Source organism: Mercurialis annua, linkage group LG3 (genome assembly GCF_937616625.2).
Source record: "Mercurialis annua linkage group LG3, ddMerAnnu1.2, whole genome shotgun sequence".
In the NCBI taxonomy this organism is placed as follows: domain Eukaryota; kingdom Viridiplantae; phylum Streptophyta; class Magnoliopsida; order Malpighiales; family Euphorbiaceae; genus Mercurialis; species Mercurialis annua.
Window position 1 is genome coordinate 75,105,575 of NC_065572.1, and position 138,985 is coordinate 75,244,559.

The 138,985-nt window shown below is 33.9% G+C and overlaps 21 protein-coding genes, 1 long non-coding RNA gene, 3 other non-coding genes and 1 pseudogene across 28 annotated transcripts; 15 read left to right on the forward strand and 11 right to left on the reverse strand.

Moving 5' to 3' along the window:
* The first annotated feature begins 2,849 nt into the window (after positions 1–2,849).
* LOC126675544 (beta-carotene hydroxylase 2, chloroplastic-like) lies at positions 2,850–4,703 on the forward strand. The gene is made up of 7 exons (XM_050370200.2): positions 2,850–3,341; positions 3,446–3,505; positions 3,594–3,665; positions 3,857–3,991; positions 4,171–4,296; positions 4,377–4,433; positions 4,534–4,703. Exons 1-7 carry the CDS (start codon positions 2,973–2,975, stop codon positions 4,603–4,605), a joined length of 891 nt encoding a protein of 296 aa, XP_050226157.1. The 5' UTR covers positions 2,850–2,972; the 3' UTR covers positions 4,606–4,703.
* Positions 4,704–11,879: 7,176 nt separating this feature from the next.
* On the reverse strand, positions 11,880–13,898 carry LOC126673012 (septum site-determining protein minD homolog, chloroplastic-like; annotated as a pseudogene).
* Positions 13,899–13,996: 98 nt separating this feature from the next.
* On the reverse strand, positions 13,997–15,343 carry LOC126674795 (septum site-determining protein minD homolog, chloroplastic-like). The gene has a single exon (XM_050369307.2). It carries the CDS (start codon positions 15,224–15,226, stop codon positions 14,243–14,245), a length of 984 nt encoding a protein of 327 aa, XP_050225264.1. The 5' UTR covers positions 15,227–15,343; the 3' UTR covers positions 13,997–14,242.
* Positions 15,344–17,635: 2,292 nt separating this feature from the next.
* LOC126672032 (uncharacterized) lies at positions 17,636–18,619 on the forward strand. Its single transcript, XM_050365921.2, has one exon. The coding sequence runs from the start codon at positions 17,810–17,812 to the stop codon at positions 18,443–18,445; it is 636 nt and encodes a 211-aa protein (XP_050221878.1). The 5' UTR covers positions 17,636–17,809; the 3' UTR covers positions 18,446–18,619.
* A 380-nt stretch (positions 18,620–18,999) lies between these two features.
* LOC126672031 (uncharacterized) lies at positions 19,000–22,727 on the reverse strand. The gene is made up of 4 exons (XM_050365920.1): positions 22,281–22,727; positions 20,128–20,389; positions 19,701–19,768; positions 19,000–19,593 (listed from the first exon to the last, which is right to left on the reverse strand). The coding sequence occupies exons 1-4, from the start codon at positions 22,413–22,415 to the stop codon at positions 19,285–19,287; spliced, it is 774 nt and encodes a 257-aa protein (XP_050221877.1). The 5' UTR covers positions 22,416–22,727; the 3' UTR covers positions 19,000–19,284.
* Positions 22,728–23,728: 1,001 nt separating this feature from the next.
* On the reverse strand, positions 23,729–26,674 carry LOC126674022 (probable receptor-like protein kinase At5g24010). The gene has a single exon (XM_050368375.2). It carries the CDS (start codon positions 26,429–26,431, stop codon positions 23,948–23,950), a length of 2,484 nt encoding a protein of 827 aa, XP_050224332.1. The 5' UTR covers positions 26,432–26,674; the 3' UTR covers positions 23,729–23,947.
* A 2,419-nt stretch (positions 26,675–29,093) lies between these two features.
* On the forward strand, positions 29,094–30,730 carry LOC126673273 (uncharacterized). The gene is made up of 5 exons (XM_050367355.2): positions 29,094–29,247; positions 29,501–29,561; positions 29,967–30,040; positions 30,130–30,256; positions 30,329–30,730. Exons 2-5 carry the CDS (start codon positions 29,559–29,561, stop codon positions 30,617–30,619), a joined length of 495 nt encoding a protein of 164 aa, XP_050223312.1. The 5' UTR covers positions 29,094–29,247; positions 29,501–29,558; the 3' UTR covers positions 30,620–30,730.
* A 247-nt stretch (positions 30,731–30,977) lies between these two features.
* Positions 30,978–33,230, forward strand: LOC126673271 (uncharacterized). The gene is made up of 6 exons (XM_050367352.2): positions 30,978–31,470; positions 31,555–31,781; positions 31,980–32,090; positions 32,174–32,329; positions 32,506–32,747; positions 32,845–33,230. Exons 1-6 carry the CDS (start codon positions 31,139–31,141, stop codon positions 33,166–33,168), a joined length of 1,392 nt encoding a protein of 463 aa, XP_050223309.1. The 5' UTR covers positions 30,978–31,138; the 3' UTR covers positions 33,169–33,230.
* A 33-nt stretch (positions 33,231–33,263) lies between these two features.
* On the forward strand, positions 33,264–35,594 carry LOC126673272 (uncharacterized). 2 transcript variants are annotated; one of them, XM_050367353.2, is made up of 6 exons: positions 33,264–33,543; positions 33,634–33,863; positions 33,952–34,062; positions 34,271–34,426; positions 34,665–34,924; positions 35,182–35,594. In XM_050367353.2, exons 1-6 carry the CDS (start codon positions 33,305–33,307, stop codon positions 35,503–35,505), a joined length of 1,320 nt encoding a protein of 439 aa, XP_050223310.1. In that variant the 5' UTR covers positions 33,264–33,304; the 3' UTR covers positions 35,506–35,594. The 2 variants fall into 2 exon arrangements, with proteins under 2 accessions (XP_050223310.1, XP_050223311.1); XM_050367354.2 differs by having other exon boundaries at positions 34,677–34,924.
* A 1,656-nt stretch (positions 35,595–37,250) lies between these two features.
* LOC126674468 (ferric reduction oxidase 4-like) lies at positions 37,251–48,687 on the forward strand. The gene is made up of 8 exons (XM_050368915.1): positions 37,251–37,416; positions 37,499–37,607; positions 37,688–37,864; positions 37,952–38,186; positions 38,275–38,602; positions 46,595–46,832; positions 47,495–48,210; positions 48,297–48,687. Exons 1-8 carry the CDS (start codon positions 37,266–37,268, stop codon positions 48,434–48,436), a joined length of 2,094 nt encoding a protein of 697 aa, XP_050224872.1. The 5' UTR covers positions 37,251–37,265; the 3' UTR covers positions 48,437–48,687.
* LOC126674470 (uncharacterized) lies at positions 40,854–42,492 on the forward strand. Its single transcript, XM_050368917.1, has 2 exons — positions 40,854–41,847; positions 41,925–42,492. Exons 1-2 carry the CDS (start codon positions 41,260–41,262, stop codon positions 42,399–42,401), a joined length of 1,065 nt encoding a protein of 354 aa, XP_050224874.1. The 5' UTR covers positions 40,854–41,259; the 3' UTR covers positions 42,402–42,492.
* A 1,327-nt stretch (positions 48,688–50,014) lies between the features above and the next one.
* Positions 50,015–56,025, forward strand: LOC126674469 (ferric reduction oxidase 4-like). Its single transcript, XM_050368916.2, has 8 exons — positions 50,015–50,205; positions 50,298–50,406; positions 51,132–51,308; positions 53,363–53,597; positions 53,910–54,237; positions 54,431–54,668; positions 54,771–55,477; positions 55,713–56,025. The coding sequence occupies exons 1-8, from the start codon at positions 50,055–50,057 to the stop codon at positions 55,850–55,852; spliced, it is 2,085 nt and encodes a 694-aa protein (XP_050224873.1). The 5' UTR covers positions 50,015–50,054; the 3' UTR covers positions 55,853–56,025.
* A 1,532-nt stretch (positions 56,026–57,557) lies between these two features.
* Positions 57,558–59,116, forward strand: LOC126673193 (PHD finger protein MALE MEIOCYTE DEATH 1-like). Its single transcript, XM_050367206.2, has 3 exons — positions 57,558–58,031; positions 58,304–58,547; positions 58,634–59,116. Exons 1-3 carry the CDS (start codon positions 57,743–57,745, stop codon positions 59,112–59,114), a joined length of 1,014 nt encoding a protein of 337 aa, XP_050223163.1. The 5' UTR covers positions 57,558–57,742; the 3' UTR covers positions 59,115–59,116.
* A 1,219-nt stretch (positions 59,117–60,335) lies between these two features.
* LOC126673014 (uncharacterized) lies at positions 60,336–63,690 on the forward strand. Its single transcript, XM_056105110.1, has 13 exons — positions 60,336–60,456; positions 60,560–60,592; positions 60,676–60,727; positions 60,884–61,089; positions 61,560–61,603; positions 61,682–61,813; positions 61,906–62,037; positions 62,140–62,192; positions 62,285–62,333; positions 62,725–62,783; positions 63,046–63,149; positions 63,262–63,368; positions 63,451–63,690. Exons 1-12 carry the CDS (start codon positions 60,336–60,338, stop codon positions 63,267–63,269), a joined length of 993 nt encoding a protein of 330 aa, XP_055961085.1. The 3' UTR covers positions 63,270–63,368; positions 63,451–63,690.
* Positions 63,691–64,208: 518 nt separating this feature from the next.
* On the reverse strand, positions 64,209–65,539 carry LOC126673191 (F-box protein CPR1-like). The gene has a single exon (XM_050367205.2). The coding sequence runs from the start codon at positions 65,465–65,467 to the stop codon at positions 64,319–64,321; it is 1,149 nt and encodes a 382-aa protein (XP_050223162.1). The 5' UTR covers positions 65,468–65,539; the 3' UTR covers positions 64,209–64,318.
* A 5,433-nt stretch (positions 65,540–70,972) lies between these two features.
* Positions 70,973–72,709, forward strand: LOC126673015 (ferric reduction oxidase 2-like). The gene is made up of 3 exons (XM_050366965.1): positions 70,973–71,578; positions 71,659–72,362; positions 72,570–72,709. Exons 1-3 carry the CDS (start codon positions 71,007–71,009, stop codon positions 72,707–72,709), a joined length of 1,416 nt encoding a protein of 471 aa, XP_050222922.1. The 5' UTR covers positions 70,973–71,006.
* Positions 72,710–73,175: 466 nt separating this feature from the next.
* LOC126673190 (proline--tRNA ligase, chloroplastic/mitochondrial) lies at positions 73,176–77,746 on the reverse strand. Its single transcript, XM_050367204.1, has 11 exons — positions 77,318–77,746; positions 77,178–77,234; positions 76,706–76,816; positions 76,446–76,532; positions 76,239–76,352; positions 75,939–76,145; positions 75,211–75,348; positions 74,865–75,026; positions 74,206–74,405; positions 73,676–73,759; positions 73,176–73,565 (listed from the first exon to the last, which is right to left on the reverse strand). The coding sequence occupies exons 1-11, from the start codon at positions 77,660–77,662 to the stop codon at positions 73,424–73,426; spliced, it is 1,647 nt and encodes a 548-aa protein (XP_050223161.1). The 5' UTR covers positions 77,663–77,746; the 3' UTR covers positions 73,176–73,423.
* A 1,280-nt stretch (positions 77,747–79,026) lies between these two features.
* LOC126671061 (protein PATRONUS 1) lies at positions 79,027–81,147 on the reverse strand. Of its 3 annotated transcripts, none has more exons than XM_050364759.2 (5): positions 80,981–81,147; positions 80,230–80,321; positions 79,654–80,112; positions 79,524–79,561; positions 79,027–79,438 (listed from the first exon to the last, which is right to left on the reverse strand). In XM_050364759.2, exons 2-5 carry the CDS (start codon positions 80,285–80,287, stop codon positions 79,256–79,258), a joined length of 738 nt encoding a protein of 245 aa, XP_050220716.1. In that variant the 5' UTR covers positions 80,288–80,321; positions 80,981–81,147; the 3' UTR covers positions 79,027–79,255. The 3 variants fall into 3 exon arrangements, with proteins under 3 accessions (XP_050220716.1, XP_050220714.1, XP_050220715.1); XM_050364757.2 differs by having other exon boundaries at positions 79,518–79,561; positions 80,981–81,145; XM_050364758.2 differs by lacking the exon at positions 80,981–81,147 and adding an exon at positions 80,447–80,802 and having other exon boundaries at positions 79,518–79,561.
* A 12,782-nt stretch (positions 81,148–93,929) lies between these two features.
* Positions 93,930–96,285, reverse strand: LOC126673315 (scarecrow-like protein 8). The gene has a single exon (XM_050367407.2). It carries the CDS (start codon positions 96,138–96,140, stop codon positions 94,185–94,187), a length of 1,956 nt encoding a protein of 651 aa, XP_050223364.1. The 5' UTR covers positions 96,141–96,285; the 3' UTR covers positions 93,930–94,184.
* Positions 96,286–96,958: 673 nt separating this feature from the next.
* LOC126673316 (uncharacterized) lies at positions 96,959–97,702 on the forward strand. Its single transcript, XR_007639282.2, has 2 exons — positions 96,959–97,229; positions 97,360–97,702. It is a non-coding gene; the product is annotated as an uncharacterized LOC126673316 (long non-coding RNA).
* Positions 97,703–122,255: 24,553 nt separating this feature from the next.
* On the forward strand, positions 122,256–125,406 carry LOC126674535 (protein DETOXIFICATION 35-like). The gene is made up of 7 exons (XM_050368995.2): positions 122,256–122,619; positions 123,249–123,874; positions 123,961–124,017; positions 124,241–124,479; positions 124,574–124,692; positions 124,788–124,874; positions 124,967–125,406. The coding sequence occupies exons 1-7, from the start codon at positions 122,350–122,352 to the stop codon at positions 125,036–125,038; spliced, it is 1,470 nt and encodes a 489-aa protein (XP_050224952.1). The 5' UTR covers positions 122,256–122,349; the 3' UTR covers positions 125,039–125,406.
* Positions 125,407–126,380: 974 nt separating this feature from the next.
* On the forward strand, positions 126,381–129,991 carry LOC126674534 (protein DETOXIFICATION 35-like). Its single transcript, XM_050368994.2, has 8 exons — positions 126,381–126,441; positions 126,534–126,892; positions 127,771–128,396; positions 128,715–128,771; positions 128,973–129,211; positions 129,299–129,417; positions 129,620–129,706; positions 129,784–129,991. The coding sequence occupies exons 2-8, from the start codon at positions 126,623–126,625 to the stop codon at positions 129,874–129,876; spliced, it is 1,491 nt and encodes a 496-aa protein (XP_050224951.1). The 5' UTR covers positions 126,381–126,441; positions 126,534–126,622; the 3' UTR covers positions 129,877–129,991.
* A 443-nt stretch (positions 129,992–130,434) lies between these two features.
* TRNAL-CAA (transfer RNA leucine (anticodon CAA)) lies at positions 130,435–130,518 on the forward strand. Its single transcript has one exon. It is a non-coding gene; the product is annotated as a tRNA-Leu (tRNA).
* Positions 130,519–132,214: 1,696 nt separating this feature from the next.
* LOC126673725 (rRNA 2'-O-methyltransferase fibrillarin 2-like) lies at positions 132,215–135,232 on the reverse strand. Its single transcript, XM_050367967.2, has 7 exons — positions 135,118–135,232; positions 134,716–135,038; positions 134,533–134,628; positions 134,346–134,423; positions 134,076–134,252; positions 132,634–132,702; positions 132,215–132,548 (listed from the first exon to the last, which is right to left on the reverse strand). The coding sequence occupies exons 1-7, from the start codon at positions 135,131–135,133 to the stop codon at positions 132,366–132,368; spliced, it is 942 nt and encodes a 313-aa protein (XP_050223924.1). The 5' UTR covers positions 135,134–135,232; the 3' UTR covers positions 132,215–132,365.
* Positions 133,584–133,656, reverse strand: LOC126676033 (small nucleolar RNA snoR60). Its single transcript, XR_007640210.1, has one exon. It is a non-coding gene; the product is annotated as a small nucleolar RNA snoR60 (small nucleolar RNA).
* On the reverse strand, positions 133,780–133,852 carry LOC126676034 (small nucleolar RNA snoR60). The gene has a single exon (XR_007640211.1). It is a non-coding gene; the product is annotated as a small nucleolar RNA snoR60 (small nucleolar RNA).
* Positions 135,233–138,985: the final 3,753 nt, after the last annotated feature.

Genomic DNA, 138,985 nt, shown 5'->3' on the forward strand with positions numbered 1-138,985 from the left:
GGCAGCTACAATGGATTTTTATAGTGCATTAATGGAAGCACTTGAACCTTTTATGAAAGTGCTTCTTCTTTACCTCCTCTTCCGTCTACTTCTTATTCTAACAACAACGATTATCTTTATTTTTCTTCTTCTTTTTCTAATTTTCAAGATCAAGATCAGACCTTTTTGTACTCTAATGGCTGCTTTCAATCACCTGCCCAACAATTTTCAAATGGGTATTTGATGCAAGACTAAATTATTAGCAGCTCTAGTCTTGAGAAGCCCTTTTTAATTGATTTTGTTTAATAAAAAATTATTATTGATTTTTGAAATTTTAGAGAAGATGGTTTTTTTGTTTTGATTATAACATTGAGGACTATTTAAGATTTTTATTAAAATTTAAAGTATTGAGAAAAAGATCAATTTGATGCTTGAGGGTGTAATTGAAACTAAAAGGTGCGAATTATAATTATTGAGGGTGCAATTGATATTGAAAGGTCATAATTTGGGTAAAATTGACGATTTTACAACGTGAGGGTGCAAACGAATTGGGGCTAAAAGGTGGGGGGGTTTTCAGAAAATTAGCCTATTTTTTATATAACAAGTATAAATCAGAGCTAACTATATTTAGTTTTATTAGCATTTCTTTTAAATTAAGGGGGCAATTGTTCCCTTTATGCTCCATGCTTGATGCTTCATAACGGGTACAATTATTAACCATTTTAAATTTTAAGAGTTTTTTTGGAAGGGAATTTTAAGAGTTTATTTATTTATATTTCATACCTTTTTTCTTCAGATTATCCATCTATGAATTACCAAAGACGTTTATCCTTTTCTCTTTCGGCCAGATAATGGGCCCAGCATTCTTTTGACCCAACCCACTACGACGAGTTACTCGGTGGCCCTTTTAAGTTGCCAGGTGTCAATAATAAACCAATCAGAAGAATCCAAGTGGCAGCCAGAACCTCTTAAAAGGTTTTTGATAGGCAAGTGATAATACTGGAGGATACGTGGCGCAATAAGGGAGCTATTAACGTTGAAACTAAAATACAAAGAAGCGGGTCAAATTTGAGAATAGAAGAAACGCGATTCGTTGTCGTCTCCTCCGTTAACAAGCGGCGGCCCTACTGTCTCACGTTTTCCACTGTACCAGTCTGACAGCTGCCCGTTCTATTCTTGTCCACATATCACTCTCCACTTCTAAACAATGTTTTTCAAATCCAACTGAAGATTTTGTCAACAAAACAAAAAATTTAAGGCTTAATACATAGTTTGACCCCTGAACTTGTACTCTTTTACCCATCTAACCCCCAAACTTAACGTTTCACCTATCGAACCCCTGAACTTGTTAAATAACCCGATTTGACCCCCGAACTTGATAAATTCGTAAACATTAAACCCCTCCGTACACAATTTTTTCTAGAATATTTCAAGTGACAGGTGGACACGAAGGGTTCAATATTTACATATTTATCAAGTTCAGAGGTCAAATCGGATTATTTAACAAGTTCAGAGGTTCGATAGGTGAGACGTTAAGTTTAGAGGTTAGATGGGTAAAATGGTACAAGTTCAGGGGTCAAACTATGTATTAAGCCAAAAATTTAAAGATCAAACCACTTTTATGTGTGATTTATAATTTTACTGAGTTCAATCGGTTCAATCTTAATTAATAACTATTGAACTCTAAATTATGTAATTTGTAATGTTTATGAATAGAAATTCTTTAATAAAATATGTACTCCTTTACAATAGAAAATAAAAAAAATAAAAATTTCGCTATATTAAATTCTTAAAATATTAAAAATTAGTTTAATTGTACCAAAAAAATCAAACTTTTTAAACTTTTTGGAGACTTATCAAGCCTTTTTAATGTCGTAAATTTATTTAGATTTGTTCAATTTGTCGAAAATCTATCTAATTTTTTAAAATCAATTCAATATATCGTATAGCATCCTAATTGACAGTTTTTTTTATTTCAATATTTTCTAAAATTAGAGATTCAATTACCACGTAGATGCAATTAAATTAATTTTTAAAAATTTGATAGATTTTCGGCAAATTGGTTAAATCGAATTAGAATTTTTTTTATATTAGGAAGGAGGGAGCGTTTATGGGACGAAATGAATCCAGTTTGCTGTCCAACGCTTATACTATTTGAGATACAGCTCGTTCGATAAAACGGATTAGATTAATTAATTTAAAAAGGATTTGATAGAGCGTCCCCCTAAGAACGAAAAGTCTTGAATTCAAATCGCCATTATACTAAAAATGAAATCCCTAATTCTCATAGAATAGAAGAAAAAAAAGAACAATTTAATCCATGTGATCAACGTTTAACCGTTGACAATGCAAAAAAATTGATGAACATTTACCATTAATTTAAGAAAAATACTATTTAACCCACTATTTTGTACCAACTTCTTTAACCCACTTTACGTGGTGGTATTTATTCGTCCAATTCTCCTTTAAAAGTATATATCTCAAAAGAACAATTTTAAATACATTCACTCTTTTATTACCACGTCAGGTGAGTTAAGAAAAGTGGGTTAGCATACTTTTAATTTAAATCACCATGCCAATGGGACTAGAAATTAAATCCATTTATATACCTAAAATAGTTCATTTGATCAGTATTTACCATTGACAATGTGAAAAATAGTAAAAAGAAAAATATTGTTGATTAAAAACTAGAAATAAAATTGTGCCAAAAGATAAAAGTATTAAAAATTATTGATAAATTAGATTTTATGAGTTAAATGATTAAATCCAAATTTTAGGAAAGTGGAGTAATTAACAGTAGTATTTTATACCACTAGCCCCACATGCAAAAGATGTGGACTCGGTGCATTTAAACCAAAGGTCCAATTCCCCAGCAAAACAACATCTTAAACCACCCTTACCAAATTCTCTTCCCTGAGGGTAGCCACTAAATCCCATTTAGCTAGGCTACACCTCTCCTTTTCTCCTCTCAATCTTAATCAACTGCTCTTCCTATGGCGGCTGGACTCTCCGCCGCGCCCGTCTTAAAGCCTCTGTGTTATATCAGAGCCTCCAATCTTCGTCCAAATCCTGTGTCCACTTCACTGCTCTTCCGTCAATATCACCGGAGCTTGTTTCTTGGTCGTGGTACGAGGAAAGCGACGAATTTTGTATGTTTTGTTCTTGAAGATTCGAAACAGAGCGTTGGAATTGAAGAGAATGAGAAAGCAAGCTACCAGATCGTGAATCCTCGTGTTGCTGAAAGATTAGCTAGAAAGAAATCGGAGAGGTTTACTTATTTGATTGCTGCTGTTATGTCTAGCTTTGGTATTACTTCTATGGCTGTTATGGCTTGTTACTACAGATTTTACTGGCAAATGGAGGTACTTTTATCCGACAGATACTGCTCAACGTTTATATTATTTGAATTATAGCTAGTTGATTAGTGTTTGTTTTATTAAAATTCAATTTCTTTTGATCTCTGTAGGGCGGAGAAGTTCCTTTAGTTGAAATGTTAGGTACATTTTTACTGTCAGTTGGTGCTGCTGTAAGTAATTACAGTCTCTTACTGCTCTCTAAAATTCTACATCAAATATCTTCAATTGAATTGAACTGGAAATTGTTCGTTTCATCAGGTGGGTATGGAATTTTGGGCAAGATGGGCTCATAAAGCTCTCTGGCATGCTTCCTTATGGCATATGCACGAGGTATAATATATAATCCGATATACATGTTCGATAGGAGAGTGCTTATAGGAGGAATTGAACCTGCGACTTAACAGTTTGCTGCCTAGCGATAATATCATTTGAGTTATAATTCATTGATACATGCTCGACCTTTGTCCTCACTGAAATGGATTTCTGATAAGTTTTCTTGATTTTGAAATTTGGTTGCACAGTCTCACCATCGAGCACGAGAGGGTCCGTTCGAGCTGAACGATGTATTTGCAATAACAAATGCAGTACCAGCCATCGGACTTCTGTATTACGGTTTCTTTAACAAAGGCATTTTTCCTGGTCTTTGTTTTGGTGCTGTAAGTCTCTGTCGTATCTTTTTCGATGTGATTTAATTTGTTTTATTCCTTGATTAACGGATCATTACGTGGGATTAGTTATTATACTAGATTAATTAATACAGATTACTGCTGATTACGATTTTTTTTAAATGTGGCAAATATACCCCTGGTCTAATTCTTGACTTGTTGGGATGCAGGGACTTGGCATTACAGTGTTTGGTATGGCCTACATGTTTGTCCACGATGGTCTTGTTCACAGGAGATTCCCAGTGGGTCCCATTGCCAACGTGCCTTATTTTAGAAAGGTCGCTGCTGCCCACCAGGTAAACTTTTTACAACCGCACGATCGTCCTTTACTCTAACAGAAAATAGAATCTAACCGTTGATATTTAATTTTTTTTAGCTTCACCACACGGATAAATTTGAGGGGGTACCATATGGGTTGTTTATGGGACCAAAGGTAAGCTATTTTTAAACGCTTTGCTTTATTTAAATTTAAGGGTATGCTTGTAATTCTATGTATTTCTAGATAACATGGGACATTAAATTGTGTGGTGCAGGAACTTGAAGAAGTTGGAGGCTTAGAAGAATTGGAAAAAGAGATTGATCGGAGAAAAAAATTATACAGTTAATGGTAGATTATGATACAATCAAATTTTTGAATAGTTTGTTGAAGTGTAGAAAAACAAAATAGATTGACTATCAATGAAAATAGAGTTTCTTATGTTAATTTTTTGTGTTTATATTATCAAAGGCCAGATTGAATATCAAAGTTGGATAAGGAGTTGTCAACTTTTTATTTTATTTACTTGGAAAATATGTCAAATAACTAATTCATAAAATAAAAATAACGGTGATAGAGAGTTTAGTGATGTTATTATCATTTTTGATGTAAAATATCTATTGAATTTAGGTGTGAAACAAATGTTCATTTATCTTTTGCGTCTTCTTATGGTACATTATGCATTTTAATTAAGCACATGAGAATTATAAAATATTTAACTTTAGGCTTTTTGGTTTATTAAAGTTCTGATATCATATCAAATAATTAATTTATTAAATCAATCAAACAATCATCTTCAACAATGCAAAAAATATTAAAACGTTGCTACTGTTGCTGACCTGGAAGATGTTGAATATCAAGTGCTAATTGAAGCCTAGTGGGAAAAGAATACATTATATAATAATATGAAAAATGTTAAAGGAATTGAGAATAGAGACATCTAACTATATGCAGGAGTAGTATAATATGATACTATGATAGGTAGAAATATCTGATAACCATTCATGTCATATGCCTAACTTCCAAATAATTCTAAACTCTAATTTGGAATCCAATAAATTAACTTCGATCAATATAACATAACAAAAAACACAGAAGAACAAGTAAAAATTAGCTTAAGATAAAATAAAATTATGGTCCGAACAAAGACTAACTCAAGTCAAAGTATAAGACTGAAATTTAAATTAGGACTAGTTCGAATCATATAGAAAGATCGATACCCAAACAAAAAAATAGGTGAGATCAGAATAAAAATCTCTAAGAATGGCTAGCTTGAAAAACATGTCTTAAACTAGCTATGAACTCTGGACTTGAGCAAGACGACTAGGGCTATAGTTTTTCTAAAAGAATAAGTGATTTATGTGACATATCCATGACACATTCTTTTAGATATATTTAAAATTACAGCTCAACATCAACATAAAAATTAATAAAACAAATTCTATAGAGCATACAACATTCTATAAATACTCCCTTAATCTTACATACAATATCTTTCATTCTTATTTTTATTCTTCTTCTTTTCATTATTGACGTTTGTTCATTTATTTAAGTCCTAATTTGCATCAAGAGCTCTCCGATTACTCAATAATTTATCAAGTATAATATTAATAGTCTATATATTTTAGAAAAATTAATATTATCTATTATTGTATGACTCTCTCGTATCCTTGGCATTTATAATACTTGAATAATATAATATATTAATTAAATATTTCCGACAAAATAGAAGCCAAATGCAGCCCCTCGAACTTTAAATTTAAAGTTCAACCTCATCTCATGTAGGTTTTGTGCATTATTATCTTGCTGTGAAAGTCAAAATAAATATAAGTGGGATTTCCTCCAATAATGCGATCCATGTTTTTATTTATGGCCTAATGGTAAAAAAAACAAACATTTACGACTTGTTATCCAAATTGCATTTTTTATAGCAATAATTGTCAAATTGATGGCTAAACTTGTTGCTTTCAATTAAGATATTAGGCTATTATTATTTTTTGATGTATAATAATATAATAAAAATCCTAAAAAATGGCAAAAAACACAAAAAATATCACATAAAAAGTGTAATTTGGATATTACTGCAACAAAATAATATAATTTGGATATTATTACAAAAATTAAAAATTTTGGATAAAATTGCAACAACTCGAAAAAGTTTGGGTTTTTTTTGCCATTAAACTTTTATTTATTCATCTGTTTAAGTCAGAGATGTCACTTCTTTAAAATTTATAATGTCAATTTGCATATTTTTTCACTTTGATTCGCCGAGTATGACCGGGTTTGCTTGCTCCATTACATGATTAAGTAGTGTTTTATCGGAAAATTATTATCTAGACCTAGTCCATGAAAATCCATGCACCTATCCATTGAGATGTTAAAGAATTTTCCGAGTTTTATATATATTTATTTTGAACTTAAATAATCCGTATCAATATAATTATATAATAATCAAATATTAAGTAATTATACTCAAAAAAACAAAAATTACATCTAGCTCTCGCTAGCTAGGCATTAATCTCACTACAATTTCAATATTCGTCGAGAAAGAAAAACTATTATGAATATATATATAAATTTTAAATGTCATTAGCTTTTGCTTTTATTCAATTAATTGAAGAGTTGTGTGCAAATTGGCATGTGGGGGCAAAGGCAACGTTTCTAGAACTATCGACAGGTACCCAAAAATAGACCCACAGTTTGTTTTGTTTTGATAAAAAGACCCATAATCTTCTTTTTTTTAATTTATATGTGGGAGTGAGTAGGCCACAATAATATTGGATGTTATCTCGTCAACTTTCCAATTTGTTGGGTGATGTTAGTAGGCTACGTGTTAATAGGAGTATGAAGATGTGATTTTAGTGGCTCATGCACTTTTACTTTTTAAATAATCCATTATGCCACTCACTAAACTCTGCATTAGATTATTGTCAAAATATATGCCACGTAAACAATGGGAGTTGGTTCAAGTGATAAGCGGCTTGATATCGCTTAAGTAAGGTCTCGAGTTCGAGTCCTTGTGAATGCAGAAAATTCCCACTGGCAGACTCACCCACCATGCCAGGTGCGCGACGCGGGTCGAATCCGAATTAGTCAGGGCGAAGCCTTGGAAACCGGATGGGCTTACCAAAAAAAAAAATATATATGCCACGTAACTACCTTCATCAATTATATATAGTCAAATAGTAATTAACCTGAGCCCCGATGGCTAAAGTTTTTTTTTATAATTTTTTAATTATCTAAAAATTAAAAATATTATTTTTAATTGGTTAAAATTATTGAGAATAATTTATTTAAATTTAAATTATAAATAAATTGACTTTTTATTCTTACATTTTCTTTTGGTGAGCCAATAGCTAGTGAGAAACAATAAAAATTATAGATTCTGAAGAGATTTCATTCATTTTTATTGTTTTAGTAGGATTTGACTTTTATTATTTAAATAATAGTAGGATTTTTTTTTTTGGTAAGCCCATCTGGTTTCCAAGGCTTCGCCCTGACTAATCCGGATCCGACCCGCGTCGCGCACCTGGCATGGTGGGTGAGTCTACCAGCGGAAATTTTCTGCATTCACAAGGACTCGAACCCGAGACCTTACTTAAGCGATATCAAGCCGCTTACCACTTGAACCAACTCCTATTGGTAAATAATAGTAGGATTTGATGAATGATAAAGAGTCATAGATTTCGTTCTAATTTTCCGAATCAAATTTATTATATCAATATAATTAATTATAAAGAGATATATCATATGTTCAACAATTATTTACAAAATGTGGTCACATTCGTGCTATAAAATTACGATCATAATATATGTATCAGTGATAATTTTAATAATAGAAAAGTATATATTCACACAATTATTCCAAATAATTTATCGTCCTAAATATTTTTACATCGAATTTTACTACGACCACATACCCCCAATTTTTAGGAGTTGCAATTAAGATATTGCGACCAATTATATTTAATGATTTTTATCTTCGCAACGCGCGGGTATCGACCTAATTTCCTATAGTATTGTTGCTATTCACAAGAATCTGTAAACCACTGATTGTGTTTTCTGGAAAATAGTCCTCTTCCATGCCATCCACATCATCGATGGAGGAAACCTTAAAGTGGCTCACAGTGTGATAGGTGTCCTCCATAGCCTTTTCAATAGCGTTTTTAGAGTCACCAACAATAGACTTTGTTGGCACGGCCACAATTAGTGGAGATCTTCCTATTTGACACTCAATATTGTCGAGTTTTGATAGTCCTCCACTTCCCACTTTTTTTCAAAGAACTTATCATGCAAAACACTTTCGATTCCTATCTGCTGAAACATTTCACTTGGAAGAAAAATAGTTTTCTTGATAACCTCCATCCCCATGGCCATTCATATCCAGAGGCTGAGCCAAGGGATAGCGAGCCCGCGTGGTCACCCCTGGCTAAAAAAGTATCAAGGATTAAATACCAGCGATATAGCTATTCGACTTGTGGTAACATAATTATTTTGTATATAGCTCTACCACTGGTCTTCGATCTTGATACTTTTAAGTCCAGGAGGCGAACGCACGTGCTCGCCACTCTTGGCTCCGCCCTTGGAGCTATCTTCATATACTATCAGACACCCGTCCTGGTCGATTATCATTAGGTAGGCATTTTTGTTGCAATTTATGGTTATTGTTTCATGTTTGGGTTAGTTGTGTTATAAATACAACTAAAGCATCTCGATAAATTTCTCCTCCCACTTTGTTTAACTCGTCAATACAAAATACAATGTTGTTTGTTTTTGAATAAACCTTGCGGCGATTCAAATAGCCCTCAAATTCTAGATTTCCAATTCGAGCTAAAACAAAATCAACTAGGCCTGTATCATCGGATACCATATTTGCCAAATTTGTTATGTTAATTTTTCCTGTTTTACGAGGATCAACCTCCTTCCTTTTTTAGCAGATTGATCACGACTTCCACACATCTCCTGATTCTTTCTTATGGCTTCTTAGATTGCGATAATATCGTTTTTAAGGTCTTATACTCTGATGATCCACATCTCTTAGAAAGTGTGCATGTTGGCATTTACGGCTGTTAATGTTTAAGATGAGTCTCAATAGCTCTCTTACCGAAGTAACCTAACTTTTGCTCTGATTTTGGTAATAGTCAATTATAACTGCTATTACTCTATAATCATTAGCATCATATATGCTGACTAGTGCATGATAAGAGTAGAAATACTCATATTTTTTAGGTACTATTTGGTATGTTTATTGTTCTTTTATCATTGAAATCAAACTCGTTTTGGCTCTTATAATTGTGTCCAATATTTCAGGTGTTTGCATGGAAATTGATGAATTTTAAGCTTAATGAAAAAATATTGGACCTATGTGAATAGTCGTGAAACATCAAAGCATTTTTAAGGCGTTTTTGGAGTGAAAAAATAGTTGGCGCGTCGTTTTAGGTGTCTTTGCGTCGTGTCAACATTCCTTGAAAACGAGATCCCAAACACTAGGATCAACGTGACAAAGGAGAGACGACGCGCCCCTTTGAGGAAATCTTGTGGCGCGTCAGGCCACTTCCCAAACCTGTATATATTTTTTACGTTTTGGGCCTGCAATCTTCAATTTGAGTAATTGGAGACCTGAGTAATTAAATTGAAACCTAATTGTATAAGGGTATAAATACAAAATGTAAATTCTTCTAAAGGATTCGCTTAATTATCAATTATCATTAATCCTGATTTTAGCATAGATTACTTATTTTCGATTCAATTACTCTTTTGTCTAGATTTTCTCTTTAATTTTGTATTGGGATTTTAGCGATCAAAGTACGATAATTTTAGAGAGATTTGTATTGTTGTTTTTCTTATTAACTATGAATTCCATCTATACTATTGGTTATTTATCTATAATTATGAGTAGCTAAACTCATCTTTGGCGATTATCAACCGAATTTATGCGTATTTAATCATATTGGATTTAACCATAAGTAGTCTATATAAAATAAAACCTCATAATACGTCAAAATCTATCAAACATTTGCAAATAATAGACTATTTTTAGTACATTTTCTGAAATGCGATGATATAAATTTCTTTTTAATTTCTTTTTTATCCTTAATAATTGTTTTCAAATTATGTTTAGTTATTAATTTCAAAGCAAATTGCTTTGATTTTCAAACATGGGGCACCAAACTGTGAATTATAACAAACGTGAGGGGTCTTAGAGTAATTTGCTCTTAGTTTTATCATTGAATGAATTTTATATTTTTATTATTTTCAATTTTTACTCACAGATAAAAATATTATATCTTACATATCTTATTTTTTTTATTTTTTTAATATCATAAAGAGTGTAAGATCGACACTTAAAATTGCAAAATACTGTATTTTGCACTATAAATATTTTATTTTCTATCTTTTCTTTTCTTTTTATAGTCTATATCTTATTTATTTAATATTATTTTTTTAATATTATTTGGACTTCTGTTTGTAACACACATTAATTATTAGATCTAAGCAGTTTTTATGAGTTTTAAAACTGGTATTTTATTTTAAGGACTAATTTTCAAGTTAAAGGAGGGCATTATTATAATCTTTAAGGACTAAATGTCAAAATATACAACTAAAATTAATGATTTTTGTTTATGATATGTCATAATATTTTTTTATATTTTTTTATTTTAAAAATTTAAATAATATATATTTATATTTAATAATTTATTCTTAAAATAGTTAATCTTTAAAAATTTAATATGTAAATATAATAATTTCAAAAATATTCAGTAATTGCATACTTGTGCAGTTATCAAACAGACTTATTTGATTCAGCACTTAAAAAATCAACAATTATTATTTTCAGCACTTAGAATTCAGCAATTAATTTTCAGCATTTAATTTTCAATTTTATCAAACACCACCAAAATCTTTTAACCATTTACAAATTACAATAGAGGAAGAAGAAGAAAATCATGACAAAATAAAAAAATCATTAAAGTTATAAAGACAGAAAATAAGACTGAATTTTATAAAATATAAAAAAATGTATTATAAATATTTAATATTTTAAAATAGTTAATTACTATAATAAATTTCATTTTACTTATTTTTATTAATTTGTAGATTACAAATTTATTTTGACATTTTTAGTATTAAAATCTTTTCCTTAAAAGTTATTTATATCCATTCCGTGAAAATGCGCAAATGTACGACCAGTAGATTAATCATACAGATTTTCAAAACAAATTGACTATAACTGATAAAAGCGATAAACATTTGATATTTTAACGGGTTTAATCATTCATACTACAAGCACCTGCTTTGCTTATACAAACTCAAACATACCCTTCTTGCATCTTTATAATCTAGGTCAAAGGTTATAGTCCTATAATCTTATTCCACGCATATCTGATCAAGTGGAAAATTCTTGTCATTGGAATGAATTTCAGAAATCGACACATGGTTCTTCCCTAATGTGTTACCCATTTTTGAATTAACTAGTTACTATGCAAATAACAGATCTTACGGAGAAACTAATTTTGTTAAGCAAACATCTATTCAAAATAATAATATAAAAAAAGAAAAGAAAAACTGCAATCAATAACATAGGCATGCGGTTTAGCATTCCAAATGCTAACACTAGAAATGTTTCTATCCAAAAACTTTCAAATAATTTAAAAGAATAACAATACAAGCATTACTAACCCTCTATACACAGCTTACCGCTCCCTTTTCACCGGTAAATAAGTAGCTACTCTGCTCCTACAGCTTACAACCTCCATTGTCACGAAAATTCAGCATATCCCATATCAAGGAGTAAGCAATTTCTATCTCCAAATAAGGAGAATAACCGTCGTTTCTTAGGCTCCTCTTCAACCATAACAGCCTGCATTGTATCCTATTCGACAAGCCTCCACGCAGCTTGCTCAAAGGCCAATAATACAGGCGACTTATTCAGAATCCTCAGGAATCACTCCCAACAACGACAATCCTAACATCTCTGGCACATCGAACACCGACATCATGTCCTCGCCTTTAATCACATTTGTCCTCACTCTATTCACAATCATCTTTATATCCCTAATTCTATCACACTCCAAAAGCCCCGTCACTCTATCCTCATCACGCAGACTAGTTATATCAAGCATAGTGATGAGCACCACCTCATTAGCTGGAGTTATAGCCGTAATAAAGCCTGCATCAATTCCAGCCGGACAATCTATATTTATAAAATCAGGGCAACCTTCAGTCTACTTTTTAACACATCGACAAGCCAGACTAATGCTTTACCAACAAACTCTAACGGAAGCTTCAAGCGGGGTTTTGATATGCACAGAAGTTCGAAATTTGACCGCCGTTTATTGCGTACTAAGGCTTGACCCAAAGAATAAGAATAAGAAACTAGAGTTTTTTAGTTTGAAATAAGGATATGCGTAATATGAAAATCGTATTTTTGAAAATACAAAAAATTAGTTTTTTTTTTATATACAAAGTTAGTACAATATATTTGTAATTAATACATTATGATATATGGTGTAATTTCTTCAAATTATTTCTTTCAAATGGGTTCAGCATAAAGCCTAAAAGGTTGACAAAAGAAGGCCCCCAAGAGAAGAGGCCGCATGGGAGTAGAAGGTATCGTAATCATCATCGAAGTAAAGGAGGCTAAATCGGCCCAACTGTTTAGGCTATAGGCCCAAATAACAATTGACTTTGAACATTCTACCTATTAAGTGCATCATCAATACTAAGGACCCTTTATTTTTTGGTTGACTACTTCCATTTCCTCCAAACCACTCAGCATATTAGATTTGCATATTTTGTGAAGAAACACAATTTTAGTTGATCAAGACTCAAGACTCTTTAGTTTAGCACTTAGAAAACCTTGAGAATTCAATTGTTTAAGATATTAAATGGAATAGGTTTTCTTCCTAGTGTTCCATGATTCTGAAGGGAACTACATTTCCCACTTGACTAAGCTATATAATGCTTAAGTTAAAATTCTGAGCAGTCCTCATCATTTATACTAATGCCGATCCTACATATAAGTCGAACCCCAGCGAGCTAGGAAATCGCAAACTTGATCAACCAAGCTCACCTACAACTGATATATGCTTTTCTAAAGAAAATAAAATACGAATGATATATATATATATGCCGAGCCTACAAAGGCCACTATCTCCACTACGTGCAAATAACGCAAGAATGTGGCCTGAATCCCATTACGAATTTTTTAGCCATGAAGCTTTAATACTAAACTATGAAAACCGGTCCAAAGAGGCTTATAATTTATAAATGACTATGTTCGTACTCAAGACGAGATTAATGCATTTCTAAGACTCAAACTCAAACACACTATTTTTTACAGTCATATATACCCTACCAAAGAATCTGTTAATTGTACAGGAGTTCGCCTACTGGAGACACCTGAAATTTGGACTTGCTTCATGTATTATAATGACTTTCTATGCTTATACAAACATGCCCTTGTTGCATCTTTATAATCTAGGTCCAAGGTTATAGACCTATAAACTTATACAAGGCATATCTGATCAAGTAGAAAATTCTTGCTATTGGCGTAGATAATAAAATACTTGGTCTATGTTCTCTACCTGTGTAATGAATTTCAGAAATCAATACATTGTTATTTCCCAATGTAATACCCATTTTCAATTAACTAGTTACGACACAGATAACAGAAAGAATGGAGAAGCTGCATTTGTTAACCAAACAGCTATTGATTATAAAAAAAAAAAAAAACTAAATACAAAACAAAACTGTAATCAACAGCATAGGCTAGCAGTTTACCATTCCAAATGCTAACACTAGAAATGTTTCTATCCAAAAACTTTCAAATAATTTAAAAGAATCAAAACACAAGCATTACTAACCCTCTATACACAGCTTCCGGCTCCCTTTTCACCAGTAAATAAGTAGATACTGCTTCTACAACTTAAAGCCTCCATTGTCACAAAAATTCAGCATCGCCCGAATCAAACAGTGAACAATTCCTATCCTCCAAAAAAGGAGAAAAACCCGCGTTTTTTAGGTTCCTCTTCCACCATAACAGCCTGCATCGTATCCTGTTCGACAAGCCTCCATGCAGCTTGCTCGAACGCCAATCCAGCCAATGTAGGCGGCTTATTCAGCACAAGCGGGTACCCTCTATTAGTACTCCTAATCACCTCAGAATCCTCAGGAATCACTCCCAACAACGACAATCCTAACATCTCCTGCACATCGAGCACGGACATCATATCCTCGCCTTTAATCATATCCGTCCTCACTCTATTCACAATCATCTTTATATCCCGAATTCCATCACACTCCAAAAGCCCCGTCACTCTATCCGCGTCACGCAGACTAGTTATATCAGGCGTAGTAACGAGCACAGCCTCATTAGCCGGAGTTATAGCCGTGATAAACCCTGCATCAATTCCAGCCGGACAATCTACAATTATAAAATCAGGAGAACCTTCAGGTCTGCTTTTTAACGCATCAACAAGCCAAACTAAAGCTTTACCACCAAACCCTAACGGAAGCTTCGAGCGAGGTTTTGAGATACACAGGAGCTCGAAATTCGACCACCGTTTATCGCGTACCAAGGCCTGATCTAGACGGCAGTCGCCGTTCATAACTTCGACGAGCGTGTAATTGACGCGATTCTCGAGTCCGAGGAGAAGGTCGAGGTTCCGAAGACCGACATCGGCGTCAATAGCTACAACAGAAAAACCTAAGCGAGCTAATGAGAGTCCGACATTAGCGGTGGTGGTTGTCTTACCAACTCCGCCTTTTCCGGATGTGATGACGACAACACGCGGCGTTTCTCCGGCTAATTCGGGCTTCCGATTCCATTGGAGGACGGATTGTATGGAGGAATTTGAGTGGGTGGATTTTGAGGGTTTTAGGGTTTGGGTTTTGGGGGCAGTTACCGGTTTAAATGGAGCTAATGAGTGTAAAAATGAAGGATTTGGATTGCATTTTAGAGATAACATTGTTAAATTGATAGATAAAATTATTGAGCTAAAGTGTACAGAAGAAGATCATCATTTGCTACGAATCACACCACTGAATCAACCAACTAAGAAATGAGTAATGAGACTGTTAGGTGAGAATGTGAGATATTGAGAGGTTTACTGAATTGGGCTTTTTCTGTGCCCTAAATTGGATTTTTAGCCCGTTAGATGTGGGTATGAGCTAGACCTGTTCATGGACCGGATTCGAGTCAACCCATAGTGCTTTAATATTTTTTTATGTTAGCTCAAGCCCGGTTCGAGTTTTATATTCGATATCCAAGACTAGTCTTTTACACTATGTTCGGACTTCGATCGCTCGGCCTTACATGAGAAACTATTATAGGAATTAAATTCTAAAAAATAGGTTGTTTCAAAATAAGTACTAAATAAACATTTAAAATAAATAATTATATGAAGAAAGCTCGGACCTAGTCCAAACCACTGTCATATTCCATCCTCCTCCACACCGAGGGAGGACGCGAGCCCATTACTTCTCCTCAACTCTTTACAAGCTCATAATATTAATAAAGACAACAAATGGAGCGTAAACTTTTTATATAAGAGTCGTCTTTTGAAAAACCATAAATCCAAAGCGCAAACCCACAACAAAAACTATTCTCCAAATCCGGGCTATGACGGACGGGTCTGGGCAGACCGGACCGGACCGGACGGATACTCAGACCATGAACAAGCCTAGTCTGAGCCCATTGTTTTGTGATATTTTATGCATATGATGCGATTGTCATATTTCACTGAAATGAAAGTTCCGTTTCCCAATCCACTACAACTAGCTAGAGAGTTAAAAAGGAAAAATTGATCTCTACAACTACAAAATAAACAAGAAACAAAAATAAAATTCAGATCTGTAATCTCGACCCTTCAATCAGTTGCTCCCTCATGAAGAAACCTAATCCAACGGCTTCCATCTAACTTCCTTTATTTCTCCATCTAATGGGACCCACTTTTGCTTATCTCATCCATTCACAAAAGCTGCCAAGTGGCATAATAATATCAAAACACAACACGTAAATACAATGATCTTCCCAATTTACCCCTTGAATCAGTTCCGCCAAACTGTCCAGCAACACCTGGCAGAAGCTGATTGGTTGGTGGCACGATTTTCTCTTTTTCAACTTGTTACTCTGTTTCGTCACCAATCCCATGTGATTTACAGTTATATTTTATATCTCATTTCCTTTTTCTCTTTGTTTCTCTCATTATTTTCTCTAGATCCAAACACAAAGGTTGATGTACTTTGAGTTTCTCTAACACTGAATTAAGGTTTGGTTTTCTTAATCATTCATTTTTGTTTTTTATTATGATTGTTTTGGTGGATTAAGGTAATATAAGAATTGGTTATTTGGATCTGATTTTCATTTTTTTAATTATGATGTCTGAATTAATCTGTCTGTCTAGATTTGATGGAAATTGAAATTGAAATTGTTGTGCATATTTGAATTAGTTGAAATTCTTGATCTGTGTTATTCTGGTTATGAATTGGTTGTGTAAAGTTTAAATTTCTGTTTGCCAAAACCCGATTAAATCAATTGTAATGTCGAATTGGAGAACTGCTCAAATAATTTATAGTGGGACAGTGAGACCTGAGCTTTGTATTGCTGAACTGGAAATGTTGATTGTATAACAAGGATAATTTTACCATATCTTACTATTTTTATTGTATGTGAAACAATCATGAGTTGTCAGTGCTACCTCCTTTATATGGGGTTTTCCGTGACATTTGATTGGTTGTAGTTGTTTGTGAAGGCGTGAATATGTTTCGTGTGTGTTTCGTGAAATTACGAACCAGAAGGGTGCTAATTGTCTGGGTTTCGATCATGTATTTCTGTTTATTTGTACGTTTGCATCTGTAATGTGTCCATCTATGCTTGCTTCTGTGCATAATCTATTGAATAGGTAGGCTGCGGTTTGAAATAAAATGGGACTGCAATTTCTTTTCAGATTGCCGTTTTATTGTTGGGTCCTTGTCATTGTCTGGTTTGAGTTGATATTTATTACATGTTGGGTGTCTTTGTGCTCTCCTGATGTGTTTATACTTGCATTGGATGCCTCCTCTTTTTCATGGTGTTTCTGATTTTTATTTTATATATTGACTTTTGTTTTGGTTCCTTTGACTGCAGTTTGAGAAGGACATGTGAGCTGCTTGACTCAGAGTGTGATTGCGCTTTGTAATTTTGATCGGCTTTTTGGCTATACCGGGGTGCACAGAATGGGTAAAAGCAAGGGTTGTGTGAAAGTAGGGAGTATGGTACGGAGGGATGAGTTTGTGAATGCCTACCATTTTTCTCTTTTGCTATCTCCTGTTGTTTCTGTTTGGGATTGTGTTGTTAGGAAAATGAGGTATTCCTACAGACCTGAGTGGGTGTAGTTTGTGAGATTTTACAAGTTTTTTATACTTAAATTAGGTAGTAATTATTTAGTACTAAACAAAGGAAAACAGCATAGATAAAGAAACATAATTATAGAGATAATGTACACGTTTTAGAGGATTTCGATATAAGGTAAAAGAAAAAACAAGACAATTAGTGTAGGTTGATAGTTTCAATGGATACTATAGCGTTTAATAAAGTGCAACCTGTTATGAGAAAAGTGAAGAAGAAGCCGGTGAAAGGTGAGCCTGATCGTCTTAAACAAGCTGAGAAGAAAAAGAGGCGCTTAGAGAAAGCTCTTGCTACTTCTGCAGCCATCATATCTGAACTAGAGAAGAAGAAGCAGAAAAGGAAGGAAGAACAGCAAAGACTTGATGAAGAGGGCGCTGCAATTGCCGAGGCTGTTGCTCTGCATGTGTTACTTGGTGAGGACTCTGATGATCCATGTAATCTTGTGCTGAATGAGGAAGAGGGATTCAATCCATGGGATTGTGCTAGCAGTATTGATCTCTTTTTGGGTGAACAGAGGGCATGTCTTCCCTATCAGGATGTTATAAGGCATTCGGATGAAAGAATTGGGTGGATATCTAATGCTTGCGGAACTGAATGCGAGTGGAATGAAATGGATGATAACAATTGGTCATTCTCGTGTGGATCTTTTGGAAGAGATGCAAACACACCGTACTTTGAAGAAGAGGGTTGGGGGACTACAGAATTCTCAGCTGGTCTTATTGCAGCGCAGGCTGTTTCGTCGCTCCACATTGCTGAGGATGCTCAAATCGACAGGATCATCTTCAATGGGATGCTATGAGGATAGAAGAAAGCGTGCTGCCTCGTGATTTAGTTCTAAGTGATCATTCTGTAAATATTCGTGAAATCTCATCTTTGTTTATCTAATTTGTATGTTGCTTCCGATTTGAACCAACATTGCACAATGGTGCTTTTGCTTTTTTATATCATTTGCTTGTACTAGCTTGATTTCTAATGTTCCTATTAATTTTTTTTTTTGCCAAAGAGTTCCCTGTTAATTGAAATATTATTTTTAGTTGTTCCCTTCTGGAATCGAACTTGCTTGTTTGGACAATGAAAATCTCATTGATATCATATCAGTTTAATTTGATGTGCCAGAATTGCAATAAAAATAAATGTTGTAGTCGTAGGTGTTAATACTACTGGCATTCATCATTTGCAAACCTATAATTCGCAAACTGTTAAAACAATGTTAATATAGAGGCACAAGAATGCAGGAAATGATAAGTCTCAATAGAGCTGTTAGGTGATAAAAGCACGCAGATTTCAGAAAGAGGTGTTTTTCAAAAAATTAACCATGGCTATGCACAGAAAATTAAATTTTTGACAAGGCACTTACTAAGAAGATTCCAGATTATCTGAATTTCAATCGCATGACATGAAGGAGCCTTTCAATGTACCTTTTTCTTTAAGCACCATCGGAACAAATTGAGTGGAAAAGCAAATGAAATTTCACAGTGATTAACAATGAATGATAGGATTGTCAGTTGTATGTTTTAACTGGTACAACAAGTAACCATACAATGATGTTTCATATATCACCCGTTTAAGTCTGATGGGCAGGAAGTTCTGACTCCTGTGATTGGGGATTCTGTTTTGCTGGTAATCCTGATTTCCATGTCACAATCTCTGCTGTGTTTGTACATCTGAATCCCGTTTCTGTGAATTCTGCCGTGGTGGTAAATCTGAGCCTTGTTCATGCTGCTTCCGAAGAAATGCATCTTCATCCTGACCGTCAGTTTCTGTGCTAGTAGAAGGTTTAGCACCGGTAGTGATGAGGTTTTTAAACCAGGCTCCTTGAAATCTGGGGTTTCCCCTGTTGGAATTGCCAGGTGAATCTATGACAGGCCCGTTGTTGGATGCAACACCCGCAAGAAAACGATATGCCACTTTGCTGGCTGATACGATCTCTGCCTTGGCTTGTCTGAACTGTAATGAGTCCACCACATCAACACCACATGTTAGCGACACTGGACATATCAAATATATCAGATCCTAGCCAAAAAGAAAAAAGAAAAGTAGGATAAACATCTCACCCGTACGGCTGTATTTCCTGCAACTTCCAAGGCTGCATCACCAGCATTGGCAAAACGATTAACCCAACCTGTTAACAAAGCTGTAAGAATATATACTGATAACAACGAGGTTCTACGAAATCATGGTTAGTTATGCAGTAAAAAAATGAGCATAAAGAAGTGAACAGAACATGTAGCTCATTATCCATACTCAAATTTTACTTCAAAAAATATAGTGTAACGCAGGTCGGTTACAACTGCAAAAGAAGGCTAGAATGGATCCACGAACTCAGCAATAGAGCTGCTGACCACTAACCAAGGTGGGCAGAAGTACAACAGAGATGTATATAGACATCGAGTGGCTAGCCATTTCATAACTAAGTTTAACAAGATAAGCAATCAATTTTGTCATGTGCAACTAGAGTATAAAATACAAAACAATGAATACCTGGTAGTTTTGGCACCCCAAGCTTTTCACATAACTCATCACAAAAGTGATTGCAGTTCTTAGATAGCAAGTCATATGCACTTCCAGGCCATTCTCTACTCAGCTTGCGCAAGATCTGATTCACTTCAGAGAAGGAAAAGTCTGTTTTCCCTAATACAATGCTCTCACGATATGTGTACATTGGATTCTTTCCAGAAGGACAACTAAAAACTCCAGTTCCCTGTTCGCAGAATCCAAAAGACCATTCATCTTCACCATAAACCTGTTGCATACAAGACATACCAATTATTGCAGGTTACTTTGATTTATACTCAGAACAACTTGAAGAGGGGAAAAGAGACTGACATTGCCGAATTTTCAACGACAAAGTGAAACAGTATAAAACAGTGAAATAGAGAACTTTCAAATTCAAATGAAATGCTTAAGAATTCAAAGGAACAGGTTAAAAAAAGATGAATAAGAGAGAGTTGGTACATGGTACAAACAAGACAAAAACAGTGAAATAGAGAACTTTCAAATTCAAATGAAATGCTTAAGAATTCAAAGGAACAGGTTAAAAAAAGATGAATAAGAGAGAGTTGGTACATGGTACAAACAAGACACTTTTCCAATACACCTAAGGGTTTTGATGTTTGTCCAAAGAAATTGTCCATAACGCATAAACATGTTTGCCTTTGTGAAAATCTACTTGAACACCACCTTCCTATTCCTCATTTCAACATCATTAGCCTTCTATATTTTTTACCTCAGAAACTAAGAGAAGGAAAAACCACAACCTTAAATGCGATTAGCACGACTGATAATAGGACGAACAGAGTTTCTTAAAATTGATTGCACAGTCTACCCCAATAAAACTAGTTTATTAAATAAAACCACAAGTTCTTATCGACTCTTACATAATGCTAGGATACAGTGCATGAATCCTTTAGTGAAAATCTACTTGAACACCACCTTCCTATTCCTCATTTCAACATCATTAGTCTTCTATATTTTTTACCTCAGAAACTAAGATAAGGAAAAACCACAACCTTAAATGCGATTAGCACGACTGATAATAGGACGAACAGAGTTTCTTAAAATTGATTGCACAGTCTACCCCAATAAAACTAGTTTATTAAATAAAACGACAAATTCTTATCGACTCTTACATAATGCTAGGATACAGTGCATGAATCCTTTGGCACCAATCAATGAGAAAACACAAACACATAGACCTTATGAAATCATAATTCTACATGTGAGAAAACTTCCAAATTCCCCATCATTTTTGACAAATGACGTTTCATTCCAACAAATGAGATACCAATATAACAACAGGTTTCAACCATGTTGTCCTTCAAAATTGACAGGCACTAAATCACCAAGAAGAAATCAATATTTACTGCCAGGGTTTTGCATCTTTAGCCAATTAAGTTAAAAATTCTAAATCGTGTAGCTATTGATTTTATAAACAAACTGACTACAATGTGAGTAGACAACATGAATTCTTGTAACATTGATGATAGAGTTGCTAGTACTGGGAAGGCACTCCACAATATTTAAAATATTTGGTTTAAATAAATTTTACCCCTACTGAATGGATTTGTATTGCTCTCCAATCTGAGTTGGTCTAAGCAATCACAAACTAACTTGAGTCAGTGGTCTAAACTTCGATCATCGTACTTAGAATAACTGATACGATATTCCACCAAACGTAATCTATGTATTATTTTTAGTTTAAAACAAGTCTTTAATCCCTTAAGAACTTGCCATAACATTCAAGAAGTACAGAAATAAGTGTAACAGATGAACACGGAAGAACAATAAACTTAGATAATGAACAGTAATGCGTCACCGTCACCTAAATGTAGAGCCAAAGTACTTGAAATTGAAATTGAAGTCTACTGTTCCGCTAAATTGAAATAGAAGATTTAGGTTTCCAAACAAAAATTTCAAGCATAATAAAATTAAAACTGTTCTCTTGATTCGGAACTACATAAAACCAAAACCTCAGATCTCACCTTAACATAATAAAATTCAACAAAGTAAAACACAAACGCAATCACAAGTTCTTCAGAATCTAACTAAACTCGCTCTTCACGAGATAAATGACTAATTAAAACTGTAGATCCTCATAAACAAGATAACACATAAGAAAAAGAGATAGAAATGACCTGAACAGCGCTATGGAAGATGCCGCCAAGTCCAACGCCGTCTTTAAAGATCTTATTGATCTGCATGATTGTATTGTTCGTCTTCTCCGATCCACTATTCGTTACGTCATATATATGCAATATCACGTCCGTCATTCTTATTCCTCAACCTAACAAAACCTAAAACCCTAACCCTAACTTCAAACTCCTCCTCCTCCTCTACAATAACGAACACACAAATTTCTTGAGTCGTAACCGCTCTCTGTCTTCTCCTTCTCGTTCTTATCTTCTAAATTCTTCTGGTTCTCTATTAAATTTGATTTAAATCTTAAAGATTAGAATGCAGAATTTAATTTTTTTTTTTTTGTCTGTCACAGCAAATTCTTTCACGATTGAACAACCACTATTCTGTTCTTGGTTTATTTATGTGTCAAGCAGGGCAGTTTTTTTTTTTTTGAATTTGTTAATTAATCTGTTAAAATGGAAGGGAAGTTTAGGATATTTAATGCAAAAAGAGAGGTAGAAGTACGAAATTGCCCCTAAAGATTTGAGGATTTGCAAAACAAACGGTTATGTGGTTTCTTACAACTGTATGCCACTATCGGGTCCTTAGAGGCATGATTAAGCGGGCCTGTTGGATAAGATGGTCCTACCTTTGCGCCCAATTATTCTCATTCTATGTATGTGACACCGACGCCATATTTACTATTATGCCCTTACTTTTTTTTTTTCCTAAGTTTTTATTAGTTCAGTCAAATTGCAGTCAAATTGTAAGAGATAAAAAATGTAATCTTTTCATTTTCAAAGGCTCCCTTAATTAAATTTTTTTGTATGTTTAATCTAATAATTGTATAATATTTTTTTAGTAGCATTTAATTTAATGTTTTTATTATTTGATCTAATTATATATATATATTTTTTTTTCCAGAATCTAATTATATATACTTTGTAAACTTTAGTTTTTAGTTTAATTATATTTTAACAAAGTTATAACAAATACATAATATATATCAATTTTAAAAAATACAAATACAAAAATTATTAAGTTCAACATTATTTTTAATTATTTATACTAAATTAAAAAAAAATGATAAATAAGTATAAATATATTTATATAAAGTTAAAACACCAATCTAAAATAAATAAAAAATTAGATTCTAAAATAGCATGGAAAATCCAAATATTAATGGCATAATTTATCCATTTTCTTATTTTAATCTATTTAATATTGAATTAAATTAATAATTCTCACATATAGAAAGCACCTTGATAAATTTAGTACAATTTTTTTTAAAACATATTGAACTTATAATAATTTTGGTGAATCATCCATGAGAAGCTGTTATATAGTTGGATATGGATTCTTGAGATTTTGGTTTCTTCAATATGAAATAACTTACCAGTTTGAGTCCTCTAGTAGCAACACAAAGTAGAATAATAGCAATTACAATAATATTAATCACAGGAAATAAAATATTAATTTAACTTTTGAGATTAATTAATGCATAAATCACATAATCAGTTTAGTATATATTCATCTGCTCTTTAATCACTTTATTTCCACTGCTTTATAGTATTCAGGATTTAAGAAAAAAGATTAAAACTCTGGACTGGTACCTTAATACTAATACGCCTTTAATCTTTTAACAGTCATTCACAACATTACCTGTGTTCTATAATGTACAACACTATCTGCCATCATTGGTCAACAATTGAGAAAAAACTTTGCTGGTTGATATGTCTGAAGCACCATTTCCATCATCTCTTTCGGTATCAGCGTTGCTCGAGGAACCCGGAGCAACCATGGAAGAAGGTGATGGCAGTTCTTGCACATTCACATTTCCGTCATCACGTGTATCTTTTGACGGTCCAGATTCCTGAAGTTGAAGTACATATTCTAAATTCCATAATACATCTCCAATGGTTGGTCTATCAACTCCGTAGTCAGCCAAACATTTCTCCGCTGTTTCTCCGAATTTCTTCAGGGAGCTTCGACTGATTTGTCCGACAAGATGGGGATCGATTATTTTCTCAAGCATGCCCTTTTTCTGCCATTGCATTGCCCATTCAGCTAAATTCACTTGCTCCCTAGCAATCAATGGGTCAACAGCAGGTCTAGCACAAAGTACTTCTAAAAGCACCACTCCAAATGAATACACATCTGACTTATCCGTAAGCTGCTGTCTTCGGAAATATTCCGGATCAAGATACCCAAAACTACCTTTCACACCAGTACTCACATGAGTCTCATCCAAACATGGACCGGATCTTGAGAGACCGAAATCAGCAACCTTGGCTACGTAATTCTGATCCAGCAAAATATTGGTAGACTTGATGTCGCGATGGATGATGCCTTGTGTTGAACCTGTGTGCAGATAGTGAAGACCTCTTGCGGCACCAATGCAAATTTCAAGCCTTTGTTTCCACGACAAAGGTGGATATCCTGAACCGTATAAATGATTCTTCAATGGCCCTCGGTCCACATACTCATAAACCAGTATCATTTCTGACTGTTCTTCACAATATCCAATGAGTGAAACAAGATGGCGGTGACGAATCCTGGACAGAACTGTTATCTCCGTCTGAAACTCAGGAAGTCCCTGCCTAGATCCCGGTACACCTCTCTTTACAGCAACCTTTGTGCTGTCTTTAAGAGCTCCTTTATAAACCATACCAAATCCACCAGAACCAATAATCAGATTTTCATCGAAATTTTTAGTGGCTAACTGTATCTCAGCAAAAGAGAACTTCAAGCTGTGAAAACCAGGAGATGCACTGACAGTCACTTCGGACATTCTACTGTGCGTACTGCCTCCAAATACACGTAAAGGCGTCCACCCCACACTTTCTGCACGCCTTGGTTTTGGTTTAATCTTCTTCTTGCGTTTACACACAAACACAACAGCAATTACAATCAATGATAACGCAACAAGACCTCCAAGGATTGAACACAACACAATCCAAATTAGTCTCTTTTTCGATCCATTATGCATAATAGGAACATTTAACATCTTCATGATCTCCACCCCATTCAGAATAGCATTAATTCTCATAGGAGTGCTTACATCTGAGGGTCCAACACTAATATGTATAGCCCCTGAATCATCAGAATCTGCGATGAAGTCTACGTAGATAGGAGATGCCAGCACATGGAATGTAAGCGACGACAAATCAAGATCTTTATAAGCAGAGTAGTCGTTTATGTAAACATCGAAGTACAACTGGTTAAGCGAAGTACTAACAAAATCACTAAAATGCATCCGAACCAAGTGTCGGACACGTTTCGAACCCACCGGAAAATCCCATGTAATGTTGAATTTCGCACCTAACATCGCATTATCCCTATTCATCTCCTGTGCAGTCATATACACATTATCAGGTGCAACCTCTTGGCTAGCACCCCCACTCTCATAATTAGGCGTATGAGTGGTAGCGGCGCGTTTCGCAGCAGATTTTAACACAAGGTAATCATCATCAGGGACCCAAGTCCTCCACAAAGTATCATTAAAAGGTGTCACCTTTGAACCTCCAACATTAATCCTATGAATTGTTTCTAAAACATTCAAAGAAAGGTTCCTATACTCTTGAATTCCATTAGCACTAACCAACCTAGCTCCATAATCAACAATTAAATCCTTGGGAGCTGAAAACACTTCAATAGCACTAACAAATCCAAACCCAGGTTCACTCACAGGACTAAAAAAAATTTCTACAGCTTCACCATCAAATTTCATTACATACTCTTTGATCATAAAACCTTTCGTACTAAAATCACTCAACAGATTATTACCGTTAACAGACACACTAAACTTTGCAGCTGACAAATTAAAACTCTGAGCTACAAATGGGGAGAAATGAAAACGTACCACATGAGTCCCGTTTTTCTTGATGTTGAACTTATAACTCGAAGAAGAAGTGAAAATCCTGGCTGTACGGTACAATGGTTCGGAAATCGGAGATGGGGTTTGGTCAGTGAGTGAAACGGATCGGTCTGCTGAGAGAGTAAAAAACCCGGTTTTAGAAGAATCGCCGACGAAGACTCGGTTATCGAGTGAAGCATTGGCGGCTGAACCGCAATTCAGAAGGTAATTGTCTGTCGGAGCGAAAGCGGTAGATAAAGAGAAAAGAAAAAACAACATTAAACAGAGACAGTGAACTAGTTTGGGTTCCATGGATGAATATTGTTGGGTTGTTTAAGGTTTTATGGATCAAGATTGTTTAACAAGTTATTGGTTCTTGAAGACATTAAGTGCATGATTGAATTTCACTCGTATTTGAAAATTTGGAGCTTTACTGACGGTGCAAATTAATGATGATTTGATTTATTAGTGCTGTTTTTATATCAATTATTTTGCACCGTTCACATTTGAGAATGATGGTGGTTTGCTACTGGATAAGGAAATGGGATTTGGCTGCTCTCCATTATTAATTACTGTTGCTAAGTATGGGTTTAACTGTTCTCAAATTTGATTAGGAGAGTTCTGCAGGGTTTATTTAGACATGTTTAGCAAGAACAATGGTCGTTATTAGCTTGATCTTGTTAATTTAATGGATATTTAAAAATCAAGAATTCAAATACAATAATCAATTCTCCTGCAAAAAATTCTTCAAAGATCAAGAACATTTATACCAACTCGTTTTGGTAGCTCAAGGCCATGTGATTTGTCGAACTTGACATTATACCCTTGAATAAAGAGTTAATCCGGTCCTCAAATTTGTATATCGAAATCAAATAAATTATTTTAAATTTTTTTAGTCAATTATATCATTAAAATTGTATTTCGGAATGAAAAAAGTTATTTTAAACTTTTTTAGTCAATTAGATCTCAAATTCTCTTAATACATGTCAAATAACTTCTAATATATGTACCTTAAACGCGTTATTTGTTTCACTCCGAAACATAAGTTTGGAAATCTAATTCTGAAGTTATCTATTTCACAATAATAATGTTATTAGTTTGATCTTGTCAATATATGGTTATTTGCAAATCAAGGATCCAAATTCAATAATCAATTCTCCTGCAAAAAGTACTTCAAAAATCAAAGACATTTATACCAACTCGTTTTGGCAGATCAAAGCCATGTGATTTGTAGAACGCTACTAAAGTCTTCATGCCCACTTGAGTAAATATTAAGTGCTGATTGATTGTAATAATTTCATTCCACCAAATTAGAAGTGGGATGTAAATTGATCTAATTTTTTTTTTATCATCGTGACTTGAAATTCTCCTATTTAAAAATACTCCCTCCGTCCCATTTGACATTTGACTTTACACATAGATTAAAAAAACATTAATTATTCTTATCTTTTCATATTTTTTCATATTTTGCCCCTATTAATGATAGTGGATTTTTCATAGAACTCTTTTAAGATAATTAAAATAAGGGTGAAATGGGGTATTCAATGGAAAAATATTCTAAAAATAGTAATCGGACTTTTTAAATGGGACATTCTAAAATGGCCTAATCACTCAAAAACCCCTCACCTTTAAACTTTTTTTCAATTCCACCCCGACGTTGAAAATTTGTCAATTTTACCCACTTTTGAATTTTCCGTTTTCAATTGTACCCCAATATTTTAATTTTTGTTAATTTTTTTACTTAAATGATGAAATCATTCAATTAATTAAGTCTAAACATGAAATTAAATTCTTTTTTATTCAAAAAAGTACAAATAAGTCCTTTATTTTTAAAAACTAACTAAAAACCATAACCAAATTAACACTAATTTAAATTCTTAATTAATTTAACTAAATTTAAATAAATTTTAAAAATATACAATCAATATATGCGAGACATGGAGAATGTTTTAAACAAATTTCCAAACGCAAAAGACGTTAATTTAATTTTTCAGGGTACAATTGAAACACAAAAATGCAAAATAGGGTAAAATTGACAAATTTTCAACGTCATGGTATGATTGAAAAGGGGCTAAAAGGTCGGGGTTTTTAAGACATTAGACCTTCTAAAATAGAATATGAAACTTTTTAAACGGGACGGAGGGAGTAATTAATAGCTATCCAAAGATTGAATTACAAATTGATTTTCATTGTTTTGGCTGAGAAGGAACATATAATTTTCATCATATCTTATGATTTACTTGTGTTTAAAATTTAAATTGCTTTGTGGAGTACAGCAATGTATAGAATTGATAGGCCACTCTTTTGTGCCTTGCTTTGCCATTTTCATAATTTATGCCTCCACAAACTTGCTATTGATTTTTATCCTTTTTTGAAATTAGATAATGACATTTGTGTTGATGATAATATAAATTACAGTATAAAACAAGTTACATATTCAAAACCAACATCAACTTTATAAATATTATAAATTGATCAATAAATTATTAAAATTAAATTAATTTAATTAGTTTTTTCATTGTGACTTAGTATAGTTGACTTTGATGGACATATCACTTTCTTCAGTACATTACCTTACATGGATATTGAGGCATTTTTTTGTTAAAATAGTTATAATCAATAGCATAATTAATATTCCAAATCGTTAAATAACAAAAAAAAACTAATTATGATCAAATTGTTAATTATTTTATTTAGATAAAATCCACGATTACAAGCCAAAACCCATTTAAGCTAACTGTCCTGATAAGGAAATGATAAAAATGATTGACAACATAAAACAAAAGGTTAGAAACTGAATTAAAACAAAATGAAGGATGAATTATAACAAATCAAGTATTTCATTCCAGCATACGTTTTGAACTCAATTGTACCATTTTAAAACTTGAGGATTAAAATATACATAAAGGTAAAACTGCACAGTTTTATGGTAATCAACCATACATACGACACCGTTTTAAAGTCGAACGGCTGATCTTCCCTTCATCGGGTCTTTCTGCTTTGTGTTTCACAATTTAACAAATAATTCTGTACCTTGATTAACATTAATCTCACATCTCTCGCGCTTGAGTTGGATCATCTGTTGGGAAACTAATTACCGTCATCGACACTGATTCTCAATCTATAAGGTACCGATTAGGTTTTTATTTGACACTCATAATTTTCTGTAATGTCCTCTTTTTTCAGCTCTTTTATGGTTTGAAATTCAAGTGTCTGTTACTTTTTTTTGAGTGATTAGTTCTAGTTAGGGCACGTCTCTGTAAAAGATGAGCTTCTTGCTACAATTTAAGTTCACATCTTGCCCAATTGAGTGTCAATTTTGGAATATAATTCAATAAAATTGTTTTGCTAGGGCAATAATTTGTTTTGTTTGAAATGCAGGATTGTGCCGACAGAGGCTACTTGAAACTGCCTGTTTGCTTGTAATTGTGTTGCTGTTATGGTAAATTCATCCTTCAAATAGTTTTATGTTTGTTAAATTGCTTACTTATATGTGTTTTGAGGCTCCAGTTAATCTTGAATAGCTTTTTAGTTTTTAATAATTTATTTAGTTGTTACTGTTGCTTACGGTGAAAGCAGCGATAACACATTCGCCATAGTTGTCGTCGTGATAGTATATGGTAGTTCTAGAGATGAAATTGTCTTTTACTACGAGGGACAGTGGTAAAAGCAAACGAATTAAATAATTGTACATAGTATTGCATTAAAACAAGTTGCCGATGTGAGAACTAGCTAAGTTTGTTTCGGCCATCAGGAAACTAATTTCGGCGGTTTTATAATTGGGGGACAATGTTTCATTCATCATGATGATGTATCATGTATGTTTCTTTTTGGTATTTGAGTGCAGGATTCTAATGTTTTCATTGATGAGAAGGCTGAAAGTAGGCTTTATGTTGGCAATCTTGACTTGAGAATAACAGAGTAAGGGAATATATTGAAGTCACACTCGTTGTTTCTTGAATTCATGTTCAACATTTACATTTGATACGAGGTTTTCTCATTTTACCTAGGGCTGCATTGATTAAGATGTTTTCTCCATATGGAAAGATTGTATCAGAGGACTACTTATGGCATACTCGTGGACCAAAACGTGGAGAGCCACGAGGATTTGCTTTCGTCCAGTTTAGTACCAAAGGGGTAAGTTGTCTGTGTAGTTTGTCTTTTAATGTATGCAAGTTCCTAAATTCCATGTTTAAAGTGAGCATGCAGGAAGCTAAGTTGGCCAAGGAGAAGATGCATGGGAGATTAGCTTGTGGCCGTCCTTTAGTTGTTCGCCTTGCCAGTGAGAAATACTTGGAGGAAGCGGCACAAAAGTCGTCAAGAGCAATAGGCGAAATAAACAAAACAGGCACTATTAATGGTGGAACTTCTGGGCAAACGAGCCGGAGTGCTAAGATAGCTGCAATAAAGAACAAATTGAGAACCTTGGAAGAAGATGCATCTAGTGGGAAGAAGCAGAAGCAAGCTGACAACTTCCCTCGTGACTATAGGGAAAGATAATTTAATGACCATTAGAAGTGTATTTTCAGGATATACGAAGCCTATTTTCAGGAATAGAATTGTGTTGTAATGTAACTTGTATGCAACTTATACAATCATTCTTGAGCTTGATTTTGGTGTTCTAGAGTATCATAAACAATTTAGGCTTTGGCCTCGTACAAAATTGGGTGGATTTGAGTTTTGTCAATGGCAAAAAAATTACACCAATGATGATAGCAACAGAATTTCCTTTTGTCTTTCAACTTCGTATAAAAGGTCAAATAGATTAACTTCGTTACTTTGGATAAAAATACCGGTAAAACGAGTCAAAATGCTTATTTATAAGGTTTTTGTCTAAAAATTACAAATGTTCCATTATTTGGTCCTTTTTGCAAATTCAAATGGCAAAATGAACCTTTCTTGAATGTTAGAAATTTCCAAATTTGCAGGTTGGAACAAATTCGAAAAACCACTTCTCCAAGCAGTCCCACTTCCAAATTGTAGCGGCAAATCAAAGCTACTCAGTTTGACTGGACATCAATGGCATCAAAGCTTCCATTTCTACACACAGCCAACTTTCCGGTACCGAAGCCAAACATTCAACGGCCACACATTTGTTCCCGCCAAAACGTGCTTCCCGTCTCACTAACCACTGCCGCACCAACACCTGATGATTCCTCATTGTCGTTTTCACTATCTAATAACAGAAATAATAAAACCCAAACTTTTTTATCTCCTCAATTACATCCTGAAGATCCCAGTCATCGGCGATCTTTAACCGTCAGATCCAATTTAAGTTTCCCTCTTATTTCTCCGACCGATCGATGGGGCACGTGGACCGCTCTCTTCGTCACCGGCGCTTTCGGTATCTGGTAAACTTTCCGTCAATTTCCTTTTCGGAATCTCTAATAACTTCAATTAGAAAACTGAATGTTTTTGAAATTGAGATTTTGAAGGTCTGAGAAGACCACGATTGGAAGCGCGTTGAGCGGTGCGTTAGTGAGCACGTTGATTGGACTCGCGGCTAGCAATTTGGGGATCATTTCTTGTGAATCTCCTGCATACGCTGTCGTTTTGGAGTTTCTGCTCCCATTGGCGGTCCCGCTGTTGCTGTTCAGAGCGGATTTGCGTCGTGTGATTAAGTCTACTGGGACACTTCTCTTGGCTTTCTTGCTAGGATCAGGTAGTCAAACTAAATTTATTATTATATACTGGCAGCAAACTACGAGGCCGTGGTTCAAATCTTCCCACAATCGTTCTCCCTCTCTGATTACTGGAAACAAAATATTATTGGAAACAAAATTGTTATTATGTATATAAAAAATAAGATAAAATTTATTTTTTAATAGTGTATATAATATTTGTTTTTATTATTCAACAGTTGCAACAACGGTTGGGACATTGGTGGCATATTGGATAGTTCCAATGCGATCACTTGGTCAGGATAGCTGGAAAATAGCAGCTGCTCTCATGGGCAGACATATTGGTGGAGGTAATTTTTGTTTCAAGATTTTAAAAGACTATCTCTGTCACATGAAGCTTACAGCTGATACTTATCTCTGTCACATTGTGTAGCTGTCAATTACGTCGCCATTGCTGACGCTCTTGGTGTATCTTCGTCAGTTTTAGCTTCTGGGCTAGCTGCTGATAATGTTATTTGCGCGATATATTTCACCACGTTGTTTGCATTGGCTTCTAAAATCCCTCCTGAGACTTCAACATCAATTAATGGTGAGCGAAATTTCACCTTCCTAAGTTGTTCAATTTTTATTCAGTTGCCTCATTTGATCAACATACATTAGAGTGCTTGATGCATCATGGAACAAACACTTGAACCTATGTTATCTTTTGTGGAGTTGGGATTAATGCATTGATTTACATGTTTGTTGTTGGATGGGCACCGGCAGATGATGGAACAGAGAGCACGTCTGGGTCTGGCAACAAACTTCCTGTTCTAGATCTTGCTACTTCACTTGCTGTGTCCTTGGCTATCTGCAAAGCTGGTTCTTTTGTAACAAAATATTTTGGGATTCAAGGTGGCATCCTGCCAGCTGTAACAGCCATTGTTGTTATTCTAGCAACTGCATTCCCAACCCAGTTTAATCGCCTTGCCCCTTCTGGCGAGGCCATGGCTTTGATTCTTATGCAGGTGAGCTGGATTTTTCACCATAACTCTGAGTTAAGTAAGTTGCCTTATATCACCCTGAAGGTCCTGAACTGATGCTCATTGGTTGTTTGGTGTGTAGGTATTTTTCACTGTGGTGGGTGCAAGTGGAAACATATGGAGTGTGATCAGTACAGCTCCCAGCATTTTTATGTTTGCTCTTATTCAGATTTCCGTTCATCTTGCCGTTATCCTGGGATTAGGAAAGCTACTCCGGTTTGACCTCAAGCTGTTGCTCATAGCATCGAATGCTAACGTTGGAGGCCCCACAACAGCGTGCGGAATGGCGACGGCTAAAGGATGGAATTCTATGGTTATTCCCGGTATTCTTGCTGGCATTTTCGGAATCGCCATTGCCACTTTTATTGGCATAGCATTTGGAGTCACCGTCTTGAAATTCATGTAATCTAATATTCTAGGTTAGACATCAACATCAAATAAAAGTTAAATAGTCTCTGCTTTATTTTATTGAGAGAATTAATTTTCAAATTTCACATAACAGACAAAAACTGTCATGCTGAAAATAATCATCGATTTCTCCCATGGCGTCCTTATTATCCCCAGGACTTCACTCTCCTCCTCCTTCCTCCCGGCCAATTACATTACGCCACCTGTTTCCTTATCCTTCCCGCCTCCAGCTTTCTTTAACCACCGCCATAAGCAAAACTAATTTGAAGCGACAAATAAAAGTCAATTCACAGCTGAGGTATCCAATAATTTCCCCAGACGACCACTGGGGCACGTGGACTGCTCTCTTTGCTACCGGAGCTTTTGGTATCTGGTAAATAATCAGCGATCCATTTATTTCATTAATGAGTAAGAATAAGAATATTGTACGCTTAAAATATATGTTTTGTTTAAATAATTCGAGGTCGGAGAAGAAGACTAAAATAGGGAGTATTGTGAGTGCGGCATTGGTGAGCACATTGGTTGGGCTTGCAGCGAGTAATACTGGAATAATTCCTTATGAAACGGCAGCGTATTCAGTTGTTTTGGAGTTTCTGTTACCGTTATCGGTTCCTTTGCTTTTATTCAGAGCTGATTTGCGTAATGTGTTTCGTTCCACTGGGACATTGCTTCTGGCTTTCTTGCTCGGTTCAGGTGCATTATTTACTTATTTAGAGCTGATTTATCTAGTTTTTCAGTTATTTTTACTGTGCTTAGTAATTTTACATGCTTCTCTTGACAGTTGCAACCGTTATTGGCACTACAGTTGCTTTTATGATGGTACCTATGCAATCACTTGGCCCAGATAATTGGAAAATTGCTGCTGCCCTTATGGGTAGTTATATTGGGGGATGTAAGTTGTATGGAATTTTATCTCATAGTTATAATGTTTCGCTGTGTCCGTTTCTAAGTGTCTCATTTTTCGTATCCGTGTCCGTGCTACATAGGCTGGGAGTTGGGACTAATGCATGTGGTAGATATTTTGTTTGTTTATATTATTTATGTTTGCGTTTCTTTCACCGAGTTCAGAAAGGGAATTAGAATTTTCATTGCTGTTTCAGCTGTTAATTATGTTGCCATTTCGGAAGCACTCGGTACATCTGCATCTGTGGTGGCTGCTGGTATCGCTGCAGACAATGTTATTTGCGCAATTTATTTTATGGCGTTATTTGCATTGGCCTCTAAAATTCCGCCTGAAGCCTCGGCATCTACTACTGGTATGTAATTCGAGGCTGTGAAAATGTCAGCATATTCATTTTGGTGGATGACAAATGAAAATGTTATTGTTCTTTCTGTTCTTCTGCTTGCAGAGCACAGCTATAACTATCATTCTCGGTAAGTTAGTAACTGACATGTGAAATTTTCACACTGATGTTCATAGACAAATGGCATTACGAAATGCACATAGTTTCCGCTAATAGAGCAACAGAACGTAACTTCTATTGAAGCCTCCAGAGCTCTTGACAGGTATTCCAGTAGAATTAGAATTGGAGTCAAATTTTACAAGAAACGTCTCTGTGCTTGATACAGCAACAGCACTTGCTATCTCTTTTACGATATGTAAGATTGCTACAAGTCTCGCACATTGCTTCGAGGTTCAAGGAGGCAGCATTCCAGCCGTAACAGCTATTGTTGTCGTTTTAGCAACTGCATTTCCAACACAATTTGGTCGTCTTGCTCCTGCTGGCAATATGATTGCGCTGGTTCTGATGCAGGTAATTTAATACTTCTGCCATATTTTATTATCTCGGACAGCTTCATTATATTTTACAATAGTTGAACTGCAGCTTGCTAGTTTTATAAACTGTGTGCTGTCCTCCAATGGTACTATGAGGTTTGTAAATCTCATGCTTCCCTTCGCTAATAGTATCCTTTTAAGTTTGAAGTACACTTCTATGGAAGCTTGTAGTCATTGTTCCCCAATTTGGAACTAATGTGAGGAATCTGAAAAATGGTGCTGCTTTGACAACAGGTATTTTTTGCTGTGTTGGGTGCTAGTGGAAGCATATGGAATGTCATGAAAACAGCACCTAGTATTTTCTTGTTTGCTCTAGTTCAAGTAACTGTGCATCTTGCAGTGATGCTTGGATTTGGAAAACTGTTACGTTTCGATTTGAAGTTATTACTTCTGGCATCAAATGCTAATATCGGTGGTCCTACAACAGCATGCGGAATGGCGACTGCGAAAGGATGGAACTCTTTGGTTGTCCCCGCGATTCTTGCAGGCATTTTTGGAATTTCTATTGCTACTTTTCTTGGAATTGCTTTCGGAATGATGTTCCTTCAATATTTGTAAACTTTATCAGCATCCGATCACTTTCAGTTGGTGATAAACTTTTTACTTGAGATAATTATAAATTATTGTTATAAATTTTCTCTTGATAACCTCATGGCCTGATATTTTTATTTATTAAACTATATTTCATTGGCTATTATACGTTACATCATTCGAATCTTACTACATGTCATGAGGCTAGCTCTTACCATCACCCACAATTTGTTATCGCTGTACTTCATTTTAGCCGAAAGTCAACTGTACTTCCATAAACGAAATACAAGTCAAAATGTACTAGCTAGCAACAATAGCCATAGGCACATGAGGCATCAGAATAAAAATGGAATGATCTGTTCCTTTTGTTAAGAACAAGATCTAATCTAGACTTAAGTGGCAATATGCTCCATAAACTTATAAGCAATGTGCAATTAACACATAAATTAACTTTGTGGGCAAATCAATATACGAATTTGGTGATTATGGGCAATTTACACTATTTTAACAATTTGCCCCCTCAATTTGTAAGTTAATTATTATTGGCAATTTGCCCCCTTAACTTGTAAGTAAATTTGTCAAAATTGGCAAATTGCCCATAATCACCAAGTTCGTGTACTGATTTGCCAACGAAATTAATTTATGTGTCAATTGCCCATTACTTACAAGTTGAAGGGGCAATTTGCCACTTAAATCATCTAATCTAAGTACACTGGCAACTGGAAAGGAAAAGAAAGACACTAAACTGATACAAATAGGGTTGCGAACCAAAACTGATCGAAAACCGAACTAAAAATGATCGGTTTGATTTACTTATTATAAACTTTTAAAAATTTAGGTTAGATTTGTTGTTTTTTCTCTTTTAAATCAAAATATCTAACTATCTATACGTAAAATATGTAGTTTTTTTTAAAAACAAACAATATTTTCTAAGTGGTTAAAATATGTGATAAATTCAAATTTAACCTAGATTTGATTTTTATTTTAGCGTATATCGGTATTTAAAAAAAAAATAAAGAAATAGCTGCTTTTATATTTTAGCACAATAAAAATCCGAACTAACATAATTTTACCTTTTTAATTTTTATTATCTTCAAAAATCGATTGGCCAAACTGAAATGAAATACCGAAAGCAAATCCCTATTTGTGGAGAATTTCTCCTATTTGTGTTATATACAATACCAAAGTCGGAACTACCCTTAGGCCAGGGTAAATTCCAACACTGGCTAGGATTAGAAATTTTTAAAATTAGAGATAGGATTTGTAGTAAATTCAGATTATAGGGAGATTCAGTCTGGATTGCTGGAAGGTCAGAAATAACTGAAAATGAAGTACGGATTAAAAAAATTCCAAATCCGCCACATAGGAATACACAAGAATATACCTTATATATTGAAAATATATACATATACATCATACAAACATCATTAATTCTTATCAAGTTTTTTTATATGATCAAAACAAATAATGATGTGTTCTTGCGTATCTGTAGTCGGTTATATTTATAGCAGTACTGCATTATTATTGCACTTCCTGTTAATAAAGTCTAGTGCGTAGTTTATGTTTTTTTGAGTCTTTGACATTCCATCTTCATATATATATATGTTTGAGAGTGAGAGTGTATTAAACTAACAAGTGGAAGCATACACATGTATGAATCGTGCTTTTTCTTTGTACTTCACATGCAAGATTACTTTGCAATAAAGCAGTTTGTTTGTGCTATATAAATTAATTAGAACTGCTCAAGCTTTTACATCGTACCGCAACAACAATAAGTATAGGAGAAAATGGGCAGCTTGTCAATCATCAGCCTCATTTTGCTTCTGGTGTTTCTTGCATGGCTAATGGTTTGGGTTCTGTTACCCACAAATGCTTATAAAAACTCATGGACTCCGAACCTTAAAACCAAATTGAACTCCACGTATTTTGGAACACAAGGTTGTTTTTATTCTCCATTTCATAGTGTTTAAATCTGTAATGTTTCTGTGTAATTCTTCTGATGCATTCATTTTACGTGCAGGGATGAATCTTCTTCTATTTTCATTTCCTGTGATGTTCATAGCCGCTTTAGGAAGTGTGTATCTCCATTTTCAGAAGAATAAACAGAAAATATCATCCACCTCCAAAAGGTTAAATTTCTATCTCATGTATATCAATTTCACTTTTCAAGAATCTTATTTGACGGGTGCTTGTGTTGAAATTATTGCAGCAACCGTCGTTTGTCCTTCTTGAGACGTCCGGTGCTTGTGATGGCGCCTTTAGGGATTGTTACTGCAATGGAGTTTGCTTTTGCAGGCATGTTTGTTGCACTTATGATCTGGTCTCTTGCAAACTACTTGTCTGTCAGTTTTGGTAATCTCCATATGCATACACCAGGAGTGAAAGTGTAAGCTTGATTACAAAATGATCCCTCTCCCCTCTAACTTCACCATTTTTTCCTAAATATTAAATATTCGCGTGCTATGTTAATTAGGTGGCAAGCAAAGTTTCGCAGTGTATCATTGAGGCTTGGATATATTGGCAACTTGTGCTGGGCATTTCTGTTTATTCCGGTAACGAGAGGGTCTTCACTTTTGCCTCTGGTTGGACTTACATCTGAGTCGAGTATCAAGTATCATATTTGGCTGGGTCATCTCTCCAATCTCCTGTTTGTTGCACATACGTTAGGTTTCATCATTTACTGGGCAATGGCTAATCAAATGGCTGAGGTATACTTATTAATTCAATTATATATACTATACATGCATGTGTAGCATATGTGTTTGTTTTGAACATAACATTTGGGCGTACTTGCAGATGCTAGAGTGGAGCAAAACATATGTGTCGAATGTCGCCGGGGAGATTGCTATCGTGATCGGAGTAGTAATGTGGGTGACGAGTTCTAATCGAATGAGGCGTAAAATGTTTGAACTCTTCTTCTACACTCATCAATTATACATTCTCTACATACTTTTCTATGCATTACATGTTGGAGCTGCTTACCTGTGCATGATTTTACCTGGGATCTTCCTTTTCCTCATCGATCGATACTTGAGATTCTTACAGTCTAGGAAACGAGCTCGATTAATCTCAGCTCGAGTCTTACCAGGTGGCCTTGTTGAGCTCAACTTCTCTAAGAGTAAAGGTAACCTATTAAGCATTTATGAATAGTTTTTTAAAGTTAATTTGAAGTTTATAATCTTATAGCTTAATTTTTTAGAAAACAAATTTAGAGATCAAATTGAGTTTTATTTTTGCTAATTAAATCAATTAATATAATTAACTGACGGATAATATAGTAATAGATTTTAGGCCTAATAACTCAAAAAAACCCGACCTTTTAGCTCATGTTCAATTCTACCCTGATGTTGAAAACTGGTCAAGTTTACCATATTTCGCATTTTCTCGTTTCAATTGTACCCTAATTTTAAAAAAAATCACAATTTTTTTATTTAAATGATGAAATCATTTAATTAACTAAATTTAAAGATAAAATTAAATTTATTTCCATTCAAAAAAGTACAAATCAGTCTTTTATTTTTAAAAACTAACTAAAAACCATAATTAAATTAAAACTAATTAAATTTTTTAATTAATTTAACTAAATCTAAATAAATTTTCAACATATACAATTAATATATGCTAGACATGGGGAACGTTTTTAAATTTTTTCCAAACGAAAAAAACGTCAATTTAATATTTCAGGGTACAACTGAAATACAAAAAATGTGAAATAGGATAAAATTGACCAGTTTTCAATGTTATGGTAGGATTGAAAATGAGCTAAAAGGTCGGAGTTTTTTTGAGACATTAGGCCTAAATTTTATCATACAATCATGAAAAAAATTAAATTTTAAAATAATTAAAGAACTTTATTATATTGACCTAAAACTTAGATTTTTTTTATTAATTATTGATGGAGTCTGCCTTCTGAACCGGTGAGTGAACCTGCAAAACAGGGTAGAAGCTAACCGGACGGTGGTTGTCCGATTAACTCTCCGATGCTAAAGTCAGTTTAGAGCTTTGAGCAGCGTTTTGAGTATATGAATGTAATTGTAATTCTAGGCATACCTCGTGCTCCTTTTATAGTAGACGAATATACCTAGTAGAGTTGTATTAGGTAGGTGAATCCTACTTTGTAGGGATTCGGCCGTATCTTAAGGATTCTCCTGATTTGTCGAGATCTACCTTAATCTGATAAGAGTCCTATTTAGGAACGTCTTCCTAAATAGTCTTATCTTCCTAAAGTAGAGCTTATCCTTCCATATGTAGTGTTTGTGTCCAAATAGGACAAGGTTTCCATATTTAGTTGTTTATCCGAATCCCGGACCTGACGCGCTCTTGGCGGATCATGTGGGATTCGGTCTTTATTAGTGTATTACCGAATCTTAGAGATTCGGTATCTCCTTCATATCTTTCCGTCTTCAGGGGGAGTCCGGTGTCGCCTGAGAGTGGATCTCCTGCAACTCGGCTCCATTATACTTACAGTAGGATTCGGTATCCATCATTAGCCCCCCCGCAAGTGAGCTGAAGTAGTTTGGTATTTATGCCTTAGTGGATTTTAGCTCTTTTGGAGCTGAGTTCTTTTATGCGGGCGAGTCGCTTTGCATTCCGGGCGAGTCGTTTCATATGTTTGTGGGTGACGTTTCTTCTTTAGTAAGATTCTGTGTTGCCACGTGTCGGCATTTAATGATTTAAAAGGTTAATGATTCAAAAGCGTTTTGTATTTAATCTCTTCGCATTTCTTCTTTTCCCTCTTACTTTGCTTTTCGAATTTACTCTCATTTCTTGTAGCTATTTCCTTTTCGTTCTTCGTTTGATTGTTTGATTCTTCGTGACTTGTTTTCTCCAGATTTTTCAGGTATGTTTTCTTTCGTCGTTTGGATGTTAATATGGCTTTCTTCTTTGTATATTCTCCATGCTTTATATTCTGGAAATTTCTTCTGTACTTGTTGTTCTTTGATGTGTTCTTCAACGTGTTCTTCAATATATTTTTTGTTTGATCCTTATTTTGTGTTTATGTTTGTGATTCCCTGTTCTAGGATGCCTCTTAGTCGAGTGGAAGATGCTTGCGCTGCTATGGCTTTTACCCGATCGAAGCTTCGTAGGGATGAAGTCTTAGATATCTATTTTAAGTATAGTTTTCCTTTTGATTATAGGGTAATATTACCCGGTGCCGATATGGCTGCGTCTGACTCTCCCGGATCTTCTTGTAGGGCGGTTTTTTTTGAAGAGCAATTTGCTGCTGGTCTTAGGTTTCCTTTGGATCCCTTTTTAGTAGAAGTGTGTAGGGATTTAAAGGTTGCTCTAGGGCAACTTTACCCTGGTACGATTAGAGTAGTGCTCGCCTTTTCGGAGGCATGTAGGCTCCGGGGCTGTGCCCCTTTTCTCAAAGTGTTATATCATTTTGTAGACTTTAGGAAGTGTGATGGCTGCTTCGTTTTCGCCCTTGGTAGAGAAGGGCGATCTCGTATTTATCTTCCTTGCCTAACCAGTCGCTGGCGAAGGCGCTTCTTTATTGTCTATCATAAATTTGCTTTTCTTCATTTTTCGGATGGTTTTTCTTCTCATCCAGTTCGGAGCTATTCTTCTCCTTTAAGTTTATCCGAGTCAAAGCTTGCTTTTGACATATCTTCCTGTAGTATTGTGTCGCGTCCCATTTTAGATGTCTTGGTTAATAGTCATCTTCGGAGTCGATGGTTTCCTTTGGAGGATCCTCCTCGAGGCTTGGCGGATCTTTGCTACTCTTTTGTTCAAGGTATATTAATTTGCTTAAGTTCTTTTTAATGTTTCTTTTGTAGGATGTCTTCTTCTTCTGACGATTTCCTTTCCGGATTTCAAGTAGATTTGGACGTTCCGATGGGTGGTCCTGACGTTCCTATCGCCGACGTTATTCCTGGCGACATTGTCGTGGATGGGGCTCCTGTTGATATCCCCCTAGCTCCCGCCGAGGTAGCGTTGCCTGAGGTTATTGTTATAAATGATGATGATGGTGATGACTCGGCTGTTCCAGTCGACGACGAGGCGATTCCGTCACTACTCCCCCCTCTAGCATCATCTATCGTTTCGGGGGGAGTTGGGGGTGTGGCCTCAGGGGGGCCTGTTGTTGCTGATTCGGGGGAGATTTCTCTAGGTCGAGACCCGGATTCTCCGTCTAGGAAAAGACGTCGAGTTGTCGATGATTCTCCTACGAGGGAGAGTTTTCCTGGAAGCTCTTCTTCTGCTCCAGACTTGGTTCAATGGGTCGAAGGTCAGGATCCTGCCAGTTTGCTGAATCCGAGAGTGCTAGCGGAATATATCCGGACTTTGGCGATTCCTGATGATGTCACGTGGTTCTGTGGTAGGCCGGGTCAGGAGCTTTCCGATCTGGCTTGTTTTCATGGTTTCTCTGTAAGTGCTTTCTTTCTTGAGTATAATATGTTTTTTGTATTCAGTTGCTTTTTTATTTGTTTATTTCTGGTGTGTAGGCCCTTCAATCTGTTCTGGTATTGAACGACCGCCGACAGTGTGCCGAGGAGGAGGTCGAGCGTCTGTCTGCTCTTTTGGCGACTTCCGAGTCTGAAAGGGCGAAATTGAAGGCCTCTTTGGAAGAGCATGATTCCCTTCTGGCGCAGCTCAAGGCGCAGGATGCGATTAATGATCGCCAAGTGAAAGTGATTGAGAAAAAGACCGATGACTTGACTCAAGAGATCGAGGAGCTCATTCGGATCAATTCCCTTGTTGGTGGGGAGAGGGATAGTCTTAGAACGGAGGTTGAAGGTCTTCACATCCGTCTGCTAGATACGAAGGCTTTTTACTCTGCTCTGATAAGCGAGTATCGCCTTGCGATTGGGAAGAAGCTTCTGGAGCAGAATCCCAATATTGATCTTTCTGGGGTTAACGGGTTGGATCCCCAGGCCATCGCCCGTGATCTCCTCGTCAAGATTTCTAAAGACCGTGTTTAGTAGTTTTCTTTTGATTGTATTTGCTGATGTATTAATTTTGCTTTTTGTAATTCGCAATTTATGAATATATTTTCTTCGTTTTTCTTCGAAATGTGCTTTTGCCTTATCTTTATGTACTTGTCTTGCCTCGAGGGTTACTCTAAACCCTGTTCTTGGCGTTGCTTTTTGTAGAGTTAATCTAAACTCTTTTTATTTTTGTTTTTGTTTCGAGTTAATCTAAACTCTTTTTTGGCGATTCGCCTTTTCTGAGTTAATCTAAACTCATTTTTAGCCTTTCGTGGCGATCTGCCTGGTTCGGCTATTTTGCTTTGAGTTAATTTAAACTCGTTTTCTTGGTTTTTAGCCTTTCGTGGCGATTTGCCTGGTTCGGCGATTTTGCTTTGAGTTAATTTAAACTCATTTTCTTGGCTTTTAGCTTTTCTTGAGTTTGATCTTTAATTTATTTTTTCTTCTTTCGTCTTTGATTTAATCATTCGTGGCTGTTCTTGATTTTTATTTCTTTATTGGTTCGTCTGGCTAATCAGATGGTAGCGAAATTGAATTTTTATTGATAAAAAGATGGCATACAAAGCATTAAAGATAGATTTGACGCCATCTGGTAAGACGGAGAGTCGTTACCGATGATGGGTCGTTTTTCATTCCTATTCTTCCTTCTTTTCGGTCTTGTTTTCTTGGAGATCCACCACTGATTCATCATAGCACTTCTTGGCTATTCCTTGGTCTCCTCTCAGCGTCACTACTCCCTTTTCAGTCGGTACCTTCATTGCCAGTGCTCTGATGCTGGTTACCGCTGCCGAGTCATGGAGGAAGGGTCTTCCTAGGATGGCATTATATGTCAATTCCATGTCCACTATGTTAAATAGTGACATGATTTTCTTGTTCATTCCTCTTTCTGGGCCGATTATTACTTCCAAGGTGACTGCTCCCAGCGGGGTGATGGAGGGTCCACCGAGTCCTGATAGCGGAATTGGGACTCGGCGTAACCTTGACGCTGTTCCTCCCAACATTTTGTATGCTGCATTCGTCATGAGGTTTACTGCACTTCCTTCGTCGATAAGGATCCGCTCCATGTTCCAATTTTCAATGATAGTAGTCACTACCAAAGCATCGTTGTGAGGTGCTTTGACGTGTTCATAGTCTTCTACATCGAAGATCACTGGCGGCATGTGAGTTTCTCGTATGTTCATTACTTCCTTCCTTTGCTTCCTCCTGATCGTGGAGCTACTATGCCCTCCACCATTAATCATGTGTATGGTTCCCAGAATTTTGGATGGGCGCTCGTCTTCCTTTTCTTTTGGCTTGTCTTCTCTGTTTCTTTTTTCTCCCTTGTCATTGCTCTTCTCTTTTCGGGCCACAAATTTCCTCAGTTCGCCTGTGTCGATCATTCTTTCGATCTCGACCTTTAAGTCTCTGCAGCTATCCGTTTCGTGTCCGTAATCGTCGTGAAATTTGCAGTACTTTCTGGTGTCTCTTGCTTCTGCTTTCATTTTGGGTGGCCATACCACGTTTTTGATGTTTTCTTTGATCCACATGAGGACATTAGTTCGGCTGGTGTTTAATGGAGTGAAGTTATTCTCATCATCTCTGGGATCATATCTCGATTCATATCTTGTCTGGGGGGCGAATCGTCTGCTTTCTTCGGGTCTTCCTCTTCTGTCATCAGGTTTGGACTTGGTTTTTTCTCTGGATCTCTCTTTTGATTCTTTTCCTTTTGCTTCCTTTCCGCGAATCGCCCTTCGCCCTTCGTCTAACTCGAAGTATTTCTGAGCTATGCCCATTAAGTTTGAGAAAGTTGTGGGTTTATTGACTAGCAGCTTGTCCACCAGCTTTCCGAATCGCGTCCCGTCTCGCAATGCTTCTGTCGCCATGTCGACGTTCAGGTTGTCTATCTTCATAGCTTGCTTGTTGAATCGTTCGATGTAGCTTCGCAGGGTTTCTCCTTCTTCTTGGATACAGGCTCTTAGGATACTGGTAGTGGTTTTAGCTGGGATGTTTGTGAGATATCTGTTGAGGAATTCTGTTGAAAGCGAAGCGAAGCTTTTGATCGAGCCTGGTTTTAATTTGTTATAACATCTCTGGGCTGTGCCCGTGAGCGTGGTAGGGAAAACCCTGCAGAGGATGGCGTCTGATACGCTGAGTAGCCCCATGGTCGCTGTGAACCTAGAGGTATGGTCTCGGGGGTCTCCTTCCCCATTGAAAATTGGCAAAGTCGGCAGCTTCATGCTGTACGGGATGGTTTCCTCCATGATTTCGGGCGAGAGGGGTGATCCTTTCAGCCTGAGGTCCTCTATATCCAATTCTTCAGATTTTAGTTTTTTGAGCGCTTTGGCGATCTTCTCTTCTAGATCTTCTTCCACCACATATGTGGCTTTGCTTTTTTGGGGTGTCTCTGACGATTCGCCCTCTCCTTCTTGGTGTTTTTTCTTATTTTGTTCTTTCCCTGCATCTCTTTCTTGTCGCTTACTCCTTGGTGGGGCATCTTCTTTTTCCTTCTCCCTTCGTTCGTCTCGTTTCGTATTCAGACCGCTTCGGGCGTCCTCCTGGTTGTGCTCATTTCTGGGTGCCTCTGGTGATTCCTCGTTAGATTTTTCTCTGTCAGGACTTTCCTCTTCGCTGGTTTCCTTTTCTCGTTGGTTTCTTGCTTCGTTCCTCTCTTCGTTTCCTCTGGTCCGAGGTTCCTTGCTTTTGTTGTTTTCTGCCCTTGTCTCCCGTCGGCCTGGGTTTGCATTTCTTGTTCTTTCTCTTCTTCTGGGAGCTGTAGGGCTGAAGTTTTCCCTTAGCATTCTCATAGTTTCTTCGTGCCTGTCGTTTGTTCTTTTGGCCTTATTAGCCAATCTGTCAAGATTTGCCTGCACAGATTCTAGTATCTTTTTCAGCATTTCGCTGTGTGGATCTTGTGTCGCTGCATTTGGTGCTTGTTCTTCAGTGCTTAGGTTGAAAGCAATTGGGATGCTTCCTCTTATTGGATTAGTTTGGTACTGGGGTGTTGAGAAAGAGAGCCCTCCGGTGTTGCTTTTTTCCCCGGAGTTGAGAAGCCCGTCTTCCGTCACGTTGATTATCTCCGGAGTGCTTTTTGGGTCCATTGGTTGTTTGTCTTTCAGGTTTACTCTTTCAGAAGTCATCTTCTTCAATGAGATTTGTTTTTGAGTTCAGAAAAGCTCCTTCTTTTGAAGTTTAGTTAAGCTTTTCCCACAGACGGCGCCAATTGATGGAGTCTGCCTTCTGAACCGGTGAGTGAACCTGCAAAACAGGGTAGAAGCTAACCGGACGGTGGTTGTCCGATTAACTCTCCGATGCTAAAGTCAGTTTAGAGCTTTGAGCAGCGTTTTGAGTATATGAATGTAATTGTAATTCTAGGCATACCTCGTGCTCCTTTTATAGTAGACGAATATACCTAGTAGAGTTGTATTAGGTAGGTGAATCCTACTTTGTAGGGATTCGGCCGTATCTTAAGGATTCTCCTGATTTGTCGAGATCTACCTTAATCTGATAAGAGTCCTATTTAGGAACGTCTTCCTAAATAGTCTTATCTTCCTAAAGTAGAGCTTATCCTTCCATATGTAGTGTTTGTGTCCAAATAGGACAAGGTTTCCATATTTAGTTGTTTATCCGAATCCCGGACCTGACGCGCTCTTGGCGGATCATGTGGGATTCGGTCTTTATTAGTGTATTACCGAATCTTAGAGATTCGGTATCTCCTTCATATCTTTCCGTCTTCAGGGGGAGTCCGGTGTCGCCTGAGAGTGGATCTCCTGCAACTCGGCTCCATTATACTTACAGTAGGATTCGGTATCCATCAATTATCCTTCATATTCTGTATTATATGAGTTGGACACATATATGTGCGACCCTTGTAGAATTATTTTTTCCCTGAAGAGACGTTTTTCATAATTGCCATTAAAATTTTGGGTTAATTAATATTTACCTCAAGAATTAAATTCAAACTATTATTTTCCTCTCAATTTTAAAAAGTTATAATTTCTTTTAAACTTTCATGTTCTATATAATTAAACACTCTTATAGAGAAGGGTTTTAGTTAAAAAAAATTAAATTATATGAGGGGGTAATATTTTTTATTTTTTTTAATTTTATGAAAGAAACAATATTCGAACATATAAATGCATGGATAATAATTAACAGTAATACTTGTATAAATTAATTAATATAGATGTTCTTTTTTCTCTTTCTACCAGGTTTGCATTATAATCCAACAAGTATACTGTTTTTGAATGTGCCAAGCATTTCAAAGCTTCAATGGCATGCTTTTACTGTAACTTCAAACTGCGACATGGAACCAGACAGACTGAGCGTAGTCGTCAAAACACTGGGAAGTTGGTCTGAAAAGCTTTATCAGAAAAGTTTATCTTCTTCCGACCGGCTCGAGATGTCTGTAGAAGGACCTTACGGACCTACTTCATCTCATTTCTTAAGGTCAACTTCTTCTTACCCACAAAAGTAAAACAAACAGTTCATATTAAAGAGCTACCTATATTTCTTGGTATTAAATTTTGAGTCATTGAACTTTCATAATATTCCGTTTTTTTTTTGTCATGGTATTTAGATTTGTTTTAATTTAGTGACTAGATCTTAATTTTATAGCTATATGAAGATTTTATTCGATTTTAAAGCTAGATATTGCCTACCTGGCAATCAATGTCGAATTATTATAAAAGTATCATGACCAAAATAAATTATTATAAAAGTATCATGACCAAAATAAATTATTATAAAGTCTTTATACAAGAAAATTAAAATGAATTAAATTATCATATGATCAAAATGAAATATGATACAGTGATCCTTTAATAATTAATAACTCTAATAATTAATAAAATTTTAGGGAACCAATTTAAATATTACGTCTTATAAAATATTCAATAAATTAATAATTTTAATAATTAATAAATTTTTAATCCACCATATATATTAATTATCAGAGAGTTGACTCTAAAAGCATAGTGACATATAAAATTAATTGCCCTTAAAATTCTCTGCCCTATTATTTACATAAGGGTTAAAAACCTTTATGGTACCCAACCTTTTCCTAATCTATCAATTTGGCACCTTAACTTTAATTTGTACTCTTTTGACAGCCACGAGTTGCTGGTGATGGTGAGCGGAGGCAGCGGTATATCACCCTTCATCTCCATAGTCCGCCAGATCATATATGAAAGCATGCAACCAAACAGCCGCGTTCCGCAAGTTCTTCTGGTTTGTTCATTTAAAACGTCAGCCGATCTAGCTATGCTAGACCTCTTGTTTCCCATCAATGGCACCTCTGCAGAACTTACAAAATTGCAGCTGAAAATTGAAGCGTACGTCACTAGAGAGAAAGAGCAGCCTATGGAAGATCCTGGAAAGTTCCAGGGCCAAACCAAATGGTTTAAGCCAAACCCGTCCGACTCGGCCGTAACTGCAGCTTTAGGACCCAACAATTGGCTATGGCTCGGTGCAGTAATTGCATCATCATTTTTGATGTTCCTGTTGTTATTAGGCATTATAACTCGTTACTATATTTCCCCGATGGTTGACCTAAACAGTGGCCAAGTATACCATTACTCATTCTATATACTGTGGGATTTGTTTTTGGGCTGTGTCTGCGTTTTTATAGTATCCAGTGCAGCTTTCTTGTGGTTCAAGAAAGAAAATGGAAAGGAACAGAACCAAATCCAAAACCTAGAAATTCCATCTCCGACAGCATCACCTGGATCATGGTTTTACGGTGCGGATCGAGAGCTCGAAAGCCTACCACATCAATCCCTTGTCGATGCTACTAAAGTGCATTTTGGTGAAAGGCCTGATCTCAAGAGTAAGCTAAAATTATTACATTTACATAGAAATATTTTGTACATCTTGAATTGTTAATTTGTGAATTTGATTAATTTAAATTTGCAGGAATTTTGTTTGAATGCAAAGCATCAGATGTTGGAGTATTAGCATGCGGGCCAAGGGCAATGAGACATGAGGTTGCCAAAATTTGTTCATCTGGTTTGGCACAAAACTTGCACTTTGAGTCCATCAGCTTTAACTGGTGATCCCATCCTATAATTGTTATTATATAAAATTAAGAGAATTTTTTCCTTTTGGTGAATGTTTTTCAAATTATGAATTAAAGAGGCCTGAGTGGTAACTCTTAGTAAGTTGCTGAAAGTATGTATACATTCAGTATTTAGAATGAGTTTGTATGTAAATTTGTGGTGTGTCTCATCTTGTAAATGTACTATCCTAAATGAAAAAGCAATAAAGTTGTATATAATGTAAGACAAGTGCACCAAAATTCCAGGTTTTTCAAGCAGTTTGTAATGTTAAATTTTATGCAGAAGTAAAAATTCAATTAACATCACCAATTTCAAAAACATGAGGCGTAGTTGTTGTAGATTGGAAGACAATAAATTTATGTGCATCTTTCAAATTTTCAATAATCTGCATATACGTAAAGGAATATTCCATAACGTTTAAATATTGAAGAGATATCAACTAATAGCTCTTTCAATCACCCCATAATTTGAAATCTATGTACTTCATTAATTTAGCCCAAAGTCAACTGTACTACCATAAACGAAATGCAAATGAAACTGTACGTACGTACTAGCTAGCAACAATAACCATTGCCACATGATGTTTCTTGTTGCACTGTTTATAGGCATCAGGAATCGAATGATCTGTTCCCTATGTTTACAATAAGATCTAATATCTTTAAGTACCCTGGCAAGGAAGACTTTAAGTTGATGGAATTAGGGGTGTGCACCGCTCTGATTGAAAATTAAACTGAAGATAATTGGCTCCGTTTATTTATTATATATGTTAAAAAAGGCGAAAATTTGAAATTATTTATATGCAATTTATTTTTACCGAGTTTGAACGTTCTATATATATGTTTGGCCCCCTAGATAAACTCTCGTTGAGGGATGAGTAAATGTCTCTCTGAGTGTCGTTCATACCCTTTAAAAAATTCAACATTCGTGTCATCAATCTCTTTTTGACATAACAAGCATTTCGCGTATCTTCTATATATACTGATAAAAAAATTACTAGTAAGTTGTTGGTTGATTGTACGTAAAAATTAAGGAAAACTCAAAGTAATTGTATTTATCCACAACTTTTATCATTTTGACAGACATATATGTTGAAAAAAATAACAATATGGTCTAATTAATTTTACAAATTGTGACAATCAAATCCAAACCGTGGATTGCTTATGTGATTTACTTGATTAGTCCAATTAGAAAAAGAAAATATAACTTTAATTGAATTGGATTTCAATATAATTGTCTTAATTAATTTGTCAAATTAATGGATATACGTTATTATTATTTTTTAAGTGTATTATATCAAAAAAAAATCAAAATTATGGATATCTATTATCTAAAATAATTTGGCCTTATATTTAAAGCAATAGTCTATTATTGTCGGCCAGTAGTTATGTATTTTGAGTATTTGACCTTCCATTTATATATGTATAATATACATATATACATATGAGAGAGAGTGTATTATTAAATTAACAAATGGAATTATAGACATGTATGAATCATGCATTTTCTTTGTATTTCACAAATCCTGTAGTATATAAATTAAAACTGCTCATATCTTTTATATCGCACATCAAATTTTGCAGTGTTTGCTTCAGTCACAGCTACCTCTCGGAAGAAAATGGGCAACACTTGGATCATCAGGCTTATATTGCTCGTAGTGTTTCTTGCATGGCTACTTGTTTGGGTTCTGCTGCCGACGAAGCTTTATAAAAACACATGGACTCCCAAACTGAATATGAAGTTGAACTCCACGTACTTTGGAACACAAGGTTGTTTTAAATTTTTAATGTTTTTTTTTTCTCCATTTCATAATGTCTTTGTGTTATTATTCTAATGTGTTAATTTATATTTATATGTACAGGAACGAATCTTCTTCTATTTTCATTTCCTGTGATGTTCATAGCTGCTTTAGGAAGTGTGTATCTTCATTTTCAGAAGAATAAACAAAAACAAACATCCGGCTCCAAAAGGTATTTACGGCTTAATCATTTTAATTTTTTTTTTGTGGCCCAAATTTTTAAGTCAAGTTTAGTTTATTTTTCAGTTTCAATTTTAGCCATTTATTCAAATAGAAATGAAAAAAAACAAATATATTTTTTCATATTATTTCGTATAGTTCCAATTTGCCAATTTATAATTTCAAAAATTAAACAATTAATAAGAGCATTGTTAGCCAAAATGTTATCAATTCTTTATACTTTATTTCATATAGTATCATAGTTTTAATTTGCATTATTTTGGTACTATTATTTTTATTTTTGTTTCATATTAGTGTTATAATCATTTTAGATAATTTGAAGCTGACATGGCATCAGATTAATGAAACACCTCATCCAGAAAATACTTAATTTGGTTGACACGCCAGTTTCAAAATACCTAAAATGATTGAATAATCTTATCTGAAATAAATATAAAGATAATGGTATTAAAATGATACAAAATAAAATTATTCTACCATTTTGAAGTAAGGTATAAAGAATTCATACAGTTTTGGCTAATAACTCATAATATGAAGGGTATATTTGAATTTTTCTGGACTTCAATTTAAATAAATGGCTAAAATTGAAGATTTTAAACATTTGGATCATAAACAAAAAAATAAAAAAGATTAGGTATTTTTTAATGATTAAAGTCTCTATATATGTTTTTTCCATTTTTTGTTTCTTAAATTTTGATTAAAAAAAAATTGTTGCAGCAACCATCGTTTGTCGTTCTTGAGTCGTCCGGTGCTAGTGATGGCCCCTTTAGGGATTGTTACTGCAATGGAGGTTGCTTTTGCAACCATGTTTATTGCACTTTTGATCTGGTCTCTCGCAAACTACCTGTACATCAGTTTTGGTAGTCTCCATATGCATAAAGAAGGAGAAAAAGTGTAAGCTAATTACAAAATGATCCCTCTCACTTGTTTCTCACTTTTACTACTCAAGGGGTTTTATAGTTACTAAACTATAATTTTTTTATAAAAGGGTTATAAAATTATAAAGGCCAAATGTTGTAAAAAGGCCAAACCTTTCACAAAAGTTTCACAAAAGTCCTGACCTTTCAATTTTGTCGATTTTGGCCAAAAACTGATTATTTGGTTTCACAAAAGTCCTGACCTTTCAATTTTGTCGATTTTGGCCAAAAATGGATTATTTGGTTTCACAAAAGTCCTGACCTTTCAATATTTGGCATGCCACATAGGCGTCACATAGGCGCCACATAGGCAAATTGAAATCAAATTGAGAGTTGGCCACAATTGAAACCAAATAATTTATTTTTGGCCAAAATCGACAAAATTGAAAGGTCAGGACTTTTGTGAAACTTTTATGAAAGTTTTGGCCTTTTTAGCACATTTGGCCAATTATAAATTGTTATTGAACTATAATTTTTTTATTGAACAACTGTAAAGTTATAAAAAATTGTGAAATAAACCCCAAGGCGTAGATGAGTTGGTAAGGCGCTCTTCTATTTTAAGTGAGGTCGCGGATTTGAACCGTACTCATGTATGCAGCCGTTTAAAATTTGGGGTCAGAGTTTTGCCTCCCGTAAGAGACCTACCCGGCTCGAGTTGGGATTAGTCTGAATGTGGAAGGTTTAAATGTGCCGTTTCATATCAGGACACCTCATGATCAGATAAAAAAAATTGTGAAATAATTATCAAACTATAACTTTTTTTATATGAAATGGTTATTGAATTATAAATATGAATTATGTAACGACATACAATCAGACATAAGTCAAAAGTGTCATTGAAGTTAACCATTTATTACAATGGAATGCCACTCTTGCGAAACTCACCGTTTTTGATGACATGTTGTGCCGGATTTGTCCACGTCATGCATGCTTCATATGCCACGTCAGACGAATTTTAATTAATAAAAATTCAAAAATCATTAATTCATAAATAAAAATATAGGAACCTAACTTCATCTTTCCTAGGGTTTTAAACATAATTGACCATTACATCTACTTTTTCCTAAATTTATCTCATCCTCTTCAATTTGTTTGGGCCGCCGTTCTTCCACTCCATTCACCACCACTGCATGCCATCACCTCCACGCGCAGCAGCTCCACTCTTCTTCTCCCCATTCACCACCATCGCCCGAAATAATGTTTCCATACTCTCATCTTAAACTTTCCAGTTGACGTTTGCTAACCCAATTCTACTCATCTGTTTCAACAACGGCAACAGCGGCAAGAAGTAGCTGCCTCTCCAAATGGAAGAATTTCAACAATAACCATCAAATTTAATCCAACAAGAAAGGGAGAGTTGTTTATTTTTTAGCCGTTCAGGCACCCATTATCAAGAGGGGTCGCGGGTCGAGTTTGTGCGATGATGAGCCTGGGTTGATGAGAGATATTGTGTTTGATTTTTTAGAGAGGGGCTCCCACGGACAATCTTGGATTTACGACACTTGTCGCCGGTTTGGAAAGTAAAGTTGTTGTCGCTGGCCGGAGAGGATCTGCACTTGTCGCCGTTCTTAAAGATGCAGCCGCTACCGCTGAGTCCCACCTGAGAAACAATGAGTTATTAGGTTTAGGTTAAATTTGGTTTGATTAAATTAATTAGAATTTTACTTTATTTTAATTAATGTTAAAAAACTATAATTAAACTAACTAAACTAATATTAAACTAAATTTATTTATTAATGTAAAAATTTCAAAATGATCCGTACATTTTTATGAAATTAATATTTCATTAGACATATATTTATCTGACGTGGCATATAACGCATGTATGATGCGGACAAATCCGGCAGAACATGTCATCAAAAATGGTGAATTTCGTAAGAGTGACATCCCGTTAACAATTTGTTAACTTCAGTGACACTTTTGTAATAAAAATTCGTTTAGCGACCTTTCTGTAATATGGCTTAAGTTTAGTGACCCACGGAGTTTAATATCCCACAAAAATTTAACAAAACCCTGTGCTATGTAAATAAGGTGGGAAGCAAAATTTCGAAGTGTATCATTGAGGCTGGGATATATAGGAAATGTGTGTTGGGCGTTTTTGTTCATTCCCGTAACTCGAGGATCGTCACTTCTGCCGCTCGTCGGACTCACATCTGAGTCGAGTATAAAGTATCATATATGGCTAGGCCATCTCTCCAATCTCCTTTTTGCTGCACATACCGTAGGTTTCTTCATTTACTGGGCAATGACTCATCAGATGGCTCTGGTATGCTTCCTTTCAATTTCATCATACTTTTACTTCATTCAATTATTTATATATGCATGTAATTTTTGTAATAATAGATAAATTGCATCTTTTTTATTACAATAATAGCAAAACCTGTATCTTTTTTTTGCAAGTTTGACCACCAATTTGGGTATTAAAGTACTGTCTCCCTAAATAAAAACAAAACGATCAAAATGATACAAATAAGTAAGATACCAAATTGATACATGAGGGAAAATTTGGTACCATTCAATCTTTTAACTTTAAATTGTATATATATGTTTTGAACAAAATATTTGGGCGTATCGACAGGCTCTAGAGTGGAGCAAAACTTATGTGTCGAATGTCGCCGGAGTGATTGCTATGGTGATCGGAGTAGTAATGTGGGTGGCCAGTTTTTATCGAACTAGGCGTAAAATGTTTGAACTCTTCTTCTACACCCATCAATTGTACATTCTCTACATACTATTCTATGCATTACATGTTGGAGCTGCTTACTTGTGCATGATCTTCCCTGGGATCTTCCTTTTCCTCATCGATCGATACTTGAGATTCTTACAGTCAAGGAAACGAGCTCGATTAGTCTCAGCTCGAGTTTTACCATGTGGCGTTGTTGAGCTCAACTTCTCAAAGAGTAAAGGTAACACATTCAACATTTACTCCAAACGCGTAATTTTGTATTAAATGAATTTATTTGCAAATGAAATAAACTGTAGAGTAGAATTGAATGGAACAAATGAAATAAACATTGTACTAAATGAATTTATTTGCTAATGACATAAACTCTATATCAATTATCAAAATTAATATCGATATTTTTTTCATTCGGCTAGATTTGCGTTATAATCCAACAAGCATTCTATTTGTGAATGTGCCAAGCATTTCGAAGCTACAATGGCACCCTTTTACTATAACCTCAAACTGCGACATGGAACCCGACAGGCTTAGCGTATTTATCAAAACGCAAGGAAGTTGGTCGGAAAATCTTTACCAGAAAACTATAGCTTCTGCACATCAGCTCGAGCTCTCTGTTGAAGGACCTTACGGACCTACTTCATCAAATTTCTTAAGGTCAATTTCATATGTAAAAAGGGTTAAAAACCTTGATGGTACCTAATCTTTTTCTTATGTATCAATTTGGCATCTTAACTTTAATTTGTATATATTTGACAGGCATGAATTGTTGGTGATGGTTAGCGGAGGCAGTGGTTTATCACCCTTTATCTCCATAATCCGCCAGATGATATATGAAAGCTCGCAACCAAACAGCCGCGTTCCGCAAGTTCTTCTGGTTTGTTCATTTAAAAACTCAGCTGATCTTGCTATGCTAGACCTCTTGCTTCCCATCAATGGCGTCCCTGCAGACCTTACAAAACTGCAGCTGAAAATTGAAGCATATGTAACCAGAGAGAAAGAGAAAGATCCTCTAAAGATCCAGCTCCAAACCAAATGGTTCAAACCAAACCCGAGCGACTCGGCCATAACTGCAGCTTTAGGACCCAACAATTGGCTATGGCTGGGTGCAGTAATCGCATCTTCATTTGTGATGTTCCTGTTGTTATTAGGCATTATTACTCGTTACTATATTTTCCCGATGGTCGACATGAACGCTGGTGATGTGTACCATTACTCGTTCTATATACTATGGGATCTGTTTTTGGGGTGTGTCTGCGTTTTTCTAGCTTCTAGTGCAGCTTTCTTGTGGTTCAAGAAAGAAAATGTTAAGGAACAGAACCAAATCCAAAATCTGGAAATCCCGTCGCCAACAGCTTCGCCTGGATCATGGTTTCACAGTGCCGATAGAGAACTCGAAAGCCTACCACATCAATCCCTTGTCGATGCTACTGAAGTGCATTTTGGTGAAAGGCCTGATCTCAAGAGTAAGCTAAAATTAATAGCCTATAAATATTCCGGGTTAATTGCAAAAAAAGTCGTAAATTTTAATGTGTTTTGAATGATGATATGGCCGCATTCACTATTCCAGCGTCCACATCAACATTTTTTAATCGGTGTTTTGAATTACAAAATTGATACCCCCGTATTTTAAATTAGTAAAACTGAAAGTTCGTACTAGAACTGCAGATAAAGGCTAAAATTCATAATTTAAATTTGCAGGAATTCTATTTGAGTGCAAAGCCTCAGACGTTGGAGTATTAGCATGTGGACCAAGGGCAATGAGACATGAGGTTGCCAAAATATGTTCAGCTGGTTTAGCTGAAAACTTGCACTTTGAGTCCATAAGTTTTAACTGGTGATGCCACACCCGATAATTGTTATTAATTATATAAAAGAAAGTGTTTATAAGAATCTAAAGGCATCTATACATATTCAGTTTGTAGAATGAGTTTGTTTGTAAATCTGTGGTGTGTCTCGTCTTGTAAATATCTCATCCTAAATTGCAAAATCAATAAAGTTGAATGCTTATATTTGTTTCGGTTTAAAATTTTAAAATGTGTTGGTTAATATAATTTTAAAGTTGTCGTCTCATAGTTGAGACTTATTTAAGATACTTCATATATCTTATACAAAAACTAACTAATTATTTTGCACTAACTATCGTGTTAATTTTGTTTTTCATTTGAATATAAACTAAAATTATTATTTTTTCCTTTCATCATAAGGTGATCTTGAAGTGACAATCAAACATTACAAATAGTTTTATCATCTTGATTGGAACAATGTTAAAAATAAAGTAACCTGGAATTTACGTGTATACACATTTTAGTAATTTAATGACATCTTCCCAAGTAAAGTTAGTTCAAAATCAAAACAAAATATCACAAAGGACATATAATTTGTTTCTTCACTAATGCTATAAAAATGAAAGGGGTATAAATTTTAAACATTCTTTAAGTAGTACCCATAACTAGTTTCTTAAGTGTAAGTTATAGCAATGAAGACATTTTTCCTTTCAGCCATAAGGATATTGATTGCTGTAGTGTTTCTTGGTTATATGATGATTTTGGTCATGAAGCCTACAAATACTTATTTTCTGCATTGGCTGCCTGACATTCATGCAAAAACAAACTTACCTTTCGGAGAGCAAGGTTGTTAATTGCTTAATTTTTTGCTGAGAAATAGTACTTGGGAGAATAATTTCGTACTCACGAATCTATTTCTTTTCTGGTATGATGAAACAGGTGCGAGCATGTTAATCTTGACGTTTCCTGTTCTTTTCATTGCTGTATTGGCCTGTATCGACCTCCATATTCAAGATCTGTATGCATATAAAATGGCGAAGCATAAAAATAATTGATATTAATTTAGTCGATAGACTATCCATCAAATAAAAAAAAAATTAATTTATCTGATGACTATTAATAGATAAAAAATAAAATAAATAAATTTAATTTAATTAATAAATAAATTGATGAGTTACATTACGAGTCATATACGTAGTAAATTTAAATCCTTCAAGAAAAATAATTTGATTTTAGGTAACTTAATAATTTGATTTTTAAATATTAATATTAAATAGCAGTTAGTTATTGATACAATATTTTTTTAATAAAATACTATATTAATTTATTTTATCAAGCAATCAAAATAGTAGTTTATAGTGTAAGTTTTCAATTAATATAATTAAAACTAGAAATGATATTAAATATAAGAATTATGTATTTATAAAGTGATTATAGTTTTATATAAATTATTCTATTGAAGTACTAATAGTTTGTCTTATTTAGTATTTTAATTGTACTATAATCTTACTAATCAAATACATAAATAATCAGTAATTGATAAATAAATACTAAACTTTCATTTAATTTTATAATTAATTAAGAAATAACGATAAAACTTTTATTTAACTGACGAGTAATATTAAATTAAAAATATCATTTGTAGGATAATATGACTCGCGGCTGCAACTTCCCGCTTCTCTAACTAACTTTATAACAAATTTTCAATCCTACGGTCCATATAGTTCTTCAGTTCCATCATTCCACAGCAACCATAGGATCAAGAAAGAAATCTGTAAATAAACTTTCTTTTGCAAGGGCATTATCGTCCGAAAGTATGAGCGCCAATTCAGTTAAACTTATCAACTGATAATCCTGAAGAAACAAGAAAAACAGAGTAAAGAGTCCACGAACAAGAATCTTGAATCTTTGAGAAACAAGAACAAAGCTTCAAACTTGATTAAAATGTTGATACCAATATCTGAAACGTGTCAAAGGCGCAATAGAAGCCCAAGAAAAATCGATATTCAAAAGTTTTGTGATCCTTCAATAAAACCTACTGGTTTTGGTGCTTGTTTTAGACATAACATACACATATTCTTGCAAGAACATGCCGAGCCTGAAGAAAATGAAGTAGATGGAAATCGTGCTTGGTGCACTGTAATCGGTCTTGCGAGTAACCGTTTTCTTCCGTTCTACATCATCGAGGAGAAATGCGCTCCTTTTGCAGTATGCGGTCATTGCATTTATGGAGGTAAGATAATTATCAGTCGATTTATTATTGAGTTTGTTTAAGTTTTTTTATTTTGGGTTTCTTGTTCATTAATGCAGTAAGTTATGGTGATTTGAGTTATGAAATAAGGGTATATCTAATAGAAGATATCATGTGATTATACTTTAAAAGATCATTCCATTTTTAGTTCAACGAGTTCTTGTTTGGTTTATCGTTGAATCTTGGTTCTAAAAAGAGCTTTTGGATTGTTTCTTGATCATTCCTTAAATTTTGGTGATTGTTTTTATGAATAGGGTGGAGGGAAATTTTGATCTGTAAATCAAAATACCATGTGATCATACCAATGGATGGAGAGTGGAATAATCAACTGAAGGGAGGAGTTTTGGATGTTCGTACTCATATCTTGCATGGGATGATCCACTCCAATGGATATGGTCATTTAATCTGCATCAATGGCATTGAAGGTGGATCCAAATTCATTTCCGGCCGAGAAACCATGGATCTTTGGGATCGCTTTTGCAGAATTTTACGCGCTAGGTAACCTGCAACTTAGTTCTAGTAACATTTTGAATCGTTATTTATGTCATATATAGTGCCTTTATCACTCTTCATCTTTCCCACAGCAAAGTGAGCCTAAAGGATGTCTCGAAGAAGCGATCCATGGAGCTTCGGTTGCTGTATGCTGTTGCTTTCGGTCACACATGGTTTGGCAGATGGGGCTATGAATTCTGCTCTGGAAGTCTTGGGGTGACAGCGGCTACTTACAGCCATGCTGTAGCAACCTTATCTGGTGTTCTTCTAGAGGATGCACTAGTCAGTGTAGGGGAAGCTAACAGTCACAAAGTAGTAGCAGATATCATAGGTCACTACAAGAGTCTTAGCAAAAGCAAGCTCACTACGGTAAGGGATGTCTTGCGGTTCATCCTATATATCAGTTGTTGTAGATGCGACACGTTTAAGAGAGTCCAGCCATCGGAGTACAAGAAGATCGAATCTATATTGTTGGCATCTAAAAATTGGCCAGCAGGAAGAGTGACCACATGCCTCAATTCTATGCTCAATTTCTTAAAGGCTAAAACAGGAGAAGTTGAAAGACGCGGCTGAAAAGAGAGACACCCGGCGATACGGGCCTAATTGACTTCCTTTTAGCCCGTATAAATATTGAGTTTGAAGGCTGTTTGGTACGGCGCAGAATGGAACCGGACAACGCAGTCAAGTTTTGGATGGACGATTTAGAGAAGGCGGGAGGGGATATCATTCATGACTTGTTTCGGTTTTACTCTAAAGTGTTCAAGCAAACTGATGTGACTGACATGGCTGAGCAGCAGACAGAAATTCAAAGTCTTTTGCAAGGTAGGCTGTTTGTGAAAGAATGGGAGGTGGAGAAGGATCGGAATTCGACTATACTTGTGTGTAAAACCGGAGGGTCCCCAATAACTGTTGCGGTGCCAAAAAAGTCCAGTGTTGGTGATCTAAAAAAGATTATTGAAAAGGCTGTTGAGGAAACGTATCACACCATAAGCCCGTTTAAAGTCTTATCAATTACTGATATGGATGGGGATGAGGATTGCTTGCCAGAAGACATAGGCTCAGAGGTTTTGGTGGAAATTCCTGAAGGCAATGACTTCTTACTAGACATTCCAAACTATATGACGGATGAGGTGAAAGAGAGATTTAATACAGAGTAGAGTGTTTGTTTCGTGAATTAATGAAAAGTGAGACTCAGAAGCACAATATTCTTGAGATATGTATCCATTCCTTGAGTTTAACAATCCTATAATCTGATATCTTAGTGGTGATTTAAGGTTTTGATTTTGGTCCAGTTAAGCCAATGAATGGCATTGAGGCATGAGCAGAAATAAGCTAACAGATTGATCGAGGATCAACATGTTATTCTTTCTATCCCTTGCTGCTCCTTGGATTATATTCATACTTGTGTCCCACGTTAGAGGGTCCATTGCAGGCATTCTGATTAAAAGACAAATAAGCTTAGAATGTATAACTTATCAATAAAATGAACATTCAACCAATATAAAGTAATGAACTAGGTCGGGACCCGCGTTGCGCGACAGAAATTGACTTAAAAACTAAAAAACTGTTTAAGATTTGCATTGTTCGTTCGCCGGAAAAGCTGAAAAATAAAAATTAAAAAACATTATTTTCAACATCATAAAAAATAGTCCATGAATTGAATGATTAATTAACACAACAGTAGTAGAAGTTCTATTTGCAATAAATATATAACTTGCATTCATTTGAACACAAAATCATTACTCAAACAGACAACATTTTCTAATATCGAAACTTGTTCTGTTTGTTTTAGAAATGGAAATTGAAACCTCATCGTCTGGTTTTGGTTCCAGTTTCCGTGCTTCCTTATTACCTGTTCATTTCTACTCATTATTCAATGTTGCATTTCCATTTCCGAGGAATATTGCTCATTCTGGCAACTGTATATAGCTGAATTAGGGCGAGGATGCAGACATGCATTTGATTTGATGACATGAATTTTTTGAAATGAAAGCTTATATATTGTTTTTGTTTTTCAGGAAGTCTCCACAGGTGTCCCAAAACTTCTTCTGGTCAATACAGCGATTTTAGTATTATGTCTTCTTTTGGATAAAATGATGTTATTTCTTAAAGATGTTTTGTTATTTTTCTCTAGTCCTTACGGTTTTTGTTTGGAAAAACAGTGCCCCTCTCACTCTCTCAAAAGAGTTTCTTTCTCTATTTGTTTAGAGCTGCTGATTTTTATATCATTTTAAGCATTGTTAGATATTCAAAACCTTAACTTATGTTTTTCTAGTAAATTCTACCAAAACAAAAAAAAAATTGGTACAATTTTAAGATACTTGGCTGCATATTCTAACCAGTCTTTTTTTTCTGGTAAAGCTATTTGAGAGCTCAGCATTGATGCACATATCTGCAGTTAAATCACTTCTATCTGCACTGAGCCAACTATCACACCAATATATGTGTGAGGCATCTGTTGGTTTTGGACCAGTAGTGAATCAAAAGATTGGAAGCATTAATCTTTTAGTGGAGAGGATGATATCCATCCTTGTCAACAATCTTCATAGTATGTCTGTTATTTATATTTTTGTAGTGAAAACTTAAGGAATTTATTCATCTTTAATGCACATTTTAATTGCATTTACATGACTTGACCCGTAGTTACTCCTTCGAATTTACTATCATCCTTATCTTCTTTTTATGTCCCAAATTTTTGTGATTAAATGCATACTTTTTTCGGATCAAGATTTTTCCACCTCTCTCTTTTCTCATGGATTGATCATTGGTGTTGACTGTCAGAAGTTCCTTATAGTTGTAGTGAAAGTTCTTGCATTTACGATTTCAAAAAGATTACTGGACCATCTCGATCATCTTCTAAACTGTGTTCTATCTATTATCAATTAACTCATAAAAGCCTTTCCTTTTCAAGAGTTGGGTGTCTGAGAATCCTTTTTTGTAATTCACATAAAGGCAGGGCAATTGATTCTTGTTATGTTTACCATTGTTTTTGGGCTGTGTTCTTCTACTGTACTGCAGGAGTGGAGCCACTGTGGGATCATGTTGTGGGTCATTTTTTAGAGGTAATTCTTATGTTTATCTTTTGTATGAAATGATGCCAGCACTGTTTGTGTCTTTGATAATGCATGTACATCTTGCAGCTTGCCAATAATTCTAATCAGAATTTGCGAAATATGGCACTTGATGCATTAGATCATTTAATATGTGCTGTTTTAGGTTCTGAACTATTCCAGGACCATGTACCATCCAGACTCCATGGGACATCTCATGATGTGAGTAACTTCAGATTTTTAAGTTGATGGCAATTAAACAGTCTACTTACATTATAATTGTATGTTGCTTATGATTCCATTATTCTTTTTAGATGGAAATTAGGCATGCTCATTTAAGATTGCTTGAATGCTCTGTTCTATCTCCACTTAGAGCTCTGTATTTTTTCACTCAAAGCTCTGATGTCCGTTCTGGCTCCTTGAAAAATCTTCTTCATCTTCTAGAGGTAACATGGCACTACTGAAGATATAATGTAGTTCAAGTCATCATGTTGCCTATTATTACCAACCTATACATTGCTCTTATGACAATTTCACTTCTCTTTCAGAGGCATGGAGACAAATTGTATAACAGTTGGCCTAATATTCTTGAAATGTTAAGGTTTAGCTTTTGTGCATATTCAGCTATCAATAACCCGTTTTTGTGTTAATTTATCTCCTTGGTTGATCTTCGTTACTTTTCTGCTTCTTCAGGTCTGTTGCAGATGCGCCCGAGAAAGATCTTGTCACTTTGGGGTTCCAGGTTAATTCAATGATGGCTGAGATTTCATGTTTGACTTTAAAATGTTCTTCCCTTGACAGTTTGACTGCACATTTTATGCGCACAAGTGCTGCATGCTTTCACTTTTTGGCCAATCCTCTTGGCCATTATTTTTACAGTTTGAGTTGGGTAACATTTGTAGCCCAAGAAAGTAGAAGAAAGAGGAGGAAAAATGAATATGGCAAAGGAGAAAAGAACAACTATGAAAATGCTTTGAAGTCAAAATCTTCAAGAAATGTCATTGATTGGCGAAGGATTTGGTCACTTGACACTTTAACTTTAACTAACATGATAGATATATGCTGCCGAATATTATGTTCACAATGCTTAGACTTTCTATCAACAAGTATTAATGAATTGTGATTTCCTGCAGAGCCTACATGTTATTATGATTGATGGACTTGCTTCCGTACCTACAGAGTGTCTCCCTGTGTAAGATTTATGAATAGCAATTTGTGAAGTCCTTTTAAACATTCACTGTATTAGTAAAAAGTTTGAGTTTCGGATCATTTACACGATAGTAATGGCATGTCATTTTCTATATATGTATGTATTCTCTCGTAAGATCAAGGTCATTATGGCATGGAAAAGGAAATTTTAAATGTTTTAATAGTGCGACTCTTTTGTTAGTGTTGCAATACCTTTTAAATGTTTCTGAAACTGTTTCATAATTGGAAGGGAGTATTTGTGGCAGATACCTCCAAGACATATTTGTTATTCATATGATGGCAATCCTGACTTTATCAGAGGCTAAACTCATGGACGATTCCCAGGATCAGTCACAAGAGTTGTCTTCAGGTTTCTTCTCTACAATTCTTATATATGTCTTATATTGAAATTTTTTCTTGATAACTTAAGGCTTTGTTTGAAAAATTCTTGTTAATTGTGGCTGTACTTCCTATGTGCACAGATTGTTAGAGGGATGCAGTTTATTTACTGCTTAAAGCAGTAGGATACCTAGAAACATGTACATAGATTGTGTTCAAGATGTATTGGTTTGATTCCACTAGATATTAAGTATGTAAAGAAATTTGATTTGAATTTTTATTTTTGCAACTCTGTATTACTGATGCTTACCTTATTTATCTGCTGTTCCCAGGCTAAATTTTCCAAAAGATTGGCAAGATGGTGTACTGGAGGCTACATCCATTCAAGCATCAGGCCAGGTACTTCTTCTCACCCATGTTGCATATAAACTTATATGTTTCAGTGTTTGTTTCTGTTTTTCAGCTTGTCATCACTCTCCAATAGTTTGTGTTTTACATGTATAAAGTGTACGGCTTGATGTTATGGTAAGCTTACGTTGTATTGCTACTCTATTTTTTAGTGTTTCTCTCTGTTGTACTTGCAACTGTTGGCATCTTCTTTGCATCATCTTAATTGACTCATCTTCTTGTTAGTTAGTTTAATGAGGAAAATCGTTTTTCTTGTAGTCCTTAAAGAATAGCGATTGTAATACTGAATGTATACTTCGACTGTGTTAGCAGTAGTTACAATTGAGAATTGATATGAATTTGTATGTCTTTGTTGAAAATCGTTTTTCTTGTAGTCCTCAAAGAATAGCGATTGTAATACTGAATGTATGCTTCGACTATAAAATAACAAAATTAGACTATTGTACTTGCTATTTTCCAAGTCTTATACGCTTCATCTCTTTTATATTGCAGTTTCACATCGGGGTGGAATGAAGTTGCCTCTATCATTGGTACCAAAACTTTTTTTCTCATTATTGACATCCATTTAAATTTTAATCAGCAGCAAGAGCTCTGCGATGCTCAAATATAACAGTTATATATTTTAGAAAAATAAACAAATATGTAAATGTAACTCTCGCATTGAGAATACAGCAGAATTACATTGAGATGCAAGTGTGTATTCATTTGAAATTGCTTTTAATTTTAGGAAAATCATCAATTCAATTCATAGCAAATAAAATAACAAATCACACAAACAGAAATAGAAATAGATTAAACATGTGCATGAAGTGGAACAAGGCTTCTCGTACAAATAATTGAAGCCCTTGTCACACAGACGTACTTTGTATTCCCAGTCCCCGGCAATCTGAAGGGGAAAATTCTCTGTGTATCTGAACTTTTGAGATCATACCAGAAAAATAATATCCGAATCCCATCCTCACAGAACAATAAAACCTTATCACCCTTGTTCGTAAAGCACAAAGGTGTTGCCTTGGGATAGAAACAGAAAGGTATAGTGAATAATCTAGTCCAAGACGACTCCACTCCATATTTTTTCATAATCCAGATATCGCCATAAAGCCAATTATTCTGACGACTACGGTGGTGGCAATCATAGGTCAAGCTGAGACACCCTCCAAGCTCCATAACCTTTTTCAAGATTTTTACTCCTTCAATTTCTACTTTAGGACTCGGCACCTCCCTGAACTTTTCAGTACTAAGATCAAACGCTAGGATTATATTATTGAGCAGATCATGTCCGCTGCGGGGAACAACTGCCCAATGCAGGGAGGAACCAACTAAAGCTGAATACAATTTTGGATAATAAGTCCAGAAATGCTCTGTTGTCGGAGTGTAAAGATCCTCAATCCGTCGCCATGAGTCGGCTTTCAAGCTGTAAACCATAACTCTAAGATGTTTTTCATTATCTTCCTTACTAATAATGATCGCTTTGTAGTCCTTAGCAATTGCATCGTACCCGAATCCTTCCAACCAAACAAATCCCGTCCAGAACTTTGGTACGGCTCGGTGCTTCGCGGTCGATGGATTCCACAATGTGATACCCTCGTCATCGCGTAAAGCAACCAAACCATTACAAGATCCAAATATTTCGCCGCATCTAGGCTTGAAACCGTCCACTAAAGGAAAGGGCACGCGCTGGAAGGGAAGGGCGAGCTCTACAGCGTGTGATCCGGGAGAGTCTAAATCAATTTGGTAGATGGAACCAGTACCTGCCGTAACATCATTAACCATGAGACTGCGGTTGCTGCCTGTTTTCGAAGAATGATTGAGATGGAAGTCGATGAAAGTTGGACAGTCGATCATACGGCAAAAATATTTGGATAAACTCCTGAAGCGCAAAATTGACTTGACGGGCAGGAGAAGTAGTACGTCTAATATGACATCACATGGTATCGACATTAGTTGTTGGGGATGAATTGGAGAGTAGTTGTATTTGGTTTATAGTAGCGTGATAATCACAAAAGCATAGGGAAATAGATTTTTTCTTTTCAAAATACAGATTTCAAACAAGTTGAATTTGATCTAATCACTTGACTTTCTTTTGGAATATAATACCGTTACTTTTAGAGTATATCAGCAAGCAATGTCTCACCTAATCTATCTATATACTATATTATATAATTGAGTCATTAAACAGAGCATTCTCATAGTCTCCAACTTATCTTTAAACCTAATGCTTACTGCGTTTTGCAGTATTCAGTTTTCAATAAACTACTTAATCATTATTTAACAATTTTATTTTGTTAATAACTGTATACCAACATCCATTATCGATAAAACAATAACCCAAGCTTCTTCCTTTCTACTTATTGTAAGTTAATACGTAATTTTGACTTTGTGTATTATCAGTGTGATTATTTTTATTAAAAACAATTGTCATATTAATTGCTTTTATGTTTTGACAAAAACAAAATTGTTTTTATGCTCAACATGAATTACCATTCATAGCCCATATGAATTGTTTTATGCTCCACCATGTCTGAGGTATTACTACTTATCACACGCATTATTCACTTATAACTAAAAATATAACCAAACTAATGAAATAAAACATTTTTTGAGTAAACTGATTTAACTAACTTAATCTGTTGAAAATATAACCTTTCTTTGCTCATTATCAGGTATGCATTTTTCAAGTAAATTTTCATTTCATTTTTAGTTTTTATATCATACAGAAAGTTGAATTTTTTTAAAAAAAATTAGTATTTGTAACTTTTTAATATACGTTTTATATAATTACTTATTATTTTTTATTGTTAAATTATTATGCACTACAATTTAATTACATTGTATGAAATAGTTATCTACTTTGTATCAAATTTTATCAAATATCTTTTTTATTAATATCATCTAAGCAATAGATATTTACATTTATTTTCTTGATTTTAATTATAGTAAAACTTGCATCTACATAATTTTTAAGTCATTCTTAATCAATTTTAAAATTCTCAAAATATATTTTATTTGATTTATTTTTGAGTGTCCAATCCACCTCTTTACCACAAAAAGAATTTTTATGGATATAAAACTCATAATCTCATATGACTTAATAATGGTCGAATAAATTCTTATACATAAAAAGAACAAGTTAAATTAAAAGAATAAAAGAGACAGCTAGAAAAGAAAAAAAAATGAAAAATAAAATATTTTATTTTACTTAAAACATCAAATTATAATTGCAAATAAAATTTTAAATTATGTAACAACTAAATAAAAAATACATAAAATTATAGCTAGAATGAAATTTAATATTTAGTTTGAACTGCAAAAATTTAAAAATATGTACAATTGAGAAAAGAACTATTACGCACATTTATAATAGAAAACGAACATCAAATTTATTAATAATTGCAAAATAATCATTTCACACAAACATATTTGATGAATACCCTAAGATATAAAATATTGTGATATTCGATTCATATTTCATTAAATTAAAATAAAAAAAGGCATACAAATTCGTGAGAAAATATAAAAAAATTAAGGGAGACGAACAAATAAATTCCAACACAAAAAATAATATAATATATAAAATATATCACAAATATCAATATTTTAAAATAATTTATTTCTAAAATATTAAAAGAAAATATTAGTTTGTAAATTATATTTTCTTTGACATGTTTGTATTAATGTTTGAAATAATTTTTTAGATCAAATATTAATTTGATTCTGCGCAAATGCGCAGGCTTACGACTAGTATGAAAAACAATTCCCTGCAAACCAAGGCTGCAGGAGGTCCTGCTATTCTAACGTGGCTGCCTTTGATAAGCTGCTAATGTGCATACCAAATTTAAGACAAAATTGCAACTTTAATACTATAATTTATTGCAAGTTATTTTTTAATTATTCAGACTATTATTTTAATTAAACTTTTCAAAATATATCATATTATTGCTTATGTGATAGACTTCTATCTAGTTAAGATATCAAATTTAAATAAAAAAATGTTAATTAATTTTATTATGTTATGAATTGCGTTTAATCACCCATGACCCTTGATTTTTTGAGAAAACTCCATAATGTTTGAAAATGATCACAAAACTACCTGATATTTATGGCGGCGCTCGCTAAACCCTCTGAGGATGAAAATACCCCTTGCGCCGTCTTCTTCAATCAACTATCATTTTTAAAAAAAAAAATCGACGACGCCACATCAGCAAAATACCTTAAAATTTCAAATATCCAAAATACTCATAATTTTAATTTACAAAAAAAAAAAAACAAATCAACCCAATCTAATCTAAACCACTCAATTAACCCAACAACCGACCCAACCACCACCGCCAGAAATTTTTCGGTCATCTTCTCCGGAAATTTTTTTTCACCTAATATATATACTGTTAAAGTATAGGGTTAAGAACAAAAATTTCCTGCTGCCTTCCTGCAACATGGCATGTGGCAGCCTTTTATAGGCTGATGCACATGCATCAATCTCTTCCAAAACTACAGCTAAAAAGTACAGCTGAAAATTGAAGCATAAGTAACCCGAGAGAAAGAGCAGGATCCTCTAAAGATCCAGCTCCAAACCAAATGGTTCAAACTTCAAACCAAACCCGACCGACTCGGCAATAATTGCAGCTTTAGGACCCAACAATTGGCTGTGGCTGGGTGCAGTGATCGCATCATCGTTTGTGGTGTTCCTGTTGTTATTAGGCATCATCACTTGTTACTATATTTTCCCGATTGTCGAAGTGGACACTGGTGACGTGTACCATTACTCGTTCTATATACTGTGGGATCTGTTTTTGGGGTGTGTCTGTGTTTTTGTAGTGTCTAGTGCAGCTTTCTTGTGGTTCAAGAAAGAAAATGGCAAGGAAGAGAACCAAATCCAAAACCTGGAAATTCTGAGAGTAAGCTAAAATTGAGTACCTAGAAATATTTCGGGTTATTTGCGAAACAAATCATGAACTTTAGCTTGTTTTGTAATTAAAAAATGATGATTTCGCCACATTCATTATTTCAGCGTCCACATCATCATCGGAAAATTGATCGGTGTTTTGAACTGAAAATATTGTTAGACCAAAAAAAATTACAACTCTATGTACAATTAAACTGTTTATTTGGTGAATTTGCAGGAATTTTATTTGAGTGCAAAGCATGAGATGTTGGAGTAGTAGCATGTGGGCCGAGGGAAATGAGACATGAGGTTGCCAAAATTTGTTCAGCTGGTGTGGCTGAAAACTTGCACTTTGAGTCCATCAGTTTTAACTGGTGATGCAATATCCTATAATTCTTATTAATTAGTATATAAAAGAAAGTGTTTTTCTTTTTGGTGAATGTTTATATTCAGTTCGTAGAATGAGTCTGTATGTAAATCTCTGGTTGTATTTAATTATATAAAACAAAGTGTTTTTTTTGTGTGTGAATATTTTGTCAAGCAATGAAAGAGGCTAAAAGCATCTATATATATTCAGTTTGTAGAATGGGTTTGTATGTAAATATTTGTTGTGTCTCATCTTGTAACTATCCGATTCTAAATAAAGAAGGCAATAAAGAGTATTACTTATTTATATTTCAATTTAAGATTCAAACTCCTTATTATGTGCTGTTAAGTAATATAATTTATATATTTAATTTTAATGAAGTTGAGGCTTAAGAAGAAATGACCAACTGCTAGATTGCACAAATTATCTTGTTGAATATTTGTTAAAAGTACTTTTTTTCATTTGTATATACATATCACTTCTCTCTCTTCATTTTTAAATTTAAAATAATTTAATAAGCATTTTTCCTAAGTGAAGTTAAAATGAAAACAAAAAATGCAGACTTCAAGTGAGAGAGGACATAATGTTGGTGCACAGCAAAATCAAATAAATAAAAGCATATATATATGATTCCAATAATTGTCGTCATTGTCCAAATTAGTGTTACTTTGCTTATATTATTATGTTAATCATTGCTAAAGACAGATGCATATAATAAACATTGTTGTTGATACTATCTATGGCCACTTTTCTTCTTCCCCTATGAGATTACAAGTCAGCTTCAATTCCAAGGATCAATGGACGCATAATTTGTTTCTTCCATGCAAATTCCACTGAATTCTTCACTAAACCCAGTAAAATGTGGATATTAAACTTGTCAGTTTACTTTATTTTTTTCAAATTAATATCCGTAAAATTGTTTATTTGTTGCTATAAAACTAAAAGGGGTATAAATTTTAAACATTCTCCAAGTAGTACACATAACAAGTTTCTTCAGTATAAGCTATAGCAATGAAGACATTTTTCCTTTCAGCCATAAGGATATTGATTGCTGTGGTGTTTCTTGGTTATATGATGATTTTGGTCATGAAGCCAACAAATACTTATTATTTGCATTGGCTGCCTGACATTCATGCAAAAACCAACTCCCCCTACGGAGAGCAAGGTTGTTAATTACTTAATCTTTGCTACGAGATATTTACGAGAATAATTTCATATTCAAGAATCTATTTCTTTTCTTGTATGATGAAACAGGTGCAAGCATGTTAATCTTGACGTTTCCTGTTCTTTTCATTGCTGTCTTGGCCTGTACCGACCTCCAGCTAAGAAAGACAAATGTTGGCCGGAATATCGGCAAGGCCAATCGTTGGTGGAAACGTCCAGCGATGATTAAAGGGCCACTTGGGATTGTTTCCTGGATTGAGTTTTTATTTCTGGTCATGTTTGTGACTTTACTAGTGTGGTCACTCTACTCATACTTGCATAGTATGTTCGCGTTCGCGGCACCACTGGCTGCACAGACGGGGATGAAAGTGTAAGGATTTTGATTTCGTTTTTCCAATAAAACTTAGTTTTGAGTGAGAAATCGAAATGTTTGTGTTGGTTAATTTAAAGTGATTTGTCAGGTGGGAAGTTAAGCTGCAAAATGCAGGTTTATCTCTAGGGCTTGTCGGGAATTTTGTTCTGGCATTTCTGTTCGTCCCAGTATGTAGAGCATCCTCAATTTTGCAACTTGTTGGCCTTACTTCAGAGGCAAGCATCAAGTACCATATATGGCTAGCTCATATTGCACTCACCATCTTCACTTCACACGGATTTTGCTACATTCTGTTTTGGGCCAAAACGCATCAATTGTCCGAGGTAAAGAGTAGTGACTAAAAAATCAAACTGGACCGGCAAGTTGAACCGGCAAGCTGTCCGGTTCAATTATTCTTAATAATCAAAAATCCAGTCCAAACGGATTAGACGGAATTAAATGGTTTGACTCGGACTGAACTAGTGGTTGATCTTGATCCGGCAGTTCAACCGATTAGACCATAAACCACGTCTAAAACTTATTTATTTTTTAATTCACTCAAGCGATCAAATCGAAAATCAATGGCCTCACATGTTTGACTACCAGTTCGGTTTCTAGAATGTTGATAAGGAGTAATCACTTTAAAAACATATCCCAGAGAATAGCATTTCATCTAAAATATTGGCTAACTCAAGTATCTATTTCTTGATGGTAGATGCTGAAATGGGACAAGTTCCAAGTCTCCAATGCGGCTGGAGAAATAGCTTTGCTTTGTGGATTGATCATGTGGATTACTAGCCTAAGGCGAATCAGGAGAAAGATTTTCGAGCTTTTCTTCTACAGCCACCATCTCTACATTCTCTTTGTTATCTTCTATGTAGTTCATGTTGGCTTTAATGACGCTTACGTTCTCCTTCCTGGTTTCTACCTCTTCCTAATCGATCGATATTTGAGATTATTACAGTCCCAGCAGAAAGTTCGTATGGTGTCTGCACGCATTTTACCATGTGCAGCTATAGAGCTAAATTTTTCCAAGAGTCCATGGTTGAGCTATGCACCAAGAAGCATTGCCTTCGTAAATGTGCCTAGTATCTCAAAGTTGCAATGGCATCCCTTTACAATAACATCCAACACCAACCTGGATCCAGAAAACCTGAGCATTGTCATCAAATGCGAGGGAAACTGGTCTCGTAAGCTGTATCAATTGATGTCATCCCCGTCAGCACCGGATCGCCATGAGGTCTCTGTTGAAGGACCTTACAGTCATTCATCGACCAGTTTTTTGAGGTGCTCGTCTTTAAACTTAATTGGCATTGCATTTGAGTGGTTGCAAAGCACCAAATTTAATATTAGAATGTGTGGTGCAGGCACAACATGCTAGTGATGGTCAGTGGAGGAAGTGGCATAACCCCGTTCATCTCCATTATCCGCGAAATTCTATTTCTGGCCAATAAAACCACCCATATGACCCCTAAGATACTTCTTATATGCACTTTCAAAAAGTCTATAGATCTCACTATGCTAGACCTTCTGCTCCCAGTTTCGGGCACCACATTAGACATTTCTCATGTAAAGTTAGAAATTGAAGCTTATATAACCAGAGAGAAAGAGCTCAAAACAGAGAACCACAAGCTTAAAATAATATGGTTTAAACCTGATAAATCAGATGTACCCATGTCAGCAGTTCTCGGTCCAAATAGCTGGCTCTGGCTTGGTGCAGTAATATCAGCATCTTTCATCATCTTCCTTCTCCTCATTGGCATTCTTACACAATTCTATATATACCCAATTGACCATAATACTAATGTGACATATCCGACGCCTTCAAAGTCTGCTTTAAATATGCTCTTCATATGCCTATCTGTAGTGATGACCGCCTCTGCAGCATTTCTTTGGAACAGGAAACAGAGTGCAAAGAAAATGAAACAAATTCAGATTATGGATATTCCAATACCTGGGACATACCCAGGCTCGGCATTCCACGGCGATGACAGAGAATTGGAGAGCCTTCCTTACAAATCTCTTCTGCAAACCACCAGGGTGCACCTTGGTGAACGGCCAAACCTGAGAAGTAAGCTATTTTCTGCCTATATTCTCCATAAGAAATTTCTAGAAACATTAATATCCAAAATATAAAATTGGCACACTAAAAAGAAGGAATATATAGATAGCCGAGCGAAAAATAACAGTAAGATAAATACAAAAATTCTCCTATTACCAACGACAGCCTAAATTCTCACTTTTCCTTGTATTAATCTCAATCTATTGGTTCGGACAGAAATCTTATCAGAGTGCAAAGAAGATAGTGTAGGAGTGCTGGTAAGTGGACCTAGAATGATGAGGCAAGAAGTGGCAACCATCTGTTCATCTGGCTCAGCAGATCATTTACATTTTGAGTCTAATAGCTTTAGTTGGTGAAGCATAACAAAGAAAGTTAGCATGTCAGATTCCTATGATCTTGCTATCGTTTCATTCTTGTAGTGAATAGTGATGTTAAAATATTTACGATGAGACTTGTCTATAATGATGACATAAATTAAAATACATTTTTCATAAACAACAAAAAAAAACATTCAAGAAATTGCTAAAAGTCAAATGAAACGGGACTAGACCTCAAAATAAACTAACCAGAAAAATATTTTAAAAAACTAAAAAGATACTGAGTGGACATCTTTATAAAGAAATTTCAAACATGAGCTTAAAGTGCAGAAGTGCAGAACCAAATACATTACATGACAATTGTAATTACCATCTTCCCCAGTAACATTTGATTCCACCACCTAACTGTAGAGTTCAGAACTTCATCAAAGCAAATTCAACTTTTCTAATATGTTGCATAGTATGTTTGTAAAGGTAACCCATTGCTACATCTAAATAGAGGGACTACACAAGAATACTTACACTCTTCAATTTCACTATTCGACAACATTGTACAGAATCATGTTTTATTCTTTATAGAAAAATCTTCCTTTCTAAAAAGAATTTTACAAGCAGGCAAAAGATCATTAAATAACTGAGACTAATATCAGTTGTCAGAGTAATTGATAAAATAAATACGTTGGCCAACATAATGAAACTTACAAACGCGGAACAGTGAAATCGCACCAACTTTTCGAATCATAAGTTAGATGATTAATACGATTTAGCAAAAATTGCAACTTCTTCTGCTGGCTTGCCTGTCATCAAGCACGTTTTACTCCCTTCAGGCTGTTCAAAAGGAAAGCACCGAATTGTTGCTCCTGTTTCTTCTTTTACCCTTAATTCATCAGCATCACTGCACCCAGTAATTATAGCATAATTAAAGAAATCTTTGCAAGTCTATGTCAATACAAAATGCGCTATTTTCTTATCCATAAAATAAAATAAACAAATGACATATGCTACCTAGCTGACCAAGGACCCCTGGCCCATTTATTAAGGGATATGGCCTCTTTGAGTTCATCATACGAGCTCACATCCACAATATGACTGCGAAAGAATGTCAAGCATTAAAATGATTAGAAAGCAAAATGGAACATAATGACTTCATACAACCCATGAAGCTTCCTGGGAACACTGCTGTAAACAACAATGATACAATGAATAGCCATTAAACTACATATCTGATTCTAACTTGATAAAAATTGACCCAGATTTTCTAGGTAACCGGTGATTCTCGACCCAATTAAATGAGCAGAGTATCTATAGACCTTTCAAAAATATAAAAAATTTACATCATTTATCATGTAGGCTGTACTGTAGCAGACTTTTGGTAAGGAATAGGACAACCCTTTCTACAACTCACTATCAACAAACAAACATTTCTTAGGCAATACATTCATTGAGCATCAACTAACACATAATTCATAAACTCGTGATACTGTAAGGCTATGCATGAGGCTATAGAAAAATTTAGTAACAGCTAGAGAATGCACCTATCACGAAATAACGTTGCTCTTCCCAGGAGGGACAGCTGAATTTCGTCCAACTTGTCCTTGACATAAGCTTCTAAAATTGAAGGTTCCATTGATATTCCAAACACTTTCCCTTGCTTTCCAGGGACATCTCTCCTTGATACGACCACACTTCCACTTGAAACGTCTCTAGGACCGATTTCAATCCTTAGAGGTACTCCCTGTGAAAACAAGGTATTTTTCTGATGCATGTGAAAAGTATTTTTAAACAAAATAAGATAAAATCTTATATTTATTTGAAAAATGCAAAAGAAATAGCTGCCAGCATATCATACTTCAAAATAAACGCGAACATTTGTCTCTATAAGAAGAGGATATCATTTTGTGACAAATTGAATTTATTATTTACTGTGAACTATTTGGTGACCTTCCATAAAAATTGCAATAAATATTTGAGATGAATGGTTGCTGTAATTAAAAAATTCAACAAAAACATCTTAATATGAAATACTTAATAAAAGGTGAAAGAGTTTTAATTTTCTTATGGGCCCGCCCATAAGTTTCATTGTAAAACCACAAGCAATTTTTTTTTTCATTTTTTCTTTTTTCATTAGATCTAGTCTTGAAACAGAGAATAGTTAAAGATTTTTCAACCATACTAGGAATTTGGGACAACTAACCTTCATCTCCCAGAAATTGAACTTCCATCCAGGGGTCCTCTGGTCAGAGTCATCAAGCTTGACTTTGAGACCAGAAGATTGCAAAACTTCTTTTACAGAAGATGCCGCATTGAGAACTCCAGCTTTCTCGTTCTCTTTCTTCCAAATTGGTACAATCACTATCTTAAAAAATGCAAGACAAATATACAGAAAATGAAAATGGTCATAATTATGCATTATAGACTCATGGAAATATGACCATATGAATCATACAGCATATTGACAAACGATATTTCAAGAAAACAACATTGAAAGAAATAACTGAGCGACTACTGCCTTCTTCTATATAACAAGACTCTACAATTACCTGTATTGGTGCAATTTTAGGGGGAAGCATCAGACCAGTATCATCTCCATGCGCCATTATAATAGCACCAACAAAGCGGGTACTGATGGCCCATGATGTCTGCCAGACATGCTGCCTTTGTCCATTTTCATCCATGAACTGTACAAACGGAGAATGTGTATTAATCAACTGTTGAAAATAAAATGCAATCTACAGCATTTTAAAATGAAAACGGAAAACCACATGTCAAAATCAGTTATTTAATTGGATGCTTAAAAATAAACACAACTAATAGATGCCGAGAATCTTTTACATAATCAATTAAAAGAAAGAGCAAAACCAATGAATCAATCAATAGATTCTAATAAAGAAAAAAAACTTTAAGCTGCAATTCTGACCAACTACAAAAGAAAAATAAAATCTTCAAATTTCTATTTTTTAAAATAATTATCTGAGGTGGCAGTTATGTTCGAAGGGCAATAAAAAGGAGAAAGGACAATTGGAATGTGAATGAAAAAAAGAGAGGTAAAGCATCATTTTCTGTGAGGGGTTTTTCATCTTTACAAGGAGAAGAGTGAATATTTTTGAAGTGTCTTCTATTCTTGCAGATACTCTAAAACAATCAGAATTGCAATTTATCCTAGAATAGGAGGGCAATGTTCTCTGTACAACAGCCATAACGGACAGCACATGAACAAACTTCACTAACAGAAGTACAACTGGCTGAATGATGACTGCGAGTGAAATACCTGTGTTCCAAAAGCCCTAGAGAAATTTTGACCAAGGTTGTGGCTGGTTCCAGCCTGTAATGCCTTTCGATCACCCATCATAGCCTCTATGGTATATGTCCTAACAGCACCAGCAAAAGTTTCCACCTTAGACTTCCGACCTGCAATAACAGGTATTCCAGTTTGCTCATATGCAAATTTGGTATACACTTCAATCATCTGTAGGGCCTGCAGTTCAGCATCAACAATGTATTAAATAAACATGCAGTACACTGTACATCCAACAATTACAAGCATTCCAAGGATCCAAAAGATGGCAACCTCCTTTTCTGCCTCCTCGGGAGTGGCGTGGGCTGTATGACCCTCTTGCCACAGAAATTCAAGCGTCCTCACAAATGGTTTTGTACGCATCTCCCATCTTGTGACATTTGCCCACTAGAACACAGAGATAGAAAGTGAAAAATGAGAAGGGAGAAATGAAGGCGGTTTGTCTGATATAGAGAATTAAGTATATGGAAAAATTCTTACCTGGTTGACCATAAGAGGAAGATCGCGGTAGCTATGTATCCACTGAGTAAACATGTGATTGACTATTGTTTCACTAGTAGGTCGAACCTGCCACAACCTCAAGAAGTGTAAACAATCAAAGACAAAACTCAGGGTCAAATTTTTCTCGTCAGCATCTCAATGGAGCATTTTTCTTATTTTAAATTGTAAAAACAAACAACTGAAATTACAAAGAAAGGAAAAAATCGAAAAAGCCAATTTCAGCTTTAAGAAATACTCACCACAAGTTTTTCTTCAAGTTCCTTTCCTCCACCAATAGTTACGACGGCCAACTCCGGACTAAATCCCTCAACATGACTAGCTTCCTTCTCTATGAATGAATAAGGTATAAACTGCATTTACAAATCACAATTCAAAATGTTAAAGAACCTAGCAACACAATTTGTACAATAATTTAAGTAGTTTCAAATTCTTATCTCACATATCCTTGATTTAGCTTACGCATTGTGTCAGGATAAATTATGTGGAGGAATTCAACTGTCAGCAGTAGCATGATTTCGATTTTAAAACATTCCACAACTCCTTCAAAACGCCTTAATTTCAATTAAGGTTAAAGAACTGAATTCTACTAGCAAGCAGCAACATAATATCTTTTCCAAACATGAGAATTAACTAACTCGAATTCAATTTTGGAAATTGTAAACTTTCCAAACACTATGTTAAGCTTATCTTTAACTGCACAAAAACACACACCTGCGGAAAATACATGTTGCTGTGTCCAGTCTCCTTGAATTTAACATTCAAATATTCCTGAAAATTCAACAGTAATTAAAAAAACTTCAAATCACTAATAAAAAAAGGCAACTGGAGATTGTTCATTAATAACTGAAAACCTGAATTGCCTCCCAAATAGCATAGCCATAAGGACGAATGACCATAGTACCCCTAACAGGACCATAATCAGCTAGCTCAGCATTAGCAATAACATCTAGATACCAGGCACTGAAGTCCTCGGATCGAGGAGTAACCGCTCGCTCCTGATTTATTCTACTCTTCAGATTATCAACTCTATCTTCCGTTTCAGGAGGACTGGAAGCCGCGCTCTGTGTAGAGAAAGACGCCGCTGATAGCCGCGGCAAACTGAAGAAATTGTGACGCCGCCGTGGAAACGCCGGAGAGCGGCGAATTGATTGAGCAGTGAAGATGAGAGATGGCAATCTTGTGAGACACACTACCATTTCTGTCGTGTGTTCGATTGGTTATTTCTTTTTGCAGGGTTTTGGAGTGGGATAGTGTTGAACTGTTCAGTGAAGAAGATGAGAATTTTTGAAATTTGGAGATTATGTGGTCCGGGCCATCTGGCTATCCATTTTCAGTGATGGGCCTCGAGATTCCATAATTGATAAGGCCCATTTATCCATGACTTGAGGGCCATTTTTCTAAGTAAAAATAAATGGAAAAACTACATTTTTTTTAAGAGAGAGAGATATATAAGTTTTTTTTTTTTTGAATAAAGATATATAAGTTAAATATCATTATATTTACGATATTATAAATATTTATAAATTTAAACGTTATTCACGCCATTCACGCCGTGTTACGTTAAATACATCGTCTTACGAAACTCGCCATCATGACGGGACGATGCCGCATCCGCCGCTTCTGGCACTTGTAGCCTTCTCCATATATCTTCCATAAATCTTCAATAATCTTTACCTTTTTGTCTACGAGAAGGTTCGAACTTAGGATCATTGGATCTTGTGCCTCACTCATTAAGCAATTGAGCTAGAGGTCATTGGTGGAAAAACTACATCATATATTCTCTTTTTGAAATGTTTTTAATTTTATTTTTTTGAAGATTATTGCCTATCTATCAATAATCTACTAAAAAGGAGTATTTTTAAAAACATTTCAAAAAAGAATGCATTTTTTAAAAGAAAAGGAAATAGGTTATAATAGTATTTGGTAAATTTAATAAAATAGTTAAACTTTTGTTGAATTAATCATGTTTAATTGTTTATAAAAAATAAGTTATTAGATTAATTATTTGCAAATGAAAATAAATATAGAATTGCATTAAATCAAACAAAAGGTTGGAATAAGTTTGATTAGAGGTAAGGAATATGAACAGAAATCCGAGGACATTGAAATAATGATAATAAATTTTTACATTATTTAGTAGGAAAGAGAATAAAATAAAAAATAATAATAAAATTAGTTCTTATAGGAAATGAAAATGAATATTCTCATTCAACTGATAAAAAAAATAGTTGTCATTCTTATTTCTATATATATATATATATATATATATATATATAGTTGTCATTTATAAAAAATCTCTCTTATTTTTATATAATTTTTTTTAATAAACATTAGACAATATATCATTCCCATTTTCTCTCCTTGCCAAAGATTAACCGTAGCCTATAAAACAACCAAAACTCAATAAACATTTCTGATAACATTCAGAAGTTTTGCCTCATCAACTTCAGTTAAATTTTATCTTTATAAATCTGTAGCATTAGCATATCAAATTATTATAAGGCTGCTAACTATAATGATTCAATATATAGATCAATTGGGCAATATAGACAAAGAATCATGGCAGCAAATATCATCATTAAGTTGCTTAATTCCTCCAAATACATGGCTAAAGAGAATTTGTCACACTGTCACAGCAGCAAAGTTCAAAAGTCTACTACGGCCTATATCACAAAATAGATTGCTTCCATTTCCAGTTCCGAAAGATCATATGAGATCATATTACTGCACAAAATTACTACCTATTTAGACAAGCATTGACGAGTGAGGTAATCAATGCATTTCGACCACTATGGGGAGTCTAGCAATTGGAAGTTGTAGTCATGGTGCATGAAATACTTTGGTGATTTCGGACTTCTGCAAGGAGGTGGAGAATCAAGTTCGCAAGACCACATCTTCTTGCTCCAGAATTCATCTCCAATTAGCTCCACAGCCATCTCTTCCATTTCCATGTGCCTAGGCGGACTCTCAGACTGAAAAAAGAAATTACATTGATTTACTCGCATAGAACATCAAACGGAAATGTAAACAAAGGGTTGATAACAGACAGACCTTCACCTTAATTGACAAAGAATTTGTCTTCTGTTTGATACCACCTGTACAGAAGACAAGTACATCAATAAATTAAATTTTAAAAGAAGAAAGATGTAGAATAACTAGAAACAGAGAAAGATCAAATTGTGGATACCATTATCTAATCCAATTATCTGCAGAAATTCATCCAAGTCCAAAGCTCTTGATTGTGCTTTGATACATTCTTGGTGATTGTGCAGAAACCGTTCTTCTGAAATAGCATCATCATCCATCGGCTCCTCTGCCACAAGAGAAAGCCTAGCATTGTAGTTCTTCTTTGAACCCTCATAAAGGTTAGGCTTCCCTGAATTTGAAATGTCGGAAAGGGCTTTCCTACTAGTGGGCGGTTTCACCGACGGTTTAGAGATACTCTTCTTCTTAGCTGCATCAAGTCCATTTTGAGAGGCAGTAGCTTCTTTCTCAGTGAAGGACAAAATGCCAGAGTTGTGCTTTTTTGAAGCCTGATTCAGAGAAGGCTTCAGTGAATTTGACAAATCACCAAGTGGTTTCCTTCCACCACGAACTCCTTTCTTTGGCACTTTAGAGACATCGGTCTTCCAGCCAACAGAATTTTCTGAAGCAAAAATTGGATTCAAGTCGGATCAGAAAACCAAAAGATAGGCAAATAAAAACACATACATATATAAATTAATTAGCAACTTAATTAAGTAAACGGCATGAGATAAAATACCATTGAGATGACTATTTAACTTCTGATCATGAACCACACTCCCACCTTGCAATGCCATTATAGAGATAATGAAAACAGTTCAAATTAAAATCCTGCAAAAGACAAAAGTTGATGAATATAGAACAAACATTACGGAGTGTTAAATCATAGAATTGTAAACTATAAATGAGTAAATACTAAACATCATAAAATAGATTGATTGAAGCAGTAGCTGTACTCTCTTCTCTTTCCAAGAAAATTACACCGATGCATTGAGCAGACCTGAGCGAGATTGGAGTAAACTCAACCGAACTTAAATCTTTTACTACAGTGTCAAATACAGCCCTACCAGTACAATGTGTTTCTCACTTATGCTAACAAGAAAATTAGTTGCAAATTCACTTCAATCAACCATTTATCGGCAGGTTTTTAATAAAAAATAATTATGACATTTTCTTTCTAACAAGAAATTTAGTTGAAATATCGCTTCAATCAAACATTTATCGGCGAGTATTAACAAAACAGAATAATCACATTTTCTTTCTCAAAATAGCCATATGGAATACTAATCCCTTAACGAATCTAACTATTTTACGCTATTTGGTTATCAAGAAACATAGAACTAATTCGTATCCTAGTGCATAATTTTAACACAAATAAATCAAGAATCCACTGGAACTATAAATTGGAACAATAATTAACCCTAAATCATCAAAAACGGAAAAAAAAACCCTAAAAATTGAGTGAACGAAAAATTGAATAGAGAACTTACCAATGGGTTTCGATTAGATTGATCTTAATTGATTACTTCAACTACAACAAGCTTCTGTTGATATTTCTAGTGGGAATTTTCTCTGAAATCGAATGTTTTCTCTCAGTATTTGTATAAAATGTGTTAGGAAAATGAGTAACTTCGTTGGCTGTGTTTGCCAAATATAATGGGTTTTTGATATCTAACGGTAACTTTCTGTCTTTTACGATGATACCCCTCATCTTACAGGATGTTTACAAGAATGAGAATTGTGGCAACGGCCCAAATAAATCTTTCATCTACGCCGTTATAGTCTCTTAACAGCCGTCCAAGACTATTTTAGTCAAAATGCATTTGGCTATAGAAAAACGGATAACCGGTCGCTCGACCTTATGTCTCGGAATCAAATAAGTCATTTTTTACTCTCTTTTTTTCAGTTTAAATTTGTGTTTCAGGTATAAAATATATCACTTTAGTCAATTTGATTCCCAAACTTGTATCTCACAATCAAATAAATCATGTGTTTAAGGTATATAGATTATGTGTTATTTGATCTAAATTAAAAGAATATGAAATCTAATTGATAAAAAAATTAAAAATGATTAGTTTGATTCTAAAATATGAATTTGAAGATTTAATTGACTAAAAAAGCTGAAAATAATTTATTTAACACTTAAACACAAGTTCGAACACTGAATTGACTTTTTACTCTTAAAAGTTATGCAGTTGTACACGATCATATCTAGTTTTTTTTTTTTTTTGTTATGCAATATTGTACAAACTAACATTGTCAAAATTAAACCAGCTAGAGTACATTGTTAGAGTAATTTCATTGCAAAACAGTTTATTTTGAATATATAATCTATTTTATTAGACCATGAAAATGAAATTTCCAACCATACCTCATCCACTTATTCTTTAACTTGATATTTGATAATATACCCTAACGACTTTAAAAATCTCTATTTTGTTTTTATTACTATGGACCTTCTTCATGGTGCATATTAAAAATTTGTGTCTTTATTAAAGTTAAGATTATAAGTTTATAGCCTCACACACTAAAAGGTAGTAAAAAAATATATGCTCATATTTAAGTGATTTGTTCAATTTTGTGTTTTTTTATTACAATAGAAAAAAAATTATTTAATATCTTTGTCTATATCGATTATAATATAACTATTTATATAAGGATTATATATTTTATTAATAGAGAGCATAATAACATGATTTGTTGGATTTGAGAGTTAAATCATTATGAAGTAATTAAAGTGGTTTCACAAGAGTTGAAAAATTCATTAATTATTGTCAATTTATTTAAAAATTGAAATTTCCTCAAGTTCATTTTAAACTTGAGAGGATCATATTCATGATTTATACTGTTCATTATAAAAATATATCATATATGATAACATAATTAGTTTAATTTTCATGACTAAATAAAACAAAATATAATAAACTAAAAACAAAAAAAAAGAAAATTTATTTGTATTATTTACTTGATTGATGTGTAATATAAAATTAATAAAAAAATGTGATTATGCATATTAAACTAAAAAATCATGAAGAAACAAACATATCCAAAACTGTTTTTTGAGAGAAGTGAAAATATTGTAATATGACTGATGGATGGAGAAATTATTAAAGATAGATATTGATTATTGACTACTACACATGTAATGCATGATAGTTTATTAATTAATACTTATTCTGTTTTAATAGAATTTTTCACTTTTTCACTATTATACAATTTAAAAAAATACAATTATTATAAAATTTATAAATAAATTTTACTTTTTTTCCTATATTTTTATTTTATAGTCATTAATTATTGTAACATTTTATATATCAATGAATAAAAATAAACATTAACTCATTAATAAATTTTAAATAAAAATAAATATAAATTATTATTTATTATAGGCTGAATCACCTAAAATTTCTTCACCTTTTCAGTTTTTTTGTTTGTGATCTCATCTTTTTAAATCTAAAATTTAGTCAATTTTCACATTCAATTGTAACCATTTGTCCAAATTAAAATGGAAAAAAATTAAAATGTCTTTTATATTACTTCATATTATTCCAATTTGTATTTTTATCATAATAAAATTCAAAAATGAAACAACATGAAAGATTTATTTGAACTTTTTGCACTCTAATTTAACACAAACGGCAACAATTAAAAGTGAAAATTTAAAAAATGGGCTGGCATTGAAAATTTTAAAAGAAGAGTATAAAATATGAAAAGATAAAATACTTTTAGATATTTAGAGCATCTCCAATGATGTACTCTTTATACTAGAGCGTATATTTGATAAAATATAGAGCGTTTTAAAAATAAAAAGTAAAGTTTTAAAGTTTACTTCAGTGAACTCTCCAAATTAAATTTTTTAATATTAAATTTTTTAATTGTTTTCTGTTTTAATTTATTTTTTATTGATTTTTGTGTTGTAAAGAAATAATAATATATTTTTAAAAAATATATAATTTAAATTATTTTAAAATTTGAAATTTGAAATTTTATGGATAAATATGAAATAGAGAATTACCAAACTTCTATTTCTAAATTTAAATTATAAAGAGTCCGTTGAATTTTTAATTTTATGTGAAATTCTTTAAAGTAAAGAGTTTAACACATTTAGAAAGTTTATTGGAAATGCGTTTAGACCTTTATTTATGTATAGGTAAGAATTTATGGATAATAATATTGAAACGAAGAGTCGTATGTTTAATTATATAAATATAATATAAGTAGTCAAAATAGTATTATTGAGTTTCAACTTATTTAATATTATCAATGAGATATAATTTAAAAGATATACACGTTGGACAACAAATAACTAAATTGTGGATTCAAGTCTTTCCATAAGTGCTATCTTTTTTTAATTGTAAAAAAAAATTATTTTATATTGGCAATTTATGATTGAATGTGATAACAATGTCATAGCCATAGTACTGGGTAGGATAGCAAGTTGATTTCTTAGTTATTGTCTGATTAATTTGCTTTAATTGACAAACGATCCTACCAATGAAATTAACAATATATATCAAGTTGTAGCAAGATTTTTTTTTTTAATTTTTTTTATGAATAGTTGTAGCAAGAAAGTTATTATACGATGTGGACCTGTTAAACATCAGCACAGTATATTGTGCTACAAATTTATTGCAAATCCATACTGTAATTAAATGTCTTTCGATGTAATTAAATGTCATTTAACTAACCGTCCTTTACATAAGCAAAGTCCTTTCATACAAATTCATGCTATAAATTTATTTATTTTACATATTCAAAATAATTTATTTTTATTAATAACAATATAATATAAATTTAAATAAATATATTTTATTCTATAACAATATAAAGTAACTAAAATTTACTTATTCAAATCAAATATAAATATTATTCTTTATAATATATAAAATAAAAATTACATTTAAATGAATACACATATTAAAAATAGTAAAAAAATTAAATACAAATAATAAAACAATAATAATTTATGCAATTAGTAAATTATTCTCATAAATAATCAATTAAAATACTATAATTTGTCTAATTTATTGAAGTTATTTACTGTCTAACATTCAGTGTTTATTAATTTATAATAAATGCAGGTTTATTAATTTATAGTAAATGCAGCTTTTTATATTTCTATATTTTAAATTATTAGTTAAATTAATTTATAAATTGTTTAAAGTAATATAATTATAAAGTAAAAGTATAGTAGTTTATATGATGTAGTCGTATAAATTAATGTTAAAGGGTTGACTAAATAATTCATAATATCAAGAAATTATAAAAGAAATCCATAGTAAAATATGCATGCAAAGGCATAGTAGATGCATTTTTGGGTAAGCTCCAATTCGAGTTGTTGTAAAACAATTCTAACGGAAATATGTAGGGTTTGTAGTAAAGTTAGGACTAGATGGATGTTGTATTCGGACTATAGAAAGCTTAAAATGAAAATAAATAATTGAACTACATTTGGTTTGGTGTCGAAATGTCAAAAAAAATGAAATAAATATATAATTATACGTCATTTAATCCAGAATGTCTAAATATCAAAACTAAAGTAAATATTCATATATTGTTTAGCTCGAGCTGAAATTAAATTATAGTTTCTTCACTTTTTTTAAAGCATATAACTAATATAAGATAAAATGAATTTTGAAGGTTAGTTGGAGTTGTTTTATTTTATAAAGTGGGACCAACCACTATTATTAGAGGTTGGTCACAAATGCCCTTATAATCTTAAAATTATTTGAATAATTTTTTTTTTGGCGGATTGAAAATTTCTTAAGTTCAAATGAATTTGCAGGGATTATGTTCACGATCTGCACCGTTTATTGTAAAATGAATGCTATAGATTAAAAAAATATAATTTTAATTAAATTAATGTTCATTGTTCATTTTACAATAAACAATGTAGATTAATATAGATCATGAATATTGACCGGTTCAAATTTAAAATAAATTTGAGAGAATTTTAATTTTTTTTGGCGATATATAAAGAAGTATAAATATTAGGCCACATAAAAGGTTTCGAGTTTACCTAAGAGTGAGTTAGTACCTTATCCTGCTTTGGGGTGACATAGCTTTGACAATATCTATTCAGAAAACAAAGTACTGGTGTATTAAAAACCGTTTTCTTCTCTCTCTCTCTCTCTCTCTGAGCGCTAGAAAGAAATAACCGTTTTCTTCACGCCGTAGCCAATGGCGAAGAGGAAGATTCAGAAGAAGGTGGTTACTGATACTCAATTGACTAAGGTAGATGGTGATTGTAATACTCCGATTGAATTTACTGTTGGTTTGGAGAAAGTGGAAATTCATTTGGAGAATATTCATGATACTCGCAATGTGATTCCAGTTGCGAAATTGCAAACTCCGGTTATGGAAGCTGTCCCAGAAATCCTTGAGAAGGTAGATGAAGATGATCTTCTGAGAGATCCAATTGAGAAACCCAAGAATTGGAGTTCGTTGTTCCAGGAAAATCGATCAAGAACCCTAAAAAGTGAATTGAAGTATATTCCTCCTGCCATTAAAGATGGTGATCGAATCGTTCAATTCAACTCAATTGAAGTAGCGAAGGAAGAATATAGGTGGAAGAATGCTTTGATTGGCTGTGTTTATGGGTTATTCCCAAAATTTGAAAGATTATCCTCTTTTGTAAAGAATAGATGGGGTAATGAAGGACTGTTGAATGTTACAAGAGTGAATGCATCTATGTTTCTGTTTGAATTTGATAGCGAGGATCAATGTGACAAAATTCTGGGGACTGGGCCTTACACCTTCGATCAGAGACCATTTTTGCTCAAGAAATGGCATCCAAGAATGGTGATGGATCCATCTGCTATCAATTCCATTCCCATCTGGATACAGTTACCTGGATTACCTTGGGAATTCTGGACTCCAGAGATGCTTAGCAAGATTGGTAGTATATGTGGGACTCCACTATACTGTGACCAATGCACTGTCAACAGAACAAAACTCTCCTTTGCTAGGGTTTTGGTAGAAATGGATATTACAGGAGTTTTCCCAGGGAATGTCATTCTTCAGGATGAGAAAGGCAATCAGTTCAGTCAGAGGATTGATTATGAGTGGAGGCCTCAAAAGTGCACTAAGTGTAACAAATTAGGGCATTCCAACAGTAATTGCAGAGTAGTGCCTAAGAAGATTGAGAGTGATAAAGGTGTTCCTACTCAGAATGAAGACTTAACTGTGAGACAACAAAGTCCTATTCAAGAGAAGGGGACCATAGAGCATATTGTTGTTGAGGTTTCTCCTGGAAGAAAAAAGGAAATGCCTCCAATTCAGGTAAGCCTTAATCCTTTTGATAAATTGAATATTGATACTGTTGTGGATATTGATGGTGAGAAGAGTAGAAATTGTAAGACTGTTGGAGTGATTGGGGAAGGTAGGAAAGGCAGGAATCCTACCAAGCCCCCTAACATTGCTAGATGTTAGGAGCATGGAATGTTAGGGGAATTAACAACCCCCTAAAGCAGTCAGAGGTTATATCTCTGATAAAAAAAAAGAAAATTGAAAGTTATAGGGTTAATTGAAACAAGAGTTAACAAGAATAGTTTTGATAAAGTTTGGAAAAACTTAAAAAAGAAGTTACATGATTGGGAAGTGGTTCAGAATTATGACAGTTCTGAAATGGGTAGAATTTGGGTTATCTACAATAAGAATGAAATTGAAGTGACTATGACAGAAGTTCACAAGCAATTTATTCATTGTAAGATTCAGTATGACAAGGAAGTTTTTTGGTGCACTTTTGTCTATGGCTCTTATGTTGCCTCTGAAAGGAAAGATTTATGGAGCAGCATGGGTGCTATTGGGAACCAGATGTATGGAAAATGGATAGTAATAGGAGATTTCAATGTTGTTCTGGATAATGGGAACAGGATGGGAGGCAATGATATTGACTCTCAAGCTGCCATGGAGTTTCAAAACTGGATAAGGGAGGCAAAACTAGATGAAATGAGTCATGTTGGCCATAATTTCACTTGGTGCAACAATCAGATTGGAGAGGGTAGAGTCTGGAGGAAAATTGACTGGTGCTTCATCAATGAAGAAGGAGCTAAGTTTTGGGAAAATATTTTCTATGAAGTGCTCACCCCTGGAATCTCTGATCATTCAGCTATGATTGTTACCTTGAAGGCTCCCCTGCCTGATAGAAAATCTTGTTTCAGATTCTACAATGCTTGGTGTAAGCATGACAAGTTTCTGGAGACAGTCAGAAATACTTGGGATCAAAATGTGAATGGGTACAAGATGTTTCAAGTATACAGCAAGTTGAAAGCTCTCAGAAAGGAGCTTAGAAAGCTAAACAAAGATGAGTTTTCTGATATATCCAAAAGAGTTGAAGATGCTAGGAGTATGCTGAATTCTTTACAAGAGAACTTGAATCTTGATCCTGGGAATCAAATTTTGCAGGAAGAGGAGAGAGCTTTCAGTAGTCATTTATATAAAATGATTAAATGGGAGGAGGATATACTGAGACAAAAGTCAAGAGCCATTTGGATTAACTTAGGTGACCAGAACACCAAGTTCTTTCACAATAGCATTAAGCAGAGGCAGACAAAGAATAGAATTAGATCTCTCACTTTAAGAGATGGTTCTTATACTGAGGACCCTGAGACTATTAAGGCAGAAATTCTGAACCACTATCAGGACTTTCTAGGCACAAATAAACCAGGGAGGACTCATGTTGATCATAATGTTTTCATGGAAGGCAAGATCCTGGCAGGAGAGGAGGGAGAAATGCTGAGCATGCTAGTGTCTGATGCTGAAATTAAAAATGCTATGTTCTCTATCAATGGAGACAAAGCTCCTGGCCCTGATGGCTATGGAAGTGATTTCTTTAAAAAGAGCTGGAATATAGTGGGAGCTGACATAACCAAGGCTATAAAAGACTTCTTCAACACAGGAAAAATGCTCAATCAAGTTAATGCTACCATTATTACCTTGATTCCTAAAGTGAACAGTCCTTCTACTACTGGAGATTACAGGCCAATAGCTTGCTGCAATGTGATTTATAAATGCATCTCTAAGGTCCTCACTAATAGAATCTGCAAAGTTATTGGTGGTTTAGTAAGAGACACCCAATCTGCCTTTATCCCCTCAAGAAGCATAGCAGATAATGTTCTTGTGGCTCATGAGATTGTCAACAACTACCACAGAGGAGATGGAGGCTCTTGTGCTATGAAAATAGACATTCAGAAAGCTTATGACTCTCTGGAATGGGATTTTATGGAAGAGGTCCTATATGGTTTTAGATTCCCTAGCAAATTCATTGAAATTATCATGGCTTGCATTAGGACTGTGAAGTTTTCCATCATGGTTAATGGTGAAGCTATTGGTTTTTTTGAAGGTAAGAAAGGGCTTAGGCAGGGAGACCCCATCTCTCCTATTCTCTTTGTGCTGTGCATGGAGTATTTCACCAGATTAATGAGTAAAAAGATTGGGCAATCCAAAGATTTTATTTTCCATAAAAACTGCAAGAAATTGAAGTTGTTTCAACTTTCATTTGCTGATGATCTCTTTTTATTCTGTGGGAGTGATGTGAACTCTGTTAAAGTCATTAAATCCACGTTGGAAGAGTTTGCTAAAGTGTCTGGTCTCTTTCCTAACAGAGCTAAAAGTGCAGTTTTCTTCAATGGGGATCCAGGTAATAAAGATACTATTCTTGATGTCATGGGGTTTAAAGAAGGGAGTCTCCCAATCAAGTATCTGGGAGTGCCTCTTATAACCACTAGACTGTCCAAGTCTCACTGCAGTGAGTTGATAGCAAAGATTACAGCAAGAATTGCCAACTGGACTTCTAAGAATCTCTCATATGCAGGTAGGCTGCAGCTTATTAACTCAGTCTTACTTAGCATGAATGTCTACTGGTGTTCTCTTTTCATTCTACCAAAGTCAATAGTTAGAGGGGTTGAATCTGTCTGCAGAAACTTCCTCTGGTTTGGTGCTAATGACAGTAAGAAAGGGGGTCTGGTCAATTGGGACACAGTCTGCAGCAGGAAGAGTGAAGGAGGTCTGGGGATCAAACCTGTTCATATAGGTAATATTGCTGCAATTACTAAACATGTGTGGAATCTAGTCATCCAGAAGCCTTCAATCTGGGCTAAGTGGATTACCACAATTAACTTGAAGAAAATGAGTTTTTGGGGAATAGTTAAGCCAAACAATGCTTCATGGAGTTGGGGTCAGATTATCAAGTTAAGAACAGTCATTTACAACATGTTCTCATACAAGTTAGGTGATGGTAGCTCATTTTCCTTTTGGTTTGATCCCTGGATGGATGGCAAGTCTGTAACTGAGAAATTTCCTGAGGTCTGTATTAAAAACTCAGAAATTCCAAAAACAGCTAGAGTGGGAGACTGCATCAAAGATCAATGCTGGAATCTACCAGATCCTATTGATACTTGTACTCAAGAAGCATGGGACTATATTAAGTCTAACTACCAAACCAATTCAAACAGAGATAAAATCTCCTGGAGGCCTAGCCCAAATGGCCTGTTCTCAACCAGTAGTGTCTGGAAGCAGCTCTTACCCCACAAAAGCAAAGTTAGTTGGCATCACCTGATCTGGTATACTGGAAATGTGCCCAGGTATTCCTTCACTACTTGGTTGGCACTTAATAACAAGCTGAATACAAAAAATAAACTCCTTAAATGGGGCTGTGTCCCTGATGATAAGTGTAGCTTTTGTAATTCAGCTAGTGAGTCAACTAGGCACCTTTTCTTCACTTGTCCATACTCTTCAGAGATTTGGAAAAAGGTCCTAGTCTATCTGGGTTTTAACAGAAGTCCTGATTGCTGGAATAGAGAGGTCAGTTTCTTTATAAGAAGAGGGAGAGGGAAATCTAAAACTGCTAAAGACAGAAAAAATGGTTTCTGTGCAACAGTGTACCAAATCTGGAATGCTAGGAATGACTTGATCTTCAACAAGAGAAAGCAATCCTGTGATGCTGTTTTCAATAAAGTAAAAAACAGTATTGAGATGAGACATTGAGCTAGGTCTGCGTAGGACTGGGCTCTAGATTGATGGTTAGTGCAGTTAGTAGCTTGAGGATTGATTTTGTTGTTGTGCTGTTTTCTTGATGAGGAGATAGCAGCTGAGGATTTGTTGGGGTTGTTGTAGTTTTGCCTTGTTCAGAAGGCTTTTTCCCTAGGTGAGGGCTTGTCCTCCCTTGTTTTGTTAGGCCTTTTCTTTTTCTGGGCCTTTGAGTTGTAGGGTGTATCTCTCCTTTTAAGCAATAAAATTGCTCCTTTTGGTGATTGACCAAAAAAAAAAAATATCTATTCAGCCTGTCATATCCAACAATGTCTTGACCATATTATTCATCTTTTTATTTCACTCTCTGCTTCTATTTCATTATTACTACCTCATCGAATTCATCATTTTTTACCCATTTTTGATCGAATTCATCATTTTTTACCCATTTTTGTTAAAATTGTGCATTTAACATTTTTTACAAGTACTATTATAAAAAAGCGATATTGACAAAATAAATCTTAACGTTTTAATTTTTTTATGATTTAAGTCTAATGTTTAAAATTTTATGAAATAAATCTCAACCTTTATAATTTTTGCAAATTGTAGCCCAAGTCATTTTTCGGACACTATTTGCTTATGTGTCAGCCATATTATTGGTATATTAAATTTCAACGTTTTAAAATTTTGCATATTAAATCCCAACGATTTGTATTTTTACAACTTATAGCCTAAAAAGATAATAAAATGGCTGGAATTAGAACTTGAGCTACAATTTGCAAAAATTAAAAAGGTTAGGAATTATTTCGTAAAATTTTAAACGTTAGGTTTAAATTGCTAAAAAAAATAAAACGTTGGGATTTGTTTCGCCAATACCCCGAAGAAAAACTATCCTATTAATAATAATAAAAATTATCTTTTTTTATACAATTAAAACGAAATAAATGTCTCAACTATCAATGAGTTATAATTCAAATGATATAGATATTGGGAAGTAATATGTTAAGAAATGGTTCAATTTCTCACAAAAGTGTTCCCTTTTTCTAGTTGTCAAGACAAAAATTGTCTAAACTAATTAAAACAAAATCAGATAATTTTTTATAGAATGTTGCTTTATGTCCCAACTCAAACTCAAAACATTTGATTGTAAAAATGAACTCTTGTAACTTTATTTCACCCATGTATGATCTTATAAGTAATTTTTAATTCTTAATCTCTTGTCCAAAGATCTATTTTTTTATAGTTTCATTTTAAGAGTAACATTTTATTTTTTTCAAATAAACTATTTCAGATGTTTTGTTATTATATTCTCTAGGTAAATTATTATTATTTTAAATATATATTTAAAAGACAATTATTAATAAAAAATACACAGTATTTTTTTTATAGAGATAAAATTTAATTGTGTTAATAGTTAGATTTTTAAATTTTAAATCGGCCACAAATTATTGGTTCTATAGAAATTCGAAACCAAGATCTCAAAAATACACCGGAGAACCGGTATATATCTTTTTTTGGGTATATAGTCAATGAGGTTTGCTAAACGGGTCTCAACTATGAGACGACAGCTTTAAACCTTCCATATTTAAACTAATTTTCATCCGAGTAGTGTAGGTCCTTTGCGGGAGGTGGACTCTAACCACTAAATTTTAAACGGTCACATATGTGAGTACGGTTCGAACCCGCGATCTCACTTAATTTAGAAAAGCGCCTTAACAACTCACTTGCGCCTTGGAGTTGTCATATATTTTTTAATACATGTTAGATGCTCAATGAAACATAGAGGGTAATTTGTTTACTTTTTATTAAATGAGAAGCTACTATTGGTGATATGTGCATTTCAACTTACCATATTTAGGTTACACAACAATAACTATTTACAACTTGTCATGATTCTAATTCTGCCCATATTATTAATATTATTATGTTTCTTCCACCAAGAATAAATAAACAGAAAATGAAATTAAATAAAGAGCAGATGGCGGGAATTATAGAAAGGTCTGCATAAAAAGTACTAGTAGTTGATTATATGCATTTTTAAGTTCATATTTTTAATATTACTTCAAAGCTTCAACCCAATAATAGTACTTCATAGCTTCAACCACTACTCTCGTCCTCTGCACATTATCACCATCACTCGGATTGAATTTTTTGGAGCATGGTGCATGAACAAGAGTAAAGATGTAAACAATTTAGATTCCTTCCGTGTTATTCGAGATCGGCTCGAAAAGTTTGGAGCCCAAACAACTCGAGTATCAACTAATGAGCTCGTGGAGTTCACGAGTCTCAACGAGCCTTACTTAAGTCTATATTATCTTAATAGGTCGGGTTAAATCAAATTAACAGTATCAATTGTCTCGTGATAGAGACTAAATTAGGTCTAGTTATAATCGAATTATGACATTCTGACGGAATATTCTTAAAAGAAAGAGTCAATACCCCGACTAACAACTATATCTTTTGATCTAGTGATAAACAATATCTAACATGTTAAATTTTATATTTTATACTAAAAAATTGAACGGATTTAATAATAATTTTTCATTAATTAATTTTGTTTATTCATCAAAAGACCTCGACCCAAACTTGCGTTGGAATAGTTCAAATGTCGTCCAAATTCAAATTCAAATAACTCGAATCTCGTCTCGATGTATTCAGCTACGTTGTATGTATTGGAAAAATTTGTTTATTTATTAAAAAAAACTGAAAAGAAAGTCAATTTGAGAAAGTAAAGTTTTCATCAAGAGAATAATAAGGTAAGCATGGAAAATGTGAATACCAACCATAACAAGTACCTGCCTTTTTCTTCATGTCTACTTATGTTGCTTGTAAAATTGGAAGTACATAATTTCTTATTCATACGGTATTTCTTCATTAAGTACTCAAATGAAGTACTCAATAACTTCCTAGTTTCATATGTATATACTTATGCACTCTATTAGAAGTTATTTTTAAAAATTATCAGTATATTATTTAGTCATACTATAAAAAGATATCAATTTTTTAAAGAGAGTTAAACGTAGTAACAAAGCATAGCTAAATTTTTAGAGTTGGGTGCACAACAAAATCTTGTAACAGAAGCATCTGAAAGTCTTAGATACATAATTGAAGAAAGGGTTACCAAGGTCCTTTAATTTTATATGTTAGAGTCGATTAACTCATACTAAATCATTTTAATTTATAAAAACAATTCTCTAACTTTAGGGTCATTAACCTTCAAGTTAGATCACCGCAGAATTTTGTACAATTTTCGAGTTAATTGACTTAAAATTAGAGAGATTGTCTCTAATGTATTAAATGGCTAAGTACGAATTAATTGATTCCGACGCATAAATTTAAAGCCCGCAATAATTAATATACATCCAAAGACAACCAAAAATAACTCCAACTGCAACCTTTAAAATAAATCTTATCGAGTGGAGCCCTTATAATTAATTAATTGTTAATAAAACAACACCAAATCAGCTGCTATTTACCAAACTATTAGGCTTTTTATACATTCACACTATACAACATCATAACAATAATCATAACAATGCAAACCAAAGCAAATATCTTTTTTTCTCTAAATAAATCACTCATTTTTATTATTTATTTTGATTTTGTTTTCTCTTGCTTTAGGTTTCCATTTCTCAGGAAAAAGTTAAGAATTACTAGTAATACTAATAGTAATAACAACAATTAATAATAATAATATACTATTAGAGAAAAAAAGAGAGAGTGAAGTTAACGCCAAGCAGACGCGACTGTCAGAGTTTTCCCCATCCAACCGAAACAAACCCCACCATTCTCTTCTTTTACAGTAAAACCCGGGTTAACCCGGTTTCCAGAATTCAGCCGTGATTTCATCGACTCAGCTATGTGCTGACTCAGTGGTTTGAACTCGAACCCAGCCATTCCCATTCTGGCCCGCCACTTCCCAAATACCTCGCATCTTTCCAAGCGGTCCCTACCTTCGCAAGCAACCGAGTTGGCGAGTTTCCGACCCAGTCCTTCTTCTACCTTAACTCGTTCCGTGTTATCTCTCTGCACTGTCGACTCAATCGAATCGAATAATGCTCCATAATACAAGCTTGTCTCATTCACGCGCGCCATGAACGGCGCCGTATTTGTATTCAATTCTTGCTCCACTAACGTCACCACGCGCGGCGCCAATCCTTTAACGCGCCGCAACAACTCATCTCTGGGATTCTCCGTGGATACGCTCTCATCAGGCATTTTATACAAATTGAAGGCGAAATTAACAGCCAGAAGCTCATCAGGTTCACAACCTAATGACTCGCGACTCAGATCAGTAAGTTTACAACTCACAACATTAAAACGTAACGTAACACCGAATTTCTCAGCGAGTTGACTCAGTGTGCCACCAACCACTCTCAACCTCTCTTTCTCCTCCACACCATTATCAGAAACCGCCGTGATCTTGATTACCGCCGGCTTCCCGTTCAACCGCTCAGAGAGCGCGTGGAGTAAATTCATGTATTGACAGCCTTGGCCAATATCAAAATCGATCACATGAAAACCGATTACGCTTGTAGATTGGTCCACCGTGGCCTCGAGGATCGCAAGATTAGCAGCCATAAACCCGAGTTTAAAACATGGAGAGAGCTCATAAAGCAACTGAGTTGACGAAATATGTTCTTTACCATACAACTCGGTCACCGGAGGTGGATTATCAGCAGAATTAACTCGAGACTTGAGAGTCGTACACATATACTCCATCAACCTCTGTTCAGAATTACCTCTTGGGTTTGATACTTGAGAGACACGCGTCAAGATCTCAGCGGCGGTGTCAGTTTTGCCGTCGTAAATGGCTGAAGCAGCTTCTATTAGTGTTTGTTTAGAGCAATTGGGAGCTGGAGTCGTTACTGAAGTTGATGACGAGGAGGAGGAAGATGTAGGCGATGGAGAAATCGGGTTCGGATTCGGGTTAGGGTTTGGATTCGAAGAAGTCATGAGATTCTGTATAGTTTCCGACCACTCGCTGTCAGTACCGTTAGTTATAACGGAAACTGCGTCACCTTCGTCTTCCTCGTTATTATCGAGAAGCTGTTTTTCTAGCTCTTGTAATGTATCCATCATCTTCTTTTGCGTGTCTTGTCCTCCGTTATTGTTAACCGCTCCTCCTCCACCGCCGCCGCGATTACTATGTTGGAGCGTGTTCATGTAATTAAGCACACCGGATGAGAGGTGATTATTAACAGAGTGAATGGTGGGTACTCCTCCAGACCCAAGATTAATGTTCTGCGGCCTGAGCTGCTGAAGCAGAGGCACCCCATAACGCTGATGAGACGAAAAAGACGGCAATTCCGGCGAGGAATTGGCTGAGAATTCGATCGGAGAAAGAGTTGATATTGGAGATGTGTGTTGGTACATCCTTGGCTTAACTGACCGTAGAAGAAGACCATTCAGCGCTGGGTTTATGTTACCTTGCTGTTGATAGTTTTGCTGATGATGCGCTTGAAAATCAGCAAGCGATCGTTTTCCGATCAAGCTTTGAGCGGTTAAATTGTTGTTGTTGGTGGTGGTTCGTGGTGGGTGAGTCTGAGTCATCTGCCCAGTTTGGTCTAAAAACATTTGAGAAAGCTGTGCTCTATACCCAGACTGATTGTTATTTAGGGATCTACCCGCTGCCAGGCCGGAGAAGAAATCTGAGCCGCTACCGGAAAAACCAGACGCCATCTTCGGACAAGAAGATTATTACGTTTAGAACAAGAAGAGTTAGATACTGAAAGAATTAACGCATGACAGAGTCAAAATAGTTAAATGAATAAATGAAAGATGAGAGAGACACATTGAAACGATTCTGATGAATAATAATATAAGGTATGTTTGGCGTGAGTTCTTCGCCGCCCGATTGTTTTATAATCTAGCGGTTTCTTAGTTTCTCTAACGCATCCGACGGTGATTAACTATGCCACTTCACACTCTTTTTTGCCTATACCATGCAAGAGTTTCGTTAGGAAATATTAACCACGCTTACACGCGACGCGTGGATAACTATAACCAATAGGAGCGTGATAACGGCGCGAGTGGGGCCTACATTATAATGATCGTGAAACCACGCTCCGTTTTTTAATTGGGATGGGAGGATAAATATTTTGAAGTATTAGTTTGTGGGAAAGAATGAGATGATCTTTATGCGGGCAGTGATCAGCTGACAGTACAGTTACGAAGTATGTAAATGAAGCCAAGGAAAATAAGCTACAGAATGCAATCCAGCACAGAGATGAAAAGGACTTGTCAAAACACGTGGCAGTGCATTGAGAGAAGTTTTGGTAACTGCACCGTTAGTTTGAAATACTTTTTGTAGCTGGAGCTGGGGTTTTGCTAATTTGAAAGCGTAGTAGTAACAGTCTAGCTGTTTTGTTGTGACTGGAAGTAGCCGGTTGTTGTTGGAGAGATAACTTGCACGTGGCAGTTACCGTATTTTACTTCTGGTGCAGGAATTTCAAACCAAAAAAGTTGCCTACGTCGGACAAGCCCCAACCATTAAAATGATTATTTATAAGGGTTTAATATACTTTTGGTGTCTCAACTTTTTTAAAAATTACATTTCGGTGTTTGAACAAAAATTTCTAACGACCGAGTAAGTGAACTTGTTAAAAACTTACAAGTTGGTTGTTATTTCCGGTTTCGATCCGGTAGCCCTTAAAAACGCATGTTATGTGGATTAATGAAGTTACACATAGGCAAATATTAATTAAAATGTATATGACATGGAATTTAGGGATTGGAGAATTTTAAAAAGACTAAAGAGCCCTTATAACGGTAATATTTTTTAACTTAAGAACAGAGGACTTGTTCTTCTTCTTCCTCTAAAATTTCTGATTTCTTTTACTTCTACTCTTTCTTTCACATCAATGAGTTCAAAAAGAATGGAATTTTGTTATTGTGACAGGAGAAGCATACAACGAACTTCATGGACAGAACGAAATCCGGGACGAAAGTTTATGACATGCGAGATGGGAGATTGCAGCTATTTTAGATGGAACGATGACGACATGTGCGAAAGAGCTAATCGAATTATACCTGGGTTATTAAGAAAGATTGGAAGTTTAGAAGCTGAACTTGCAAGAAGCTGGAAAAGAGAGAAATTCTTATGGGCGTGGGCAATATTTTCAATTGTAATTCTCATCTTTAAGTGAATTGATTGTTGTAATTTGATGTAAAATCTGTATTGTTTGGTAGTTTTTGAGATTTGTAAAATGGAAAGCACTTTGTAGATTTTTGGGTTAATGAAATGAATGTGTTTACTGCTTTTAATGAAGATGTTGCAAATATATTTTGAGTTGAATTTGATGTAGTAAATGTGTTTGATTAAATGCCTGAACTAAACTAGATCAATGGCTGAATTAAATACCTGAAATAAGTTAGGTATATTGTTGCAGTGAAGGTGTTTGATGAAATGCCTGAATGAAAGTATATTACAGCCTGTATTTGTATGTTTGATACTAGTAAAACTGTAATTGAACAACCTCAAATTCAATTGTAACTTCAAAACTTTTAACCCATAAACTAAGCAAAACAATTGAAATAAACTCTTAATTATAAACAAAAGAAAAAACTTGAAGAATAACTTTTGATTCAATTGTAATTTCACAATTTTAAGTAGTAATATGTCTACTACAAAATGTAACATTCATGTGTTGCTGCTAATCACTAACAACACAGGCAAAAACCCTTAGTAGCCAGATTGACTTCAATTGTATCAGTAGGACAAAATAGATTACATAAACCAGATTGACTTGAGTTCAATCGCTACTTAAGGTAACCAAAAAACTTAGGAACAACCTAAGCTAGACAAAATACAAAATCATGATGTAGACTATCCCGGCAATGTCTCTGGAGCTGGTTTAGACCTAATGGACTCTTGGGTAGGGATAATTGGCACTGAAGACTCAGCTTCTGTACTCTTTTTGTTCTTCTTTTTGGCTCTGGTTTTTGCTCTTTTCTGTGGCTCTGATGCAGTTGCACATTGTTTTCCCCATCTCTTGTAACCCACTGTTCTATCAGTCATGAACTTTGGTTCAGGTTCATTTCCAACCCTTCTTAAACCTTCTCTGTAAGCAACCCTTTGACTTGTAGTTTTTGGCTGCAAATAACAAGACAAAACAGAACCATTTCTTACAACCATAACTTACAACCACTAAGATAGTTAATGCATATAAATAACAGCAAGTCAACTTACATTTGTCACAAAAGTGTTTGTTTCAAAGTCATTGTATACACCATATCCTCTAACAGGTTGTGTATGTATTCCTGGAATGTAAGTTGGAGTCTTTTGCACAACTGGATTCTTTCTCACAAATGTCCTAACATTTTCAGCATACCTTCTAGGAGAGAGTACTGGATTGGTGACACCACTATTTGAGTGTGAGGTTTCACTCTGTTTACTGCTTTGTGCCCCATGTGTTGCTCTCACAAACTGAAAACAAATATTGGCATATCAATGAATCACAGCAAGTCAAAAAAAATTGTATACAAATATATGCATTAAATAACTTACTGGCAGTTTTGAAATTCTAGAAGGTTGATCCCCAGTTTGTTGTTGATGCTCCCTAGTGTGCTGTTGATCCCTATTCAAATTAGTATCACTTGATGGAGCTTGAGGGCACTTTTTCCTGTTATGGCCCTTCTGAAAACAGACTTGACAAGTCATGACTCTGCCCTTTCTGGATAATTTATAACCACTAGATGCTTCTCCATCTTCTTTTCTTCTATTTTTTGCAGGCCTGCCAGGCATCTTTTTGAATGGAGGGGGCTGAGGTGGGTCATATGGAGTTTTTTTCCAAAATTTTCTCCCATTCATTGGTTGCATTAGATACATATATGCCTGTAAGTATGTTTCTTTCCTAAACCAATGGGAGATGTAATCTTCTGGATTACCATCTAGGTATGCAATGGCACAAACCGCATGAGGACAGGGTATACCTGTTAAATCAAACTGTCTACAAGGGCAAGTCCTGTTTTTCAAATTAAATGCATAGCTATCTCCAAGGTGCCCTATTTCAAAGCCATCACCCCCATTATATAAAACTTCACAATTACCACTCTGTAATTTGCTCTCATGCAGCTTTTTTCTTATCCTATTCCCAAAATCACCAATCCATTTAGTTGCCAGATCTCTATTGGTATGCAACCTATTCATAACTAAAGATCTTATGTCTTCTAACATGGCAATAACATTCTTTGTTCTAGCTTCAATAATTTTACCATTAAAAGCCTCTATTAAATTGTTATCAACAATGTCACATTTTACCTCAGTTGTGAAGTAAGCTCTGCACCAGTGTCTAGGGTGAGTGATTAGCATGTCATCAAATCCCTTTTGTGTGAGCTGTCTCATTGCCTCCATGTTTTTGTTGAAATCAGGCATGTTGGAGGACTTGGCACACTTCCACCAAAGCTTTTGCAAATCTTCCCTCCTTCCATTCTTTTTCCTCCAGTTAGCATATAGGTGTCTTGCACAACACCTATGTTCTGCTCTAGGTAGCAAATCAGCTACTGAATCTAACAAGCCCTGCAAAACCAATTCACAGTACATAAATAACTAACAGCCCATAAATTCAATAATAGTCTATATAACTAACTAACAGTCCATATGTAATTGACATTTACCTTTTGTTGATCACTGATAATAACCCATCCTGACCCTAGATTGAGTCCAAGATCATCTGCAAGCAACTGGATGAACCAATCCCATGTTTCTCTTCTTTCTGTGTCAACTAGAGCCCAAGCCACTGGAAACATTTGATTGTTTCCATCCCTCCCAACAGCTGCTAGAATCTCTCCTTTAACATTTCCTTTCAGAAAGCATCCATCTAGCCCAATCACCCTTCTACATCCATGCAGCAATCCTTTCTTCAAACAGTCAAAGTTGATGTATAACCTCTGAAACATTGGCAAAGACTCAGGCAAAGGTCTTTCAACTTTCATAACAGCTGTGCTGCCAACATTTGATCTTCTAATCTCTTCAAGGTAATCCCATAACAATGCAAACTCTTCCTTAACCTCACCTTCAAGTATTAGATTTGCTTGGAAGACAACCCTTTTTACTTTAGTTAAGCTCATGGCTAACCTAAGATCAGTTCTCATTAAGGATTGCAAGTCAACTAATCTCATGCGTGCAAGGGACTTGTATTTGCACAAGTAATTCTTAGCCAACCACTTAGTAGTCACTCTTCTATTCTTGAATGTAACCATGCAAGTATGCTCTGGATTGTAGGTCTTGACCAAAAATGCTTTGCTTTCTGTTTCCTCAGAAGCATAAATCTGAAAAGGGCATGAAGTCCTAACACATTTAGCCCTAACTTCCTTCTGTGTGTTTCTCACAAGCTTAAGCTCCCTTCTCTCTTGAATTGAAAATCTTACAAGAGCTTCTTTGAACTGATCTGGTCCACTTAGTTTCATACCCAGACAAAAAGACAATTTATCTGCCTTACTTTTGAACAATGGATGTCTAGATCTTCTCCTTTGTGCATGATCACCATCTTCTTCATCTGTTGTGACTGGACTGTAACATTCATCCTCTTCCTCTGAATCCCAATAATCAGTCCCACTTCCATCTTCCTCTACATCTTGCTTTGTTGCTTCAGCTGAAGGTTCTGCCTCTTCATTGTTTTTGTAAGCTTTGATTTTATCTGCTAGCTGCTTCTTTTTCTCCTTGAAATCCCTCAGACTAGCTCTAGATTCTACCAACTCATCATCAGAGGACATATAAGGACAGTCCAGAATTTCCTCATCAGAAGGTTCTTCCTCATCAGCTGCAACTCCATTACCTTCTGTAGCCTCAGTTCCACCACCTTCACTAGCAAAATTTTCTTCTGCATTTACCTCTGTAGCTGCAATTCCATTACCTTCTGTAGCCTCAGTTCCACCACCTTCACTAGCAAAAATTCCTTCTGCATTTACCTCTGTAGCTGCAATTCCTTCACTCTCACTCCTATCTTTTTGCTGTCCATTATTATTATCATTAATATGTCCAACCCCCACATCTGTAAGCCTTATCTCATCTGCCTCTAGTGACTCAGTGTTAATGTCATTTATACCCTCAGTTATAGAGACATTACCTAAACTACCCTCACCAGTAACTGCATAATGCTCAGTGTACACCTCTACTGTTTTATGCTCTATTAATAACTTCACCAAGTCTGAAATTGACCACTCAGTTAAAAGCCTCAACCCATGTGCTAAAGATTTCCCTGGGTATCTAAAGTGAATCTTGCTAATTTGTCTATTTCCTAGCAAGTTTTGTGTGATAATGGTGAAATTCGATAAAGTAAACTTCTCTATATCAATATCCACATGCCACAATCTTCCCCCATCATAAACCTTTTGAATGCCTCGTAAGTCCCCAATAAAATAACCCCCCCAGTATAGATCAATCACAGGCCTGCCACTAACATATATAAAAATACACTTCAATAAATAATAAAAAAATGGGTGTAAAACAGAGTTCTACAATTTAATAATGAGTTTACAGAATCATCAAAGAATAAAGAAAAAAAATGTTAAATAACCTAATCACTAACAGAAATCACATACCTTGTCATTGTATGGTGATAATCATTCAAGAAATTTGCTTTAGATACGTAAATCAAGCACAACAATCGCGTTCTTCAAACCCCTTTTCCAATCTTGATAGTTTCTTGCTCTTGATTTCAATCTTGATCGAATCGCACAAATTCACAGTAATTTTTTCCCTCAATTTTAACCTAATTTTTTAACTTCATGTAACTCAGTCCCGTTTTGTCAGATGAAGGGCAAATTAGGTCATTTCCGTGATCACGTGACTGTCACATGTGTTCATTTCATTTAATAAATATCATAATTCCATGTTATTAATATTACCCTCTGTCTTTTAGCCATGTCATACTCCACATCACCATTTCTGTCAGAAACCGGAAATAACAACCAACTTGTAAGTTTTTAACAAGTTCACTTACTCGGTCGTTATAAATTTTTGTTCAAACACCGAAATGTAATTTTTAAAAAAGTTGAGACACCAAAAATATATTAAACCCTATTTATAAAAGTAAAAATACCTATATGATTACATGATAAAAAAAAAATTAAATATTACATAGTTATTAATTTATGATTTATTTAGTTGTACGTATCATTATTTATAGTTCCATGTACGTAAATAGAAGAAAAATATAAAACTGCCATCAACGAATTTTCCATTTTATAATTTTCATTTATTGTATTAGAGAAATTTTCAATTTCAAGTATATATAATACAACAAATAGATTATTGATATATTATTATTTACACAGGTTAAAAAGATAGGAAGGATGTTTCCGGTGGCTGACCTGAATTTTTTTTACAAGACTGGACAAAATTATACAGAAAATTTATAAGATGAGTAAAATTGACAAAATATAAATTTTAAGGTGGACAGTGTTTCTTATTTTAAGGCAAAGACTATAATATTAGATTATACATACATATTTTTTCAAAGATTTAAAATATTAAAATGGTCAACTGTCCACCATATGCTTTTTTTAAGTCCGCCTCTGGATGTTTACATATTAATTTTTCTAATTAGTTTTAGTTTAATCAAATCCTATGTAATTTTTTAGATTAGTTTGATTAAAACATTAAACCGAAATAACTTTCAATTATAAATTTAAAGGTTCAAACTTGGTTTTTTGCAAACAATAATTCAAATTTTTCAAATTTTTTTCATGTTTAATAAATAACATATATTTATTTAAGATATAGTAAGCTAAATTTCTATATTGCAAGTGCATAGAAAAAAATAGTAAAAGTCATATATTAGATGTATTTTTAATTGACAAGGATTGGTCGAAGTAAATTAAAATTTGGTATATTTTCTTAACAAGTCGAATCGCATAACACAACAAGTCCAACCGATCCAAGGGAATGCTAGTATATAAATCCCATAATTCAACAACAATTTAACTAACCCAAAATTCTTCTTAATGACAACAGATTTAAAAATTGCCTTGTGATTTGACGCGTTAACACAGAAAAAAGTAAGAAATAACATAAAAAAATCTTATATTATACTTTCATTATCACTTTAATGCCAAGTTAACTCAAGCTATTCATAGAGTTTCAGATGCTGGACTTGATCAGATTTCTCTAGATGCGGCGGAAACTGTGAATCAGTCTCGCCGAGTGCAATGAAAACGCTTAGCTGGAACCTCCAAGGGATGGAGAATCCTTGGACGGTTCGTGCTCTAAAACATTATGTTAGAGCTAATGTCCCTGATTTTATTTTTTTAATGGAATCTCGTCTTCGTTCTTTTGAGTTAAATTTTCTTAAGTTTTCGTTTTCTAGTTATAATTACTTTGTGGTGGATGCTAGAGGCAGCAGTGGTGGCTTGATTTTGATGTGGAAAAAAGAAATGGTTATTCAAATTTTGAGCTATTCTCAGAATCATATTGATTTCGAGTTTTCTTCTCAGTTTGCTGATCAGAGGTGGCGAGGTACGGGGATTTATGGCTGGCCAGAAACAGGTTCAAGAGGATTGACATGGGATTTAATGAGACGCCTGTGTGGTGTTTCCCCTATACCATGGCTCGTCTTTGGCGATTTTAATGAGATTTTATTGAACGGTGAGAAAGAGGGAGGTAGACCTAAACAAAACCAGTTGATGGAGAGTTTTCGTCTAGCTATTGATGACTGTGCGCTTAAGGACTTGGGCTGGTCTGGGTTTCGGTTTACTTGGGATAATCGTCGCCGAGGTCTGAATAACATCAGAGAGCGTCTTGATAGATTTTTAGCCTCTTCGAGTTGGTGCATTCTTTTCCCGTCAGCTGCTGTTACTCACCTGAGTCGGATTGCTTCGGATCACTGTCTGATCCTGTTGTCTTTTGACTTCAGTATTGACGCGCCTGAGAACGTAGAGTTTGGAGGTAAAAATCGTATTTTCAGGTTTGAAGCTATGTGGGTAAAGCATCCACAGTGTTTAGAGATGGTCAAGGAAGCGTGGAATAATATGAATCAAGTTCCAGTAACTCAAAGAATTGCGAGCTGTGCAGCGTCGTTGTCAGGGTGGAATTCTTCGGTTTTTGGTAATGTTTATAAACAGAAACGTAAGCTGATTAAGCAACTGGATCGCTTACACCAGTCGTCCAATTCAGACCCCATAGCTGCGCAGAGATGGGCTGTCCAAGCGGAGCTGAATAACCTGCTAAAAATGAAGAGATTATGTGGCGCCAAAGATCGAGAGCAGTGTGGTTGGAAGAGGGAGATAGAAATACAAAGTTCTTCCATATGAAAGCGTCTCATAGGAGAAACGTAACTCTATCAAGAAGTTGCAAGATGAGATGGGCGATTGGAAGTATAGTGAGCTCGAGATAGACAAGATTATTCAAGATTTTTACAGTAAGCTGTTCAATAGTTCGGGTAATCAATCTTGTGCTAAAACGTTGGAGGCTTTAAACGGTTTCCTAAAACTAGAGCATTCCGATATGCTTTCAGCTCCTTTTGTAGCGGAGGAGGTGGTGGCTGCTCTCAAGCAAATGCACCCGAGCAAATCCCCAGGGCCAGATGGCATGTCCGCTCTTTTTTATATCACCTACTGGGACGTGGTAGGGAAAGATGTTATTCGTTTTGTTCTTGGCTTCCTCCAAACTGGCATTATGGCCAATGATCTAAATCACACTTGGCTTACTCTTATTCCGAAGACCCAATCGCCCGAATCAATGAAAGACCTTCGTCCGATAAGTTTGTGTAACGTGTTATACAAATTAATCTCCAAAGTCTTGGCTAATAGACTGAAAAGGGTTCTTCCGGACACGATACACGAATCACAAAGTGCTTTTGTTCCAGGTAGGCTTATTACTGACAACGCCATTATTGCCTTTGAGCTGTTTCATTCCATGAAGCACCGAATTAAGAGTAAGACGGGGGTAGCCGCTCTTAAGCTCGATATGAGCAAAGCATATGACAGAGTGGAGTGGTTCTATCTGGAGCAAGTTATGATGAAGTTGGGCTTTCCCGCTCATTTTGTCAGGCTGATCATGACGTGTGTGTCCTCCGTGTCTTTTTCTTTCCTTGTGAATGGAAAAGTTAAAGGTTTTCTGAAGCCAAGTAGAGGAATTCGCCAAGGGGATCCGATTTCTCCATACCTATTTATCCTTTGCACTGAAGGGTTGTCTGCTCTTATAAGTAACGCTGCGCACAACGGCCTTATCCACGGGGCTAGTGCTTGTAGGGGGAGCCCGAGTATTACACATCTTCTTTTTGCTGACGATTGTATCCTTTTTACAAGGGCGACAATGGAAGAATGTCAGGTGATTAAGAATATCCTCCAGGTGTACGAGATAGAATCAGGGCAACAAGTAAACCTTGCGAAATCTGAAATTTTTTTCAGTTCGAAGGTATCAGACGAAAGAAGGGCAGCGGTTAAGGTCTTGTTCTCATTTCAGGAAGTTTCTCATCTTCCTAAATATTTGGGCATTCCTACTATAATTGGCAGGTCTAAGAAAATAGTATTTGGGACCCTTAGAGAGCGGATATGGAAGAAGTTGAAGGGGTGGAAGGAACAGACTCTCTCTCGAGCAGGCAAGGAAGTTTTGATCAAGTCTGTTGCGCAGGCCATACCAAATTATATCATGAGCTGTTTTCTTTTACCGAAGACTTTTTGTGATGATATTCAGAGTTTAGTTAATCGTTTTTGGTGGGGGAATGGTGATGATAAGCGAAAGTTGCACTGGGTTAATTCCGGCAAGCTGTGCACGCTAAAAGGGGAGGGTGGATTGGGTTTTCGAAATTTTTATTCGTTCAATTTGGCGCTTTTGGCGAAACAGGTGTGGCGTCTTTACACATGCCCGACCTCTCTATGTGCTCGGGTTTTGAAGGCCAAATATTACCCTCGGTGTGAAGTTCTCTCTGCGGGGAATGGATATTCCCCTAGCTATTTTTGGCGTAGTCTCACTCACTCTTTTGACTTGATAAAAGAAGGGTTGGGATGGCGAGTTGGTAATGGAGCTGATATTAATGTCTGGACTGATCGTTGGATCTGTGGAGAGTCAGTTAAGCGACCGCTGGTTTGCCAAAATTTGGCTTCAGATGCTCGGGTTAGCTGTCTTATTGACGCTGAGCTGAAAATATGGAAGCGGGATGTGGTGGAAGCCTCCTTTCTCCCTTTTGAAGCAGATTGTATTATGGGGATGGCGATCAGCCATCGGTTTCCTGCAGACAAAGCTTTTTGGGTACACACAAAGAATGGGCATTATTCGGTTAAATCGGGGTATCATGTTGTGCAGCAGTTGGCAAGTTTGGTTAATGAATGCAGCGGGTCGTCAGTTTCGAATTCTCAAATTTGGAAGATAGTGTGGAAACTTCGCGTTCTTCCGAAGATCAGGCACTTCGTATGGAGAGTTCTATCTAACGTCATTCCTTGTTTTGATGTTCTTCGGGATAGAGGGGTGGTTACGGATAATGGATGTCCCCGATGTGGTGAATGTTCAGAGTCAATTCTGCATGTTTTTAAGAATTGCGGGTGGGTGCGTGGATTATGGCTGGCTTCGCCATTAGGGTTGAGGGTTGATGGTCTTGATGTTCAGAACATGTATTTCTGGTTTGAGCAAATGGTGAAACAGCTTAGTAAAGATGATCTGGAGTTGTTCGTCGTGTTGCTTTGGAAGATTTGGAATGCCCGAAATAAGTTGCTCCATGAGGGAAAGACGGATTCAGTAGCTGCTGTGTTGTTGAGTTGCAAAGAAGGTATTATTCAGCCTTCTGACGAACCGAAGGAAGGTGCTGCACAGGGGCGGTCTCCAACTGGATGGATCCCTCCGGCCCCAAATCTGTTGAAGCTAAATACTGATTTTGCAGTAGAAGCAGATGGGATTACGTCAGCTTTGGGCATCGTTATTCGTAGCAGGGCTGGTCAGGTAATGGTTTCGGCGGGGAGAAAGATGGATGCAGTTCATAATGTTGCTTATGGGGAGAGCTTGGCTATTCTTTTTGGTTTGAACATTGCTCTAGAGTGCGGCTTTTCAGAAATTATTGTTGAGAGTGATTCCCTCTCAGTTATTCAGAGAATCTGTAATGGTTATATCGATGTTTCGCATCAAGGGCTTGTTATGGAGGATATTCTGTGCTTGGTTCCGAGATTTAATTATATTAGTTTTGTATTCACTCGTAGAGAGAATAACAAAACGGCTCATGCGATAGCTAGATGGGCTTTATCTATTTCGGACGTTTCTGTGATTATGGAGGATGTTCCTAATCACATTTGGCATTGTATTACTGAAGATTTTCCTTCGGCTTCTGAGTTTTAATCAATGTCTCATTTTATGATAAAAAAAAAACTCAAGCTATTCATTTAGATATAGCCATACTTGGATTTTATTTAAAATATATTTTTACACATTTTTAATTAGTATTATTGAATTTTTTTATTTATCACAATTTTGAATATTAAATTTCACTATAAACCATTTAATATAATTTATAATGAAAGTCCTCTTAATTTTACTGTTATATTGTAGTTTATATAAAAACTATGTTTGTCAATTAATTTAGCCTAAATGTAATTTGAAACTTATAATTCATACTAATAATAATTATTTATTTAGAAAATACTGTCAGAAATATATTTTTACTAATAAGAAATGTTTAGTTAATAATACTACATTTTTTAGGAGTAATCTTATTTTCCATTAGAGATACTCATGGGTCTTTTATTGAATAAAGAGTAAATTTAGTTTTTGAATTTGTGATTTGGTGTTAAAATCGAACTGTTCACTCTCTGCTATTTAGATCAATTAACTTTATAAAAAAAACAAAATTATATAGTATGAGTAAGTTTAGAAATCAAGACAATTCAAATTTGGTTTTATTTGATTTTAAAATGCAGAGTAATTTGTTTAATTAATTTAAAAATAAAAAAAATATTATTTTTAATTAATTAATATAATTGAAAATGATTTAATTTCAAATTATAATTTCATGACACAGAATAAAAATAATTAGTTAAAAAACATGGGTTGATAATGAGATTGGGTCGACTTGAAGAAGACAGGAAAAATAATGGAAAAATGGATCACAACACCTTCCTCGAATATAGTAGAGTTTGTCTTGGCTGTAAATAAAATAAATATAAAAAGGATAAATCGGTACATTTTAATTGACTGCGACCTCAATGATGTGTACTTAAAGATTCTTCTTTGAAGTTACGGACCCATCTTCTTATTAGTGTTCATCAACTGATTATTACACAGTTTTAATTCATATCCATTAATATAAAAGAGAATTAAGATTTTTATTTTGGAGAGACTCTAACAATTTGATTCGAGATTAGCCATAACCTAAGAAGCACGGAAACTTCGATAAAGTTGCGTTTCCCGTTTCGGAAACGTTTCGGAAACCGGAAACTCTTGGACACCCGTACGAAACGTTTCAGGCCGTTTCTGTAAATAATAAAAATTAAAATTTGTAAAAAATTTAAAATTATTACCCACAAATAAAAAAATCTAACTAGTTACCCATAAATTTTACATTCGCATTGCCCACAATACAACAAATATACTTATTTGTGTTGAATTGTATTATATTTTTCATATATTTTTAAAATTTTAAATATTTAGTACATTAAATTGAATTATTTTGTTAATTATCATAAATATTTAAATAATATTTTTATAAATATATCCCTAAATTTTTGTTATTTACACGTTTCCCCCACGTTTCGTGTCCTTCATTTTGAAAAACTTTCGTTTCCCCGTGTCCGTTTCGTATCGTTTCCGTTTCCCGTTTCCCGTTTCCGTTTCCGTGCTACTTAGGCCATAACTGATTGGCTTTATAGGTCACAAGTATAGACAGTTAACAGGGGCGGAGCTAGGAAGAGTTTATGGTGGGCAGTTAACCACCTTATTATTTCGAATCTTTGAAAAATATGAATATACACGTTAGTAGTATAGTTTTTCGGCCTTAAAATTTATAGCACTAACCACTTTAAATTTTTAAATTTTTCCTTCTTATAAATATTTAGTACAATCTTGCCCATCTTATAATAAAATTCTGGGTCCGCCACTGATAGTAAGTATGAGATTTAAAGAATTTAATTTCAAATTTCATATCTCATAAAATGATTCGTATTAAATAGAAGGTCCGGCGGTGTAATGCCAAAACTAGCATATCCGGAATTTTATCCAGATAGTCGCGTTTCGCCCCTAACAAGTGGTCGGCCTCCGTCAGAGATTTTTTCATCCGAAAAAGAAAAGAGTTGATTCGAGATTGATTTTGCAACTTGATTTTGCAACTACTTTTCATTAGTATTAAATACTCCCTCTGTCCCATTCTAATTGAAAAAAAATTAATTGCACATTTCACTGAAATACATCACAACTTTTCAAAAATATGCTTTCTAAATGCATTAATTGAAGAGGGTAAAAAAATTAGTATGAAAAGCATTCTATAGATAGATATTGTCAATTAAAATGGAACGTCCAAAATAAAAAATTTGTTTAAGTATAATGGGACGAAAGGACTATGTGATAAAAATATTTGGCTAACTAGTTTGATGTGCACGTGCACTGTACGTGAATTATAGTTTTATTATTTTTCATGTTGTATATTTGAGATTGTTGGATGTAATTTTTCAATTATATATGTATTGAGATTTTATATTTAAAATTATTATGGATGTTTTTTTTAACATTTATCATCATTTATATTTTTATTATTTAAATATAGAATTTAAAAATTAAATCAGTAATATTAATAATCTAATATACATGATCATTTAAAGACGATAAAATATAAAAAATTATTAGTTACATATGATTTTTAGATCCATTTTTTGCAACTCCAAATGACGATATCGTGAACTTATTTGATATTATTTATTTAAAATTATATTCTTAATTTATCTAATTTTTTTTAGGTGTGGTATACATAATTAATTAATGTAGTAATTTGTAATATGGTCCGCTAATTTATTATTTGTACAAATAAATATAAAGATCATATGATTTATTATATATATTAATTTATTAAGATATAAATATCTATGTAATTTTTAAAGTTTTAATTTTATATGTTATTCATAGCTGAACACGGTTATATATTAATTTATTAAGATATAAATATCTATGTAATTTTTAAAGTTTTAAATTTATATGTTATTCAATTTTTAAAATCATGTTATAACTGAACACGCAATAAAATTTATAATTAATCTTTAAATAAATGATAGTTCGAGTCGGTCATCTCCTAAGTGGTGGCCGTAAACGAATTATCCGCAATAAATTTTGGAGTAAAGGATTATTGCAATATATAAACTTACATGTCAAGTTAATTAACTCGTATTTAGTCATATTCATTAATTAAAGATAATATTTTTTAATTTTAAGTCAGTTAATCCTTTAATCAAATTAAATACATTTACAGACCGCAATAACACAATTTAAGGACAATTTATAAAAACGGTTGTGAATATTTTATCTGATTAATTAAAATAATTATACGTGAGTTAACAGATATTGACCGACAAATTTAAAAATCGCGACTGCTCATTGATTTTGGCTCGAAAACTGGAGCAATTTTAAAATAAAATAGCATCTTCGTAAATAAATATTGGAATCTACAAATATTAGAATGTTCATTCAATAGAGAAATTTTTATATAGATCCAGTTTACCACGTCATCTGTGGACTACACTATTATATTATTATTTGTGACAAGATAACTAAAAAATAGCTCAAAACTACTCAATATTTTTTTTTTAAATTATTGGAGTAAAATAAAAACCAGCTAGTGGTGGATTAATAATGTCATAACATTTTGAGATTAGGTTGGTTGGACATCAAAAATGAAATTCCTTATCTGCGAATATGGTTTTGGCTGTATAGGTTGGAATCTGGTTGTTAATTAGTTGATGCTTCTTAATTTAATTTGTTCATCGCAATATTAGCCTGCACTGCAATTGTAGCCAAGTTGACCTATTTATTTGTCTAATCAACCCTTCAACCTTTTGAGGAGGTAAGAAGTGGGGTCAACTATGGTCTTTGAAAACTACGTGGACAAAAGTTCTAATTAGCGGTAGAGTAAAAGATTATATAAAATTTCCTCAAAAAGAAATAAAGATTGTACACAAAGAATTCATTATTTCTTTATTATTTTTATAACAATTTGTATTTCTTAAAACATAATAATGTGGCTACTAATAAGATAATACTAAATTAAAAAATATACAATTTATTTTTTATTTTTTATTTATATTATTAAATTATATAATAAATTAAGTTATTAATAAATAAGTTAAGACATCAAGTTTACTTTTTTAAGTAAAAGTGTTTAAAACTATTTGCTTAATTATTTCTGATGTAATTTATATTATTTAAATATTTAATTTTTTTAATTACTTTTCAGTACAAATTATAAGATTTGTGTGTTTTCATTAAATATGTTTGTGTATGTATATTAATTAAAAAAAAAAAAAGAGAAGTGAGATTCAAGAATCCCAAAATGATGCTAAAAATGCAACCAAATATTTGACATTTGATACGAGTGTTGCGTGTAAGCCAAAAAAGCAATTGTAGTGAGAAATTGGTTAGCAAAATTACATTTCTTCTCCTCCACATTCAACTCTCATAGTAACACCACATGTGCCACTTTTATCTTGCCTAACCCAACTCCTCTAAAAAATTCTTCTTAACATACAGCCACAAATTATCTAATTTTTATTTCATTTATGTAATTAATATATAAATGGATATATTTCAGTTAAATTTATTAAATATTTTGATTAATTCAATAAGTCTAGTTAGTTTGATTAATAAAAATTTAATACAATTTTATTTAAAATTAAAACAAATGTACTCAACCAAATCAACCAAATTATTTTGATTGTATTGAGAATTTAAAATAATTTAATTAGTTCACTTTTAAATAAAACAATTACTAATATTCAATTGAACCGCTGATAGGCTCATACAATATGGCTAATTGGATGGTTGCACCGCAGCTGGACAAAGGCTGTTGCTTTTATAAATTAAAAAAAATATTATAAAATAAAATTCTTTTGTAATCTTATAGTACAAATTTTCATTTCAATATGATCATCAACTTTTTTCTTTTTTTCTTTCTAAATATTTATCCATCTTTAATCAATCAGAATCTTTAAAATTTTAATCGTACTTTTAAACCGTATGAAAATAATAAAATAAATAATTACTTTAAAACAGAAAAAGTATTTAAATATACACATTAAAATAATACTGTCATACAAAATTTACTAATAGTGAGGAAGGGCATTCATGTCATTTAAAGAATAATATTGTGGCTCCATATATATATTCGGTTGGAAGGAATCGACTTAACCGGGGTAACCGGTTAGAATTTGGGAATCCATCAACGCCGACTGGAAACTGATATTTTAAAATTTAATTAATTAATTACTTTAAAATGGAAACAAAACAACGCGCACTTTTAGGTTGGGACGCGCACACGCTATGTATCAGCTGTGCCACACGAAATCCATACTTCCAGAATATTAGTTTTTGTTTTTTATTGGTTGCAAATTGGACTGGTTACATCCTCTTTTGTGAATAACCGATGCTTTATTTTATTATTTGTAAATAAGAAATTATTAGCTGAGTTTCTCTAATTAAGCTATTAATTCAAAAACAAATACTTCCTCCTAATCATTAAATTTTCCGTGTTAAACTATTCGTACAAATTAAAAATTTTAATTTATAAACAGTTTAAAAATTGTTTATGCATTGACAATTACTATTTTATGTTGATTTTTTAATCTTACTAATAGAAGTTAAATATATATTCTCTTAATATTATAAAGCGACAAATATTATACAGTAAAAACTTTCTTAAAAAAAACAAATGTTATGAACCAAAAAAGTGCCTTCCGTCTCTGAAAAACTCTCCCTATATTTATCAACAGAACCTTATATTTCTTGTAGGGAGGGATGGTTTTTCATCCTTTTTTGTTGAAAATTACTTTTCATTCCATTTATATTTTTTTATACTGTTTTACTTTTAGATATATTTTCAATAGTATTATTTTTTATTTCAAAACTTTATGATTCCAGTATATATTACGGTTATTTTTATGTTCACATGCGTGTTCTTTTTTTATTTGATCCAATCTTTCGTGCCGATTTAAACTTAAATAATGCAGTTATTTGATGAATTAGGATTTTTTACACTGTCAGAAAATTATATAATTTTTTTTCTAGATATGCAAGATGACATTCGAATAGTCTTTGTATTAAAATAAACATTTTATTCTATATTAGGGCATCTTAAACTTTCTGAATTTTTATAATTGTAAATGTTACGGTTTTAAATTGATATAAGTCCATTTGATTTCATAAAAAGAATTAGCTCAATTACACTTAATATTCTTAAAAAAAATCATGAACTGCATAAACATTTCAATTTTGAATTACACCAAATTAACTAACAAAGTTAACTTACAAAATGAATGACAATATAATTGTCAAATGTTAGATAAAAGATGTTAATTTTTTTAATTAACTCGGGGAGCTAATATGAGTTGATCGGTATTTAAAATTGAAGAGGATGAATTGTTTTTAGGTTCATTCACAAAGGTAGAGCTGAGACTTGAGAACCTGAGTTTGGTATGAGTTAGCAGTGTGTAGAGGCTGAAGGTTTTCAGCTTTCACGTGAGCTTTAATTACTTATGCCAATTTTCAACGCAACACATGGAAATACGTATAGAATAAATATTTGAACCTAATCCCCTTTTTAATCATTTATATTTTCAACTTGTGGGAATTGTTAATAAATAATTAAATAAAATGATTAATCATAATTGAGTTAGAATATAATGATTTATATTCATATAAAGTGAGTTAAAATTCAATAATATCTTAATGTTAACTCTGATTTTTCAAAGTTTCTAATAGAAAATATGCCACGTAATAACAAGGTCGCATCCTGTCTGATGTTATCTAAAATCCACTTCGATGATAAAATCAAATTCTTTAAATTGAAAATGTGTAAAACTTTTAAATTTAATAATTTAATGGATGACTAACCAATTTCTTAAAATGAAAAAAAGTGAAGGATTCCAACAAAAAACTCTTTTTCTATAACTATAACCATAAAAGTTTTGGATTTCAAATCTATTCACATCTAATTTCATTACGGAAATAGGATAATCTTTTCCATGAATTCTTATTGTAACCCGTTGAATTCGCATTTTACCTCATCTTTTCGGATGTACAAACATCAATTCAAATTCTTCATTTTTGAATTGACAGAGATGTTAAGAGAGATCCAAAATTCTCACTATTTTTTAGATTCATGGACCCAATTCTACTCCGTGGGATCTTTCATTCACATTTTTTTCCATCAAGAATGTTTTATAAAACTCTTAGACCTAATTCCAAATTTTGTCAAATAAAATTGAACATGTTTCCCATCCCTTCTCGAGAAAGAAGTGAGCTATTTCTTTGCAAAATTATGCTCAATTACATATGTGGCAATTCAGCCAAGATCTTTTCATTAGTCCCTTTTTTTCTAAATTTCTAAAAAAAAAATCCTTCCCCCTTTTTTTCTAAATTCTTAAAAAAATCCTTTTTTTTTTATAAAATCTTAGTGTATAGTGGTTTATAAATGCATTAACTTTTTGTTGCTGATATTATTTAAAATTACAGCACAGCACATCACAATATAATTGATTATAAGGCATTCGCGTTGAACGTATGGTTTTGAAGTGAGTTACCCATAATTCCACGTCTTGAGGTTGAATAACAGAGCCCGTGGCCTTTATAGGTGATCATCCATTCTCTAGCAGTGACGAGTTAGAATTCGGTAACAAAAATTCGCCCAGCTAGCTTAGGAGTCGAAAATTAAGAGGTCTTAACAAGTTTCTCATTAAAATTATAGAATTAGATTGTTTGCATCTGTTATTAGTATTAATGTGAAATACTTTAGGGTTAATTTCATTAAAAATTACAAACTTTACACGAGATTTTATTTTAATAACGATTTTTACAAGTTGCCAAATAAAATCATAAACTTTCATTTTTTTTCAAATTCATCACCGATTATTTTCCGATGTATTTTCACCTTTTATTTTTTTTAAATCCGCCGGATTCCGGTGGACACGTCAGCAAAGATAAACTAAAAATTAATTTGGTGATAAATTTAAAAAAACAAATGAAAGTTCATGTTTTTACATGACAACTTTAAAAATCGTGATTAAAATGAAATTTCGTATAAAAATCGTGATTTTTTTTTATAGAATTAACTAATATTTTAAACACTGAAATTACTACTAACTTACCTTACAAATATGGCTTATTGCTTGATTGTATATTATAAAGCGATATTTTTTTAAAAAAAGGTGAAGTTTACGGATTTTTGCTATAATATTTTATTTTATTTTATTTTATTTTATTTTTAAAACTTTATAAGTTTAGATTTTTTTGTCACAGACTATATTCAACATACAAATGTATAATACTTTTGACTCAACTTTAAATTTATCAAGTGACGTATATTTTAAGAGAAAAAGGTAATCTACCCCTACGGTCTGATCCGAAAATCAAATTAGCCTTTAATGTCCATAAAGGTTTAAATATGTCTCTAACGTCTTAAAAAATGAACAACCAGACCCCATCGTAATATTTGGCCTCGTTTGATAACCCATACAAATTTTAATTTTATAAATAATTAAAACTATCATTTCAATAAAACTATAACTTCTTAAAACCGTGGACCTTACTCTAATTATTTTTATACATTCAACCCCTTTTAGAATGCAACTGAAGAAATTATAGGTGTGTTAATTATGTTCATACTCAGGCACAATAAATAACCACTAATCAATCTAAATAATGAAACTTGGATAAATATATGTGTTTTAGGGCAAGAGTCAAGGGTCACTAATCCTGAGAGGCACCTCAAATATGAAATATTCTCCATCCACATTATCATCTGAATTCTTACTAGATTAATAATAATTAAGGTACTATAAACGAAGTGGGCTACATTTAAACAATCAGATATTATTAATTTACACGAAATAAAGGTAAAATAAGGAAGCAATTATAGGATATGATGCACGTTTTGAGCAACTTGTTGTCGTTTTGCATCAACATTTAATAATAAGAAGTTATCACTTTGCTACAAAAAAAAAGTTTAAAGATAAATATTCCCACCTTTATCGAAACCTATAGTCCTACCATTGCAACGCTTACAACCACATGCATCCAGACTCGAGCTAAATATCTTAAACCACTCAAACTTATCGATTTAATAGAATCTACTAATTTAAATGTTTTTACAGCTTAAATTAAAATAAAATATATACATTTATAAAAATTATGAAATATTTTTATGATAATAAATTACTTCTAAAATATTATGAATTTTATATATTATATTTGTTTTAATTAATTTTTTTTATTAATAATAGTATCTATTTTATATATTATATTTGGTTCAATTCCTCCCACAAGCGCTTTCCCGTCTCCAAATTATCAAAAAAAAAAAAATTATTAATATAATGTCCATTATTTATTTATTTCATTATTTTTTGCATTATTATCTTTACGTGTTATTTCATTTTTAAATTATACTTTTATAGATTAAATTCTACTTTAATTAATTAGCCGCTTAAAACCCGAATCCAGAACCGTCCGGTTTCGAACCGGTATGAAATTGTCACTTAGACGGTTCTAGACCAGTTTTATTTATTCTTGAACTGTGATCCGGCGGTTTCGAATCTTATGAACCGTGGTCACCTCTACTCTTGATCAGAATCCTGGTTTAGCCTCTCCCTTCAATGGAAGATGTTGGATTTTATAAAGGCCAAATATCATAAAAAGGCCAAAGCTTTCACAAAATCTTCATAAAAGTCCTGATCTTTCAATTTTGTCGATTTTGGCCAAAAACTGATTATTTGGTTTCACTTTTTATATAAAAAATACACTTTTTTAAATATTTTTTTGTAGAGTATCGGTAGATTTTTAATGAATCATTGACTCATTGATAATCTTTTTAATAGTGGAATGATAAAAAAATTCATCCTCTTGAGTAGAGCTGCCCATGATCTGGGTCAGCCCATAAACCGTTCCGGTCAAATTCGGCCGTAAACCGATTAAATCTACCGGACGAAAATCGGTCCAGAACGATGGAAAGACGTTATGGGCTTGTTCCAAAAAAATTAAATCGTAAACCGGCGGTTTCAGGTTGATACCGCCAGTTTAAGTGTCGAACCCGTCAATAAAAAGTTAAATAATTTATATATATATATATATATATATATATATATATATATATATATATATATATATATATATATATATATATATATATTATATTATATTTGTTTTAATTAATTTTTTTATTAATATTATATCTATAATTTTTTATTTCCTTATTTTTTTTGCATTATTATCTTTACGTGTTATTTTATTTTTAAATTATACTTTTCTAAATTAAATTCTAATTTTACTTTAATTAATGTTTTTTAGCCGCTTAGAACCCGAATCCAGAACCGCCGGTTTCGAACCGGCATGGAACCGTCACCTAGACGGTTCCGGACCAGTTTTATTTTTTCTTGAACTGCGATCCGGCGGTTTTCGAACCTTATGAATTGTGACCACCTCTACTCTTGATCTGAATCCTGGTTTAGCATCTCCTTACAATGGAAGATGTTGGATTTTATAAATATATACATTTTCATGTTTTTAATTTCACCAAATGCATACAATCATTTTATAGAATTTATAATTTTCATTCTTCTGAAATCACTTATAAAAACTATGGATTGTGGAACATATAGTTTTTACCAATTAAAATTTAAAAATAAAGTCAAACTTTCATATACTTGGAAATAACTAAAGAGTTGACAATTTTAGTTGACTTTTTCTGTAAAAAAAATTGACTTGTAAAACTGAAAAACAAATGTATTGTCAAATCTTGCCATTGCAGGGTGTCTGCAAAATACCATATTGCTTACCAAAAACAAAGTGGACTACTTTTCGCCGCCCCAAATTACTATCCACCGCCCAACTTTTGACTGAAATGCCCCTAACATAATTTCAATTCAAAAACAAAAAAATAAAAATTCTCTCAACTCAAAAATCTCTCAAACTCAACCTAAAATTCCGACGATAACCGGAGCCGATTTATGTCGGAATCGACGAGAGATAAAAAACGGGAAACTCCCGTAATTAATTTTGTTTTGTTTTTAATTGTTTTAATAAAAAATATTTTTTTTATTTTTTTAAGGGCCATCGCCCGGCGATGGCGATGGCCCTGTGCACCATCGCCTGGCGATGGCGATGGTGCAGAGGGACAATCGTCCCCGAGGGACGATTGTACCAGTGGTCCATCGCCCCCGAGGGACGATTGTCCCTCTGCACCATCGCCATTGCCAGGCGATGGTGCACAGGGCCATCGCCATCGCCGGGCGATGGCCCTTAAAAAAATAAAAAAAAAAATTTTTTATTAAAATAATTAAAAATAAAACAAAATTAAATACCGGAGATTCCCGTTTTTTATCTCTCGTCGATTCCGATTCCGGTTATCGTCGGAATTTTAGGTTGAGTTTGAGAGATTTTTGAGTTGAGAGGATTTTTGTTTTTTTGTTTTTAAATTGAAATTATGTTAGGGGCATTTCAGTCAAAAGTTGGGCGGTGGGTAGTAATTTGGGACGGCGAATAATAAACCCCAAAACAAACTGAGAGCTGAATCTAGAGAGTACTATGAATCACTTTAAGGAGAATCAGAACCGTTAGATTTGCACATGAGATTGTGTGTGGACATATTTCATGTGATTATAGGTTTAGTTTTGTGAGGTTACTGTCTAAAAGCTGAACCTATTTTGAAATTTGGGTATAAACATTGCCCCTAATAGTTTGATCAATTAAGGACAATAATCATACTCGTAAAAAAAAGGACAATAATCATAATTATTTTAGTCATTTATGAATGATGCTCTATATTTTTAGATAAATTAAGGATATAATTGAATTATTGTTGTTCATGTATTTATTTAAATTATATATTTTATTTTTAGTTGATCCAAAAAAAATATTGACCTTAATTGATTAAAACAACTGCAACTAAATTATTTGATCCTGATTTGCAAATTGAAGAAGCAAATTGATCCTTTAAGCAAAAAAAATAGTTATTTATGAGGTTATCTAAGGGCCAAGTCCTTAAACTTTTTTAGTAGTGAAGCCAACTTTATACCGAATCAGCATTAGATTTTGTAGGTATATAAATAGGCATGGATTGGGCTTAACATAAAAAAAATTAGGGCTTCTTTTAATATACCCACCTTTTTTAAGTTACAAAAACATTTCAGTAGACACTTTATAAAATACTATGTTAACTAAAAATAATTAATAACTATTTGTATTTAAATTATTTGTAAAAATAGGGTTAGCACCACGGGTAACGCTTAAACCATGGCAAAGTGAAAAAAGGTTCTTCGTGTTAGACCATGTTTATGACACGAGTCATTACTACAACTGTAGTTCAAACCATGATAATGAGCATAAGCAGTGGCGGAACCAGAACTCCAATTTAGGAGGGTCGAAATTTTTACGTTCGATTATTTAAAAAAAATCAAACGGCTGTAATATAGAGTAAATTTATAAATTTTCTGTTGTAGGGGCGGTTAAAACCGCCCCTAACACATGTAGGGGCGGTTTATAGGGGCGGTTATAATCGCCCCTACTGAAAAAAACTTGTTTTTTTTATTTTTTCCCGGCGAAGAGGGACGACCGACCCTCTTCGACCCTCCATAGTTCCGCCCCTGAGCATAAGGTACTTAATAATAGTTCTAACTGAAAATTGATGGATAGTAATTTGTTTTTTAGTAAACTAAAAGTGAACTAATTAAGGGCGGAACTACGAAAATTTTATGGTAGGCAATTGCCCACCTTATAATTGTAATTCTCTTAAAAAAAATATTTATATAGTAATCAAATAATACAATTTTACTATCTTAAATTTTATAGTTTGTCCACCTTAAATTTTATAGTTTATTTGTCCACCTTATTAACTTTTCATACAATCTTATCCACCTTATAAAAAAATTCTAGGTCCGCCATTGAAACCGATAGTAAATTTATTTTTATAGTAAAAAAAAAATAAAAAAATTGAAATTAATTTAGTACATGTTTTATAATAATGCTAGTAAACTGATAGTAAATTAAGTAATAATTTATTTAAATATTTTATAATTTTAAAAAATAAACAATAGTAAATTGATTTTTTAGGTAAACTGATAGTAAATTTAAGCTATGAATTTTTTGGTAAATTGTATTTTTATAAATAAAAAACATAATTTTGCAATAATTTTGGTCATACCGTATTCTTGAGAATATTTTATCGTTTCATGTTTATTTTTTAAAAAATCTATAGATTTTGTTGGTTTATTAATAGGAACGGATTGGGCTTAACATTTTAAAAAAATTAAGGCTTCTTTTAGTATACCAACCTTTTAAATTAAAAAAATATTTCAGTAGACACTTTATAAAATACTATGTTAACTAAAAAAAATTAAATAACTATTTGTATTTAAATTATTTGTAAAGACAGGGTTAGCCCCAACGGTAATGTCCAAACCGTAATGAAGTGAAAAGGGCTCTTTGTGTTAGACTATATTTGTGACAAGAGCCATATACTACAACTGTAGTGCAAACCGTGACGGATAATAAATATTTTAGCAACTGAACATGTTATAAAGTGTTTTAAAAATTATATTTACTTTAAATATTACAAATATAAAATAAATTTATTTAATGAGTAGACTAAGTTTGCTTTTAAAAAGTAAAAATGTCTACATCTATTATAATTTAAAACTATAAACTCTTAGTAAATATATGTCAAAATAATATTTACCACCATTTATTATTATTATTTTTAGTTGAATTTTGATAGTATATTTTTATTTTATTTTTAATATTATAAAAGTTTTTAAAAATAAACTATCAAAACTATAGTTATAATTTCTTAAATTTTTTAATCATAATTAAATTTTCCTTTTAATATCATACATCTTTAGTGAGCTCTATGTCAATATTGGTGGTGAGAGAAGTTTTAACGAGACCCGATAAGAATGTGGACACTATGAGTGCACAACAACATATAACAAAAGACGAAATGAATGGCAGATAGCAATTCATCGTTTACATTTTGTTAGCAAGCAAGGAAAATAGAAGGTATGGGTTAATAGGGATTTGATGGTATCTTCTTTAAAAGTCCTTTTTCATTTTCAAACCAAAAACAAAATCTACATTAATATCAATAAGTAGTTATTGCCTATTGGAAAGTTTCTTGGCGTGAGCTACTTATAAGGGTACTTATTTTTCACATTCAAACTTCACCAATATCTCATGAATGATATTTATTGTCGACTCATAACAATTCAAAACTCTCAAACCTAATTTTTAAACTAATTATGTTATTCATTTATATTATAAAATTATATACAATATCACGTTGATTTAATATTTAAACATTTTTTTTTTATTTTTATTAAATTAATATAATTATTTACCAATGATTTATAGCTAAAATGCTATAAGCATGACAATGATCTATTAGATCGTCGGTCCCACAAATTCCTTCTCTAATTTTATCAACAATAAAAATCAATATAATTACTTATAAATTTTATGTTAAATAAATATTAAATTTATAATAATGTTTTTTAATATTTTCTATAAAATATAAATCTTTAATATATTTATTATACTTGTTTTTTATTTATGGAGTATTAAGTAAAAAAATGTATTTTAATTTATTCATAAATAAGTAAATAAAGATATTTACGAGTAGGATATAATATCAAAAAGCTAAGAGTGTGGTTGGTAAGTTCTACGATCAGCAACAAACTACACCCTATTTTTCTCTAACAGAACCACTGCCTTCTCCATTCACACAACCAAATGGAGACGCCACTGATTAACGAAAGCTTCTCCACCGCCAACGACGGCGGAGATTACAACCCTGTCAAGAGCCTTAAAGAGCTAAAATTAGTGTTCTGGATCGAAACTGTTAAAATATGGAAGATTGCCGGTCCGGTTGTGTTTAATTTCATGTGTCAATATGGCATCAACTCCGTCACTAATATTTTCGTCGGTCATATCGGCGACTTTGAGCTCTCCGCCGTTTCCATTTCTCTGTCGGTCATTGGCACTTTTTCCTTTGGCTTCATGGTTAGTTAGCTCAACCTTCACTGCTCTTAATTTTTTTTTATTATTATTTTGCATTCATTTTTAAACAAGAACATCACTCATATACAACAAGAACCATTTATATTTTTATTTTTTAATTTCAAGATATAATTCCAGTGATAAGTATGATCAATTAGTGCACTGCGATAGCACGTACACTTTATACAATCAACGAATTTATGTTTGGAAAATGTGTCAGAAACTTGGCGTTTCGGACATGATACTTCATTTTCATTTTTAACGTAAGAAACCTTAAAATAATACCTTTTCGCCGTGTTCATGTCCAAGTGTAAGTCCGTGTCCGTGCTACCTATGAGGCAATAATCCTGGAGAGAAAATTTTAGTTTGGTTCATAATTTTTTTAAATTTCTAAAAATATGTAAAAAAACCATGTTGGAAACTTGGCGTTTCGGACATGGAACTTCATTTTTTAATATAGAAAATCGTAACAGTTTTGCCGTGTCCAAGTTTACTATTTTTGGTGTCTGTGTCCGTGCTACCTACGACGCAATAATCTTGGAGAAAGTTCTATTTGGTTCATTTTTTTTTAATTTGTTTTTTCATAAAAATATATGCAAAAAGTGAGCTGATTATTTTTGTTTATATTGCAGCTGGGGATGGGAAGTGCATTAGAGACACTATGTGGTCAAGCATTTGGTGCAGGGCAAGTTCATATGCTAGGCATTTACATGCAGAGGTCATGGATTATCTTATGGGTGACTTGTTTTTGTCTCTTGCCCATTTACATATTCGCTTCACCAGTTCTAAAACTGCTTGGGCAAGAGGAAACCATGGCTGATCTTGCTGGGAAATTCACTCTACTAATTATTCCACAGTTATTTTCCCTTGCAATTAATTTCCCTACCCAAAAGTTTCTTCAGGCACAAAGCAAGGTTGATGTCCTTGCTTGGATTGGCTTTGCGGCTTTTGTCTTACACGTTCCTCTGCTTTGGCTCTTAATTCACGTGTTCGGGTGGGGAATAAATGGTGCAGCTATAGCATTTGACATTACCAATTGGGGAATTGCTATAGCTCAAGTTGTGTACGTTTTAGGATGGTGCAACGAAGGGTGGAACGGATTCTCGTGGTCTGCTTTTAAAGAGATTTGGGCTTTTGTTAGACTGTCACTCGCTTCTGCTGTTATGCTTTGTTTAGAGATTTGGTATATGATGAGTATTATTGTGCTCACTGGTCACCTTGATAATGCAGTCATTGCTATTGATTCCCTCTCTATTTGGTGAGTTTATGTTCTGATTAGCTATAAATAAAATGTTTCTTACTTTGAACATTTTTTCTTACTTGATTCCATTTTCGATGTTTCAGTATGAATTTCAATGGTTGGGAGGGCATGTTGTTTATTGGCATGAATGCAGCCATCAGGTAAATATCATATTGTCATTTTCCGTTTCACTATGTCTGTTTCCGTGGAACATATTGGTACTTAATTGTTCTTCTCGAGGCTGAGACGTTTTGAATACAAGCTGCAGTTGTAGGCAATGCATTGTAGACTGGAGTTAAAAGTATCGCGGTCCATTATTATGCATATTCTGTTTCGCTCTTCGATTTGCTAACTAAAACTGTCATTTCCTTTCGCCCTTTTCAGCGTTCGAGTTTCGAATGAACTTGGATCAGGACATCCAAGGGCAGCTAAATATTCAGTATATGTGACAATATTTCAATCATTCCTCATCGGGCTTCTTTCAATGGTTGTAATATTGATAACGAAGGACTATTTTGCAATCATTTTCACCGACAGCAAGGAGCTCCAAGTAGCTGTTTCAAAGCTAGCATTTCTCCTTGGCATCACCATGGTTCTCAACAGTATTCAGCCTGTGATCGGAGGTACAATCCGTTTCAACTCCGAAAACTAACAGAAGTTTATCATGTATCGCTCTACTCCGTCTAATTCATTTCCGATGCTGATCTTGTATTATAGGTGTTGCAATTGGGAGTGGATGGCAATCATTAGTAGCCTATGTCAACATAGGCAGCTTCTATGTTTTCGGGCTTCCATTCGGTTACCTTCTTGGTTACACAGCAAAGTTGGGAGTAACGGTAAAGTTAACACTTAACATTACTTAATCCATTTCTCTGCTTTACATCAGTTCAATTCAATCATCGAGACGCGTTCTCTGCTTTGATTGGTGCAGGGACTATGGGGAGGAATGATAGCTGGAACTGCATTGCAGACTTTAATACTCTTGATTGTACTTTACAGAACCAACTGGAACAAAGAGGTGAAATGGAAGTTTCTCTACAGAAAATGATCCTGATTTACAATTGTACTTCGGACCGACTATTAACAAGTACATAAACTATTGTTTTGCAGGTGGAACAAACATCTGAACGCGTACGGAGGTGGGGCGGACAGGGCGGGGAAACCATTACCGAGAAGGTCTGAAGTGAAATAGGTCTGCCAGGGACAATATCTACAAGTTTTCATTAGCATTTGAGAGTTTCTTCAGCTGTTGAGCTTTACAGACTCTCCGTATCACCCGTGCTCGGTATCCGCCTTCAACTGTTAGTTCATGGGAGCAACACTCAATACTTCCAGTTCGCAGTTTTGTGCTGACAAAGAAAGGCTTCTGCTCATTGATTCTCATGTTAGAATAAGGACATAATCAAATTTCAATTTATGCTTATTTTTTGTGTTTGGTTGCTTTTATGTAGTACAGCTTGGAATTTGTTAGATTTCTCTGATTTAACTACAGAATGTAGTTTTTTTACAGATTGATTAATAATTCCAGGCAATTACAGTTTAATTGTCAATTAAGTAATTTTTTATTTAAAAATGTTATTTTAGTTTCGATATGATAGTTAAAACTTTGGTTAATTGCATATTAAATCACGAATTTTGTCCTAATTTGCAATTACAACACGAATTTTAAAACTTGGCAATATTTAATATTCATTTTTGGCAAATTGATACACCGATTTAAAAAAATATTGACGTGGACATTGTAATCTACCGCCACGTGTCGTTGCATGATTGGTGGGTGCGTCAATTTGCCAAAAAATGAAAGTTGGTTACCGACATTGCTAAGTTTCAAAATTCGTGCTGTAATTGCAAATTAGAGTAAATTTCATGATTTAATTTGTAATTAACCCTTAAAACTTTAATGGATAATTCATTTTAAGGTTCCTTAACTTCATGTTTTTATTTTATCTAGTCCTTAAATTTTCATTTGGTCTAATTTGATCCTTGAATTTTATGTTTTTAGTTTATATGGTCTCTAAATTTCCATCTGATCTTATTTGGTCCCCGAACTCTACATTTTTTAGTTTATCTGGTCCCTGAACTTTCATCCGTGTGAGGATCCGAAAAAGCGAAAAAAATCAAAATTCAAGGACCAAATAAAACCAAATGGAAGTTATGGACCAGAAAACATCGTAAAATTTAGGAACCAAATATGACCAAATTGAAGTCTAGGGATCAGATAAACTAAAAACGTAAAATTAAGAAACTTTAAAATATGTTAATCCAACTTTATTGTCATCGAATAACTCTAAATAATAATGCAGTTATCAGTTATGAAATTAATGTGAACAATCTCACTAGTTATATATATCTACATAATCATCAATTGCATCCACCAAATATTAGTGATTTAATTATCAATATACATACTTGCAACATTTAATAAAATCATTGGCAAAATTAAAAGTTAAAAAGAATCCTCGTAATACAAGTTACAAATATGTGGCCAAAAATTGAACTTAAAATCTAAAGAACAAATTCACTTAAAATACACAATAATTTACGGAAAATTAATTTCACCGATAGACCCTCCAGACCTCGACTTGGTGAAAAATTTGTTACTACTTCCATTAATTATGGATTTTAGTGCTTGTCACGATGCATAGTATCAATTACGTTATTTAATGTTTCTTGACAGATTATGAAATTCAACTCCGACAAGGCGACAACCAACTATATATTATAATTTCTCAGACAAAGACTTATTGTTTCCTGTAGCCGGAAAACATGGAGACGCCGCTTCTGAGTCCCCGGCTCTCTACCGGCGGCGAGCATGGAGATTATGGGGAAGTGCAGAGCTTGAAGGAGATGAAGAGTGTGTTCTGGATTGAGACGGTGAAGATGTGGAAGATTGCAACTCCGATTGTATTGGCTACGATGTGTCAGTATGGTATAAACTCAATGACTAATATATTTGCCGGTCATATTGGTGATTTAGAGCTCTCTGCTGTTTCCATATCTCTCTCTGTTATTGGCAGCTTCTCGTTTGGCTTCATGGTCAGCACAATTCTTCCACATTCATTTCAATTTCATTTTCTAAAGAAAAGAAACACCATTTATGTCCCTAAAGTTTGTCTCATCAAATAAGCACTCAACGTCCGGAAACGTTCAATATGCGCCTAATGTCTTGAAAAATGAACAACCAAACTACCCAATTTCGACAACCAGGCCCTAACTTCTCATTTATAGGTTAAAATGGGGACATGGTTGTTCACTTTTTAAGACGTTAGGAGTATATATTTGAACCTTTACGAATGTTGAGGGTTTGCTTGATCTGGAGCCAAATCTCAAAAGCCTAAATGAGCCTTTTTTTCTTTTTCTAAATGAAAATATTACACCGGTGGTGTCTGAACTTTTTAAAATATCTAATTTTACTGTCGGGATTTTTTTTCTTTTAAAATAATACTGGCGGTATTTAAATTTTTCAGTATATCGTATTTTGATGTTGAATTTTTTTTATTTCTTTCGTATTACAACTTTTTTGAAATATATTAAATGTGTTTTTAGCTATTTTTTATCACACGTGATATGACTACTAATAAAGCCAAAAATATAATTTCTATTTTGATGCCATACAAGTATAAGAAAATGGATCATGTACACAAACTATTACAACTATTAAACTAATATGACACTGAATTAAAAATGAAATTGAGCTTATTTTTTCTTTTTAGCACATCAATGACTACAAAACGGTCCAAAACACTTATTTAATTTATTTTTAAAAAGCTGAAATATAAATTTAAAAGAAATAAAAAATCAAAAAAGTTCAGACACCATGTAATAATTTCTTTTTAAAAACAATATGCTTCCGATAAATATAAAGTTTTAGAGTTTTAGTAAGCGTTTCTGAAGTTGTTTGGATGAATTTTCAGCTGGGAATGGGGAGTGCACTAGAGACACTATGTGGTCAAGCATTTGGTGCAGGCCAAGTTCATATGCTAGGAATTTACATGCAGAGATCATGGATAATCTTATTAGTCTCCTGTTTTATTCTCTTGCCCGTTTACATTTTCGCAACTCCAATTCTGAAGCTACTCGGCCAAGACGAAAAAGTAGCAGAATTAGCTGGAAATTTTACTCTACTGGTTATACCAGAATTATTTTCACTAGCAATAAATTTCCCTGCCCAAAAATTTCTTCAGGCACAGAGCAAAGTTTGGGTGGTTGCTTGCATTGGAATTGTGTGTTTTTTGTTGCACATTCCTCTGCTTTGGCTCTTGATTAGTGTATGTGGATTAGGCACAACTGGTGCAGCTATAGCATATAATATTACATACTGGGGATTGTCAGTTGCTCAAGTTGTGTATATAATAGGTTGGTGTAATGAAGGGTGGAATGGTTTTTCATGGTCTGCTTTTAAGGATATTTGGGGGTTTGTGAGGCTATCATTAGCCTCTGCTGTTATGCTTTGCTTGGAGATTTGGTATTTGATGAGTATTATTGTGCTTACTGGTCATCTTGATAATGCTATCATTGCAGTTGGTTCTCTTTCTATATGGTGAGTATGGGGTTTTATGCTACAACTTTTCACCCTTTTAACGATTTAAACACGCTTTTTAAAACTTGGCAGTCTACAACTTCACCATTTGACATTTCTGGTCTTAAAATATTTTTCTTCATCATACATAGCCGTTTTTAGTAGTTTTTAATGAACGACGTTGGACTTTAAAATGCCAAAGTGGGGCTACGGAATGCCAACTTTTAATATACATGTTTAATTCGGTAAAAAGGGTGAAAGATTGAGCTTTTTTTTGCAAATAATAACTTTATTGTTATCTCATGTTTTTACTTGTGTGTTCTTGTTCCATTATTTCAGTATCAATATTAAAGGTTGGCTGGCCATGTTGTTCATTGGAATAAATGCAGCTATCAGGTAAATCAATTTAATTATGACAACTCTGCTCAATGAGAAATTTTTAGACGAATCCAGTTTAATACATGAACTTTCATAATCCGATACAAAAGTTAACTCAATCAAGCCATGCATCGGACAGATTCGGACTAGAATGGAAAGTTCATAATTTTACGTGTTGAACTGAGTAACTTTAATGCTATTTCTTTGATCTTTCTTCAGTGTTCGCGTGTCCAACGAACTTGGATCAGGACATCACAGAGCGGCTAAATATTCAGTTTACGTGACAGTATTTCAATCATTCCTAATCGGGATTCTTTCAATGGTTATCATATTGATATCCAAAGACTATTTTGCACTAATTTTCACGGACAGTAAAGATATGCAAACAGCAGCTTCAAAGCTAGTTTATCTCCTTGCTGTAAACATGCTTCTCGACAGTGTTCAGCTTGTGATTGGAGGTAAATTAAATTGGATTAGTCGATAAACATGATTCAACGTTGTCGTTCGACACTTATATATGATATTGAAGCGATTAATTTGTGCAGGTGTTGCCATAGGAAGTGGGTGGCAAGCATTAGTTGCGTATATAAACATTGGGTCCTATTATCTTTTTGGGATTCCACTTGGTTATGTTCTTGGTTACAGAGCAAACTTGGGTGTCAAGGTACATTCATACATCTTAAATATATCTTTTTGGGATTCCACTTGGTTATGTTTAAACTCGAATCAACTATTGATGGAGGGAGCAACTATAACTCGAGCTATTATCGAGCCAATTTTGAATGTTATTCGAGTCAATTTCGAATAACTCAGCATTACTCGACTCGATTACGCTCTTAGGTAATATAAAACTTTGTTGAGTGTAGGGACTATGGGGAGGAATGTTAGCTGGGACAGTGTTGCAGACGGTTCTGCTGTTGATTGTACTATATAGAACCAACTGGAACAAAGAGGTAACTGCAAATTTCTGAATAATTGATGATCAACAAACGGTCTGTGCTGAAATTAATTAGAAGAACTATATGTGCAGGTTGAACAGACATCTGAACGGGTGCGGAAGTGGGGAGGGCAACAAAATTATGTTGACAAGACAGAAAATTTGCCCATTAAAGAGTCATTCTAAATCCATCACCAAATTCTTTATATACATAATATGTTGTGCATTTAACTACTGTTGTGTATATCATATACTATTTTTTTTAGATTGTAATGTATATCATATACTCCCTCCGTCCCAATAGAGTTGTCCACTTTACCTTTATCACAAAGTTTAAGAAAAGCAATCATTGTTTATAGTTTTTGTAAAATTTTCCTTACTTTTCTTGTCATACCCCTATTTAATATAGGGTCCACTTGCAATTTACTTTTATTAGTGGACTTTAAATAGGGGTAATGTAGGAAAATTAAGTGTAAAGTTAGTTACTTTTTGAAAGTGAACAAGAGTTTTAGGACAAAAAAAATTCTAAAAGTAGACAACTCTATTTGGACGGAGGGAGTACTTAGTTTCGCCTATAGGTAGAAAAAGATTTATTAGATAAAAACAATTGATTTTTTGCTTGAGAAATTATGAACACCACCAAAATAAAATAAAATAAAAAAGATGTGAAGTAGAATATGAAAAACAAATTATTTCATGCTTGGTTCTTTATACTTAATTAAAAGTGCGTTCACTGAACATGTAGTCAGGATGGCCGAGTGGTCTAAGGCGCCAGACTCAAGTTCTGGTCTTCGAAAGAGGGCGTGGGTTCAAATCCCACTTCTGACAATCTTAATTTTTTTCCATATTTTGCTGCTGATATTTATCCTATAAGAGCCAAAATAAAGAAGCTGTCCATAAAAATGCAATTGCAAAAGCAACTGAAGACTACCTGAGATTCTGTTGCTTGCCTTTGCCTTACCAAACTACAGAATGCTAGAAATTCACTGAGGTTAGATACCGCGAATTAATATTATAAATATTAATAGTTTTTATTCTTTAAATACTCCCTTCATGTCATATTAGTTGACCTTTTTGGTGAATTTTTTTGTTGCAATTTAGTTGATGTTTTCAATTATCAATACATTTAAGTACATTTTTCTTTGCTTTTACCGTCATTTATGACCCATTATTTTTAAAAATATAGTACCAAATTGGCCAAACACATATTTGGGTCCCTGCACTATCACTCTTTTCCAACTTAAGTCCCTGAACTATAACGCGTTTAAAATAAATCCCTGCACTATTAAAAACATCTATTTTAAGTACCTATCGTTGCGCAAGTTAACGGAATGTGGATGACGTTAACAATTACAAATTAAAAATGCTATTTTGGTCTCTGCACTATCATTTTTTTTCAAATTGAGTTCTTACACTATTGGAAACATCAATTGTAAGTCCTTCTATCACATAATTTAGATAATACTAATAATAATTTTTATTTTCTTTTCTTTTTAATGTTATTAAATGTTTTTAGCATTTCCAAAACTAGAATCATCTCCAACTATTAATAATTTTTTTGCAATTAAATAAAAATAATTTTTTATTTATACAATTAATGTTTTATTTTATACTATTAATTTTTTATTTTTATAAAAAAATTAAGTATATTAAAACTGTTCATCTACCTCGCAATCTTTAAAATATCATATTTTTAAAAATATTTATTTTATTTAACTAAATTAATTTATTTTGAATTAGTTAATTTTGAGTAACTAAAAATTTAAGTTAGATTTATAGTGCAATGACTCAAATGGCAAAAAAATTATAGTGTAAGGACTCAAAATTTTAATTTCATAAATTTTAACTACAACCAATCTCAGAGTCAAGCGTTTGTATCTCACTCTCTAACGGAATGACACGGAGGGACTTAAATCAGAGATTTTTGATAATGCAGGGACTTATTTTAAACGTTTTATAGTTTGGGGATTTAAGTTGGAAAAAAATAATAGTGCAGGGACCCAAATATGTGTTTGGCCTACCAAATTAGACAAGTGAATGAAAGAGTTATTATGAGGATAGTAATACCGTTTTTATTAATACATTACTCTTCTAAATCTTTATGCATATACTTTAATCGTCAAATATTATGGAATGAACGGAGTATTTCGTTTTTAATGAATTAATGAGTAAACTTTATTTATAAATAATTATTTATGTTGTGTGTTAAAAAACAGGTGTAATTTATTTAAATGAAATGAATTAGCTGTTGCAAGTCTAACAATGCTAATTTATATAACTATTGAAATTAAACTTTTTGTGCTCAAATATTTTTCTTTAGAATATGAAAAGTACTTTTAATTTTAATGAAACTTAAATTAAATTCAACTAATTTCTTAGAAATGAAAAAAAAATTATAAAATAGAGCACCTTTATCTTTCTGGAAGTCTGTTATCATTTTCTTTAACGTTGTATGTACTAGATACATCAAATAACTAGCAAAATCAATCGATTGCATATATATAAACCATCCAAGAAAGCTAGCTGACCCTCCAAACTGATCATTGAACATTCAACATCACTGTCAACAATAACAAGAAAAACCAAAATTTCCACAATAAGCTGCAACTAATATTCTGACAGAAATACAATCCCAACTTGGGGTAGCATCTACTATGGAACACTAATAATTTAAACTAGGCAGCAGCAGCAGGTTTCTGTTTCTTTGGCATCCGATACCCACCAATAACACAAGCATGGTCTCGCTCAAATGGCTCAAGCGTCACCTGTTCGGAAGGCTTGAACTGCTCCAGTGTCATCTTTTTTACTTCACTCTCAAACACAGCCGCTGCTGGAACAGTTGAGTCGATACAGTTTGCCTGTAGGATATAACCATTTAGATCAATAATTGCAGTTTAAGAATCAAAAATTAAATGAGCCACATAGGTTTCTCGAGAAACTGACCTTAATTGAAATAACAAAATGGCCACCGGCTTTCAGGAAGTATGAGGCATTTAATGCTAGAATTCTTGCCTGCATAGGCAATTTAAAAAAAATTCCAAATTATAGAACAAAACAAAGGTAAAGGAGAGCGACCCTTATATGATATAGACATTAACTTTGATCAGGAATGAAGTGTTGCAGATGTTTAAAACATTTTCAACTTAGTTTATAGACTACTTAGCTACTTGAATAAGCTGGGAAATGCTAAGAAAATATGATCAAAAAGAACAGCTGAGCTGATGTTGACAACAGAAATCTACCATTATAAGCTAGAGACTGAATATTAAGAGGCTACACAAATGCTAATAGTCTGAGCACAAACGCTAGAGATATGTCAAGAATTGACAGCAGTCTGGTAAAAATGACAAGAACGTGCACTAGGTGACCAAATGATTAACACTGATAATTATGACTTGCAATTCTGACATTTTATAACTTTCACCTTAGGCAAGTACAATCTTTTAAATCATAAAAAAAACTCTAATAAAATTAAAGGGCTTGGTCTTTATGTCAAAAAAAAACCTATGAACAAAAATGCTAATGAAGACTAATGCAGTTTGCTTCATCTATTAGTGAAAATCAGGCCATGAAGATAATATTGGCTGTAACTTTAAAACATGCATTATTGAAAAAATTTATAGTTAATGCTAGATACTGGGATAAAGCATTCTTAAGGAAACATAATGCATATAATAAGAGTAGTCCATACACAATTCTGCAATAGAGGACATAAAATTAACACTCAAATTCTTACAACAGGAATAATCACATCCAATTTAAATAGATGTTAATAGTTTTGAAATTAATTAAAAAAAATGATATAAGATATTTATAAAAACAAATAAAACACATTTTCACCAGTAAAGACAAAACAAAATGTAGCACAGATCAGTTTATAAAGCTTTTCCACAAGCATCAGAAACTCGATTTCACATCACCCATGAAGTCTTGAAGGGGAATCCGAGTAAAATTCATCACATGCAACATGGCACAAAAGTAATAGCCAATATTGCAAAATATAAAAATAAAAATTGTAGAGATACAAAAGGAAATACCAAAGGGAAATAAGTTTGTTCAGTTGAAAAAAAAATAAGATTGCTAAAATGTCACATCAGAATCTCGAGTTTGCATCACCCATACAGTCCTGAAGGGGAATCCGAGTATATTTCATCATTTGTGCATATGTGCATAGCAGAATAAATATCTCAAAAATGTAGTAGACAAAATTAAGTAATATCTAAATAAATACAATTTAAATATTCTATGATATGCTGAAAACTATTGAAAATCCTAAATTGAAAAAGAAACAAAATGTTGCCAATTCAACTTCATTTTGAAAAACATGAAACTAAATTCAAATTTATATATTGAATCAATCAGAAAACATATTGAGAGGGCTATACCTGATCAGGTTGAGCAACATCAGAAAATATCACATCCACCATACCAACAAGCATACGGTACTTGGCTGGATGCCTGGCATCCTCAATGATAGGGATAACATTTGTACGCTTCTTTGCCATGTTAACCAAATCCCTTCCACTTCTGTGGGAAAATTCCACAGCATATACCACCCCTGTCTGCCAACACAAACAGAAAATAGAAACACATCAGAATTAATCACAGACAAGGTCCAAGACTGCAGCTTCAGAACCACCCAAAATAATACTTACAGGACCAACAAGATCAGATACATGAGACACTGTTGTACCAGAAGCCGCTCCGAGATATAAAACCTTAGCTCCAGGTTTCTAACATTTTAAAAAATAACATATAAAAAACATCATCAGCTTAGCACTCACAAAGCAACAGACTTTCATCAAATATATTGATAAACAAAAGTAAGGAAATGAGACTTACAATCCAAATATTATCAACACCACCAAGAATAGCAGCTGCTAATTTTGATCTGAAAGGATTCCAAACCCTGTATTCAATTTTAGTTCCGTCTTCATTCTGCAGAGGAAAAAAAAACCCAATAAATTCATTAGTAAAACTTCTAAAAACAAAATGTTAATTTAAATTAAATTAAATTAAATTAACCTGAACACTAATTCTTTTCTCATTATAAACAGCTTCTCCAGGAACAAGATTCTTAGTGACAAGAGCATCCTCTTTACCACCCTTAGCAACAAACACACCCTCATGTCTATGTGGCTCAACTATCACTTTACTTCCACCCTTCATTCCGCCACCACCGCGGCCTCCGCCGCGTCCTCTACCTCCACCGCGAGCTCCACGTCCACCGCGGCCGCCTCCTCTGTCACCAAAACCTCTTCCTCCACCTCCTCTTCCACCACCGAATCCTCCTCTACCTCGACCTCCTCCATCTCCTCTTCCACCTCTGAATCCACCACCACCGCGGCCTGCAAAAAGATAAACACAAGACAATACAAATTAGTTTCTACATTTTCTCAGGAAACAAAAAGAATCATTTCTTTTTACCTCTTGGAGGTCTCATATCTGCTGCAAAAATGGAGGCGAGATAATGCAGCCGAAAGCTTTAGAAATTTAGGGTTTAAGGGTTAGTCCAAGATTTTTCTTAGTAGAATGTGTGGAGCAGAGATTTTATAGTGATGGTGTTTAGGGTTTAGGGTTTTGTCCAGTATTTTTCTTCTTGGGTTGGTTTTTACTAATAATACTGGGCTGTTATTAGTTAAAGCCCATTATAGATAGGCCACATACTTCCATAGAGGTGGACAATTTTTCCACTTATAATACATACAATCTACATTCCCGAGCATGCTAACAAAGCTGTGGAGCTCAAATGCAAGTGCATTAAGCGTTCAACATCTCTGACATTGAGATTTATTAAATATTGGGGTAATGTCCTAAAAATACACAAACTTTACACGTTTTCTCATTTTAATCACGCACTTTAAATTTTCTCATTTTCATGCACGAACTATCACTTTTTCTCAAATTCATGCACGGTACCAAGGTGTCATGGCTCCATTGGTGTAATTCGATGAGGTGGAGGTCATTTTACACCAACGAATGAGTGTCACCTCAGCACCGTGTATGAATTTGGGAAAAAGTGGTAGTTCGTGTATGAAAATGAGAAAATTTAAACTTCGTGATTAAAATGAGAAAATATGTAAAATTCGTGATTTTTTTTTGATATTAACCCTTAAATATTTGGATGTAACAATCTTCATCATGCACTACCAAATATTTAAATAAACAACATTTGGATGTAAAAATCTTAATCATGCACTCGCAAAAGTTAAATAAACAATGAGCAGGGGCGGAACCAGGGAGGGTCGGCCGACCCTCCTCGCCGGAAAAAAATTTAAAAAAAAATAGGTTTTTTTTCAGTAGGGGCGGTTATAAACCGCCCCTAGAAATTGCCCCTACATGTGTTAGGGCCGGTTTTTTTCTTTATAAGGGCGGTTAAAACCGCCCTTAGAACTACAAATCAACAGATTTATACCATATTTACAGCCGTTTGATTTTTTTAAATAGTCGAACGTAAAAATTTCGACCCTCCTAAATTGGAGTCCTGGTTCCGCCACTGACAATGAGTACAGTGGTTTCTGCAATTTTTATGTACTCGTCATAGGTTTCGACTGGAGGTCCATGAGCCAATTGACGAATAGTATTTGTACACTTTTGAGTAGAAAAACTCGCCTTTACATGCTGCATCAACCCTCATTTAAAGTATTCTGAATGATTTTGAAGGGATTTATCAGTACGGTGGAATAACTTTTTTCGCATTCGAAATCTTCGACGATATATATATATATATATATATATATATATATATATATATATATATAGTTTGACAGACTAATTTGTCGGCAAAATAATCGTTGGAAAATCTACCATGTCTCATTTCACGTTATCGATTAAAATATTTTAGACTTCGCCTATGATCATCGAATGTCACACCTTTTTGTTGTAAAATCATCACTAATAGCAGTATAAATTTTTAGGGTTATTGTCACCTTTCGTAATTTTTTTTCATTTTAAGCACTAACTACAGTTTGTCTTACTTTTTAGCACAATCCTTCCAAACTTTTATTATATAGCTCAGTTCGCATTTTGTACTTCGTTTTATTTTTGTGAAGATGATTTTTTTAGCCGCGCAGATAACTAAAATGACATCGTTTTAGACATTTATGCTTTATATGCCACATAATATATGGTTAATATTTTAGGTTTTATGATTCGATGTTTTGACAACCACGGTTAACCAATTAGCCGTTCTATCTAAATAAGTTAGAAAACTCACAATAAAAAACTAATGTTTTGAAAAATAGGCACCGTTTGAATTAAGTGATTTGGATAAATAAATTCATATTTTTGCAGAATCCATGAATTTCTTTTAAATATATTGTTATGTACGAAAAATAACACGACAATGCATGGATTTTCACATCTTCTCATACTCCAAAATTCTTTATTTAAAATCTCATCTAGAAAGGGGGAAGGTTAAAATCCATCGAATGATTGATTATGCTAACGCTTAAATATTCCGAAAAAAATATTTTATTCAAGGATTTTATATGTATTCCAAACAATGGAATTTAGAAATTTATGGATTTCACATTCTTTTAATTTAATCTTTATGGATTTTAAAAACCTCCAATTCAAACGATGTGAATTTTTTTTGGGAAAGTCAATTCTAACTTTTAAAAACTAGCTAAATTTCAACACAATTGTGAATTACTCATCTTTTCAAAAAAAATACCGAATCTTTTATAATATTTTCAATTCTAATCAAAACTTTTTTTTTTATTTGAACAAAATAAGATAAAAATTCTAAAAATGCCACAGTTTAAACAAATAAAAAATTTGATATTTTTTAAGAAAAGAATGAATGATTGGCCAAAATTGAAATAAAATTGCCAAAATAAATATTTGGAAATGGTTGGTTAAAATTGACCTGGCCCGAAAAGATTAGGTATTTTTAAGATATTAAATCTAAAAAAAATATACAAAAAAATTTATAACATTTCTTAAACAAACGAAATGCAATGAACTTTTATTTTTTATTAAACTATGCCTAAAGTTTTATCTTATATATTTTTTTATTTGACTTTTTGTGTGGCTATATTGTTAAAACCGTAAAACCAAAAATTCATACTGATAACGTAGCACATCTAGTAGGGGCGAAGCAACCTCGCTAGGAACGAACATCACTAAGTCAAGCATTTTACCGACCTGGTAACAATGTCCGACCTTCTTGAAATCATAGAGCACATGACTTGGGGGGTCACCGGATCGATGGGAATTCAAACATCATCCGAGACAATCATGCCTGATAAGGTCGGACCAAGAATCATATCCGAGCTCTGAGTTATGTTCAAATCAGACCTAGGCCGAGCTCCGAGCTCCTAAACCCGAAAGACTGGACCATCTGGTCCGAGCTCTGAGCTACTCTCAGATACAAGAACCATGATAACTTGACTCCCAAGTTATCCGGGCTTCAAGGCTTGACCGGGCTCCGAGGTCCTGCCCAGGAGCGCTCACTCGTGTACCAGATCCTGGGACCACAGAAGATCTTCTGACAGGTACGTGAGGAATGTTCCCTCTGACACACCTAACAACCCGTGCCTCCCGCAGGGATATTCTACCACGTCAGCATAACTGATTTCTGGGACCACTGGGCTCACAGCCTGCCAGCAAGGCAGGTTTGTCCTTAAACCCTAACTATAAATAGAGGGTTTAAGGACAAACCCTACGTAATTTCTTTTTCTCTACTCTAATCACTCTCTTTTCTCTTCTTCTTCTTCCTTTACCTAAAAATCTTACTTGAGCGTCGGAGTGAACGTCCGGTGACCCCACCGGAGTTCTTTCTGACCTCTGTCTGCTTGTGGTGTGCAGGTTGTTACAGCTCGGATTTAGTTTGGTGATTCATCACATACCATTATTGATAGTTGAGTGATTTAATGGTAAATCGTCATACAATTTAGGTTTAAAATTTTAATTTTAAAAACTATAATTGCATGGTTCGGTTTGTAAATGAAGCTTATGAACCGATTAACCAGTCCAAGTCCAGCCCTACTTTTATCCAAATTAGCATATTATGTGCATTAAAATGAAAATGTGCACGTGGCCTTCTATTACTAAGAATTTAAACGTGAACAAATTTACTAAAAAATGTTTGAAATTTTTGCTTAGAGTTTAAAATTAAATATTTTTAATTAGTTATTTAATCTTTTAAAAGATTGAAAAAAAATATGCATTTATTTGTTGTTTCTCAAACAAAAACTAAAAAAAATGATAATTCTTGCTCGAAAGTTACTTTTCTCAAACTCGACCGCAAACACCTCCTAAATAAAATAAATAAAAGTATTTAAGTTTGTTT

Bases quoted from the DNA above. Each gene is read 5' to 3' on its own strand.
- LOC126674022 (XM_050368375.2), bottom strand. From the start codon at position 26,431: ATGGAACCCAAACTAGTTCACTGTCTCTGTTTAATGTTGTTTTTTCTT.
- LOC126673272 (XM_050367353.2), top strand. From the start codon at position 33,305: ATGGCGTCCTTATTATCCCCAGGACTTCACTCTCCTCCTCCTTCCTCC. The intron at 33,864-33,951 runs GTGCATTATTTA...TTCTCTTGACAG, and splicing joins GGCTTTCTTGCTCGGTTCAG to TTGCAACCGTTATTGGCACT. The intron at 34,427-34,664 runs GTATGTAATTCG...TGAAGCCTCCAG, and splicing joins AGCCTCGGCATCTACTACTG to AGCTCTTGACAGGTATTCCA.
- LOC126674795 (XM_050369307.2), bottom strand. From the start codon at position 15,226: ATGTTATCTCTAAAATGCAATCCAAATCCTTCATTTTTACACTCATTA.
- LOC126673725 (XM_050367967.2), bottom strand. The intron at 134,629-134,715 runs GTTAATTTAATT...TTTCCTCTGCAG, and splicing joins AGAAAAGAATTAGTGTTCAG to AATGAAGACGGAACTAAAAT. The intron at 134,253-134,345 runs GTAAGTATTATT...TTGTGTTGGCAG, and splicing joins TATCTGATCTTGTTGGTCCT to ACAGGGGTGGTATATGCTGT.
- LOC126674469 (XM_050368916.2), top strand. From the start codon at position 50,055: ATGGGCAACACTTGGATCATCAGGCTTATATTGCTCGTAGTGTTTCTT. The intron at 50,206-50,297 runs GTTGTTTTAAAT...TTATATGTACAG, and splicing joins CACGTACTTTGGAACACAAG to GAACGAATCTTCTTCTATTT. The intron at 50,407-51,131 runs GTATTTACGGCT...AAATTGTTGCAG, and splicing joins CAAACATCCGGCTCCAAAAG to CAACCATCGTTTGTCGTTCT.
- LOC126673190 (XM_050367204.1), bottom strand. From the start codon at position 77,662: ATGGTAGTGTGTCTCACAAGATTGCCATCTCTCATCTTCACTGCTCAA. The intron at 76,353-76,445 runs GTAAGAATTTTT...TCTGTGTTCTAG, and splicing joins TTCCTCTTATGGTCAACCAG to TGGGCAAATGTCACAAGATG. The intron at 76,146-76,238 runs GTTGCCATCTTT...GCTGAACTGCAG, and splicing joins CCGAGGAGGCAGAAAAGGAG to GCCCTACAGATGATTGAAGT.
- LOC126673015 (XM_050366965.1), top strand. From the start codon at position 71,007: ATGCTGAAATGGGACAAGTTCCAAGTCTCCAATGCGGCTGGAGAAATA. The intron at 71,579-71,658 runs GTGCTCGTCTTT...TGTGTGGTGCAG, and splicing joins TCATCGACCAGTTTTTTGAG to GCACAACATGCTAGTGATGG. The intron at 72,363-72,569 runs GTAAGCTATTTT...TGGTTCGGACAG, and splicing joins TGAACGGCCAAACCTGAGAA to AAATCTTATCAGAGTGCAAA.
- LOC126673273 (XM_050367355.2), top strand. The intron at 30,041-30,129 runs GTAAGGGAATAT...CATTTTACCTAG, and splicing joins CTTGACTTGAGAATAACAGA to GGCTGCATTGATTAAGATGT. The intron at 30,257-30,328 runs GTAAGTTGTCTG...GTGAGCATGCAG, and splicing joins TCCAGTTTAGTACCAAAGGG to GAAGCTAAGTTGGCCAAGGA.
- LOC126674535 (XM_050368995.2), top strand. From the start codon at position 122,350: ATGGAGACGCCACTGATTAACGAAAGCTTCTCCACCGCCAACGACGGC. The intron at 123,875-123,960 runs GTGAGTTTATGT...TCGATGTTTCAG, and splicing joins ATTGATTCCCTCTCTATTTG to TATGAATTTCAATGGTTGGG. The intron at 124,693-124,787 runs GTAAAGTTAACA...TGATTGGTGCAG, and splicing joins CAGCAAAGTTGGGAGTAACG to GGACTATGGGGAGGAATGAT.
- LOC126673191 (XM_050367205.2), bottom strand. From the start codon at position 65,467: ATGTCGATACCATGTGATGTCATATTAGACGTACTACTTCTCCTGCCC.
- LOC126674534 (XM_050368994.2), top strand. From the start codon at position 126,623: ATGGAGACGCCGCTTCTGAGTCCCCGGCTCTCTACCGGCGGCGAGCAT. The intron at 126,893-127,770 runs GTCAGCACAATT...ATGAATTTTCAG, and splicing joins GCTTCTCGTTTGGCTTCATG to CTGGGAATGGGGAGTGCACT. The intron at 129,212-129,298 runs GTAAATTAAATT...TAATTTGTGCAG, and splicing joins TGTTCAGCTTGTGATTGGAG to GTGTTGCCATAGGAAGTGGG.
- LOC126674468 (XM_050368915.1), top strand. From the start codon at position 37,266: ATGGGCAGCTTGTCAATCATCAGCCTCATTTTGCTTCTGGTGTTTCTT. The intron at 37,417-37,498 runs GTTGTTTTTATT...TTTTACGTGCAG, and splicing joins CACGTATTTTGGAACACAAG to GGATGAATCTTCTTCTATTT. The intron at 37,865-37,951 runs GTAAGCTTGATT...TATGTTAATTAG, and splicing joins CATACACCAGGAGTGAAAGT to GTGGCAAGCAAAGTTTCGCA.
- LOC126674470 (XM_050368917.1), top strand. From the start codon at position 41,260: ATGTCTTCTTCTTCTGACGATTTCCTTTCCGGATTTCAAGTAGATTTG. The intron at 41,848-41,924 runs GTAAGTGCTTTC...TCTGGTGTGTAG, and splicing joins CTTGTTTTCATGGTTTCTCT to GCCCTTCAATCTGTTCTGGT.
- LOC126671061 (XM_050364757.2), bottom strand. From the start codon at position 80,287: ATGGCATTGCAAGGTGGGAGTGTGGTTCATGATCAGAAGTTAAATAGT. The intron at 80,113-80,229 runs GTATTTTATCTC...TTTTTGCTTCAG, and splicing joins GTTAAATAGTCATCTCAATG to AAAATTCTGTTGGCTGGAAG. The intron at 79,562-79,653 runs GTATCCACAATT...TCTTCTGTACAG, and splicing joins GATAATTGGATTAGATAATG to GTGGTATCAAACAGAAGACA.
- LOC126673271 (XM_050367352.2), top strand. From the start codon at position 31,139: ATGGCATCAAAGCTTCCATTTCTACACACAGCCAACTTTCCGGTACCG. The intron at 31,782-31,979 runs GTAGTCAAACTA...ATTATTCAACAG, and splicing joins GGCTTTCTTGCTAGGATCAG to TTGCAACAACGGTTGGGACA. The intron at 32,748-32,844 runs GTGAGCTGGATT...TTTGGTGTGTAG, and splicing joins TGGCTTTGATTCTTATGCAG to GTATTTTTCACTGTGGTGGG.
- LOC126675544 (XM_050370200.2), top strand. From the start codon at position 2,973: ATGGCGGCTGGACTCTCCGCCGCGCCCGTCTTAAAGCCTCTGTGTTAT. The intron at 3,342-3,445 runs GTACTTTTATCC...TGATCTCTGTAG, and splicing joins GATTTTACTGGCAAATGGAG to GGCGGAGAAGTTCCTTTAGT. The intron at 3,992-4,170 runs GTAAGTCTCTGT...GTTGGGATGCAG, and splicing joins CTGGTCTTTGTTTTGGTGCT to GGACTTGGCATTACAGTGTT.
- LOC126673193 (XM_050367206.2), top strand. From the start codon at position 57,743: ATGTTGATACCAATATCTGAAACGTGTCAAAGGCGCAATAGAAGCCCA. The intron at 58,032-58,303 runs GTAAGATAATTA...TTTTATGAATAG, and splicing joins CGGTCATTGCATTTATGGAG to GGTGGAGGGAAATTTTGATC. The intron at 58,548-58,633 runs GTAACCTGCAAC...TCTTTCCCACAG, and splicing joins TGCAGAATTTTACGCGCTAG to CAAAGTGAGCCTAAAGGATG.
- LOC126673315 (XM_050367407.2), bottom strand. From the start codon at position 96,140: ATGGCGTCTGGTTTTTCCGGTAGCGGCTCAGATTTCTTCTCCGGCCTG.
- LOC126672032 (XM_050365921.2), top strand. From the start codon at position 17,810: ATGGATACTATAGCGTTTAATAAAGTGCAACCTGTTATGAGAAAAGTG.
- LOC126673014 (XM_056105110.1), top strand. From the start codon at position 60,336: ATGGAAATTGAAACCTCATCGTCTGGTTTTGGTTCCAGTTTCCGTGCT. The intron at 61,814-61,905 runs GTGAGTAACTTC...TATTCTTTTTAG, and splicing joins TCCATGGGACATCTCATGAT to ATGGAAATTAGGCATGCTCA. The intron at 62,784-63,045 runs GTAAGATTTATG...TATTTGTGGCAG, and splicing joins CCTACAGAGTGTCTCCCTGT to ATACCTCCAAGACATATTTG.
- LOC126672031 (XM_050365920.1), bottom strand. From the start codon at position 22,415: ATGACGGACGTGATATTGCATATATATGACGTAACGAATAGTGGATCG. The intron at 20,390-22,280 runs GTCATTTCTATC...TGTATGCAACAG, and splicing joins TCTTCCATAGCGCTGTTCAG to GTTTATGGTGAAGATGAATG. The intron at 19,769-20,127 runs GTATTCATTGTT...CTTTGTTAACAG, and splicing joins TGGGGTGCCAAAACTACCAG to GTTGGGTTAATCGTTTTGCC.